This window comes from Panthera leo, chromosome D3, assembly GCF_018350215.1.
Source record: "Panthera leo isolate Ple1 chromosome D3, P.leo_Ple1_pat1.1, whole genome shotgun sequence".
NCBI lineage: Eukaryota > Metazoa > Chordata > Mammalia > Carnivora > Felidae > Panthera > Panthera leo.
In genome coordinates this window covers 77,232,379-77,373,834 of record NC_056690.1, presented here as the reverse complement: position 1 = coordinate 77,373,834, position 141,456 = coordinate 77,232,379, and the positions used below count along the sequence as shown (strand labels likewise).

The window sequence follows — 141,456 nt, the reverse complement described above, 5'->3', positions numbered from 1 at the left end:
TCTGGATCTCGGGGTTGTGAGTTTGAGCCCCACATTGGGTGAAGAGATCACTCAAATATAAAATCTTTATTAAATTTCTTTTAAGTAATCTCTATACCCAATGTGGGGCACAGATTCACAACCCCGAGATCCAGAGTCCCATGCTCTACTGACAGAGCCAGCCAGGCGCCCCTAAAAGCTTTAAAAAAAAAAAAAAAAAAAAAAGAAAGAAAGAAAAGGGGCACGTGGCTCTTGGCTGGCTCAGTCAGTGGAGAGTGCAATGCGGACTTTCGGGGCTGTGAGTTCAAGCCCCACTTTGGATATAGAGACTACTTAAAACTAAAATCTTTGTTTTAATTTTGTTTAATGTTTATTTATTTTTGAGAGGGATAGAGAGAGAGAGACAGACAGACAGAGTGCGAGCAGGGGCAGGGCAGAGAGAAAGAGACAATCCAAAGCAGGCTCCAGGTTCTGAGCCATCAGCGCAGAGCCTGACGTGGGGCTCGAACCCACAAACCGTGAGATCATGACTTGAGCCAAAGTTGGATGCGTAAATGACTGAGCCACCCAGGTGCCCCTAAAATCTTTAAAAAAGACAAAAAAGTTTTAAAAAAGGGAAAACAAGCATTATCAGTAGTAACTTTGTGAAGCATCTTTTCTCCCTAGGATGGCACTGAAAACAACCCAAGTTGAAAGAAACTGAATTTAGATCAAGGTCTTTAGATCGCTTTATCATAAAGCATGTTTGATATTCAAAACTTTAATGAGAGCAAAATATTTCATACTGTTACTAAAGAAAAGGAAATTTTAATCGCGTTGTTCAATCCATCAGAGTTTCAACCTTCTATGACTCCTATTTTTACGTATGATTTGCAATATAATGACAGATCAGCATAGTACTCCCCGTGTTGAATTTGTAAGTGGATAGGTAGGTGTGGCTGAGCAAGCGCTGAAAAGCCAGTGGGTCCAAAAAATTTCCTGGAGCGGACAAGGGCACTTTTGCCGGCCCTCGTGAAAAGCACGGCACCGAGAGCCTGGATTTGCGGAAATAAACGGCACGTGGTGCTCCGTAAACCCGCTCCAAGCATCAGATAAATAACACCGTCACACTCTCTTTGCGTTTCCTCCTCAGCCGCTCACCAAATGTAAAAGCTGCCTGGACTGCGACACCGGCGGCCAGCTCCCGGATCCCCCCTTTCTGGCCGTGCCTCTTCCCTGATCTTGTCCCTCCCAGTGCATCACACGGGGTCTCGACAAGGCGACCGCAACCATGGAAAATTGAGAGCGTAAACCGCGACCGGCGAAGCTCCCCCGGGCCGCGGACACCACGCACACACCGCTCAGCAGCTTTGCAGAGGGCATCCTACTCTTTACCTTCTAACACGAATTAACTCAAGGGGAATAATGACCCATTCTCTTGGGGCATAAAATAAACCCTCGGGGGCGCCTGGGTGGCCCCTTCGGTTAAGCATCTTACTCTTGATTTCAGCTCAGGACGAGATCTCAACGGTTTGTGTTTGTGCGTTAACCCTTGTGTCAGGCTCTGCCCTGAACACGAGGAGCCTGCGTGGGATTCTTTCTTTCTCTCCTTCGCTGTCTTCCCCTCCCCCACCTGCATGCGCTCACAGGTGCTCTCTATCTCCCTCTCTCAAAAATAAATAAGCATCAACAAACAAACAAATTAGTTAATTAAGTCCGCTTGCCCCTTTTTGGCTGCCTCCCTTAATGAAATGACGGTCTGAAAGATCTTCCCTACTTTGGGAATTCTCCATCGGACACCTCCCGTCAGCCTCCTCCTGAACTTCTCTCTTCCCTTAACTTCCATGATGCCTTTCCCCTTGCCATAAAGATCATTTTGAGGCTTTCTTAGCTGATTCTTCCGCATTAGTAGGTTAAATATGGATTTTTCTCAGGGTTTTATTTTTGTTTTTTTTCTTTACTTTTTGTTTGTTTGTTTTTTAAGTAAGCTCTCCGCCCAATGTGGGGCTTGAACCCATGACCAGGAGATCTAGAGTCGCATGCTCTACCGACTGAGCCAGCCCAGTGCCCCAAACCTGCTCTTTTCCAAATCTGCACCTGTTGGGTAAAAACACTGGCCCTCGAGGTTTCCAATATCTATTCTGATGTTCCCCAAACGATGTTTCTAGTGTTATTCTAACTCCAGATCACAACGAATTGCCAAGTAGATTAGACACATCACCGACAATCACTTTAAACTCAGGAGGTCCAGAAATGTATCTCTCCCTCTTCCACCGTCCACCTCCAGCATGGACACCACGCTCCCTTCTCCATCCTTCCCCCGCATCCCCCAGGAGAGGGCTGACAGTTCTAACTACAGCCATCACAGCCTTTGCCCTCTTTCTGTGTGCGTTGATGCCTCGTTTTAAGCAGTTGGCTGTCACCGGGTCTCTTACAGAGACTTAAGGAACCACTAATGTCTTTTCAACCAATTTCTTCTCACCAACAGCCCTTAAGCAACCGGTTTATCCTAGGAAATGCACAGCCACCATGCTCTCTCTTTCATCTAAAAGGAAAAGGTGCCTCTCGTCGGAAGCTGGCTCCCCAAATAGGACCCACACAACCTGTTGACAAGGCAAAACCAACCTGAAGGCTTACCATGGTAAGTCGGGGAGAAGAACACCTCAAAAGCTCAGGCAGTGTTTCAGAGACGGGTAGGTAAGGTCACAGTTTATTGAGAATTGGAAGCGTGGCTTAAGGTGGGTCTCTCAACGCGGGAACTTGGCTAAGGGAAGGAAGAATTGAGGATTGGTGGAAACAGCAAGGGTGAGGACTTCGAGGTGAAGGATTCAAAGAATTTTAGAATCTAAACTCTTGGGTCCTTTCCATTGGGTCTTTGAAGAATTTCCTGTACGGAAGGAGCAAAGGTTTCCTTGGGCAAAAGAGTTTTGGAAGAAGAAAGAAATGCTAATTAAAACTATGAAAGAGCAAAGTAATGTTAATGTAGATACTAAGGTGTGGTTTCAGTTCTCAAGGAACAGGCTGGGGTCGGGGGTCAGGGAATAGCCAGGGTAGTTCTCCCGGATAAGGCCAGGGGACTGGAGAAGAAAGAGAAAACATCCCGCAGAAGTATCTCAAAGTCTTCTCGAACCTACTAAATAATAAAGCATTTGGATAAATAAAAATCTCAGTAAAAAGATCTGATCTTTTTATCCTTATCAAATCCAGAGTCTTGCCATTAACGACGGCGAAATCTTGCCATCTATAAATCCAAGACAATCACGGGACTGCTACATGATCAGGTGGGTCGGATCTGGGAAAAGAACTGTTTCAACATTTAGTCTCAACCTATTTATTTACTTGTTTATTTTGAGAAAAAGCGTAAGCAGGGGAGGGGAAGAGAGAGAGAATCTCCCAAGTAGGCTCCGAGCCCTGCTCGGGGGTTGACCCCACGAACCGCAAGATCGTGACCTAAGCCGAAACCAAGAGTCAGATGCTTAACCGACTGAGCCACCCAGGCGCCCCCCCACCGCCCCATTTATTTTTTCTTTCAAGATTTTTTATTTTTAAGTAATCTCTCCACCCAACATGTGCCGCGAACTTACCAACCAGGGATCAAGAGTCACGTGCCCCACCCACTGGGCCAGCCAGGCACATCTCTTAACCTCTCTATTTTGTGTTAAAATGTTTCTGTTGTTTCTGCTAGGAAACAGAAGGGAAAAAAAACCTTCCTCTTTTATGACTTCTTAGGAAAGATGTGAATTCGCACTTGGAACCAAATAGAAAAAGCCGATGAACAAATATAAAGCCAGGGAAGGCCTCCCTTCATTCTAGAGCTGGGGCTCTCTAGGTAGCATTTGGAAAAGCATTTGTAATCTGTCATCCAGGACACTGTCTGACAATGGACCCTCCAGTTGGGAGGTGTCCCTGCCAGTGTGGAAACAACAGGGGCTCTCGTGCTTATGCCAAACTCTGATGCTTATGGGACGGGATTTAAACCAGCCCTTCCGGGGGCGCCCGGGTGGCTCAGCCGGTTAAGCGTCCGACCTCGGCTCAGGTCATGATTTCACGGTTCGTGGGTTTAGAGCCCCGAGTGGGGCCCTGTGCTGACGGCTCAGTGCCTGGAACCTGCTTCAGATTCTGTGTCTCCTTCTGTCTCCGCCCCTCCGCCACTAGCATTCCATCTCTCTCTTTCAAAAATCAATAGACATTAAAAAAAAATTTTTTTTAATAAAAACATAATAGTAAAGCAATCCTTCCGTCTGATAACCAGCCTGCCTTGAGAGACGCCAGCAGGACCCTCCAGCACGGAGCCGTGAGCATAAGGTTGTAGAGATGCCCTCCAGCCATGCCCAACGTGGAGCTTTGAGGCTGACTTCCATTCTCAGGCCATGGTCAACGGTCCCCCATCACTACTTCGTGCCCACTCTGCGTCCTTTTCCACCACTTGGACTTTGGTAAGCCCATCATAGAATTGGCTCCTGAGTAGCTAATGGAACTCTGAGGAAGAGTGACACCACCCCGCTGTGGCTATTAAGTGGCTGCTGGTGCAGAGCCCGAGTCTTTTTTTATTTTTATTTATTTATTTATTTATTTTTTTTAACTTCATTTATTTTGAGAGAGAGTGCGCACGCTTGAGTGAGGGAAGGGGCGGAGAGAGACAGGGAGAGGGGGAGAATCCCAGGCAGGCTCCACGGTGTCAGCACAGAGCCTGACCTGGAGCCCGATCTCACATCCGTGAGATGAAGACCTGGGCCTATACAAGAGTCCGACGCTTAACCAACTGAGCCAGCCAGGAGCCCCCGCTTAACCAACTGAGCCAGCCAGGAGCCCCCGGGGCCCACGTCCTGAAGCTAGATCTCGGAGTCTGCTCGCTTGGATGCTCCTTCCACGGATATCTACCTGCCTGGCTCCCTCCCTGACCTCTCTGCCCAGCTGTCACTTTTCCAGAGGGCGCTTCTCTGACCACCTTAACTAGAATGGCACGCTTATATCTCCCGCTGACACCTTCCTCTGCTTTATTTGGCCCGTAGCACTTACCTCCACCTGGCTTTATTTTTAAGGTCGCCAGATAAAACACATGCTGCCTTCAGGACCTACTTCTACTACAAAGTCATCCGTTGTTCATCTGGGATTCAAATTTAACTGGGCGTCTTGTATTTTTATTTGCTAAATCTGATAGCCCTCGTTATGTTGCGTCTTTCCCTCCCACTCCAGTAGAAACTCCGGGAGACACAGATGTGGTCTGTTGGATTCGCTGCTCTAAATCCCCAGCATCGAGTGTTCTGGGGCCTTGTCGGGGCAACACGGCACCAACCGAGGCCTTAGGGCTAACAGGGCAACGCATGCCACATTCCCATCTGGCTTCCGCTGTCTCCTTGGAAAATTTCCAATTGTAACGGGGATTCCAAGGATGTAAACGTTTGCTTTCTGGTCCAGATATTGGATTAAGACCACCAGTATATACCAACCTGCCAAACCCCGGGCAAAGGACAGCTTACAAATCCTACTGACACAAATCTGAATTGAGTCATAAATGTGGCAATAAAAACAGAATCCTTTTTTTTCTTTAAACAGATCCCTCCCTATCCGTTCCTTGTCCCGCCAAGCAGCCCCATCTACAATCACCAGATTTCCTTCCCCAACTGCATTCACTCTGTTACTCATCTATTGAGCTCTCGTTCCCATAAGCTAGAAAACAAAACTACATCCATCAAATACTGTCCTCAACAGCTAGCCTTTAAAATGCACGGACGTGTCTGGGGTGGTAGTTTGGGCAGCTTCATTTGATGTTCTGACAACTGAGTATTGTTAGTTTTGACTCGGTTACTTAGAGGAGACTTTGTAATTCTCCCCCAATCACTCATGTGTATTTACTCAGCTAAGTAACTCTTGTGACCCGTGGCATTCCTCTCATGGGTCTTTTCCAGAGGCAGGAAGCCAGAAAGGCAGTGGAAGCTTAAAAAGCACACCTTTTCTACCCAGCAACAGAATATGAGAACTTCTTGCATGGTTTAAACTTGATGAGTTTCCACCCAGAAGGAAGTAAACTAAGATTTTTTTTTTTTCTTCTGTCTCTTTCCCATCCCAGCCACTTGGAGAAAAGAAGGAAGGGAAGAGAGGGAGGGAGGGAGACGGAGGAAGGAAGGAGGAAAGAAAGAAAGAAAATGGGAAGACATCTACCTTATACAAATACATTGCCATGTGTTTTTTTTTTTTTTTTTCTTGCTAATTCCTTTGAGCTGTGCCTTACTTAACCCTACAGCATAGTTCTGGGTAATGCCTATCTCTGTCCACCTTGAAGTAAATGACCAAATCCCAACAACATAGTGGTGGGATACAGGAAGAAAGTGAGGCTAACCATCCAGACAGATGCTGTTGAAAACCTGCCCAGAAAATTTTAACGATCCAAGAACCAACCCCATAAAGAAAAAGTCAAAACAGGTGACAGACCTAGACAGCCAGGCATGATGGGGCTGCGGTTTAGAATACAAATACCAGGGATGCCTGGGTGGTTCAGTCGGTTGAGCGTCTGACTCTTGGTTTCCGCTCAGGTCATGATCTCACCATTTCGTGGGTTCAAGCCCTGAGTTGGGCTCTGTGCTGCCAGTGCAGAACCTGCTTGGGATTTTTCTCTGCCCTGCCCCAATTCATGCTGTCTCTGTCTCTCTCAGAATAAATAAACTTGGGGCGCCTGGGTGGCTCATTCGGTAAGCGTCTGGCTTTGGCTTAGGTGGTGATCTCACGGTTTGTGGGTTCGAGCCCCGTGTCAGGCTTGGTGCTGACAGCTCAGAGCCTGGAGCCTGCTTCAGATTCTGTGTGTCTCTCTCTCTGCCCCTCCCCTGCTCACATTCTGTCAATTTCTCTCTCAAAAAATAAACATTAAGAAAAAATTAAAAATAAATAAATAAGCCTAAAAAAAGAATTCTAGAATAGAAATACCAGAGAAAGCATATGCTGTGCTGCTTTGCATTACCTCTCTTGGGAACCGATTATGCTCTGTCCCACATAACATGATTTCTGAAGTTCATAAAGCATTCCCCTGCCTTAACGGGCTCATGTTCCGTATTCTGAAGTGCCTTTACACTCTCAGTCATACTGGAACACAGTGAAGGCATCCGTGTGCTTTGGGTGGGTCGGACTCCCCCTGTGCTCTCAATGCTCTAAACCACAGCTTGCCAGTTTGCTACGTTTCTATGGTTCTTGTACCTCTTGGATTTTCCTTGAGCTGTCAGGAGTCCCTTCTGCCTTTCCTGGGGGACTCCTTTTCTAATCAGCTATGGAAACCAAGTAACCAAGTTTGTAAGGAAGCATGACTAACCTGAGAGGTGGAGCCCACGCTCCTGGAGTTTCCACCTTCTGGCAATTTGTAAGCATCGCCTCCGCTCCGCATTCCTCAGGTGTGTTTTAGAAAGCCGCCTTTGCAGCTGACTTAGCTGACCTCTTGGTGGGTGAGTGGGAGCAAAGAACACCCAACACTTATGGGGCACTTACTCTATGCCAGGTCCTGTCGAAGCACTTTGCTCAGTACGCATCATCTCATTTAACGCACATTCTCTCACACAAACCTCCGAGTTGAGTCCTGGGATCATCTCAGTTTACAAATGAGGCTTTCTTGAGCACACAGCCTTCAACAACGGAGTCAGCACTCAATCTCAGGCGGGCTGGCGCCATGTTCCGTTGACCACTGCTCAACACGGAGTCCAAGCTTGAAAGTCCTGAGTCATCCAAAGCCCTCCGTTAGCCTTCCCACCATGCTCTAATTTTTGTTGAGCCTGTGGAACCCTGTCTCCTAACACCCCATGTCTCTTAGGACAAAATCCAACTCCTTTATGTGGTCCAACCCTTGCTTACCTCCCCAGCTTCTCAGGCCCACATCCTCTGGCAAGGAGCACTCCCATGGTTCCTCGTGGTCTCCCTGTTAGAAGAAAGTCTTTCTTGCCTTGAGAGCCCTGCACCAGGGCTCTCTGCTTCTCCACCTCTGCTGGGCTCTTACTCAGTGTTCGTTACCTCTGGGTAAACTCAGAGACCTGGTCACTGACTTGGTCTAGGAGATCCATTAACACCTGTTTCCCCAATCGTTCGGTTTCTTCCACAGGAGCAGGGTTGCTAATTTGCCTACCCCCTGTGGACTGTAGAGTTAAGATGGGACCCTCTGTCTGATTCGCCATTAAATCCCCAAAGAGTAGCCATAACCGTTATTCATTCAACAAATGGACCAAGCTCTATGTGTACCCGGGATTTTCTCATTTAACCCTTCTTCAAGGACTACTTCATTTAAACTTCCTAACAACTCACTGGACAATCCAGTTTATAGATTAGGAAAGTGAGAGGTAGTTTTCTTGTTTAAAAAGAAATTGCTCTAGGTATCCCTGGACACTCCAATACGCCTTCATTTAATGGATACCTGGAGGCCCTAGTGGACCTTGGAGGTATCCAGACTGGGCTGCCCCCCACGGAACTTAGAAATAAGGTGCAAAGTTTGCCTCCTTAGAGGTGAACTGTTAAAACAAAAAGCTCCTATGAAAGTCCTGAAATAGACAAAGTCCTATTAAGAGACAAAGCCTGCCAAGGCAAGACTAGACTGTAATCTAATTGAAGCCATTAGCATATCTAAAGAAAGAATGTGTCAATCACACGAAGGGGGGCGGTGAGCTTAGAACTTTGGGAGAATCGACTCTAGTCTGTATCCTCCTTTGACTGCGTCCACCCAGAACCTTCCCGGGCTGAAGGCGCCAGCTAATGTGGCTGGTGGAGCCGGGCTCCGAAAGGATGCACCAGCCGCTGAATCACCAGCTTACCTCCCCCGCTCGAGTTCCAGCAACCCGTTTGCAATTCCGCTTCCGCCTGCAGGCAGAAGCTAATAATAGCTGCCATGTGTTTGGTCTCCATCCTGTGCTGGGCACCTTGAGTACACTGCTTGTTGCATTTTGGCCCCACACAGCCCAGCTTCCGGCCAAGAACCCAGGCCTGGGAGAGCTAGAGGACTCGCCCAAGGTCGAACTGCAGACCCCGGGAAAGAGCTGGAGTTCGGATGCGGGCTCGCCCAGCTCCAGGATGCAAGATTACTTGGCCCCTCCTTGGCACACACCGCCCACGAGAGCATGCCTGGGCCGAGGAGAGCTGGGTTTCTCTTCGTAGAAAATAGCTAAGTTGGCATTCTGGTTTATGCTTCTGCCTTATGCCCCTGCCTTCCTCCACCTGCCCTCCTGTGATCTCTGCTTTCAAAGCAACCACCATCATTTCTGGGCCCCTGACATACCGCTAGAGACCGTAGGTAGAATAAATAAATGGGTGCTTTCCTCAAACCGTTTAACAAAAGAAACCATTTAACATCCCAACTGTTACACTTTCCCCAGTGAAAGGGATAATCCGCCGTGATGGTGGGAGGACAGCAGGTGAACCTGGGACCTGGATGTCTATTGATTGACCCTGTGCACTTGCAGGTGACTCTGGGAAGAGGTATCTGAAGTCTTGGTTCCGGCATTATATAGCTGTGCGACCTTGGAAAAGTCACTTAACCTTTATAGCCCAGGCGCTGATGGGCACCCAACTCACGGTTTTAGCTGTTTTCCCCTCAGCTCTCTACAGACAGAACTGCAATGATAAGAGAGCAATACAGTGAGAAAAATCTGTGCTGAAACCTGGTGACCTGTATTGTTCATTCCCTTTTCTCTGCTCTCACTCCCCTCTCCCAGGCTCTTCAAACACGCGCCACTGCCTCATTAAAGACTGAAAACCATCCCATTAGGTCCAAATGCATGGAAACATATTCATGATTATTCAAATGATCCCCCGTAATACAGTATAATCAACACTGGCTTCATAAATATTCATTTTCACCGTGCTAATCACTATGTAATCTCACAAGAGGGTGTGTCTATAATCCTCTCCCCTTTTGCCCTCCCCCCCGCCTTTGTCTGATAGTCTTTTCTCCACTGGTTAAACCTCATAAATTCTTCCTAGGTCTTCTCAATCTCATTCACGGTAAAGGTATTTCTGGTTCTGCCCTTAAACTTTATTTACCTGTCTTTTTAGACCCTTGTACAGAAGGTTATCTGTTCTGTAAAGTATGTCTGACCGAGGCCCCACAGCTCTAGGTTTTCAGGCATTAATACTTCCTTGATATGCCCTATAATGGATAAGAGAGGTTCTCTTCACATTTATAAGTGGGCGTCCCCTGGCAGAGCAGCGTGCCTGCACTGGAGGACCACCCGGAAGAGTGACCCCTTATAGTCCAGTGGAGGAAACAATGTTCTGTAACCACACAGAATGAGGGGCGCCTGGGTGGCTCAGTCAGTTAAGCATCTGACTCGACTTTGGCTCAGGTCACGATCTCACGGTTCGTGAGTTCAAGCCCCGTGTGGGGCTCTGCACTGACAGCGTGGAGCCTGCCTGGGATCCTGTCTCTCCCTCCTCTGCCCCTCCCTGGCTGGCTCTTTATCGCTCTCTCAAAATAAGTAAAAATAAACTTCAAAAAAAAAACAAAACCATAACACGCAGAATGAAGTAAACACGGTGGGCTTAAGGCAAAAGCTAGCATGGAGGCAGCAGGATCCGGGGGGAGAAGCTGGAGATAATGAGAGAGAGGGCAAATCAGGCCTGAGTGGCATTCAGAGTTTCTATTCCAGTTATGTACCTGGATAGTCACACTCATGATCTTTTATCCTCATTTGGCGGGGGTCTGTCTCTCCCAACTTGACGTCAGTCGTTGATTGCAGCAACCGTGTACTAGGTTAGGGAATGAGCAGGAATTCGAGCCAGGTGGAGAATGAGGAAGATCCCTGTAAGACCAAATGAGTTGGTGGAAATTAATCCTTTAAATGAAGTCCCCAAGGAGCTTGTTTCCAGTCACTAGGACTTGGCACAGTGACACGGAAGAGCCCTAATTCACGCAAGGAAAGGCATTTGCAAACATAAACCCACGGGGAGCAGCACACAGGGTCAGTGGTATTCTCGTTTTTTATTGGTAGTGCCCAGAATAGACGCCCAAATAGCGTCTCTTTGTGCATTTGATGGTAAGAAAGTGTCTACGCCAAAAGACACAGGGAACGAGGAATATTTTTATAGCGAAAGACTGGAAATTCTAGAATGGGACTAGAAAGAACAAAATCAAGGGGGAAAAGGATGATGGCGGCTAACTAGTTCAGCCGCTAGGCACAGATAGGAAACGTAAGTTTTCCATATCATGTGCAACTCTCTATAATATAGGGAAATTTCGCTGCTGTCTTTAATTGTATAGGACAACCATTTTACTTTTCAAGCTTGTCAGTGTGTAAGGAAAACCCACTGTTGCTTACAGCTTGAATAATAAGCATTCTTTTCGAGTGAGAGGCAAGTTTCCCCTAAGCACCTACAGGACGAAAATGATTGGGACATAGTTTCTAAAGCAATATTTTCAGCAATTTGGGTTGTCTTCCTACAGGCATAAACATAAGCTAGCTTGCCAAAGAAAGCCGCTTTCTACAGGAAAGAGAAACGTGGTGGAAAAAGCATGTGGGGTGACAAAAACCTTTGTCAATTTTTCACGCTTGATTTGTTAGCGGTTTCAGAGAGATAAGTAATACTATTTTCTATTCCAAAGAGGTCTCATACCTGAGATTTGCAACATTATTTCTAAAATCAACATAGCTTTTTTCTTCCCAGGAATTGCCCAAAAAAACAGGAGTCCCTGGTTTGATTTAATGAGATTTACACAAAGGGAGTTGTCAGTAACCACAGAAACAGGGCAGCGTTTTCATAATGATTGTGCTTGAATTGTATTCCAGTCTGAAAAGAGTCTTTTTAATTATAGGGTTTTAGGGTGGGGGGAGCAGGAGGGGGGGAGCGGGGAGTGCCCTTAGTTTTTCATGGCAAGAGATTGAAATGTCTTTTATCTATTTAAAAGGATAGCAGGTGGGCTCCACTAACAAGTCTTAACCCCAGGACTTGGTTTAACCCTGGAGAAAATGTTTTTCATTTTCAACCCTATATATTTGCTGGTTCTTCTCTTCTTTAAATTGCAAAGCTCTTCAAACGGAGCTTAGCAGTCCTGGCAGAGCAGAGCAAGGTTTAGCCAAGGACGGTTCACAGGGTTCAGAAATACCTGTGCATAACAGAGTTCCTGGAGGGCTCAATTTAGTTTTGCAGGTGGCCAGGCCCCGAATCCACGGTTCCCAGGCCATGGGAGGTGAGCTGCTTTGAAGCTGACGTTGAAGCCTGAGACCCAGCCTCCTGGTTTAACAGCGCGTGAGCTGGGGTTTTTGACAATATTGGGTAATGCCAAAGCGTCTGCATTGCTCTAGTTTAATTTTTCACTTCAAGCTTGACGACATCTAGGGAGAAGCAGAGTTTAGTTAGTATTACAAATATTCGGTAGAGGACTCAATCCCACCACGAAAGGTCAAGGCTTAGAGCCCTCTTCCTGTGTGCGTCATGCTTGGAGATCCAATAACCTGATCTTCTCAGGATCAACTCCTCGTCCACCATTCATTTTCCGTTTCTTTTTTATTAAGTGTATCGAGGTATAATTTAATGTACGGTTCAACTGTTAAAGCAAATGGGATGGCATCTCAGTGGATTCACAAAACAGAGGGTTATTTTTCATTCACATCACGGCTTCTGCTGCTCAGATGGTTCTCCTCCAAGCAGTGACTGAGGGATTCTGGCTGTCCCCATCTTGTGGTTCTGCCATCTCGACGAAAAAAGATACCCAAATGGCCAATAAGCACAAGAAAAATTGCTCAGCGCCATGAATCATCAGGGAAATGCACGTTCGAATCATCACAATATCATTACATGCCTTCCAGAGAGCTGAAAGTTACTTTCTTTTTAAACTTTTAAACGGATTTTTTTCCAAGTTTATTTATTTACTTTGAGAGAGACAGAGAACACGAGTCGGGGAGGGGGGCAGAGAGAGAGAGGGAGAGAGAGAATCCCAAGCAGGCTCCATGCTGTCAGCTCAGAGCCTGACATGGGGTTCGATCCCACGAACTGTGAGATCATGACCTGAACCGAAATCAAGAGTTGGACACTTAACCGACTGAGCCATCCAGGTGCCTTATTTTTTTTTTAATTATTAAATTAAGAAAAAAGAATTTTAATATTTATTTATTTTTGAGAGAGAGAGAGAGAATGTGAGCAGGAGAGGAGCAGAGAGAGAGGGAGAGAGAGAATCCCAGGCAGGCTCCGTGCTGTCAGTGCAGAGCACGACCCCTGGCTCGATCTCAAGAACCATGAGATCATGACCTGAGCCAAAATCAATAGTTAGACACTTAACTGTTGGACTGAGCCACCCAGGTGCCCCTATTTTTATTTTTTTAAGGAGGCTCCACACCCAGTGTGGGGCTTGAACTCACCACCCTGAGACTAAGAGTCACATGCTCTACTGACTGAACCGGCTAGGCACCCCTCTCTGCGTTATTTTTTACAATTACATATGAATCTGTAATTACCTCAATAAAATGTCCCATTGAAAAAGGATTCTTTTTAAAAAAAAATTTTTTTTTTTAGTGTTTATTTTTGAGAGACAGAAACACAGTGTGAGCGGGGGAGGGGCAGAGAGAGAGGGAGACGTAGAATCCGAAGCAGGCTCCGGGCTCCAAGCTGTCAGCACAGAGCCCAACGCAGGGCTCGAACCCACAAACTGTGGGATCATGACCTGAGCCGAAGTCGGACGCCCAACCGACCGCACCACCCAGGCACCCCACCCCCCCCCGCCATTAAAAAAGGATTCTAAACAAATAGTCTACTTAATAACATGCACACTAGAACGCGGAGGGGAGAAGTGGATTGAGGGGTGGCTAGAAGGACATGCATCGGACACATGTGCAGTGAAGCGAATGTACTAAAATGAGGACAGGTGGAGGGTGTTCACTTGTATAATTCCTTCGACTTCTCTGTATGTTTAAACTTTTTCATGATAAAATGTCAGGGAGGACAGCAGACAGTAGCTGGCTTTGGGACAGCTGCTCATCAAAGCCAGCAGGGACCCACGTGCTTTCTATTTTTTGCCCCATCAATCCTAGCAAGGTGGCTTTCACGCTCAAGGTTGTCCATCTCATGCTTTTGTGAGAGCTGCTGGGCTGCAGACATGTCACCATTTGAGGGAGGGGAAGGCGGAGGCTGGATTTGCTGCTTCTCTCTGCCCCCATTCTGTCCTCCCAGCGGATTTCTGCTCGCCCGTCTCGGTCCTGAACCGTGCACCATGGCCAACCACGCCTGCAAGGGAGGCGGGAAGGTGACTCATTTAGCTGGGCGCATTATCGACCCCGCCCTCCCACCTTTGTTTGGTTCATTCACAAAGAGGATGGGACGGAGACTGAGGAGACTTTGAGGGTGTCTGTCACACCTGTTATGAAACGAGATGCCTTGAATTTCTTCTATTTTGAGATGACATTTGTATCGCATACGAAAAAAACAAAACAATCAGATCTGCGTTTGCATCCTTTGTGCATGCAACGCATCAATCTGAAAACTCCGAAGTTACCTTCAGTAACGCCCAACACGCCTGTGTGTAGCACTTAGTACCGACGGATGGGAATGACCTTGGGCCCGAGATAGAGCAGCCACTTACAGGTCTGTGAGTTCAGGACCAGCGGGTGTTGTATTAACTTACCTGTCTTGAGGTTCCACAATCCCCTTCCTCCATCACAGCTGATTTATGATTAGATGAAGTCCTTGTGTTTTTAGATCCAAAGTAAAACACATGCCTTAGAACAGGATAAACTCTACTCAACTTTTAACCATCATCAGTGGACACTAACAAATACATTTTTTTTTAAGTTTATTTATTTTGAGAGAAACAGAGAGAGCGCACAAGTCGGGGAGGGGCAGAGACCGAGGGGGACAGAGGAGCTGAGTCTCGCTCTGTGCTGACAGCACCGAGCCCGACACGGGTCTCGAACTCACAAATGGTAGAATCGTGACCTGAGCTGAAGTTGGAAGCTTAACTGACTGAGCCACCCGGGTGCCCTCAAACATTTTTTTAAAGTTATCTCTACACCCAACGTGGGGCTCAAACTCACCACTGTGAGATCAGGGGTCACGTGCTCTACAGACTGAGCCAACCAGGTGCCCCCCAATTTTTTTTCTCAATATCCTAAGAAAAGGAAATTACCGCTTAGCCAGTCCACTTGAACAGTCTCTCTTCTTGGCCTCTGTGACATCAGAGTCCTAATCTCTGTTTTAGGAGTTTCTGTTTGTCCTCCTCCCCTAATCCTGCCTTCTCCAAGTTCAAACTCAAATTCAGTTTCCATCTACACCACTTAGTGACTTTGGGCAAGTATTTAACTTCTCTTGGGTCCTTATTTGAGGGCCCAAAACAGTCGAGCTTAGTAGATGTTCGCCTCTTTCCTTTATTACAATTGTTCTTGCCGTTTTAAAAAAAAAAAAAAAAAAAGCAGTGTTGTCCATTGTTTTGAAAGGTAGTGTAACAATAGAGAATTTGAAGTTTAGTTTGGTCAACTGGTAAGGAAATGATTGCCATTGAAAAGATAGTTTGTGGGGCGCCTGCGTGGCTCAGTCCGTTGGGCGTCCAACTTCGGCTCAGGTCATGATCTGTCTGATGGTGGGTTCGAGCCCCGCACTGGGCTCTGTGCTCACAGCTCAGAGCCTGAAGCCTGCTTGGGATTTTGTGTCTCCCTCTGTCTCTGCCCCTCCCCTGCTCTCACTCTGTCTCTCTCTCTCAAAAATAAACATTTAAAAAAAAAAAAAAGATAGTTTGTTACAGTTCCCAAGAGGAGGGGGAACACCACACCATGGTGGTGGGGGGGGGGGGAAGTGTGCAGAGGGTAGGGTAGGTCTGGAGGCAGAGGAAGGGGGTAAAACTGTGGGCAAGAGCCTTTCTGGTGGTTTCTGTAGGAAGACATGGGCAAGGCGGGGTTATCAGGTTTAGGACTAGTGAGTCTGAATCGTGTCAGCAGGGTCAGGGGCACAGGTGGTGTCCCTGATTGTCTGGGACCTGCCTTGGGGTCAGTAGGGCAGGTAGTGACCCAGAGCACGAGAGCCCAATAAAGGAGGTGGTTGAGGTGTGGACTTTGGATTGGCTGGTTTGTATTTGCCCAGTGTGCTCCTGGGTGTGTCGTTTGTGCTTTCTAGGAAACGGCTGGCCCTGGGAGGGACAGTCCTCACACAGTCAGCATGACCCCAGCATCAGGAGGCAAAAAATAAAACTCCTCACTTTTTTCCTTTTTATTTATTTTTAATTTTTAAAAAATGTTTTATTATTTATTTTGGGGGGGGCGGAGAAGCACGAGTGGGGGAGGGGCAGAGAGTGAGAGAAAGAGACACACAGAATGGGAAGCAGGCTCCAGGCTCCGGGCTGTCAGCACAGAGCCCGACGCGGGGCTCGAACCCAAGGACGGTGAGATCATGACCTGAGCCGAAGTCGGGCGCTCAACTAATGAAGCCACCAAGGCACCCTGCAAATTTCGTAGACTTGAGACTACACCCCATCCCCTTCCCCTCAACTTGGTTCCGGGACTCGCCTGACAGCAGAGTTGGCCTTACGTGTAAATCCTCCCCGCTACACAGGAAAAATCAGTTCATGTTTTCTGCCCTTCCCTTCCTCGGCATCTCGTCTGTAGAAACGTAATAGTGCTGGGAGCAGGGCCAGGCATGGGCAGGGTTCGCCTTCCGCATTTCGTGTTCCACAATTTGCCGTTTTAATGATTTAAGTAAATCATTCAATGGCATTACTTACCTTCACGATGTTATGCAACCTTCACCATTATCTATTTCCAGAACTTTTTCATCAGCCCTAACCCCCCCCCCCAAAAAAAACTCTGTACCCCTTTCTCCATCACCTTCCATTCCGGTTCCCCCAGCCCCTCGTAACCTCTATACTACTTTCTGTCTCTATGAATTTGCTATTCGAGGTACCTCCAATGAATGGAATTACGTACTTGCCTTTCTCTATCCGTTTTTATTTCACGAAGCGTAATGCTTTCTGGATTCATCCAGGTGGTCGCATGCATCAGAATATCATTCCTTTTGAAGCTGAATAATATTTCATCGTATGTATGTACCACATTTGTGTTTATCTATTTATCTGTCAGTGGATATTTACGTTGTTTCCCCCTCTTGGCCATTGTGACTGACGCAGCTATGAACTTGGGTGTATCGTTTGAGTCCCGTATTTCAGTTCTCTGGGGCATATGTGGAATTGCTGGGTCACGTGGTGGTGATACGTTTAACTTTGGGGGGAAATGCCATACTCTTTTCCATCGCCTCCATTTTCGATTCCCAGCAGCAGGGCACAAGTGTTCCAAATTCTCTCTCCTTAAAACAATTCCATGAGATAGACGGTATTTCCACTTAACAGATAAGGCCGTTTAGATTTGTAAGAATCACACTGCTTTTAAGTGGGGGTGCCTGATGTAATTCAAGGTGTGTTGATTTAATTCGAACATTACCATACTGATTCCCTGCGTGCTTTATAACGCAATGGGTGCTTTTTTGCTAAGCATGAATTAAATTAAATATTGAATCTGGCAATGTGACGGGTGTTCAGAAAAGGAATGCTGTAACTTAATCTCCGAGAAACATTCTATAACCCGAATCGGGTTCACTGTGTCACCCTTGCCTCCTGCTAACTGCAGAGTATTCCAGCCAAATGCGGCACTTACTCTGAGAATGAGCAAATCTAGAAAAACCTCCTGACAGTCTTTTTTTTTTAATGAAAGGAAATGGAATATCGGAATGTCCCAGAAGTCTTGAGCAAGACAAAGGATTTTGAAACATTGGAGCCATCTTGGTGGCTCCCCAGCTAATAGCCTCATCACTGGATCCTGTGGGAGTTTTTGACAAGTGAAGATATTTCCTGGGGGTAAACACAATAGGCCTCTTTCCTAGGCAGAGAAATAGTCTCCTCTCAAAAAGAAAATCTCCCCTGCGCATGCCTAAAATTCCACCTCACTAGCATTAAGTAATTATAAAAGTGAAATGTGCAAGTATTATAGAAATAGCAAGGTACATTTACCCTTCCTATCACCCCCATCCCATTCCCCAGGGGCGGCCACTTTTCTCTTGAGTCACCTTTCATATAGTTTCTGTGCAAATCAAGTGCGTGCACCCAAGCATATACACAGACATACCTAATGGGGCCACACTGTGCATCCTGTTCTACGGTTTGCTTTTATATTTTATTTCTATCAAGTGACATATTTCCATGTCATTAAATCGAAAATGTGGGGTATCCATAGCATGTATATAGCATAGTTTATTTAGCTATTCCCATGTTTATTGAATTTTAGGCTTTTGGATTTTTCAGTTACAAATAATACATACCCTTGGGGCGCCTGGGTGGCTCAGTCAGTGAAGCGTCCGACTTCAATTCAGGTCATGATCTCACAGGTCATGGGTTCGAGCCCCGCGTCGGGCTCTGTGCTGACTGCTCGGAGCCTGAAGCCTGCTTCGGATTCTGTGTCTCCCTCTCTCTCTGCCCCTCCCCCACTCATGCTCTGACTCTCTCTCTCTCAAAAATAAACATTAAAAAAAATTTTATTTTTTAATTTTTTTTAATAACTGGTTTTCTTTTTTTTCTTTTTAACGTTTATTTATTTTTGAGACAGAGAGAGACAGAGCATGAACGGGGGAGGGTCAGAGAGAGGGAGACACAGAATCTGAAAGGCTCCAGGCTCCAGGCTCTGAGCGGTCAGCACAGAGCCCGACGCGGGGCTCGAACTCATGGACTGCGAGATCATGACCCGAGCTGAAGTCGGCCGCTCAACCGACTGAGCCACCCAGGCGCCCCTAAAAAAATTTTTAAAAAGCAGTACATACCCTTAAAGATATGTCTGCTTATGTGTGCTAGTATATTTCTATGCTTATCATATTTTGTTAAGTTTTTCCTCCCAGTACATCCTTCTAAACATATGTCTTCAAATTCATGCCACAACTATTGCTGAGAACCTGCTGTACGCCAGGTAGGCCCTGAGCTCAGTGTCAGGGGATAATGGTGAGAATACAAAAGTAAAAAGGGCACTATGTCATCATGGGTAAACAAACAGTTGATTGCAAAATAACTGTGATGTTATGACTGTGATAAGTACTAACAAGCAGAACCATCTGGTGCCATGACAACATAGAATATTGGAGCTGACCTAGCCAGACAGTTGAGGGAAAACTTCTCTGGAGACACTTCTGACTGAGCTGAGACAGTGTCAATTTAAAAGACGAGAAAGCTAGGGGTTTAGGGAAAGCTTTGCAAGAAGAGGGAATGGTTTGTGCAAAGGCCCTGTAGACAGAGGAAACCCAGCATATGAAAGAAACATGGTTGAATACAGGAAGCTGTTTCTCTTGTGCTCAATAAAGCTGGAGGGCAGGTCAGGGCCACTCGTAGGGTCTCCCAGATTTTGATCTTTGTCCTAGGAGCCCTGAGCGGGTGGTATTTTAAGCAGGAGGGCGGTATGATTAGGTCTGAATTTGGAAATGATCTCTTTGGTTGTGGGATGAAGAACAGATTGGCAAGAGGAAGATGTAGATGATGGGGGACTGACAAGCGGAGACGAGAGATGGTGGCTTGGTCCGGTGTGGTGGCAGGGGAAAGAAATGGACTGATCCCATCCGGAATGAATAAGTCACAGGATGAAAGGCACAGCATAGGGAATACGGTCAATGGTCTCGTAATGTCCTTGTACGGTAATAAACGGAGGTGCTATGTTTGCGTGGCATAACCTATAGAGTTGTGGAATCATGATGTTGTACCTGAAACTAATATAACACTGTATGTCAGCTATACTGAAAAGAAAAGAAGAGAAGAGAAGAGAAGGAAGGAAGGAAGGAAGGAAGGAAGGAAGGAAGGAAAGAAGGAAATGGACAGATTCCAGTGATGACTTTAAAGGGCTCGTGGGAAGGGAAGAAATTTGGCTGACCCATAATCTCCATCCATCCTCCTCTAGAAGACACTGTTGAGGTCCACCTGTAACCCTTCAGCCCACCTTGGAGGTTACCTGCACCTTTGAGAGACAGCTTCCCTACACATTGATGGTTTCTTGCTTCAAGCACTTGTGTCTCTGCCTAGTGGTCTTCCTCGGCCAGCACGCACACGTTTGGAAATGCTGCAGGGGCAAGCTTGAGTCAACAGCTCCAGGAGTTGATGGATAAATACCCCCCACCCCCCGGCTTCTTCCCCTTTCTGTGCCACAATTCTAAGAAGTGTCCTATACCATCTCTCAGTGGGGCTCCGATGGGATCAAACCCCAATTGCCTAATGGGACAACCCACTCATGAACACACACTGTGTGCTTCGTCATCTCGCCTGTCTCACTTCCCCGTTGGCTCACAGAACTTCTGGAATCACCTCCCAAATAGACCACTAGCACGGGGTCTATTTTGGGCGGAGCCCAAAACTAAGACTCTTCCCTATAAGCCCCCCAAATAAATATAAGCCTAAACAAATAAAATACTTGCTGTGCAAAGACAGCTCAAACCTAGCTTTCCTTTCCCTTTCCACTCTACACAGAATTTCTGGAGTTGCCAATATTAGGATCTGGTGGTAGCTTGTCTGATAGGGGGATGGAAGGTTGAGAGAGAGAAAGAGAAAATGATACTTAAGCTTTATTTATTTTTTTAATTAAAAATTTTTTATTTATTTTTTAAGTAATCTCTACACCCAACATGGGGCTGGACTCAGAAGATCAAAAGTTCAACTGAACCAGCCAGGTACGCCGATGTTACCTAGGCTTTATTTTTTATTTATTTTTAATTTTTTAAAGTTTATTTATTCATTTTGAGAGAGAGAGAGAGTATGGGAGGGGCAGAGAGAGAGGGTCGAGAGAGACCTCCAAGCAGGTTCTGCATTCACAGTGCAGAGCCTGACACGGGGCTCAAACTCACAAACCGTGAGATCATGACCTAAGCTGAACTCAAGAGTCAGACGCTTAACTGACTGGGACACCCAGGTACCCCAAGTTCATTGTTTATTTTAAATGTGTATATATTTATTTAGAGAGAGACAGAGAGCACACACACGCGAACACAGGGGAGGGGCAGAGAGAGAGGGAAAGAGGAAATCCCAAGCAGGCTCTGTGCTGTCGGCGCAGAGCCCGATGCAGGGCTCGATCTCACAACGGTGAGATCCTGACCTGAGCCCAAATCAAGAGTCGGTGCTTAACCACCCGCGCCACCCAGGTGCCCTGATACCTAGACTTTAGACTTGCAAGCTGGAAGGGTAGTGGTGCCTTCCACTGAGCTGGGGATGCTGAAATAGGGTGTTTAGGGTGAAGACCATAGGTGTGCCATATCCCTTGTAGAACCTAGCTCTGTGCCTCTTTTCCATCACCAGATGTTAATTGCGTGATTAAAGTTACAGCCACGACTGGCTATATAATTTGTGGGACCCGTGCTCCTTATTCAGAGATGGTTACGAATTTCGGTGGCAAGTGGAGAACGTTAAGCCAAGAACGGGGACCCTTCTGAGCCTCGGGGTCCTGTGCAAACGCCTAGGTCACACAGCCGTGCAGGCAGCCCTGGGCTCCGGGAAGACAACCAGGAGGAGGGTGAAGCCTGGTTCCCATAGAGCTTATACACTGTGGGGGTCAGAGAGATGTAAACAGATAGTTATAAAAACGATCCTTATCTTTAAGAGATACATGGTAAACATTTGCTGATGAAGTGATAGGATATCTGGGTTTTGCTCTAAAGTAATCCTGAGGGAAGGGGGAAGCGGGTGGAGGGTGTATTTAAAACGCCGTTGCCATGAGTTAATAATTGTTGAAGTTGATGATGGGTACGTGAAGATCCTATATAATATTCTTCATCTTTTTGTATATGGTTGGTATTTTCTGTAATTCCAAAAAATTTTGAAGGAGAACCAAGTAATAACGACGTCAGAGGGAACATGCTGGTGTAGATGCTGAAATTTGGAGATTATTTACATACTATATCCAGTCCAACCCTCTTCCAGTCTAAAAGCATTTCTGAAATGTATATATTCCAATTTGGAATTTGTGTGTGTGTGTATGTGTGTGTGTGTGTGTGTGTGTGTGTGTGTATGTGTGTGTATATATGTATATATACATATATGTGTATATATGTATATGTATATATGTGTGTATATATATGTATGTGTGTATGTGTGTATATATGTGTATATATGTAGATATACCTATATGTGTATATGTGTATATATGTATATGTATATGTGTGTATATATATGTATGTGTGTGCGTGTATATATATGTGTATACACACAAACACACACATACATATATACACACACACATATATACATATATATACACACACATATATACGTATATATACATATACATGTACGTATATATGTACGTATATATATGTACGTATATGTATATATACGTACATATATACACATACACACAGGTCTCAAAAAAAGAGCAGAATGAGTTTTTTTCCAGCTTTATCAGGATATAATTGTCATACAACGTGGTGTAAATTTAAGGTTGTACAACGCGGTGGGGCGCCTGGCCGGTTCAGTCAGGAGAGCACTGTAGCTCTTGATCTCAGGGTCATGAGTTCGAGCCCCACGTTGAGTATAGAGATTACTAAAAATACAAACAAACAAAACAAATACGTTTAAAAAAATGTACCACGCGGTGATTTGATACACATATCTCTCTGTGGAGAAGTGATTACCACAAGTTAGTTAACACATCCGTCACTCACGTAATTACCATTCCGGGGTGGTGGTGGTGAGAACAGTTAAGACGTGGTCTCTTAGCAACTCTCAAATCTACAAAGCAAATTGTGAACTGTGGTCACCATGCGGTACACTGATTGCATCCCCAGGACTTCTTCACCTTACCCCTGGAAGCCTGTCCTCTTTGACCAACGTCTCGCCACCCCCCACCCCTACTCCCCCGTTCCTGGCCACCACCAATCTACTGTCTGTTTCTTTCGGTTCAGCTTTTTTAGACTCCACCTGTCAGTGAGATCTAGGATGAGTTATTTATTCATTTATTTTTAATTTTTTTTTAAGTTTATTTATTTTGAGAGAGAGAGAGCAGAGGAGGGGCAGAGAGTGGGGGAGAGAGAGAATCCCAAGCAGGCTCCGTGCTGTCCGCACAGGGCCTGACGCGGGGCTCGAACTCACGAACGGTGAGATCATCGCCCGAGCCGAAATCGAGAGTCAGATGCCTGTCCAGGTGCCCCCAGAATGAGTTTTTAAAAGAAACGTTTTATTTTAGTTGCCTTTTGCTGTGAAACCTGGTGTCTTAAAACAGCAGTGATTTCTTACGTCTCCCGATTCTGTGGGCCGAGCGGGCGGTTCTGCGATTCGTGCCCGGCCCACTTGCACAGGCAGTGGATCAGCAAGGGCTGGACTGTCTTCACGATGACCCTGGGCTGGGCCGGCTGCAACGGCCAAGAGGAGACGGGGCCTCTCTCTCCATGTGGTCTTTCACGTTGGGCTTCTCCACAGCATGGAGGTCCCAGGGTTCTAAGAGGGCAAGACCCAGAGCTGCCAGGCTCGGAAGCCACCCAGCATCACTTCTGGTGCCTCCTATTGGTTAAAGATTCTAAGTTCTAAGCCTCCTCCTCCTCTTGACAGGAGGGGCTGCAGAGGACTTATAGCTATATTCACTCTGCGTATTTGGATAATGACATTGAGATTCTAAGACACTCATCGTCTGCCCAAGCCTCAAATTACCGAGAGGACTCACGTACTTCATCCCGGACCAGTGAGGCTGTGGGGAAGCCACTGTGCCTCAAGATGGAGCTGCCCTGATAGCACTGACTCGCCATGTGCCGCCCAGAAGGCCATTCCAGAAAGACCCACGAAGAACACACGGTAGCAAATCTTCAAAATGGCATGCTCGGGTTTTTTCCCCCCAGCGATGGTTGCTATAGGCTGAATGTTCGTGTCTCTGCCATGTTCATGTGTTGAAGCCTAGCCCCCAGTGTGATGGTGTTTGGAGGTGGGGCCACTGGGAGGCGGTTAGGTCATGAGAGTGGGGCCCCCACAATTGGGATCAGTGCCCTTATAAGAAGAGACCCCAGAGAGATGACTGACACTGTGTGTCGGTCACGTGAGGACACAGAGAGAAGGCAGCCACCTGAGAGCCAGGTAGAGGGCTCTTGCCGGACACCGAAGCTGCTGGCACCTTGTTCTTGGACTTCCAGCCTTCAGAAAGGCTAAGACAATGATCATCTTTAAATGACTTTTAAGAATGGGTCTATTGTTGGGGTTGAGTCTTCTGCGTTTAGACCCTTGGTTCACTGCGGTTAGTGTGGCCGCAGTGTAGGGTGTCCATGAGGAAGCAGGTGGGTGGGGAATGGGCCTAGCGGAAGACAGTATGGTTGTCTAAACAGCACCTCATTTGGGGCGAACTGCCTCCCTTACTCCATGTGGTTCTAACAGGGACGGCTTGTCGAAATGCCCGGCCTGCCCGGCCTGCCTGGCTTTCCCCACTAAGCGCTAAGGGGAAAGAGCCCCACTTTGGCTTGGGGGTGACGGGAGTCGGGGAGGGACAGTGGTTAGCCAGGAAATGGGAGACCCAGCGCTCCAGCGCCCAAGACTGAGGCCTCTGCTTCTCCAAACACGGAGACATTCAGCTCTGAACCAGTTATGCTAATAGCCCAAAACACTCTCATTTAATCGCTCCCAACAAGGGTCCTCAAAACTGGGGAAACTGGAGCCCAGCCCATGGGCTTCATTAGCACACTGTTTAAGTGCAGAGTTAATATCTTTGTTTAGCGTATTGTCCCTGAACTCCTTTCTCTCTCTGTCTCTTGCTGGCAGGGACTGCTGCTGGGGGATGTCTGTGTCCAACGCTGTGGGCTGGTTCATGCCAGGAAGGGCTCTCTTTGCAGGGTCCTCCCCCACACTGGGCAGCAGAGAAGAGTGCCACAGAGGAGACAAAGCCAGCCCCTCAGCGCCGTGCCAGCTGCAGAGATTGCCCAGGAAACAAGCTTTTAGAGGCTGTTAACTCCATCAGGGCCTCTCCAGCTACAGCGAGAGGTGCCCTGAAATGTCAGCTTGCTGCCAGATCTGGGGGTGGGGGGCCTCCTAGGGCTGTGAGTCATACAGAAATCACATGAACTCTCCAGGATCGACGTCCCTGACAGTAGACAGATGTAAACATCCTACGTCAGGGAAGGCACAGTCCTCTTCTGGATAGCATGGAGCGTCAGATCTGGTGTGGGCTATAAAGTCATGAGATCGGGCTTTGAAGCCCGGCCTGTTTCTTCCTTCATCCGTGAAATATGCTTGATAAAAATCTATCTCACCGATTGTCCAGAGCATCAACTACGATTGTGTCTATGAAAGTACTTTGGTGGGGCGCCTGGGTGGCTCGACCGGTTAAGCGTCCCAACTCTTGACTTCAGCTCAGGTCATGATCTCATGGTTCGTGGGTTCAAGCCCTGCATCGGGCTCTTGCTGACTGTGCAGAGCCTGCTTGGGATTCTCTCTCCCTCTCTCTCTGCCCCTCTCCCTCTCTCTCTCTCTCTCTCTCTCTCTCTCTCTCAAAATAAAGAAATCAACTGAAAAAAAAATGAAAGTGCTTTGTAAAGAGCATGAAATTACTTGCCATTGGTCTCCCCCCCAAGAAACTGGGGCGAGCTGGAGGGCAAGGTCTTGGTCTTCTTCTTCTTCTACGTTTTTTTTTATGGTGGTAAAAAACACATAACGTAAAATTTAACGTTTAGTATGTATCGTTTTAGTGTATAGTTCCGTCAGGTTAAGTATATTCGCATTGTTGTGAAATAGATCTCCAGAACTTTTTCATCTTGCAAAACTGGAAACCTATTAAATAACAACTCCCCTTTCTCCCTCTTCCCAGCCTGTGACAACCACCGCTCGATTTCTGTCTCTGTGAATCTGACTACACTAGATATCGCATATAAGTGGAATCATACAGTATTTTCATTCATTTTTAAAGAGCCAGTGCTCAGCAGAGCATCTGGCCCCTTAAAAGACCCTCACTAAATCTCCACTGGAAAGAATGAATGGTGGTTACAATCCTGTCTAACCCAAGGTGTTCAGACTTCCCACCTTCACAAGGATGAACACAGCACCTTGGTTTGCCTGGGACTTTCTGTGTTTTAGCATTGAAAATTCTGCCTCCTGGGCAACCCCTTAGTCTCAAGCAAACTCGGATAACTGGTCACCCTATCCTAGCTAGCTTGCTATGCCAAAGAACGTAGCTCGAGCCAAAGATCCAGGAAGGAGCGGGAATTAGGGGGCGGGGGGGGGGGGGGGGGCTTCCTGCTGGGCTGAGTTGATGCTTCCCAAGGAGGAATGTTTCTGTAGGACTTGGGTTTATTTTCAGAGCCTTATGGCCACAAGGGTCAGTGTTTTTGCTCCGAATTGATTGGGCTCCCGTCCTCCCTGAACCCTTCAAAAAGATCTGAGTGGACAGTAGGTGAAACTGACTTGTCTCTCTCAACCATTTATAGGGCTCAGACGGGTGAGAGCCTTCTCTGGGGCAGAATCAGGTTTTGTGGGGTCTGGAACTTAACAGTTTGGGGTCTTCTTTAAGAAAATAGTAGATATAGGGGGCGCCTGGGTGGCTCAGTCAGTTAAGCGGCCGACTTCAGCTCAGGTCATGATCTCACGGTCTGTGAGTTCAAGCCCCGCGTTGGGCTCTGTGCTGACAGCTCGGAGCCTGGAGCCTGTTTCAGATTCTGTGTCTCCCTCTCTCTGACCCTCCCCCACTCATGCTCTGTCTCTCTCTGTCTCAAAAATAAATAAACATTAAAAAAAATAATAATAAAATAAAATAGTAGATATAGCCAACATATTACTAGGATTCCTCTCAGGGCCCTGGAAAGGTTTAGGCAATCAGGGGCCCTGAAACTTAACGATTCTTCAGCTTCATAGTAAATCTCTCTTCTTCCCCATGCTTTCTTTTTTTGAAAAAAAGAATTTTTTAGAAATTGAGGTAAAATGTACACAAAATGAGATTAACCACTTTATTTATTTTTATTTATTTATTTTTAAATACTTATGTATTTTGCGAGAGAAAGATAGGGAGCAGGGGAGGGGGCGAGAGAGAGGTGGGGCGTGGGGACAGAATCCCAAGCAGGCCCCACACTGACCTCAGAGCCCGACGTGGGGCTCAAACTCACGAACTATGAGATCATGACCTGAGCCGAAACCAAGAGTCAGACACTTAACTGACTGAGCCACCCAGGTGCCCCCAGAGATTAACCATTTCAAAGCACACAAGTCAGTGGCATTCGGGACATTCACAGTGTTGCACAACCACAGCGTTTATCAAGTTCCCAAACATTTTTATCATGCTGAAAGATAACCCTGTACCCAGTAAGCGGTTTACCCCCACTTCCCACTCCCGCTAGACCCTGGCAACCACCAATCTGCTGTCTGTCTCTGTTTAACCTATTCTGGACGTTACATATACACGGAATCTGTCTCTGTGGATTAACCTATTCTGGACGTTACGTATACAGACGGAATCAAACACTACACGGCCTCGCGTGTCTGACTTCTTTCCCTTGGCGTATGTTTTCGAGCTTTGTCTGCATTGCAACGTGCATTCATACTTCATTCTTCTCTCTGACACTTCCTCCATCTTCTCTCTGACACTGGGAAAATCACTTGGTCCTTGAATTAGTTTCCTAAGTTGCCAAAATACCACAGACCAGGTGGCTTAAGCAACAGACGTTTGTCTTTTCACAGTTCCAAGATCAAGATGTTGACAGGTATGGTTTCTCCTGAGGTCTCTCTCCTTAGTTTCTGGATGGTGCCCTTCACATGGCCCTTCCTCTGTGTTTACGCAGCCCTGGTGTCTCTTCCTCTTCTTCTTCCTTTTTTTTCTAATTTTTTAAATTGTTTATTTTAGAGAGAGAGAGAGAAAGCACAAGCAGGGGAGACCGATGAAGCAAAAGAGAGAGAGAATCCCAAGCAGGTTCCACCCTCAGTGCAGAGCCTGATGGGGACGGGATCCCACAACCCTGGGATCATAACCTGAGCCAAATTCAAGGGTCGGCCGTTGTGGTGCCTGGGTAGCTCAGTCGGTTAAGCATCCAACTCTTGGTTTCGGCTCAGGTCATGATCTTATGGTTTGTGGGATCGAGCCCTCCATTGGCCTTTGAGCTGACGGTGAGGAGCCTGTTTGGGATTCTCTCTCTCTCTCTCTCTCTCTCTCTCTCTCTCCCTCCCTCTCTGCCCCTTCCCCACTCCCACATGTTCTCTCTCCCTCCCTCTCTCTCTCAAAATAAACACATAGATTTAAGAGAAAGAAAGAGTTGGATGCTCAACCGACTGAACCACCCAAGCACCCCTCTTCTTATAAGGATAGCAGCCATTTTGGATAAGGACTCGCCTGCACAACCTCCAAATACAGCATTAGGGCTTCAATATAGGAATTTGTAGGGGACACAATTCATACCTTCAAAGCATGGGCTTTACCATTGTGTAAATAATTGAAATCAATTTGAGAAATTTATAAAAAAGAAAACTGAAAGGAAAATCTCAGCCCTCTACCATGCCACTGGTAATTGTGTGAGTCAGCCCAGATGGTGAGACATGGCAGAAAAAGCTGTGCCCCCAGGGCCAGGAGAGCATAGCTTTCAGTTTAGAAGCCAACCCCTAAGTCCTTTTATTTCTCTGGCCCAGGAGTTTCTGATGAAGATCAAAAGGGAAAATACGTTTGAAATGCTTTGAAATGATAAAGCACTATAAAAAGCAAGCTGTCACCATTACTGCCTTTCTTGTCCGTAGGATGCAATGTGAGCTAAGCTGTGTAGTTACCAATTTTGTCACTAAATGTCACCTACTTGAGTGCTGATTTCCACCATTTGCCACTGAATTAATAATGAATCAGCTCGTCTGAGAGTGACAGAAAACCCCAAATAACAGTTGCTTAACCAGATAGACAAATTGAAGAAGTAAGCAATCTGCTTCAAGAAGTCTTCAGGGACCAGTCCTTATGGTCCAACATGGCGGCATCAGGATTCCCAACACCAGGACGCAAGAGGAATGATGAAGAAGAGACAAGAGAAGCGGTGGTGAGCTACAGAGTCTTCACAGCCATCCATCCCATTGGCCAGAAGTTAGCCACGCGGCCACACGTGACTGCCAGGGAGGTCAGCAAATGTAATCATTATGCTGAGTGACTATGTCCTCGGATAAAAGTTTTACCACTAGGAAAGATGAGAAAAACACATATTGCCAGGAACTAAGAGTCTCTGCCTTATAATATGCTTCTCAGATTCTCTGGACTTGGGCAGTTACACAACCCAATCAACAGGAAGCTTTGGAAAAGTCGAGAAATACACAGTGGTGTCCCCTTATCCACAGGGGATATGTTCCAAGACCCCCAGTGGATTCCTGAACTGCTGGTAGCATCCAACCCTATGCATACTATGTTTTTTTTCTTGGACATACATACCTATGATAAGGTTTAATTTATAAATTAGGCACAGTTGGGGCGCCTGGGTGGCTCAGTCGGTTGAGCGGCCGACTTCGGCTCAGGTCATGATCTCGCGGTCCGTGAGTTCGAGCCCCGCGTCGGGCTCTGTGCTGACCGCTCAGAGCCCGGAGCCTGCTTCAGATTCCGTGTCTCCCTCTCTCTCTGCCCCTCCCCTGTTCATGCTCTGTCTCTCTCTGTCTCAAAAATAAATAAACGTTAAAAAAAATAAATAAATAAATAAATTAGGCACAGTAAGAGATTAATAACACAAACATTGATCAAGGGGCACGTGGGTGGCTCAGTTGCTTAAGCATCTGACTCTACTGTCTCACGGGGGTTTGAGCCCTGTGTCCCACTCTGCGCTGACCGCACGGAGCCTGCTTGGGATTCTCCGTCTCTCCTTCTCTCTCTGCCCCTTCCCTGTTCTCGCTCTGTCTCTCTCAGAGTAGATAGGCTTTTTAAAAAAGTGACCCAAAATGATTGATTGGCTGCCGCTCGAGGCCTAGATGGCTGTTGGTGGTGGGTTGTCCTTAGGTTTCAATTTCGTCAACTTGAGCCATTTACAGGCTTGGATTTTGGTTTGCTTACGTGGGTCACCCTGGCATTAAGAGCCACCTGGGTCTGATGGCCTCCTTGTTTAATTCATTTCACAGCTATTATTATTCGTATTACTATCAGCAACAGTTTGTTTATACAGTGATACAGAAGTCAAGAAAAATGGGTCATTTATTTATTCAGCACCTACCCCGTGGTAGCCACCGTCCCGGGCCCCAGAAATATCTAAGGAACTGAACAGGTTCCTGCCGGCCTGGGGTTCACATTCCAGCGGGGGACACGGGCGAGAAACACACGGATGGACGAAATGCAAGGAGGATACGGGAAAATGGTCAGGAAAACAGTTCCTACTGTCTCATTGTGTGACAGACACTGTGCTAAGGGTTTTCCATGCATTTTCCTATTTAATCCTAAGGACAACTCTAGGAGGTAGATTATTATTAGCCCCGTTTTACAGCAAAGACACTGAGACTCAGAGAAATGATGGTGCCAGTAAATGGCAGAAACAAGCCTGATTTCCTAGCGGCTAGGTTTTGCTGCCTGCCTTTATTGCGGTGGTGGTGGTTGTTGTTTGCTATCATTTTAAAAATACAGCCTCCAGCGGAGGGGAGTAGAATCGTATAAATCAAGGAATCTTTAAAATCCGCTCTTTGTAGTAATTTATTGCGCTCATGCTCTTAAAGAATATTCCTGAAAGCACGCGTTATCTAAAGTACGTCTCTTCCTGGGAAAACGACTTCATCGGCTTCTGTGTCCCCGAAGTCAAAGGCTCTGAGTCAGGCTGTGCTAATGGCTGCTTGAGCCAGAGGTCTGTTTAATTTATTTTTCTCCTGACCTGAGGTTGTTGGGCAGAGAACTTGAGAAATCTCAGATCTCACACGTTGGGAACTTCTCTTCTGGGAGCTGGGAAACACAAGGAAGCACAGCTGACCACTGAGATTTTGGGCGAATGCATCCAAAGACCTTCATAAGGCTACAAACGTGCACATCTTCACTCCAGCAAAACAGTCCTCATTGAATGTCCTAAGGCACAGTATGGACCACTGGCTAAAATAGCGTCATCTTTTTTTTTTTTTTTTTAATTTATTTAAGCAATCCGTATACCAAACATGGGGCTCGAACTCACGACCCCGAGATCAAAAGTCACATGCTCTTCTGAGCCAGCCTGACGCCCCTGAAATATCATCATGGTGGACAAGGCCATGTCATGTCTACATGAAACACAGCGCACCTGCTCTCAGTGAGCAAAGTACAAATTTGTAGCTCAACGAAGTCATGAAGCACGACAGGACATTTACATTTAAGCCCCTGATGAAAAGTTGAAACTGTTAATGCTACAGTGTCAAGAATACGATATATTAATTACCTGCGACTGCGTAAGAAACGACTCCAAGGCATAGTAGCTTCAAACAAACCAAAGCAAACCAAAAGTTATCTATCATTACTCTTGGTTTCCGTGGGTTGGGAATTCAGACAGGGCACGCAGCAGGGATAATCGGCCTCTGCTCCTGTGTCTCCGCTGGAAGACTGGAAAGCCTGTGGGTCGAAATCATCTGACTGTCTGTTCGTTCTCATGTCTGAGGCCTCACGCCCATGAGGATGGCTGTTGGTGGGTGGCGGTGAGGGGGAAAGGATGTTGGTCAGAACATCCACACTTGGTCTCTGTATGTAGCTTGGGCTTCCTCGCAAAATGGTGGTTGGGTTCCAAGGACAAGCATCTCGGGCCGCCCAGATACAAGGTGTTGGGGGAAACTTTGCTTCCTCTGGTAGAAGGAGAGACAGTCCCATTGTAGGAAGAGCATATGAGATGGGATAAATATGCAGGTGTGGCTATCTCTGGAAAATATAATCTGCCATAGACGCAAATGCTTACTGAGTAAATCTCTGAGTGCTAAATACGTGGTCTCAAAGTGATAATCCAACTGACGAAATAAGACACAGAATCATAGAACTCTTTGGCTTAATGACACCTAAGATCTACTAGCTCTATGCTTCTTAGCTGTTTGTATATCACCAGTGGGATCAGAGGTGCTCTGTGTAGCTCACCGACTTTCTTGACGATTAGTAAGCATTTGTATCCCTTGGATCCCCGTGTGCCACACACCGGCGAGGTGTGTCCTCTGCTGACACCGCCCGCTATGGGTCACCCACCCGTGGCTCTTTAGTCTGCTTTTGGAGAAGTCCTGTGCTGTGGCTGTCCAGACTTAGTTTTAAGCTCCAGCTCAGCTCCTCACCAGTTGTGCGATCTTGGGCAAGTTAGCTAATCTCTCCAAACTTCCGTCTCTTCTTATAAAACGGAGTGATTGACCTGGCCAAGAAAATGGATTCAAAATCTTTGATATAAGGTAAAAGGATGACTGCACATCCTTTCAATAGCATAGGGGAGCAGTGTCCAGCCCAAGGTCCTCCCAAATTTTATCTAATTCTTTAGGAGATGTACTGTTGTTTGTGGTGCTATTTGCTAATAACGAATGCCCAAGTTCTCCGAAGCTGCACGTTAACTTGCAGATTTCCAAGACGAGGGAGGATAACTCCAGAGGTTATAGCTTTCTTGGCCCATAGGCCACTAACCAGTTTAGTCTGTAGCTTTGAACATTTATTTTAGGGTGTCTTTCCTGACAGACTACACAGACATCTGTTCATCGAATTCTCCTTTGAACGAGCTTTTTACCAGCCTCCTAGCACCCTCGTGAATTAGCTACATAAATAATTGACACGTGTTCGTTCTATATTTGTCTGAGAGTCGGGTTTTTAGCTTTTTGAAAATTATACTCTGATAGCCCCGAGTCCTCTGTGCCATGGAAAAGAAAGTAATTAGCGTCCTAGCTGTTCACTGGAGGAAGAGATCTGAGGAGAGCCAAAAGGACTTTATAGCAAAGACTTTTTATAGAAAGACTTTTGAGAAGATCTTGCTGGATGTGAATTGTTTCAGGACGGGGAGGGCACTTGAGGGCTGGGAGGTCCTCTGTGCGGCAGGGCCAATAAGTGGCGAAGGAACAAACCAGAAAGAGGGGTAATAAATATCATTTTGAAGTAACCTCATGAAAGACTATCGATAACCTCACCATTTCACCCACTGTAAATTATTAAGACGAAAACCAGCAGTCGTTATGTATTTCAATTGTGTTTGGTCTGGTTTCGCATTTTTCTTCTCTTGTTTTTTCACCATAGAGGAAGCAGCAGTACGGTTGTTTCAGTTCATAGTTAAGTCCTGCTCTGTCTGCACAAGCCTGCGTGGGTGGCCTTTCCTGGGGTTAGTTTAGAAAGGAAACGAAATAGTGCTCTCGGTCATAAAGTTTTAATCCCCCCCACCCCCCACTCCGGGCTCTGCAGAGCAATCCAGTATGAAAAGCCTGTGTGGGTGCAGGGGGGTTCGGATTATTAGCTGGACTTGTAACGCATACAAAAAAGAAGTCACTTTCTGCCTTTGACGTCTTTCTTTAAAACTCATGAATTTTTTATTCTGTAAATTAAAGAGTGATCAAGTACAACGCTTGGAAGCAGCCAAGGCAACCCCTTGCAGAAAGAACGCCACGGAAAAGGGAGCCCTGTTTGGAAATACAGACTTTAATTTCACGTCCTTTATACACTCCTTATTCATGCTGCTGGCATCTCGGCTTTCAGACACTGCTTCTTTCTTCGTACTGTAGTGAACGATACAGGACGTTACCTTTTTCTGTTTCACCCCTTTTTAAGTGCACGCTTAGTGGCGTTAAGCACACACGTGGCATTCGCATCCTTGTGCAAACTGTCACCGCCGTCCATCTGCAGAACTTTTTTTTCTTTAAGAAAAAAAAAATGTTTTATTTATTTTTGAGCGTGAGAGTGTGTGCTGGGGAGAGACAGAGAGGAGAACAGAAGATCTGAAGCGGGTTCAGCGCGGACAGCAGCAAACCCGATGTGGGGCTTGAACTCATAAACTGTGCGATCATGACCCTAGCCCACGTCGGGCGCTCAACCGACTGAGCCACCCAGGTGCCCCCAGAGCCCTCTTTATCTTGTACAGCTGACACTCTCCACCTGTTAAACCATGCCCCCCACCGTTCTCTCCTCCCACCCCCAACCCGTGGCAACCACCCTTCTACCCGCTGTCTCTATAAATCTGACCATTTTAGGGGCGCCTGGGTGGCTCAGTCGGTTGAGCGAATGACTTCGGCTCAGGCCACGATCTCACGGTGAGTTCAAGCCCTGCATCGGGCTCTGTGCTGACAGCTCAGAGCCTGGAGCCTGCTTTGGGTTCTGTGTCTCCCTCTCCCTCTCTGCCCCTCTCCAGCTCATGCTCTGACTCTCTCTCTGTCAAAAATAAATACACATTAAAAAAAATTTATAAAATTTTTTAAAAAAATCTGACTGTTTTAGGGACTTCATGTAAGTGGAATTATACAATGTCCTTTAGTAAGTGGCTTATCTCACAAAGCTGCAGCGTCTGTCAGAATTTCCCTCCTGTTTAAGGCTGAATAATATTCCACTGTGTGCGTGTGCCATATTTTGTTTATCCTTCCATCTGTCCGTGGGCACTCGGGTTGTTTCCACCTTGCAGCTGCTGCGAATAATGCTGCTGTGAGCACGGGCGTGCAACTATCTGCACCCTGCTTTTTACGTGCCCACTTTTAAAAAACGATCGGCGTGGCCCAGGAGATTGAGGCGCGTTCAGTACGCCCTCCGTCTCGCAAGGGACTTCTGGCACTGCTTCGTCCAGGCCGAATCCTAATCAGACTCCCAAGCATTTTCAGGAGGAGCAAAGTCCTAAGCTGTGATAGCATTTCAGTATTGAATCGCTATTTCCCCCAGATCCAATATCCGTGGGCATTAGTGGCTGGGGGCTTGGGGGTTGTTTCCCAACTTCCCACACCCTCCCTGGTGCGAGCCCCAGCTGCCCCTGACCGCAGGAGGTGGGCCAAGGATGAAGCCAAGCCAACCAGATTATGTTTCTAGAAGGCTGAAAAAAATCACGTGATGGCAAGATCTCCAATAGAAACTCCTTATGAGCCTTTGGCACGGTGTTCCCCAGATCGGTCGTGGCTCCTGCTTTCAACTCTGCGAGCAGTTCGGTGTCACTGAAACAACCCCCCCCCCCTTTGGCCTTTAGTTCATGAGTCAATTTCTAGTGCTTTCTTTCAAACAACCTCAACTGATGAACTATTCAAAGACTACTGATGCTTGAATTTCTTCAGGAAATAGAGGAATACCATAAAACTCAATCTGACATGGACATGACCTGTTTTATTACGGTCCATTTCTTTCAGCATTGTCTTGACAGCTATTTTAAAAACATGTCATAACCAAAGGAAAATCTTTCTCTGTTTCCCCCTGTATCTATCTGCACATCTCTTTCTTGGTGTTTGTCTCTGGCTCTCTCTGTGTCCATCTGTCTGTCTGTCTCTCAAAGGAGGAGGAGAAAGGAGGAGAGACGAATGTTACAGGCGAGAATCTTCAACCATCTAAAAATGTGGAAACTTTCGGGACGCCTGGGTGGCTCAGTCGTCTAAGCGTCCAAGTTCAGCTCAGGTCGTGATCACTCCGTTTGTGAGTTCAAGCCCCGCGACGGGCTCTGTGTTGACGGCTCGGAGCCTGGGGCCTGCTTTGGATTCTGTGTCTCCCTCTCTCTCTGTTCCTCCCCTGCTCAGGCTCTGTCTCTCTCTCTCAAAAATAAATCAAGATTAAAAAAAATAATAAAAAGAAAAACGTGGAAGCTTCCCAAAGGGCTCCCGTTCTTTGCTCCTAGGAACACAAGCCTTTGCACAAGGGTGTTTCTGTTTCAGGGCTTCACTTACTGTCTTCTGTCATCTCCTCAAAGAGAAGATCCACTGGGGCTGGAGAGTGATTCCCATCAGAGAGAGAATAATTGTGTCTGCATTTTCCATGATTTGCTTTTGTGTGTGTTTTTTTTTTTTTAAATACGAGAATTCCTCTAGAGTCAGAACTTCTTCAAGTGCTCTAAAAACCTTCTCTTGTTTGAGCCGTAGCTCTCTGTGAGCCCTTTCTTCTAAAGAGCCGTTTCACAAAGCATTTTAAAATGTGGTGTTGGCCTCTTTTTTCCCGAGCCACATCAAAGAGCACATATTGTTTCCTTTCTGAGAACAAAACTCTTTAATGGCAAGAAAGAACAAGAAACCGAGCCGCCAACCATCCCTATCAGGAAAGGCACTGGTAACCCTAACTACGGAAGAGATCTGCACCCCCAATCTGTACTCACTTTTTGAAATTTAAGCCTGAGTATAGTAGTTACGCCCTGGTGTATATGGCTCTAAAATGCAATCACACTTTTCCACTTTAAAAACTCTTTGTGAACCTGGTTTAATAATTAATCCTCACAGGGCAGCTAGCTAGAGATACCTACCAAATATTTAGGATGAAGTATTCAGTAAAATCGTGCACAGCAAAATCACCAATATGTAGCAAAATTGTGAATATCCTTGTGTTTTGACTCAGCAGTGTCACTTGTAGGGCTTTATCCTGCATATATAAGGTATATGTCATTTGCAATATATGTGATATATATGCATCTGCACAAAATGATAGGTGTAAAATGTTGTTCGTTACAGCACTGTTGTAAGAGCAAAATATTGGAAACAACCTGATACTCATAAATGCCCTCGTATTCCAGCTATCCAGCGGAATGCCCTTTAAAGAAAGAGCATTCAAGGGGCACCTGGGTGGCTCAGTCGGTTAAGCGTCCGACTCTTGGCTTCGGCTCAGGTCACGATCTCAGGGTTCATGAGTTCTCACAGTTTGTGAATTCGAGCCCCTCATCGGGCTCTGTGCTGACAGTGTTGAGCCTGCTTGGAATTCTCTCTCTCCTTCTCTCTCTCTGCCCCTACCTCCACTCGCTCTCTGTCTCTCTCCCAAAGTAAATAAACAAACTTAAAAAATAAAATAGGGGCGCCTGGGTGGTTCAGTCAGTTAAGTGTCCGACTTTGGCTCAGGTCATGATCTCATGGTTTGTGGGTTCCAGGCCCATGTCAGGCTCTGTGCTGACAGCTCACAGCCTGGAGCCTGCTTTGGATTCTGTGCCTCCCTCTCTCTCTGCCCCTCCCCTGTTCATGCTGTCTCTCTCAAAAATAAATAAATAAATATTTAGAAAATTGTAAATATAAAAAAATGAAAAAGGGAATTCCTACAGACTAGTGTGGAAAGATCTAGAAGACATATTGTTAGACAAAAAAGTCTGCTGCAGAATAAAGTGTATGCAGTGTTTCTTGACTCGGGATGCACACCTGGGGAGTTTTTAAAAATACTGATGGCTCGGTCCCTCCCCTAGAGATTCTGATTTAAAGCTTTCTGAAAAGATTCCCCAGATGATTTTTCCCCCTAAATGATTTGAATGTACAGCCAAGGTTGAGAAAAGCTGGGATGTGGTGTGCTTCCGTTTGCTTAAAAAAGAAGAAAGTATGGATTTCCCTTTATAAGCTAAGATGATCTGTAGCAGGAAACCCAAGAGAATAGTCAATGTTTATACTGAGGATGGGAACCGGATAGAGCTTTTCATTTGTATCCCTTTCAACCATTTGAATTTTACATCTTGTGAGCACATTACCTATTTAAAAACATATAAATGAAATCAAACTTTAGAAATACTCTTCATAGGGGCACCGGGGTGGCTCAGTCGGTTAAGCGTCCAACTTCGGCTCAGGTCATGATCCCGCAGTTCGTGAGTTCGAGCCCCACGTCGGGCTCTGTGCTGACAGCTCAGAGCCTGGAGCCTGCTTTGGATTCTGCGTCTCTCTCTCTCTCTCTCCCTCTCTCTGCCCCTCCCCTGCTCACGCTCTCTCTCTCTCTCTCAAAAATGAATACACTTAAAAAAAAACCCAAATACTCCTCATAAAAACTACTTTGGAAAGAACAGGTGGGAACACTGAGCAAAATGATCTCCTCTTCTCCTTTTTCTTACACCCAAGGGCCAATGTTGTTTAAGAGGAAGATGTACTAAGGAGGCAACTGTGAAAAGGATCAAAACATTAGTTTTCAGGCTGGCCCATCCTTTCTGCTTAGCCCAGAAATGGAGCTGTCATTCTGCCTGTGGGGGAGGTAAGAAAGGCAAGAGTTCATATCAATTGTTGAAAGTAAAATATGTGTCCGTCTGTCATGCATCCATCCATCTATCCATCCATCCATCCATCCATCCATCCACCTATCCATCCATCCATCCATCCATCCATCCATCCATCCATCCACCTATCCATCCATCCATCCATCCACCTATCCATTCATCCATCCACCTATCCATCCATCCATCCATCCATCCATCCATCCACCTATCCATTCATCCATCCACCTATCCATTCATCCATCCACCTATCCATCCATCCATCCATCCATCCATCCATCCATCCATCCATCTATCCATCCATCCATCCATCCATCCATCCACCTATCCATCCATCCATCCATCCATCCATCCATCCATCCACCTATCCATTCATCCATCCACCTATCCATCCATCCATCCATCCATCCATCCATCCATCCACCTATCCATTCATCCATCCACCTATCCATCCATCCATCCATCCATCCATCTATCCATCCATCCATCTATCCATCCATCCATCCATCCATCCATCCATCCATCCACCTATCCATTCATCCATCCACCTATCCATCCATCCATCCATCCATCCATCCATCCATCCATCCACTTCTTCAGTAATATGTTGAGCACTTATCATGTGGCAGGCACAGTGCCCCTGCTCTTAAGGAGTTTAGTCGGGCTGGGGAAAAAGAAATTTTAACCAAGAAGAATAGTAATAATCCAAAGTGATGCTGTCTACGGTAGAGATACAGGCAGAATATTTTGCTTTTGAAACACTTGGGATCCCCTGCACCTTGTGAAGACGGAGAAGTGGAAAAACTCATGGGAAGGGAGTTTCAAGTTTACTGACACCACGTCTTTTCCTACCTGGGACAGGTACAAAGGGGCTTGGTACATGTGGGAAGGGGCATGGGTGTTCCTTCTGCCTCAAAATGTCTTTCCAACTCATTAATTAGACTTTCACACGCTGACAGCATCTCTAGGTTCGTAAACATGAATTTGATTAAGTTTGGTTAATCAGTGGTTCCAATACAATTTCCTCTTACCTATTTTTTCAGGTAATCTAAATTTAGATGCTTAATCTGTATTGTATTCTCAATAATTCATTTCAATTTAATAAACAGTTCCTGAATGCTTCCCCATTCAAGACGTTGGGATACAAAGACACTGTCTTATAGCGGGAAAGTCAGGCCGTTCACCGGGATCTGGTGTGTCGCATATGACCCTGTACATGTCTCCGTGCCTGCTCTGCCCACAGCCTCCTTCTGAGCAAGCAGCCAGTTCTTAATGCGAAGACTGCCCAAGACAGGAATAAATACATTGGGGGTCCTGAGGAGGGAGTGATCAATTCAGGGCTGGGAGAGAGCCTGGGGACAGGCTGGAATGGAGCCAACCAAGGTGGTATTTGAATTTGGACTTGGGTGAGAATGAGAGAGAATGAGAAGCTTTTGGGAGAATTTGGGGCTATGCCAGTCCCTGGAGTATCGGGTTATGAAAAGAACCATGAATATCACATGAAGGGGGTGTGGGGGATGTACATGCAATGAGCTGGGAGAATAGGTTGGGGTCAGATGGCGAGGTAAATTTGGACTTGTTCCACTGCAGTGAGGGCTCACCAATGCTTGGGAGTCATGGGACTTGGGTTTGAGGCCACGGTGCCTGCACAACAATGGTTGGTACAGGGCTGGTGCGGAGGCCCCACCTGCTTTGTAAGGAGCCTGTTAATTCTTTTATGTTTTGTTTTTGTTTTTAATATTTATTTTTGAGAGAGAGAAAGACAGAGCACAAGACGGGGAGGGACAGAGAGACAGGGAGACACAGAATCCGAAGCAGACCTCAGGCTCTGAGCTGTCGGCACAGAGCCCGACGCGGGGTTCGAACCCATGAACCGTGAGATCATGACCCGAGCCAAAGTTGGACGCTTAACTGACTGAGCCACCCAGACGCCCCTAGGGGCCTGTAAATTCTTAACACCACACCCCACTGGAGCACGCTTGCCTCGCTGCTTTCTCCACTCGCTGTAGATTTAGAACATAAAACAACAGATGTGAAAGGAAATGCTGACTTTGCTAGATGCAGGAAACTAGGGAGGAGACAGAGGAAGACCGGCCACCGGACAAAGAAGTGGACAGGCAGGCGGTGTGGGTGCCTTTGGTAACACATCGAACCGACTTTCAGAACCGCGTGTATTTCAGCCCAGCCGACCATGCTGACCCCCAGGAGATGTTTAGGTCATGATCGCTATGCTCTGTTTAAGAGAGCAGGAGCACGCATCATGTTTCAGAAAATCTCCCTTGTGAACAAATATTTCCAAGCTTTGACACGTAAAGGGATAGAGAAAAAAAAAAATTAAAAACTTTTTTCTTGTGGTAGAATAAACGTAACATTTACCATTTTCACCCTTCCAAGTGTATATAGTCCAGCGGCCTCAGGTACGTTCGCAACGGTGCGTGACCATCGCCGTTATATTTCCAGAACCCTTTGGTCGTCCCGAACAGGAAGTCTGCACCTTTCCGTTTTCGTCTCTCATCAGCATCTGGCATCCAGCATTCCACGTTCTGTCTCTATGAATCTATTTTATGTAAATGGAATCTAATTGTCCTTTTGTGACTGGCCGGTTTCACTTAGCACAATGTCGTGGAGGTTTGCTCAGGTGTCCGAGTTGCCTTCCTTGTGGAGGTCGAATGATAATAGACACCCCATTTGTCCATTTGTCCATCCGTGGACACCTGGGTTGCTTTTACCTGTTGGGTCTTGTGAATAATGCTGCTATAAACAAATATCTCTCTGCGTCTCTACTTTCAATTTTTGCGGGTGCATACCCAGAAGCGGGATTGCTGGCTACGTGATTATGCTGTTTTTAGGGGTTTTTTGGAATTTTTTTAACGTTTATTTATCGAGAGACAGAGACAGAGTATGAGCAGGGGAGGGGCAGAAAGAGGGGGAGACACAGAATCCAAAGCAGCCTCCAGGCTCTGAGCTGTCAGCACAGAGCCCCATGCGGGGCTCGAAGTCACTGTGAGATCGTGACCTGAGCCTAACCGACTGAGCCACCCAGGTGCGCGCCCCGATATTTTTAGTTTTTAGAAACCGCCACACCCTCTAAAAATAATTCTTTTTTTCTTTACTCAACTTCTCCCCATCCTTTAAGGTCCTAGTCGAACTTTACCTATTCCAGGAAGTCCTCAATTTCTCCTGCCCTCTTTCTCCTTGCATATTGTGGGCCACACGATTTGGCAGCTCATTAATTTGTCCCCTGTGGTCCCCTGGTCTCGCTCTCCCTGTGGTCGTTGTTTAGCCCAGATTGGATTGTGAGTTCCCCACGTGCAGATCATGTCTTGCCCAGGATTGTTCTCATTCCTCATTGCAGATAACCCAGAGAAGAGGGTATGGCAGATACTCTGGAAAAATCAGTGACTGATTGTTTGAAGTACCTTTAGACGGAAGCACAGTGCCATAAATCTCCATCCTCGGGTTTTGGGGGATTTGGTAAACAGCAAAGCTAGTTTGGAATAGAACCCAGAAGGAATCCCCACAGAAGGTGGGGGTATAAATGGCAGGGGGTGAGACCAAAAGCTCGGGGTTGGGTTGGCATTGGCATTGAGGATTAATGAAACAAAAATGAGTTAAACTTGGCCTTCTTGCCTACTAGAGTAGCTTCGTGGCCTTGGACAAATTATTTAACTTCTCTGAGTCTTAGTTGCCCCTCATGAAAATGAGATTAATATAGTGTCACTTTACAAGCTCTTGATGAAGCTGACCTAGACAATGTCCGGAGTCAGAAAATACTGGTCACCTACCCCCCCTTCTTCATAGATTCTTCTGGATTGAAGTAGTGATTACAGGTCTTGGCCTTCTCTTTCTTTCTCACTTTGTGGGGGTGTGGCGGAGAGCAATGCTCGTGTTTTAAAAACGTAGATGGTGCTACTATTCAGGGGCGACGGGGCCAAAAGATGAGGAGACAACTGGCATTAAAGAGACAGCCACTTGCAAATTCCCCAGAAACAGGAGGGACGCTGCACCACCAGGACCGGGCAGGAGGCGTGAAGGGCAAGGTGAAAGCATGGAGGAGAGCCTTTACTGGGGTTTTTCTGGAAGGAGTGAGCCAGGCGGTGTACGCAGCGTGGACAGGTTTAGGATTGGCGAGTTTGGGCACTTCCACGGGCTCTGGAGCACAGAGGTTGTCGCCAGCGGTTTGGTGCCCGGGCCCTGGGACACTTGGGCGTCGTCTTCTGGAGCGCAAGCACCATACAGAGGGGTGCTTTGGAATCCAGACTCTGGTTTGGTTAGTTTGCATGTGAAAGGAGTGCTCCCTGGAGGGTAGTTTGCTCTCCTTCAGGATTGGCTAGACCTGGGAGGACAGTCTCTCCCCAGTGAGCAAGTCCCCCGATGCTAGAACATGGAAAATGAGAACGTATACTGTAATGCAGTTGGTGAGTGGGGGGGGGGACACACACTGGCTCTCAAATACAAAAGGCGTGATTCCTATGCTCCCGGGACCTTTGGCCCAAACCTGCCTTTATGGCCAAGGAACCACTTAATCTATGGGGCTGAGAATAATAGTCATTAGGAAAATAGCCTCTCTTTGCCCCAATTCCCCAAGGATTCTGACTTTCCTAGGCCCTATCAACTGTCTCCTCTCTGCTTTCCTTGCCCAGAAAGGTTTTAACTAAAGATAAATATCTCTGAGAGGTTAAGAAAATGACCTCGACGGAAAGAAAGTGAAAGCCTCCCTGGAAAATTTCAAGGCAGGATGCTTGTCTTTCAAAAAGGAAACTTCAAAAAAAAAAAAAACACAAAAACAAACAAACAAAAAAAGCAAAAAAAAAAAACAAAACCAAGAACGCTAATAAATATCATAATAAAACCTATTTCCAAATGAGAATTGCCACTCAGCTGTAAAATGTCGCTGACGCTTAATCTTGAAACAAGACTTTGGAAAAATAAACCTCACTCCAAATTAGAACGCCTGCAAATGTAGTCATTTCTACCTAAGAGGCTTTGTGTCCAAACATGTCATTCGAGAGCCTAGGCAGACAAAGGAGAATGCCCTTGGAAACAAGACTGCCATTCAGCCGGGCAGCCCCCGGGCATTGGATTTCCTCCCTGGGCTCAATAACATTTTCAGCCACATTAGGCACCAGCTTCAAACCTGGTGGGAAGCAAATTTAAAGTGTCTCTTTTAGTGAAAAACAATGAGAATGCTGTATTTCACAAAAGAAAGGAATCCTATCGCTCTTGGAATGGCAGACCTGGTGGCTTAACGATTACATTTGACAGTAGCCTGTACTCCTAGATGTTGAATTTATAGACGCCTTTGGGCTGCCAGAGCTGTCCCTAAGGGGAATGTTCCAGAGACTCCCCTGAGCACGAGTTCGTCAGTAGCCCAGGAGCAGATGCTTATCTATTCATCTTTGTATTCCCAGGGACGAGCGATGAAAAAAATGAATGATCCGATAACTGAACAGCAGCCCCACACTACGGATAGTAGAAGATTAGAAAAGCATCTGCCAATTCATTCATTCACTCACTCATTTCTTCCATGAACACACAGCTCCCGCCAGGTGCCTGGGATAGAGCGAGCGAGGCCTGTGGTGAGAAAAAGAAATAGAGGCGTCTGGAGGGGGGGCTAGTGGGAGATGCCATCACCTTCAAATGGAGGGGGAGAAAAGACTTTGCAGAGGTGCAGAAGAGAGGAGAAGGGATGGAACCCTGGTGCAGGATAGAAAACATGACACGGGAAAAAGGGTATCAGGTCGGGATGCATGGAGACCTCTGCTCAGAAACACACAAGCCAAAAAACCTAGGAAAAGTTTTACTATTAAGCAGGGGCCCCATTCCAGGTCAGGTCCAAGCGCACACCCAAGGGTATGTGGCTGGGGAGGAGAAATGGACATTTAAAAATTAAAAAAAAAATTTTTTTTCAAGTGACCTTCATGCCCAATGTGGTGCTCGAACTCACAACCCTGAGATGAAGAGTCATGGGCTCTACTGACTGAGCCAGCCAGGCGGCCCTGAGATGGGCATCCCTGAAAGCTGAAAGACCATTGACCAGCCTGTCTCAATTTAAGAGAGAGAAATGTCCGAGTGTGTCTGATGGGTGTGTGGGTAAGGTAAACTCTGGACTTGTAGAAGTGATCATCTGTGGTCTGGGACATATTCAGCTCCTGTCACTGTGTATGTGAGATGCCCAAACTAGGATCATGGTGCCCAGCTAGGTCCACAGCCATCAGCAGGTCAGGAGGCCAGGTCAGGGTTTGTCCGGCCAAGGTGGGGAGGGGGGATGGTGGCCAGAGTTGCACAGGTGAGATCCTTCTACCTCCTCTTTGTATGTATTCTGAGACCCTTGTGGTAAGAAGAATTGTAAAAGTCCCCCCCCCCCCCCACCACTTCCTGTCCTTATTCCAGGGTCTGGGAATAAGACAAGATTCCATGCCCTGATTATGGGGGGGTGGGTGGGGGTGGGAGGGGATGGGAAGGGATTTTGCAGGTGTCATTAAGGTTACTAATCAGTTGATTTAGAGTTAATCAAAAGGGAGACAATCTGGATGGGCCAAGCCCCTTAAAAGCAGAGAGTTTTATCTGGCTGATAGCAAAAGGGGAAGTCAGAGAAACAGAAACCATAAGAAGGGTTTGATGAACCTTTGCAAGCTGGAAGATGGAGGGGATCATGTGCAAGGACCAGAGTAGAGTCTAGGCGCTCAGAGTGACCCCTAACGGACAGCCAGCAAGGTAATGGGAACTTTAGCTTTCAGGCTGCACAGAGCTGAATGTTGCCAACAACCTCAACGAACTTGGAAATCTTTCCTTCCTCAGAGCCCAGCCCAGCCCAACCCACATCTTGTTTTCAGTCTTGTGAGACCTAGAGCAGAGAACTCAGCTAAGCCTAAGCTACCGAATTGAGTTAATAAATAAGGCGTGGTTTTAATTGGCTACATCTGTAACATTTGTTACCCAAGATTCACTACGGAGATGGTCCGAGAAGAGGGCGGTGTGTGAGGGCAGTGATGCTACATCGAGTCAGGAATGAGCTGGGCGGCTCCAGCTGTAACAAACCCCACCATCTAGATGATCCTGGGGCCCCCAGGCGCTCTCTGGAGGGACAGGTATGCACAGCCGCCTCGCTTTTTGACATCTGAATCAACAGAAAAGGAATCAAGAAGTGAAAATTTCCTTAAGGAGAAGAGATACGGCTATCATGCCCCCTTGCTGCTGAAAATTAATGGGCTGTCCCCTCCGGTGTTTATCATAGGTGCTACTCGTAGACTCTATCTGTTTTGCTGTAAAAAATGCGGCTACTGCCCAGTTATCCGAAATTCTGTTTCTTTCCCACAGTAATTAACAAAAAGGCAGCGCGTTAAAAATCAAAGGCATGTTTGGGAACCCAGGGGAGATGAAACTTCCAGCCAGCTGAGGCAGGCTCTCTCTTGGGAACAGAAGAATTCCTCTTGTTTTTTCTTTTTGTCTCTGCACACTCTTCCCCAGCACCCTTCGTGGATGGGGATGTCAGCGAGGGGAAATACACCGACTGCAGACTTCTGCCTTCTCTGAAGGGCGAGAGGTGGGGAGGGCAGAGATGGGTGGGGGGTTGGGCAGTGGCACGTGGGGAGAGGGAAGGGGACTTCGCGATTAAGTGTGGCCCTGAGAGGTCCCCAGAAGCATCACTTTCCAAGGGAGTCATTTGCGTCCTTCCAGTCAGCTTCTCCAAAGACCTCGATAAAAGGCGGGCAAAGGCACCTACTGGCTTCTGCCGGGTAATTTGCCGCGTTAACACTTTGCTTTTACCATGACGGTGTACATCTCCTTCAGAGTCGCGGGACATTCGCCCTCTTCCTTCCCAATCTAAGAGATCATGGTAAAGGACCGGAGACCTCGGACCACGAAGAAATAATCCAGTGACGGAAAATATTTGCAACCGCACAAACCAACGTCTTGGCATTCGCTTGAGTGTCCACCTTGAGTACCGCTCTGGTCTGAATGGTTGTGTCCCCCACCCCAGATTTACATGTTGAAATCCTAACCCCCAAGGTGACGGTATTAGGAGGTAGGGCCTTTGGGAGCGATTAGGTCACGAGGGCGGAACCCTCAGGAATGGGATTGGCGGTCTTCCAAAGAAGGGCCTGAAAGAGTTTCCTTGCCTCTCCTACTACACGAGGACACACAGAGAGATGACTGGCTGTGACCAAAGGGGCTCTCACCAGACATCGAGTTGGCCAGTGCCTTGACCTTAGGGTTCCCGGCCTCCAAAACTGTGAGAAATGAATTTCTGCCGATCATAAGTCACCCTTGGGCTATTTTGCTATGGTAGCCCCAAAGCCCAATAGACTAGCCGACTCTAATAGCCCAAATAATAGACCCAAAAGACAGGTGCCACAGAAGCTATTTGGGGATTTGGACACAGGCGGGAAATTCAGACAGACCTGGTGTTGATTCAGTCATGGGGCGGGGGGGGACGACTATCTTCTTACAGGAGCCCTTGCCTTCCCTTGAAAGTATCCCGTGGGTACTTTGTGCAGGATGTATATTATACTCAGCCCTTGTTTGCTGCCCTGACTCTCTGTTGTTGCCTGCAGGCAAGTTTCCTCGTCGCGGTCTGCCATGACTTGTCCCTGACCATCTGTTTGGTTTCATATTTGGAATTCTTCCCTATGTACTGCCTCCTGTAAGCCACTCCGGACTGTTTTCTGCCTCCTAGACACCCTGTACCTGCACTTCTGTCTAGAAGCTTCTGGGCACCTCCTCCTCCCTCTTCCAGGCAAATTCCTGCTAATTCTCCAAGAGTCAGTGCGAACCCTAGCACCATTAAACTTTCCATGATCCTCTCAAACACACTGGGGCTGGTTTCTCCACGCTCTCACCAACTCTTGATGGCCGTGTTGGGTCGTAATTGCCGGTTTGCCTGAAAGTCTCTCCCTCAGACTCAACTACCCCAGGGGGAGATCCCGTTTTGTTTGTTTTCATATTTGTATCGCTAACGTACGTTATTATCCTTCTCTGGGAAACAAGCGTGGACTGACTACAGGGCTTAGGGACTGTGACGCAGGTGACATTTGTAACTAGCCCATCCACCCTAGGTGTTCACGGAATGTTGGAAAGCAAGGGGTCCTGCTGAGAAAAACGCAGAAGGCTTCGGAGCGAAGTCACCCCCGAAATGCTAACATACCTGCGGGGGAGCATTTATTTGCGGCCGAAATAAAACAGTAGGACTTTGGAAAGTCCTTGTGAGACACTCAGCTATTGAGAATTTTGACTCGATGATCTGTTAGGGACGAAAAGAGTCAGTAGAGACCAGTTGCCTCTCGGCGCTGGTAATCACTCACCTGCAGTCCCATTGAGTTCAAGTGCTGCCCCCTTCAGGCAGGGCAAGCAGTTACACGGTTGGGGCTTCTTTCCCCGCATCGGCAAGCGAACCATCACGACCCAGAATGCAAGGACCGTTTGCTTGCTAAGTCACAGCTCCTGTGCTCATCGATGACGAGCAAATGAATAATGTGATGGGGTGCCACTTTTTTTTTGGTTTAACTCAACAGTGGAAAGAATAGGAGATCAGAAGACTCCAAATCAGAATCAGAAGACCCCGAAATTCCTGCCTTGCTCTGCCACTCTCTGCTAGCGTGACCTTGAGCTCTTAGTTTCTCAGTGGTGTCATCCTTAAAATGGGGGTATGACAATGACAGCGGTAATGGCCTCACAGGGCCATAGAGACTGTCAAGTGAGATACGTTAGATATTTGCTAAAAGAGAATCGTCTTAAATGGTAAAATAATGACTTTCATAGGTATGAAATAGATGTGCATCAAAGATTCCATTTAACTCATCCACTGTCAGTGTGGACGTCAGTAAGATGTTGAAACCGATTCAGATGGGGATTTGACTCACAGAGATGTTTGTTCTTCACAGAGATGTTTGTTCTCCACAGCACACGATTCCTCCGCGCTGCCATGAATGGGATTCCGCGCATCCCTACGGACGGGAAAATTGTCGTGTCAGTTTTCCACAACTTAACTTCTTTCCCTATGGATTTGTTACATAGCTTAGGCAGTCAGAAAGAATCCAAGGTGCACATCCCCACAGTCTGATAATTCCTGGAAGGTCCACCGGAAAGCCCTTGGCACTCTATTACAAGGACACCAGGATTCTCTTCAGCAGATTTGCTCTGACACCCAGTAGCTGGGTATTCCTACCCTTGGATAAGCCTGTCTTGTCCTCTTCCTCCTTGACCGTCACTTCATGCCTCGATCCTACCCCTCCCACCCGACCCTCTCCACTTGACCAGATCCCAACCCATTTTCACCATTGTCCTTCCTCCTTAAGGAACCTTCTCTTCCAAGACCCATTCTCCTTTCTTTAATTTTCCTTTCTTCTGTGTTTTCTTTTTCGGTTTTCTTTTTTTCTTAATTAAAAAAAGTGTTTTTTCAACGTTTATTCATTTTTGACACAGATAGAGCACGAACGGGGTGGGGGGGTGGGCAGAGAGAGAGGGAGACAGAATCCGAGGCAGGCTCCAGGCTCTGAGCTGTCAGCACAGGGCTCGAACCCACGAATTAGGAGGTCCTGACCTGAGCCGAAGTTGGATGCTTAACTGACTGAGCCATCCAGGCGCCCCTCTTTCTTGGTTTTAAATCTTTATTTATTTTTGAGAGGGGGAGAGAGAGAGAGAGAATCCCAGGACTCCATCCCACAACTGTGAGATCCTGACCTGAGGTGAAATCAAGAGTTGGATGCTCAACTGAGGAACCCAGGCACTCCTCTTCTGTATTTTCAATGATTCCCCTCCTTCTTCTCCATCCCTCCTGCCCCCTGGCTTAGAAACATTTTAAATACCTCTTAATTTATAGTTGTAGTGTTTTTTTGTTTTTGTATGTTTTTATGTAATCTCTACATCCAACATGGGGCTCGAACTCACAACCCTGAGGTCAAGAGTCAGACGAAATCCCTCTTAATTTAAAAACAAACAAAAATATGACATTGTTCACCTATATTTATGCAGTAACGCTGTGTAACAAAAGAACACTTGACATTTTGATGGCTTACGGTACAAATCAACCAACTTTTTCCTTAAAGGGCCAGATAGTAAACAGACTGTGTGGACCACATACGGTTTCTGTTCCTAAGCATTTTGTTGTTCTTTACAACTCCTAAAAAACGTAAAAGTCAGTCTTAGCTTGCAGAGCAAACGAAAACAGACTGGGGGCCGATTTGTGGATTCCTGGCTTATAGAAGCAAGGCTTTATTTTTCATTCACATCTCTGAGGCAGAAAATAATAACCTGCCCCTCTCCCCACTGACTTTGGGAGCCATGTGCTTGTTTTGCTGGTGGAATGTTAGAAGTGTGGCATCGGGAGAACATGCCTGGGGCACCTGCTGGTCCAAGAAAAATGAAAGATGTGTGGATCAGACCTGGACCCAGACCCCAGCCTGGAACCATGGCTGGCTGGGCCCAGCTTCGATCCGCCAAAGCTCAGCCAACCCGTGTCCTGTGCAGTGTGGATGGCTGACTACTTAAGCGTGAACTGCCTAAGCAAGGGAGCTGGTAATGGGCGTTGTCTGTGTTTTGCTGATGAAAACCCTAGACTCGTGTTCCTCCACATGTGATCGGAGACCACCTGCATGCAAGGTGCGATCAGAATCACCAGGTGTAATTGCTAAGTGTCAGTTTGGGGCCTCACTTGGAGGGATGAATTTGAAATATCTGGGAGGGAAGACTATAATACTGTGCTTTAATTTCTCAATTCCCCGGGGAGTTTGGGAAGCCTGTCTCAGACTTTCTACGAGAGTTCTTTAGGGTAGGTTGGCAATGGCAACTTTTTTAAAAAATTTTTTTACATGTTTATTTATTTTTGAGAGAGAGAGAGAGCGCATGAGTTGGGGAGGGGCAGAGAGAGAGGGGGGGAAGACACAGAATCCTAAGTAGGCTCCAGGCTCTGAGCTATGAGCACGGAGCCCGACCCAGGGCCCGAACCTGCCAACTGTGAGACCATGACCTGAGCCGAAGTCGGACGCTTAACCGACTGAGCCACCCAGGTGCCCCGTAATAGCAACTTCTGTTGGGTACCTGTTGCCATGCACCGGGCCCTCTGCATATACACATGACCTTATTCCTTAAACCCTGGAACGACCCCTCTGTGAGGTAGGTTTGACTCTCCCCATGTTACAGTGGAGGAAACTAAGACTAGAGAGGGTCAGTAACGAAGCTACGATCACATGTCTATCAGGGAGGAGGGTCAGGCTCACCGAGATGCTTCCGTGCTCCACGCGGCCCGCCGGCATAATTACTTCGGTTGGTTTACAGCTTCAGTTTTACTTGACTTTGGCACTTATGCAAATCAGCTTGTGCCGTCAGTCCTTGAGGTCAAAAAAAAAGGGAAGTGAGGCCAAGAGAAGACCACATCAAGGGAAGGAGGGGAGGATGATACCGAGAGGCTCGGTCTGTGGGCTCTTGTTGGTCAAGGGCAAGGGGAGGAGCCAGGGTTTGGTCTAGCTCCGTTTGGGCTGATAGGCTCTTTCTGGCTCCTGAGGACGGAGAGAAAGGAGGCGGAGAGGGGGAAAGGGGGCAAGGAAAGCAGGCCGGTCCGTGGGGTTGAGTGGTCACTATGCTTCACTAGCCGGAGCCAGAACCCTTTGGGCAAAGCAAACATCCGCCTGGGTGGACCACGTTCCCTGACAATGGCCTGGAGGAGGGTGCTTCCAATGCTGTCGGTCAGGCCGCCTCTCCAGATTCGGACTCAGTAGGTCTGACTGACACGTAGAGACCTTCCTGTTCAGCGAGCTTCCCGAGTCTGACGCTGGTTCCTTCCAACCACAATTTGAAAAAACACTGAACTAAAGAAATGATTCACGAACATTCGGTTTCCTCGTCTATACACGGGTGGTGTAATTCTAAAATGCAGAAAAATGGAAAAAAAAAATCACTCGAAGTCCCACCCGTCAGGGGTACGACTACCAACATTTTGACGTGTCATTTTTCACTTTCCTCCCATGTGTATCTCCTACATAGTTGGGGCCGTACAGTAGATGTATTACGCTGTGGCTTGTATTTGGCACTTAACAATATCTCTTATACACTCTTCCATATCAACAGATATAAATTTACGTCCTGGTTATGGTAGATTTTCAGGTATCAGTGGAGACACTTGTCTTGGGGGGGGAATGGTCTGGGATCTTTTACCTCCTTTTCAGCTTGTGTGATCTAGCAAACACCCACTACCCTTGGGTAAAGCCAGCATTGGGGTTCATCTTCTGAACCTCAGTGCCCTGCGTTTAGCTACGCTTTACAAAGAACCCTGCCTGGGCCGGGAAGTGGGGACCGAGGGGTTGGTTCTGGGCAGAGGAGCAACCTTTACCGGCTTTGGGGCAAGTGTTCTGGGACTTTAGGAAGCAGTCAGGGGAATTTTCAGCCTCTGACGCTAATCCTGAGTGTTTCCGGCTCTGAAGGCACCATCAATCTGTGAGATGTGCGGCTTTGGGTTACGCGGAATGTCCGTCCCGAGTCCCACCCCACCCCCACCCACGGCAGCCCCACCGGGATTGGGTTCGGGAGGATTCAGGGATGGAAACAGTGGGCCAAGTGAAACCGGAGCTGGCCGCCTTTGAACTGCAGAGATGGCCTCCCCCAGGGCCTCTCTCCTCCCCCAGGGCCTCTCTCTCCCCAGGGCCCCCACAACAATGCAAAGTTCAAATCTATGGTTACTCGGAAGCACATTTGGGAACAATCAGGGGGCCCCTGACCTCTGACATGTGACCCCAGGCCTGCCCTCCCTGTCACCGAGACCTGGCTTGAGGCCTTGGAACCAAAGGAAAAAAAATGTGTTGCAGAGGCCCTTTTTTTGAGAAGAAATGAACTTAAAAATACTTAAAATGAACTTAAGTTTCTGTAGTGAAGTTAAAAAAAAAAAAGTAACAGGAATAATTGGCTTCAGTCTGAGAGATAAACAAACAACAAAGCAAATCCTTTAACCTCCTGTTTGAGGCTGTAAAGAGGCTGCATTTGTATTTTCCTGGTGCTTTTATGACCTAGGGGCCCCGGCCTCTGGACTGGGCCAGCACAAAGCCGGGCTAATCACAGAGCAGTTTCGGAAATGAGGGTCTAGAATGGAATTTCCTCCACACGCCCTCCAGTCTGCAGCCTCCTCCCCGAACTTCCCCCTGTGGAAGGTTCTGGGCCGGGCTCTGCCCTGGGCTGGAGAACAAAGGGACTGTTTCTCTGAATTTTCCCTGGAGCCTAGGGAGTCTGGTGTTGTACAAAAATTCAGTAAAAGCGGCTCTTAGGTTCCCTTCTCCGCGCTGCGGCTGTCAGAAGAAAATAAATCAAGTGTTGCACGTTTATGGCACTTAACTCCGCGGACATCTCTGGTGGGCGGAATGCAAAAATGTATCTTGTAGCCGGGAGCCTGGCCCTCAAAGGGCTTCCTGTGTAGCTGCGATGTCATCACTGACCGGAACACAGGGGAAAAGGCAACTCACAATTCCAGACAGCAATCCAAGCGATTGTTTGACAGACAGACGCAAGGTACAGGCCTTCAGGGTTCGGCAATCGTGAAGACAAGCCCCGTGATCTCACTCCCACGTGGAATTTAAGACACAAAACAAATGAGCGCGGGAAGAGAAAAAAGAGAGACGACCCCCAAAACAGACTCTTAACTCTAGAGAACAAACAGCTGGTCACCAGGGGGCGGACGGGGGCGGGGAATGGGTGCAACCGGTGAACGTGATCGAGAGTGCACCTGTCGTGATGAGCACGGAGACACGGAATGGTTGAACGGCTGTATTATACACCTGAAACTAATATAACCTATGGTAAGAACACTGGAATTAAGATAAGAGTTGAGGAATTGTTTAATATTTGTTGAGTGTCGCTACTAGACGAGACGGGATCGCAAAGACCGGATGGCGGTATCTTCTCTCAAGAGACGGCTTCCACGGCTTCTTGCCTTCCCCGTAGGCACGCACCTCACCCTCCTGGAGAGGTGGCGTCTATGCCTTCACCACCGTGGGTCTGGGCTGGCCCGTGACTGCTTTAACATATGATGGAGGCTACGCTGTGCTAGTTAGTTCCATGCCTACCTTTTAAGAAGACTGCCAATTTCCGCCTCTCTCTTAGAACCCAGTTGACAAGAAACCACATGGAAAGTCCACGTGGAGGATCATTTGGGCTCCAGGACTATAGCCCCGGTCGGGTTTCTGCCAGTAACACCACCTGGCCAGCCCCGTGAGGGAGCCATCTTGGAAACAGATCGTCCAGCCATATGGACCCACCTCAGCTGATGCTCCCCGATGCAGCTGGGGGCTGTCCTGCCGGCCTCTGTCCCCGGTTGGCGAAACTGAACACATCAATGACCGTTGTCGCATTCATTCATCTGCTTTGTTCTCACCACAGTCCTTTAAAGAAGACATTGTTAGTATTATCCCCACTTTGTAGATGAGGGGCCGAGATTAAAGAGGTTGTGCAAATTACCCCAAATGGCCCAGCTGGCAAGAGGAGAAGTTGTGAGAATATAGGATGCATCCGGGGATTGGTGCACAGGATGCATCCGGGGATTGGTGCCTCCTTTGACAGGAGGCAGGGATATCGAGTAAGAAGTTGTTTCATATTTAAAAAACAAGGTGGATGGGTTGGGATTGAATTAAACAGGGACCTATGTGCCAGGATAAATTAGCCCTTACTTTAATAATGGCCATTTAAAAGTGGCCACTGAAAGCTTCTGGGTGGAGGTGACAGGATAAAAATAACTTAGATGAGTGGTTGGGCACAGGGTAGTTTGAAGGGACGAGAGGCTGTACGTGGATGGCCCAGCGAAGAGAGTTAGCTGTTCTGGAGGGAAGTGATAGGTTCACTGTCTGGCATGCCAACCTTGGGAATGGAAAGCCACATGCAAAGACTTAAAAAAACAAAAAACCCAACGGTGTCAGGATGAGATGGCCAGTGGCTCCGGAAATTTGAATCTGACTGCCCAAAGGAGATACCACCATAGCAATTGGGAACGCAGGAAGGGGAGCCTATGTGGGGAGGGAAGTACAAGGAAAATCTTGGTTTGCGAGCATAATCCGTTCCAGAAACACGCTGGTAATCCTAAGCACTTGTATATCGAAGTGAATTTCAAGAATCATCGGCTCAGTTGTGATCATGTGACCCTCGGCCTCACATACTACTCGTGTTGCAAGACATCGCTCGTTTATCAAGTCATTAGAAATGTTTGCTCGTCTTGCAGAACACTCCCAGAACGAGTTCCTCGCCATCCAACGCTTTACTGTATATCCTCAAACACCGATTTGTGGAATTGGAACAGAATCGAGGAAGAGGAGTTTAGAGGGATTTAGACAAGCCGAAACTGAAGAACTGACAGAGATGTGGAGCTCGTGGCCCATGCCCTCAGTGGGTTTACTGTCCTGAGTTCTCTGTCCGTCTTACACATGCATGTACGTGCACATCCATGCACACATGGACCCGTGACATGCGTTCCTAACACACACCCACGCCAGACAGCAAGTGGAAGTAATACGTGATAAATAGTCATAAAAAGAGCAAACTGTCGGGGCGCCTGGGTGGCTCAGTCGGTTAGGCATCCGACTTCGGCTCTGGTCACGATCTCGCGGTCTGTGGGTTCGAGCCCCACGTCAGGCTCTGTGCTGACAGCTCAGAGCCTGGAGCCTGCTTCCGGTTCTGTCTCCCTCTCTCTGCCCCTCCCCCGCTCATGCTCTGTCTCTCTCTCTCTCTCTCTCTCAAAAATAAATAAACATTAAAAAAAAAAGAGCAAACTGTCAAAATATTTGGTACAGAGAATGAATGCTGCGGGGGATGTAGAGAGGAAAGACCACTGGTCCCACAGAATCCCAAAGGCTTACAGTAGAATCAGAAGAAGGATGTTGCTATAAGACAAGCGTCCCGGGGCGCGGAGGGACTGTCAAAAGGAACATTTTCACCGCCAGCACACATTCTTCGAAAACGTGATTTTTGACGATCACGGGGTATTCCGTCTCACAAATAACCACGGTTTATTAAACAACACTCCCCATACATTTTGTACACTTACGAGGTTGATAATTTTGGCTCTGGTAAACGACACCAAAACGAAAGTCTCTGTAAATAAATTTTTGCATGCATCTGATTTTTCTTTGAAGACAGATTCCTAGAAACGGAGTTAGTGGGCTGAAGGGTGATGATTTGAAAATATTCTTGATACTCATGCCAAATAGCCTGCTGAAAGCATTGCCATTCAACACGTTGTCCAGCGGCATGTAAAAGGCCCTTCCCGCCAGTCAGCTTGCCATGGAATGAAAGGAGGGCATACAGCGGCATCCGCTGTACATTGTTTTAAAATGACACTTGTTTAAAGATAACCCCAGGGGGGCCCGGGTGCTCAGTCGGTTAAGCGTCTGACTTCAGCTCAGGTCGTGATCTCACGGTTTGTGGGTCCGAGCCCCGCATCGGGCTCTGTGCTGACTTGCTCGGAGCCTGGAGCCCGCTTCCGATTCTGTGTCTCCCTCTCTCTCTGTCCCTCCCCTACTCACGCTCTGTCTCTCAAAAATGAATAAACATTACAAAAATTAAAAAAAAAAAAAAGATAACCCAAAATGTTAACCATGTCTGACTCTGGATGTTGGGGGTTTAGAGGAGATGAATTTTCTTCTTTAAACTTTTCTGTATTATATAAATGTCCTAAGTAGCTTGTGTATTCCTTAAAACATTTTTTTGTAAAGCAGTTTAAGTGATATGTCAGGAAAACCGTGCTGTCCCAGGACTCCTGCTGACAACAGCATGTGTGAAACAGCAGGTAGGGGGCCTCGGAGGGTGTCCTTCAATCACCTGGGCACTTAAAAGCCCTTCCTCTGGGTGGCTCAGTTGGTTGAGTGACCGACTCTTGGTTTCAGCTCCGGTCATGATCTCGCGTTTCTTGGGTTCGAGCCCCGCATCGGGCTCCGCGCTGACCGCCCCCCTCTCTCTCTGTCTCTCTCTGTCTCTCTCGAAATGAATAAATAAACTTAAAAAAAATTTAGGAAAAAAAAACCCAAACCCTTCTCCTGAGTTCCACCTCAGACTCAGCAAGTCTGCATTTTCAGGTGGGAGGGGGCCGAGGTGTGGGTATTTTTTTAAAGTGACCCATGTACCCTACATTGACTTCGGGGCGAACGCCCCTGAACCGAAGGATCGAAGGGAGGCCTCGAAGGCCACGCCGAAGGCGTCCTCCCGGCCGGGTGTGATGGAACACACCTTTACCTGTGTCTGCAACGTCTCGGCTGCCCGTAGAGGGTGGTCTGATTCTTATTCACCGACGTCTGCAGACAATGAGTCAGAACCAAACAAAATTGCATCTCTCATTAGGGCCGCTGGCGCCTCCCTCATTCCTAGCGCCGGGGAGATCAGACGGGGTGGGGGGGGGAAGCCGGGCAGTGGTTGGCTTTGGCCCTCCCTTCCTGTGTCGGGGAAGCAAAACTGGTAGCCTCTCCCTTGGGGGGGGGCTGGGGTTGTGTTGGGGAGAGAGAAGTGAAGGTGGGGTAGGAGGGAGAGGTAAGGGCCAGGCCCCTGCACCCCGGCTTCCTCAAGGCCAGTGGGGAGCTGCCGCCCCAGGCTGGCCAGGCTCCCAGCCTCCTCTGAAGCCTGGAGATTAGGGCAATTCAATCCCGCGCTCCTCTCGTCTGGTTATTTCTGTGGGGAAGGGGGCTGGGCCTGCCGCCTGTTCCCTCAGCAACAGGGCCTGGCCGGGCTCCATTGTGAGGAGGGCCTCGGCTGGGAAAAGCAAGCCGTGGGGGAAGGAAGGGAGGCGCCGGGTCTTTCTAGGGCCTTCCCTTCTCAGAGCTCGTGGAAGCTGTAGACACCCTAGAGCCCGCGGTTCCAGAAGGGGAGGGCAACTCTTCAGGGTCCCCAGCCCCTCCCAGGGCGGAGAAGGCCAGAGGGGAGCCTGTGGGCATAACAGAGCTCATTGTTTGGGTGCTGAAAACCAGGGCAGAGTCAGGCTGGGCTGCAAGCTAGGAGAAGAGGCCTTAGAAAGAGTTCTAGGGTGCACATCTTTCCCTTCGATGACGATGACGAGGAGGGGCAGGCCAGTCCCTGACAACCCTGCCTGGTGGCGGGGCCTGGCCTTCAGCCCCCAGTCCCCACACCCGGCATTTCCTGACCAAGCGAAGCATTCTTCTTAGCATTTCTTTTTAAGTCTATTTATTTTGAGAGAGAGCAGGGGAGGGGCAGAGAGACAGGGGGACACGGAGAATCCCAAGCAGGCTCCATCCGCCCTGTCAGCTCAGAGCGAGATGCGGGGCTCGAACCCACGAACCGTGAGATGGTGACCTGAGCGGAAACCAATAGTCGGAGGCTCAACCGACTGAGCCACCCAAGCGGCCCTTCGCCTCTGTTGTGTTGTGATCGTGTCCCCCTCTCCTCAAGCCTTTCCCAACTCTGCCACGGTGTGTCCACCTCTCCCACATTCCTTCTTCCCATTTGTCTTTTATTTCCTTCTTCCCATTTGTCTTTTATTTCCTTCACACGCACACCACACACGCTGCAAAAACAAATGAAAATCTCCCCTTCTCTTTCCAGGTGCAATCTTCCGTCAGGACAATAAAGGCTCTGCTGGCCTCGAGGGGGTCAGGAAAGCCATCCAGGCCTAAAGACATTAGCACACTTCGGGAACTAGGCACGAGACAGACGTTGGACGGGTTCTGTCACTAGTGAGTTTTAGATGTCTCGGTACTTAAACACGTGAGCTTCCAGATCTAAAAACACAGCCACTCCAGGGGCGCCTGGGTGGCTCAGTTGGTTAAGCGTCTGACTTCGGCTCAGATCATGATCTCAGGGTTTATGAGTTCGAGCCTGGCGTCTGGGTCACTGCTCTCAGTGCAGAGACTGCTTCGGGTCCTCTGTCCCCTTCTCTCTCTCTACCGTCCCCCCCCAATCTCTCGTGCTCTCTCTCTCTCTCTCCCTCTCAAAAATCAACATTAAAAAAAAAAAAAACACAACACAACCCTTCTAAAAGCTTCCAGACCATACCCAAGGAATAATAATGTGACAATGTGATTTAATTAAGTCCCCGTAGAAATAAGTATCTTTTAGGGCGCCCGGGTGGCTCAGTTGGTTGGGCGTCCGACTTTGACTCAGGTCGTGATCTCACAGCCTGTGAGTTCGAGCCCCGCGTCGGGCTCTGTGCGGACAGCTCGGAGCCTGGAGCCCGCTTCGGATTCTGTGTCTCCCTCTCTCTCTGCCTCTGCCCTGATCTCACTCTCTCTCTTTCTCTCTCAAAAATAAATTTAAAAAACATTGAAGAAAAAAAAAAAGAAATGTGTTTTTCAGAGGGATACCTTGCTGTTTTCAGTAATTCCCCTGATGCTGTTTCCTCAGGGACCATTGTTTCAACCTGGAGCCAATGAACCGAACCCAGTTCATTTCTCCCAGGGGGACCCGGAGCCCTGGGCCAGCGTCTTGCCTGTGACTGGCTGTGCTCAGACAGTTCACCAGCCTGCACAGCACCGACGCGCTTGGGCTCCGCTTTCGATTTCTGCACGGGCGGCTGTTTGCACGATGAAGAAAACTCACCTGTGTGGAACAGGGAGCACCGTGCCTGGGACACAGCAAGCACAGAAATACGGTCGTTGATGTTTTGGCCTTGGGAATGTGCCTGGGTTATCACTGCAGCTCACAATACAACAGTGCACAGATCGTTATTATTACAGTTCACAGACGTAAGGCTAGAAGCTCAGGCAGGTTCTGTAACTTGGTCACCCAGGGTCACCCAGCCAGTTAGACGGTGCAGTGTGGATTTGAACTCAAACACTCAGCAACCCGGGGCACCAGGGTGGCTCAGTGGGTTAAGCGTCTGGCTCTTAATTTTGGCTCCGGTCATGATCTCACAGTTCGTGAGATCGAGCCCTGCATCGGGCTCTGCACTGACAATATGAAGTCTGCTTGGGATTCTCTGTCTCCCCCTCTCTCTGCACCTCCCCCCTTTCTTGCTCTCCCTCAATGAGAGAGAGAGAGAGCAAGAAAGGGGCAGGTGCAGAGAGAGGGGGAGGAACAGAGGATCCAAAGCGGTCTCCACACTGTCAGCACAGAGTCCGATGCGGGGCTCGAACCCATGAACCGTGAGATCATGACCTGAGCCGAAGTCAGATGCCGAACCACTGAGCCACCCAGGCGTCCCAATAAATAAATAAACTTAAAAAAAAAAAACAAAAAAAAAACCGCTCAGCAACCCGTGAGCCCTTTCCAAAGCAGCCACCGCCTCCCCTGCATCGTGACAGTTTTATAAATGGTTTGCCTTACCTGAGTCCTCAGCGGTTTGTTCCACGGAGATGAGTCCATTATGTCGATGCACTGGCGGTCCGCTAGGTAGTCCTTCGGTGGCGGCTTTTAGTGCCTATTAAGCAGATGGAGAAAGAACAAGATCAATGCGGTGAATGCGATGTTCCCGAGGCTCCCGCGCGGGGCCCCGTGGCCCTGCCTGCTCCCCCAGGTTCTCGGGCAAGGCCGCAGTTCTAAGGCCTCTCGGGAGAACTGCTTCACACAAAGACAGAGGAGGTGGGTTTTCCCAGGCTGGTGGGATTTTAGGGGAAGGGGACCGTTCCCTACAGATGTGTCGTTTAGATCCAGATTGTCTGATAGGAAATGTGCCTGGAGAGCCGACATGGAATTATTCTTCTGAGGCCCTCATTCCGTTTAGAGTGCTCTTTGCAAACAAATACGACCGCTAGAAGGACCCCGCGGGAGTGCAGGCCCATCATCCTGTCTGGGCCCCCGGGGAGGGCCAGGGGCACAAAGGAGGGGCACAAGGGCCTCAGTGTTCTTCCCAAGGCATCCGGGGAAGTGTCTTTGATGTGATATCTGTTTTGTGGTCTGTGCTGGGTTTTCTGGCTCCTCTCGGCTACTTTTTGACCAAGAATGGAAAAGACGGATGACAGAGGAGGGGGTGGGGGTGAAGGGTGGCAGGGAGGGAGGTTGTCTCTCACCCAACACACGTGCGTGTACACACACACACACACACACACACACACCCTCTGAAGCATTTTTAGAGAATAACAGTGCCACCTGGTGGCTGTTTACATGCAAAGCCTCCTCGAAACCTTAGCGGGAGAACACATAACACAAGTTGTACCATTCTGTGCGTATTCACTCTGGTTTTCCACAGTTGAAAGTCCCTCTTCACCCTCCTATCTGTTTCTCAGAAAGTGAGCCAAACCACGAATGTGCTTCTGAGAAGTGCTTTAGAGCGTTCCGGGAGGGGCTGTAGGCCAGGGAGACCACAGTCAGGAAAACAGCCTCCCAACAGAACTCCGAGTTCCCGGCGTCTTAAGACCCTGGCATGGTGCTTATTGGGGGAAGGAGGCAACAGCCTCAAGGAGCAGAGATATGCGAAGCAAAGGCTCGACTGCGGGAATTGATTCCAGCCACTGTCCGCTACTGCGCGTTGAAAAAAAAAAATCTGTAAATTACCAGAAGAGCCACGAGCCCTTTATTGTCAATATCCTCCCTTTCTGCTTCTCTGACTCGAGCGTGGTCTGTCCACTAATGGCTCCTCTCACTTTGCTACACTTGTACGAAACGCCATCCGCGTGCAACGCCCCGTGTTCCCACCCTGTGCCCGGCACTGCACAGCCAGGGGGGCTCTTACCGCTGCTGGCGACTTCGGGGTAGATGTAAGCAGGTGGGGGGGGTGGCTTTGTTTTCCTCCCAGGAATGCGACACACAGGTCACAGCTGATCGTTATCTCCCTACGTCCACGAGACAGTGAACACCATGAGCAGAACTCACTGCCTGGTACATCGTGAGTGTCCTGTAACTGCAGCTATGAACGTACCAGGTAGAAACAGAGCCACATGCACGCGTGTGCCAGGTATCGATGACTCGGGAGCAATGCAGGTTTTTCAGTGCTTTGGGATTTTAAGAGGACTCCCTACAAGGCATCACGATCACTACCTGTGAGCCTTTTTATTTATGTAGGAGTCCAAGGAGCTCTTTCCAAATCCTAGCTCGTGGATCCTTGCAAAATCCCCTGGAAGTGACTGGCCAGGGAACGGAACACAGGCTTATCATTAATCTGAGCACCGTGGCAGTGGAGTCAAATGCCCACCCCCCCACTTTCAAAGGCTGGAAAGTTCTTCAAGTGCCCTCCCTCCAAAGTCTGGAGCAGTAAAACTCCCTGGGAGACAACCTGGCTTTGCACTGTGAGTGCTAGGTAGGGGAGACTCCTCATTCGCCCCGAACGCAGGGAAGGAATCAAGCTCTGAAAAATAATTCTGGGTTAGTCTGTAAGCAGGACCACAGAGAGGAGACCTGGAGGGCTCACCTCATCCCTTCTCCGTCCCAACGAGTGAAGACAGGTGGAATCAGGCTACAATGAGTGTCAAGAGAACGTCAAGGGGGGGACACAGATAGGAGTGATGATAGGGACGCCACCACCTGCAGGGGGCGGTGGGAGGAGAACCCGCTTCCTTGCCTTTTGAGCTCCTACTGGCTGCCCGTGTTCCTTCCGCCATCTTTAAAAAGCATCCTTCCCAGTCTCTGCTCCGTCACACATTGCCTTCTCCTTTCATGTCTAGTGCTCCCCTTGTAAGAGTCCTTGTGATGACACCGGCCCGCCCAGATAACGCAGAACAATCTCTCCATCGTTAGTCACATCTGCCAAATCCCTTTTGCCATGTACGAGCACATTCCCAGGTTCCGGGGATGAGGCTGTGGACAATTCTTGGGCTGCTATTCTGCCTCCCACACTGGGAAGTCAGGGAGGAGAGACCGAATGACATTGCAAGGAAGGATTCCTGTAATATGGAAATCTTTCCATAACATCAACTCCTTAAGTCCCAGGGCTCCAGGATTTTTCACCCATGAGTCGCCCTTTGGAGCTCTGAAGTGTGCCAGTGTGACCTGTCTGCCACCTTGGCTGCGAGAGGTCACTCCTGGGACCCTCCTGAGCCAAGGGAGGTGAGACCTTGGCACAGCAGAAGCTTCTTCCTCCAGAAAGGAGAGAAAGCCGTCGGAAGCTCAGCTACCCACTGGCCCGGCCACTCGGGTTGACGAGGTGTTGCCCTTGGCCGGCGCAGTCGTGGGGAATGGAAAACAGGTTTTGTAACAACCAGAGCACATCAAGTTCTTTTGGCCCGTCTCTGATGAGACCGTTTCTGGCTTCGAGTTAGTAAGAGGAACCCTGATGGGAACCCCATACGCCAAGTGTGAGCATTTCCTTCTGCTCTGCCAGAGAACCACGTTCAAAGTAAGAGTTCGCAGCAGAGAAAGCTGGTTCACGTATCCTAGAACCTCCAAGATGGTCCTGGCCACAAACCTGTCCCGTTGGCAGATCTTGTAGCGGATTCTAAGATCTGATCTGAGCACACGGACGCCTCGGACTCCCCTGCGTTGTAGCAGGCCACACTGGCCATGAGCGCTTACGACTTCCTGCTGTCCTTGTCTCCTGGTCCTGTGGCTTGGAAGTCCCCACCACGACACTCTTTTGTCTTCTTAACGTTTATTTATTTATTCTGAGAGAGAGAGCGTGCACGCACGCACCTGCGCACGAGCGGGGAAGGGGCAGAGAGAGAGAGAATCCCAAGCCGACTCCGCGCTGTCCGTCCCGTCTCAAGACCCGAGCCGAAACCAAGAGTTGGACGCTTAACCGATGGAGCCACCCGGGCGGCACCCTAGCGGGACACTCTTTACAAACCATGGTCCGTGGATCAGCATTGAGGTTACAACGGCCAACACTTCCTTGGACCCGTTGGTCAGGTCGCCCACAGGCTTGATTCCCTGCCACCCTTCCCCCCCTGAAGAGATAAACACACGTTCCCTCTTCAAAGCTCTTACCTTCCATACAGCTCTTTCAATCCCTTGATCGGGAAGAAAAATCTTACTGAGGGGTGTGTCAAATAGGGATCCGTTAAGACGCAAAACATAGAAACTTGAGTTTCTATGCCGGGTGAGACCGGGCAGGGCTCTCAGCACTAGCGACATTAGTGACATTTGGGGACAGATAACTTTGTTGTAGAGGCTGGTCTGTACACGGTAGAGTATTTTGCGACATGCTCGGCTTCCGACCACTAGATCAGCTATTCCTGACAGGGGGCAATTTCGCCCCCCAGACGACATCTGTTCAGTTTAGCTGATAATTATTGGGACAAGGATCCTCGCTGGAGACACTTCCTGGAGGGAGGCTCAGGGGGGCATGTGCAGGAGAGAGGGCACACCCTTTTTTAAAAGAAATTTTTAAAATTCTTCATGTAATCTCTACACCCAACGTGCGGCTCAAACTCACAACCCGAGATCAAGAGTCACGTGCTCTGAGCCAGCCGGGTGCCCCAACACATACTTCGCTTTAGGGGTGGCTGGGGAGGCACCGGAGAGAGTTAGCACCTGCTGCCTGTGGCAATCTGAGCCCAGGCGACACCCTGAAAAACCAGTACTGGAAAGATCGGTGCACAGCCCGGCCATCGGAACAGCAGGCATGGCTGTCTTCACACTCTCGGTACGTTTCGTTGATTTGGGTTTGTTTTTTGTCTTTTTCGCACCCCATATCTGTTGAAATACTTCTATCTCAAAGTACATTCAAATATTATCCACTCGTACACACAAATGACATCAGGCCCCATCTATAAAAAACAGCGAACAGATCGGTAACAAAGGGTTTGAAAAGGGAAGTGCGTGTATCAGCTACGAATCGGTCCACCCCGGGGCCACTGAAGGCTGTAGTTTTTGTTCTGTTAAGTACAGCCGGGTGATGAGAAACCAACAGACGTGGGTTGTCACAGCTCGAGTAGCTGCTGGGTCCCTCCCCAAGACCCCACCCCAGTGACAATGCTGTGGGTGCAGGTTGCGGGGGGAGAAGGTCAGCTACTCGCGGAGCCAAAGAAAGGGGAGGTTAATTAAAATCACAGTGGGCTCAGCTGCCTGGTGCCCCTGAAATAACACCGTTTTCCAACCGCTTTCTTTTCCACCCATCATTAGCTTGAAAGAGAGGAGCCAAGATGCATTTTAAAAAGCCAAGCACAGGAAAATAGACCGTCATCGCGTCCCTATTTCCTGTTCTGCTCTCTCTGCCCTTTTGGATCGAGGGATAACACAACCTCCCTGGACTGGCCCCCTGCCAGGTGCTCTCAGCTTCAAGTTCTTAACGAGCGGGCAGAAAAGTTCAAGAAGGAAGCAGAAGGGGGGCGCCTGGGTGGCTCGGTCGGTCAGGCATCCGGCTTTTGACCTGGGCTCAGGTCACGATCTCACGGTTCGTAGGACGGAGCCCCACGTCGGGCTCTGAGCCGACAGCGTGGAACCTGTTTGGGATGCTCTGTGTCCTTTTCTCTCTGCCTCTCTCTCTCTCTCTCTCAAAATAAATAAACTTAAAAAGAAAAAGTAAAAAAGAATGAAGAAGAAGGGACGGGCTGAGGAAGGTCTTCCCCAGGCAGCACTTTTCAAGACATGGTGGAGTGTTGAAACATTCTGGGTTTTGTCTGGTCCTTTGGCGACATTTTTTTTTTTTCCTTCTTTTCCTCTCACTAAGGCATGTAATGGAAAGAGGTGACTGGTGAGCCCTGTGGTGGCACTGATTCCTCTTGTTAAAGTTTTTATGTGGATCCCTACCAATCCATGGAAATCCTGTCCATGGAAAAATGGACAGATTTAGGACAATGCTGGCTCATGAGGACTGGCGACTCTGATGTCGTTCCAAGACGGGGGACTCACCCTTCCTCCCATTACTGAGCTCCCCTAGGACAGGAACGCCCCCAGCCCCCCTCCTGGCTGTCTTCCAGCCCCCAGCGTCGGCGTTGGTCAAAGGCGGGGTCCTTAGGCTGTGTCGTTGGAGCCAGGGTGTGGGGTCCAAATCCAGGATCCATTTACTTCCTCTGTGACTTTGAGCAAGGCGGCCCTCGGGCTTCAGTTTTCTTGTCCATGAAATGGGAATGCTAATGGCAAAGGCCTGACTGAGAAACAGCCTGGTGCCAGGCTCACCGTAGGCGCGGCCTAAATATTAGCCGTTAGCATTAGGGGTTTAGGTTCTGTCGTGTTCAGCTTTGTAGCTCACGGAAGGCCAAATATCTAAGGCATTTGACTGCTTAGAATTGTTTTTGTCATAATGGCTTCTCACGTACAGCACAGATTATTTTCAAAGTGATTTTTGAGAGGGTTTTGAATGGCCTTTGGTCCCGTTTCTGGACGTGGGCAGGGATCCCTCCGGGAAGGCGTGGGGTGGGGAGAACTTACACCGAGATGTATCAGATGTGGCACCCCCAGCCCCAGGGCCGATGTGTCCCAGAAAGTTCGTACAGGCAGGCGTAAGAGCCTGAGAGGCCTCTCCTACCCACCTTGGATTCCTTCCATATTTGTCTCAGCAAAATCTTTCTCCAGATCTCTGCCTTTTTTCTTTGAGGATCGCTCTCTGTGCCTCAGGCTCTGTATATGAAAAGTCCCAATAAAAACGGAGAGTGGGGACAACGTGAGTGCATTAACACTCCCGAACTGTTCACATTTAAAATGGTTACGATGGTAAATTTTATGTTAGGTATATTTTACTACAATTAAAAAAATATACGCGATCACACACACACACACACACACACCCCTAAAAAGTGGAGTGGGAGGGACGTAAGGGCCTTCATTGGTGATTTGACATCCAATTTTAGGAGGTTCATGCAAGTCCAGAGTCACGCGTTCCAGGGCACCTTCCGGGAGCATTTCTGTGTTTTCCTCGCTGCGTGGGCGGGGGCGGGGCGGGGGTTCGGAGCCCGGCTGGGACTGCGGCTTCTGGGTCCTGACCCCTCTGGACAGGGGTTGCCCGTGGGCATATGTTGACTGTTCCTCAAGGCAGGAGGGGGGTCCAGAGGCAGGTGGCCCGCGCCCAGAAGGGAAACCTTTGAGCATCTTTGCCCCTTTTGGCTCAAGGGTCGTGGGAGCAACGGGACGGGACGGGAGAAGGACCCACCACTTGCTGAGCCTGGCGGTTGAGGCCTGGACTGGCAGCCTCTCCTCCTGCATTCCTCGGGCTCTCTGGCCTCTAGCCGCCCCCCTGCTTCCCGTCATTCAAGTAAAAATGCAAAACTGCTTCCTCCTGCGTCTTCCCACATCCCCACTGGGAAGGTCCAAATCGCCTTCCAGGTGGGAGAGCCCAGGACAAACTCAGGCCTGTGCTGCCCTCTGCTGGGCGTCCCGGCCCACGGCCTTCCGAGGACTCAGCCGGAAGGACACAGGACCAGGGCCAGGAGGCCTGTGGGGAGCTGCAGACCCAAAAGGGACCCCGTGGGTCCCTCATGCAGGTTCTTCGCTGGTCCTTCCCTCCTCGGCTTGGGGCCCAGCATCCCTCACTGGTCCGACTCACCCGGTGGGGATGCAGACTGGCATTATTCATCGCAAGCCATTTCCAGCCGTGAGGTCTCTCCCCTTCGAGCCCTGGGAGCTTCAGCTGTCCCCCTGGGGTGGGCTGTGGCTCCCAGCTTCCCCGGGGGGGGGGGGGGGCGGTGCGGCCTCACTCTGCTTGTTCCTTCAGGATGTGCCCTGTCACCTGCTTGTCTTTCCACCATTGCCACAGGCTGCTATTCTCCTTCCCAAACAGAGTTCTAAGTGCTGTCGGACCCCATCTGGCAAGATGGCCTTCAGGCCATTCCCGCCCGACCCTGCAGCCAGTCTGAATTAATATGTGATCCTGCCGGGCCGCCCGTCTGACCTCCCACAAAGTCCGCCAGCTGTCTAGAGGGCGAGTACAGAAGGGCACGAAATACAAAGCCCTTCACCATCTGGTTCTGCCTTCCTTTCCTTTCCGTGCTCGCCATCGACATCACCTCCTCTTGTGTCTGGCATCTTCTTGTCCTTCAAACAAGCCAGGCAGCTGGGGTTCCCGGGTCAGCTCTATTGGCTAGCGGTTTGATCTGGTTGTTACCTTTCTTGTCTCAATGATACACTGGGGATAATAAATACAAAACAGGGGTAATAGGAAGAGCGTGCTGTGTAGGGTTGTTGTTAACATGAAAACGACAGGACATATGGAAAGCACTTGGAAGAGCACACGGCACATAGTAGGCACCTTATAAGTGCCGGCCGTTATTTGTCGAAAATCTTGGCAAAGTCGTTCCTTTGACCCCAACCTCTGTTAGCAATCTGGTTGCTTGAATATTCATGCAAGCCACTTACCCAGCAGCCTCCGATGTCCTGACTCTGGTGACTTTCACTGCCAGCTTAGCTAAACCACCCATGCTCCTGCCGCCCCCCCCCCCCCGTCCCCCCCCCCCCCCAACTAGTCTGGACTCAGAACTGCCTCTGAAATCTTACCTGCCAGCATTCACCTTCTGGGAGCATCCACCCTCCTTCCAGCTCTCTCAGTGAGCACTGCTTTTAAGCCGGCTGGCTTCCTTCCCAGGTGACCCAGGTATGTGGCCTCTCTTCTTCTGTCAGCCCATCAGATCTTCCCAGCTTTTTAAAGTTTATTTAGGGGTGCCTGGGTGGCTCAGTCGGTTAAGCGTCTGACTTCGGCCCAGGTCACGATCTCGCGGTCCGTGAGTTCGAGCCCCGCGTCGGGCTCTGGGCTGATGGCTCGGAGCCTGGAGCCTGCTTCTGATTCTGTGTCTCCCTCTCTCTCTGACCCTTCCCCATTCATGCTCTGTCTCTCTCTGTCTCAAAAATAAATAAAAACTTTAAAAAAAAATAAAGTTTATTTATTTATTTTGAGAGAGACAGAGAGAGTGCAAGAGGGGGATCACCAGAGAGAGAGGGGGGACAGAGGATCCAAAGCAGGCTCCATGCCTATGCGGGGCTCAAACTCACACCGTGAGATCATGACCTGAACCGAAGTCAGACGCTTAATCGTCTGAGCCACTCAGGCGCCCCAGATCTTCTCAGCTTTTAAATGTTTCCCTGCTGAGTTTATGTATTACTGCTCACTTGAATTTTCTTATCAAGATCTTTAATTCTCTTGCTATTCATTCATTCACTCATTCGTTGAGTTGGTGAACATCTGTGAAAGCCCTCTGTGTGTTAGGCATTACATCAGGCCTCAGGCTCACACCATCCTTGCCCTCAAAGCTTAGGGTCTAGTGGAAAGAGACGAAAGAAATACATGAGTTCCGTCCTTACAAATGCTGCACTTACGAATGGAGGAAAGTGCCAGGAAAAGAATCAATAGAGTAGTAGAATGGAGAATAAAGAGAAAGACCTATTGGAAATGGTCTTCAGGGATGACAACAGAAAAGCTGTCAGTGAACTTGACCAAATGGTGACTCCAACAAGGGCAGTTCCAGGAGAAAAGTGGTGGGATTTGGACACTTGAGGAGTTCAGGAGAGCGAAGGAGACACAGTTCCCCAGGCTATTCTTTCTATGTAGGGAGGGGGCGGGGAGGGAAATTGGAGATAGAACCACAGACAGCCTTGACATCTCCTTCAAAAGTTTTTAAGGATCTCAAGATGGAGGCAGCAGACAGTAAACCACTGAATCAAGCGTGGGGCCCCGAGTGGCCGGGAAGTCTCTGCCCACGAAGCTGGCTCTGATGGCGAGTTTGTATGCCAACGAGAATAATCTGTTTATTTATTTATTTCCTTTTGTTTTTGAGAATAATTTGCGTAAAAGAAAGATGCTGATAATGTAGGAAAGAAGAAATACCTCAAGGCATGACATCTGGGGGAGAAAACAAGATGGCAGGACATCTGAGTCTGTGTGGAGGGATTAGACAGGAGGGGGCCATGGCCTCTGTCATAACAGCGAGAAAGACAAATGCGGGGGTATATGGAAGTATGCTAGTGATGGCTGGGGTGGCTTCCATTGTCTCAGTGATGGCTGAGGCCAAGCTACCAGCCAAGAGGGAGAGGGTGGCAGGAGGAACAAGGGTCTTCATGGAAAGCAAGTGCGTGTGGAAGATGGTTGGGGTTGAGTTTTGCCAGTTAAAAAAATGGAGGGCGAGCAAATAGAGGGGGTTGTCAAGAGTCAGAGTAAGACAGGAAAGGGAAGGAAGGAAGGAAGGAAGGAAGGAAGGAAGGAAGGAAGAAGGTTAAGTCAAGAGAGGCTGGGAATGAAGTTAGAGACACCCCCAGCATGAGCAATCTGGATTAGGTTGAAAAATTACTGTTGAAGGGACACCCCAGGAGGTGAGTTGAGCACAGAAGTTTGGATCAGACAGCAGAAGGTTTAAACGAATTTCTGGGGTGACAAGGCCCAGGATAGCTCCAGGGAGGTGTGGGTTCGGTTGCAGGAAATGGTCTCTGTTGATGAGGAAGGCTGGGAAGGCCAGCAACACCCAGCTGAATTTACCAAGAAAGATGACAGGGCACAGGGCAGAGCAGGAGGCTTTGGGACAAGTGCTGAAGGTTTCACACTGTTTTTCAAGATGGAGGCCAAGAATGCACTATTTGAAAATGTTCTCTTACAGGGGCGCCTGGGTGGCTCAGTTGGCTGAGTGTGGGACTTCGGCTGGGGTCATGCTCTCACGGCTCGTGGGTTTGAGCCCTGTATCCTGCTCTGTGCTGATAGAACCTGGAGCCTGCTTCAAATTCTGTGTCTCCCTCTCTCCCTGCCCCTACCCCACTCGCGCGCGCTCTCTCTCTCTCTCTCTCTCTCTCAAAAATAAACATTAAAAATTTTGTTTCTTACAAACATCTTTCTGTCTTCAGTTTTGAGGTTCCCTGCTTCTCTCATTTCATCCGATTATCTCCAATAGCTCGGGGTGGGGGCGGGGAGGGGGGCGGGTGCCGGAGGAGCCGCACTTCTCTCCGTGGGCCAGGAGGGGGCGCAAGAGATTGCAGCCAAAGAGTGACTGGAGGGAAGGCTCTGGACCACAAAGTGGATGGAGCTCAGGAACCGCTGGGCCTCCTCTCCATCTGTGTCCCTCCGAAGGCAGGTAGGGGCTGGGGCCACCTGAGGGTTGGTTCACCTGAGAGCTGCAGGGATCGCTGGCTCGTGGTTGCCGCACCCCACCCCCGCCTCGAGCCACACCCCGTCTTCCCTCTGCCATCTCTCCTAGAGATCTCATCCTACCCACCCTGATCCAGGATGATCTGTCCAGATCCTTAAGTACATCTGCTAAGACCCTGTTTGCAAACAGGGTCATGGGTCACAGGGTCTGGGGGTTAGAAGGTCAAGCTATCTTTTGGGGGGCCACCATTCAACCCACCATACCTTTCTTTTCTCTCTAGTTAAATAACCCAATGGGTGACCCACTTTATTTGGGTGAAAATGTTGGTAACAGTTACCGAGTTTTTACTATATCCTGCCCGAGCTAAGGTCTTTACCGGGGCCCCTTGTTTACTGCTCACAGGTACCCCCGGGGCCGCACAGCGCTGTCCGCCCTCGAGAAAGTGGAGGCTTCAGTGGGTGAGCTGCAGACCAGGCATCCAACCCGGGGACGCTGCCCTCTCAGTCCCACGCTGCCTCCTCTCTCTGGGTGGGATCTCCTTTCTACCAAGAAGATTCTCGCAGTTAGAAGGATTCGAGTAGCTCGAGACGTCCAAAGTCTCGTGCAGAGGGGGAAAGAGGGGGCTGGAAATGCGGAGCGTAAACACTGTGACCCTGGGAGCACGAAGCGTCACCAGCAGGTTACGGAGAACGGAGGGGAAGGCCAGCGTCGGAACCAGCTTATCTTAGTGGCGAACCCAACTGCCTGCTACGGGGCGCCGGGGGGGTCCCGGACCTCAGGTTGGGGGGGTGCCCGCAGGGGGACGATGCTTGCGAGAAGGCCGCCCAGCAGACCTGCAGGTGCCGGCGAGCGCATGTGCACCGTGGGCGCGACTGCGGCCCCCAGGTGTACCACGCAGGGGTGGGGTGGGGGAGGGCAGGGGTGGGGGGTGGTCTGCAAGCCGACCAACTGTATTTCTGCTGCTAAAGAGAAACCTGTCAGAAGAGGCACGGGCAGCAGCCGGCCGCGGTGCCCTGCGGTGCTGTCGGGGGCAGAGGCGGCCTCGGCCTGGAGGCCCCCGGGGTCCCTGGCAGGGGTGGCCGATGACATGGATGTTTGGGGCATCTTGGCCTGGTGTCCTTACCGGATTCGTGGGACTGCCTCCCCATGTTCCTATCGTACTGACCTGAATGCCTTCCATGGTGAATTGGCCTTTTTCTCCCTTTATGTTTATTTTTATTTATTTTTTAAATTCGCATCCAGGTTAGCATATAGCGCAACAAGGATTTCAGGACTAGATTCCTTCTGCCTGCGGGTGCCGCGAGGGAGGGCGGGTATCAGCGGGCCGACCCCCGAGGGCCACCACGTGGTCTCCCGCAACAAGCGCGCTTTGCCGAGCCGATGGGAATGTCACTGTGCCCTTCAAAGTCATATGTGTCCCTGGGCCGCAAGGAGGTCAGGTGACGCCAACGTGTTGCATCAGGTTTTAAGAAACTCAATCCGTATTTAGCAGTAACTGATGCAAACAGGGACGGGTCGGATGGCATCTTGCCTTGCTCATAACAACTACCAGGAAGCCACGTCTTGAATGACGAAGTCGGTCTGAGGGCCAGGTTTTGTGCTATTTGCCAAAACTCCTAGTCAGTATCGGCACACCTCAGCCATAGTGTGGTCTGGCTCCAGATGACTGCCATCAGGCGAACGTTGCAATAACGTGAGTCAAATGAACATTCTGGTTTCCCAGTGCAGATGAAAGTTACGTTTAACTGTGGTCTATTAAGCATGCGATAGCATGATGTCTAAATTAACGTGCATGCCTTTACTAAAAAAATACTTTGTTAAAAAATGTTAAACGGGGGCGCCTGGGTGGCGCAGTCGGTTAAGCGTCCGACTTCAGCCAGGTCACGATCTCGCGGTCTGTGAGTTCGAGCCCCGCGTCAGGCTCTGGGCTGATGGCTCGGAGCCTGGAGCCTGTTTCCGATTCTGTGTCTCCCTCTCTCTCTGCCCCTCCCCCGTTCATGCTCTGTCTCTCTCTGTCCCAAAAATAAATAAAAAACGTTGAAAAAAAAAATGTTAAACGTCACTCGAGCTTCCAGCAGATCATAATCAGTAATCTGTGGTCAGCCACGGATCACCGTGACAAATATAAGAAGGAAGAAGTTTGAAAGAGCACAAGTTACCAAAATATGACACAGAGACACAAAATGAGCAAATGCTGTTAGAAAAATGATCCCTACAGACTCGCTCCACAAACCTTTAATTTGTAAAAAAAAAACAACCAACCAACAAAACCCAGTATGTGTGGAGCACAGTGAAACAAGTCTGCCTGTATCTGCTCGGTGGCCTCCTGAACGCCTCCCTTGAACGGGGAGGTGAGACACCCTCACAGCTCAGTGGGAATTTTTTTCTTTCCCTACTTTCTCAGCCTTGTCACCCAGCTGGTATGCGAACCAGCTGTGTGTGAGAAGGTCCCCAAGCAATGGTGGGGTCTAGTGAGAGGAGATGAGATCCACTGATTTCTACCAAGAAAAACAGGCATTTTATGTCTATTTATTTTGAGAGAGAGAGAGAGAGAGAGAGAGAATGTGCCATCAGAGGAGGGACAGAGAGAGAATCCCAAGCAGGCTCTGTGCTCAATGCAGAGCCCGACGTGGGGCTCGATCCCAACTACTGTTGAGATCATGACCTGAGCCGAAACCAGGAGTCGGACACTTAACCGCTGAGCCACCCAGGCGCCCCTACTGAGAAACTTTTTACACAAGCCAAAGGTAACTTGGAAAGGCGGGGTGTAAACGGATAAAAGTACAGATGCTCTGGATGAAACAGAAAGGGGGGGACCCCGTTCCCACCTACCATGGACAAGATATTCTGAACAGTTTGGAAACCACCAGACTCAGGTGTGAGGAAGGGAAATTGGGAGGGGGACAGGGCCACTTACCCAAGCTGGGGCACAGGACAGAGGATGGCGAGGTCAGATAAAAGTGTCAAAACCCAAGTCTGGCAGCAAGGGGGACACATGTATATACATACATGTGTACAGAGTATAAATCAGGTACATAGTGTATCATCAGTCTTCAGGGAAGACAAGAAATCTTTGTAACAGAGTCATGAATGTTCTACACAAAGATGAAGTGGTAGGACTAAAGATTATGAAAAGGCTTAAAAATATATATTTTAACACCTCTCCCTGTCAGAACTCTGTTGAGCATAATACAGCAACATTACTGACTTTTAGGTCAACACCTTTAGAAATGCTTGGAATGTGACCTGTGACTTTCATCTTTAGAGACTGTGGGTTCAAGCCCCGTGCTGGGCTCTGCGCTCCACAGTGTGGAGACTGCTTGGGATTCTCTCTCAAATAAAGATAGACAGATAGTCAAGGCCTGGTGCTAGCAACTTATTAATGTAGGAATAATCAGCCAACCATTTACTTAAAATGCTGTTCAACAGTGGACTTCAAGCTGTATTACAAAGCTGTAATCATCAAGACAGTATGGTACTGGCACAAGAACAGACACTCAGATCAATGGAACAGAATAGAGAACCCAGAATTGGACCCACAAACGTATGGCCAACTAATCTTCGACAAAGCAGGAAAGAATAGCCAATGGAATAAAGACAGTCTCTTCAGCAAGTGGTGCTGGGAACACTGGACAGCGACATGCAGAAGAATGAACCTGGACCACTTCCTTACACCATACACAAAAATAAACTCAAAATGGATGAAAGACCTAAATGTAACACAGGAAGCCATCAAAATCCTCGAGGAGAAAGCAGGCAAAAACCTCTTTGACCTTGCCCACAGCAACTTCTTACTCAACATGTCTTCAGAGGCAAGGGAAACAAAAGCAAAAATGAACTATTGGGACCTCATCAAAATAAAAAGCTTCTGCACGGTGAAGGAAACAATCAGCAATCAGCAACTAAAAAGCAACCAACGGAATAGGAGAAGATATTTGCAAATGACATATCAGATAAAGGGTTAGTGTCCAAAATCTATAAAGAACCGATGAAACTCAACACCCAAAAAAACAATCCAGTGAAGAAATGGGCAAAAGACATGAATAGACACTTCTCCAAAGAGACATCCAGGTGGCCAACCGACACATGAAAAAATGCTCAACGTCACTCATCCTCAGGGAAATAGAAATCAACACCACAATGAGATACCACCTCACACCTGTCAGAATGGCTAACATTAACAACTCAGGCAACAACAGATGTTGGCGAGGATGCGGAGAAAGAGGATCTCTTTTGCATTTTTGGTGGGAATGCAAGCTGGTGCAGCCACTCTGGAAAAGAGTATGGAGGTTCCTCAAAAAATTAAAAATAGAACTACCCTACGACCCAGCAACAGCACTAGGTATTTATCCAAGGGGTACAGGTGTGCTGTTTCGAAGGGGCACATGCACCCTGATGTTTATAGCAGGACTATCAACAATAGCCAAAGTATGGAAAGACCCCAAATGTCCACTGATGGATGAATGGATAAAGATGTAGTGTATACACACACACACACACACACACACACACACACACACACACACACAATGGAGTATTACTCGGCAATCAAAAAGAATGAAATCTTGCCATTCACAACTACGTGGATGGAACTAGAGGGTATTATGCTAAGCGAAATTAGTCAGAAAAAGACAAATATCATGTGACTTCACTCATATGAGGACTTTAAGGTACAAAACAGATGAACATAAGGGAAGGGAAGCAAAAATAACATAGAAACAGGGAGGGGGACAAAAACTCTTAAATATGGAGAACAAACAGAGGGGTTACTGGAGGGGTTGTGGGAGGGGGGATGGGCTAAATGGGTAAGGGGCATTAAGGAATCTACTCCTGACCATTGTTGCACTATATGCTAACTAACTTGGATGTAAATTAAAAAAATAAAATAAACATTAAAAAATAAACATTACAAAATTAAAAATGCTGTTCGACAAATCTCCAACATGATGCAAGAATTGGGAATTACTTTAGATTTGTGGTAATTACTTTAGGCTTAGCTATTTTATAACCGGTAGAATAAAAAGTACCTATGTATGCATCACTCATGACATTAAAGAATGCATGGGGCACCTGGGTGGCTCAACTGGTTAAGCATCTGACTCTTGGTTTCAGCTAAGGTCATGATCTCACGGTTTGTGAGTCTGAGCCCCGCATCAGGCTCCACACTGACAGTGCAGAGCCTGCTTGGGATTCTCTCTCTCTCTACACACCCCCACCCCTGCCCCAGCTTGCTCTCTCAAAATAAACTTAAAAAAAAAAATCTCTTTTAAAAAATGCATGAAGTTTTGTGCATTTTTAAACTTGATAGCATTTATGAAAATTAAAAATGTGTTCTAAATACAAATTTATTGAGTCAGCATATTTATATTAGTCAATGTGTATGTCTATATTTGAAAATTATATAGTATCTGTTCCTTTATAAAAACTGAAAAATCCAGGTAAGCAAAGACAAATAATGCCAGCAGAGAAACACTGCTAATCAATTGTTTTCAGGTGCAGACACACTGTATTTTATTTATTTATTTATTTTTAATTTTTTTTTTTTTAACATTTATTTATTTTTGAGACAGAGAGAGACAGAGCATGAACGGGGGAGGGGCAGAGAGAGAGGGAGACACAGAATCCGAAACAGGCTCCAGGCTCTGAGCCATCAGCACAGAGCCTGACTCGGGGCCTGAACTCACGAACTGTGAGGGCCTGAACTCACGAACTGTGAGATCATGACCTGAGCCGAAGTCAGACGCTTAACCGACTGAGCCACCCAGGCGCCCCTAATTTTTTTTTTTTTAAACATTTATTTATTTTTGAGACAGAGAGAGACAGAGCATGAACGGGGGAGGGGCAGAGAGAGAGGGAGACACAGAATCCGAAGCAGGCTCCAGGCTCCGGGCCATCAGCCCAGAGCCTGACGCGGGGCTCGAACTCACGGACTGCAAGATGGTGACCTGAGCTGAAGTCGGACGCTCAACCGACTGAGCCACCCAGGCGCCCCGACACACTGTACTTTATACTAAATAACTGGTGATGTTCAATTTCCATGCTTTTTTGAAAGGTGATTTTGGAGCGAACAAAATTCAGTTTTGTTTTTATTTTTTGTTTTGTTTTTGTTTTTTTGAGAGACAGAGAAAGTGAGCAGGGGAGGGGCAGAGAGAGTGGGAAAGATAGAATTCCAAGCAGGCTCCACACTATCAGCACGGAGTCCGATGCAGGGCTTGAAACGTGAACCATGAGATCATGACCTGGGTAGGAACCAAGAGTTGTACGCTTAACCAAATGAGCCACCCAGGAGCCCCAGTTGCAACTTATTTTTTAAAATGTTTTAACTTTTAGTTTTTTAAAAGGTAAGCTCTACACCCAAAGTGAGGCTCGAACTCACGACCCCAAGTATCAAGAATTGCACGGTCTACCAACTGAACCAGTCAGCCGCCCCCATTGCAACTTATTTTAGAAGGCAATACTACATTGCCAATGTTAGAGTGCTGTGTAGGAAGCATCCTGAAAACAAATAATACACGCCGAAACATGAGCATACTGACCGGTATGGCTTTGGGAAAGCCAGATTTGAAGAATGATGACCCTTGTCTCACTACTGCCAGCCCTGGAGAGTATTAGAAGCCCTCGCATGTTATATCCTTGTCCCCATACACAAAAGCACAGACAAGCTGCAAGGAAACAAAAGCACAGACAAGCTGCAAGGGCGCACTTCAAACCAAACTACTATTGGGTGGTGAAATGAGCAGACTCCTTCTTTGTAAAGTGACTTGGTGTCAGTGATGCGAAAATATTTTTTAACGCTGTCAAATTGCAAAAAAATTAAATGCATTTATACAAACAGTCTCCTATTCTGGGTATATTTTTCTTTGCTAATTAATATTTTATCAGTATAAGACATAGGTCATAGGAGCTAAGGGAAAATCCTAAAAATATACAGATTTTGGTCAGGCCTGGATCAAACTCACAATGTCAAAACAGAAAAAGAGGTTCAAATTGCACAAGAGTAATTTGTAAGTTTTGTGTGTTTGGCATTAGTTAACAGTTAAAAGCAGTGATGATATATACTCTATTAGTAGGCGAGCATTCAAGTAACAGGAAACAATTTAAAATTTATTAGGCATTTTGTTTAAAAAAAAAAATCAGATCTTGGAGCGCCTGGGTGGCTCAGTCAGTTGAATGTCTGACCCTTGATTTTGACTCAGGTCATGAGCCTTGCGTGGGGCTCCGTGCTTGGTGTGGGGCCTAAGAGTCTCTCTCCTTCTGCCCCTCTCCCCTGCTTGTGCTCTCTCTCTCGCTCTAAAAAATACATAAATAAAAGTATAAAAAATCAGATCTCCTTCTGATAATAAACTTGTGCCGATCTATGTGTCAATCTATCAATTATCTCAGCTGTGGCTACATGATCGAATCTCGAATCTCCGGAGTCTGACAAGTCCTCAACAATTGTGACAACTGAAGAGACCACCTCATCGTTGCTTTGTGTGCAAGTAAGAGGTCTGCAAAGTAGCAACAGTGGGGGAAAAGGAAAGGTCTACTCCCTTTTCTCTGTCAGTATGCTTTAAAGATTTTCTTTCTCGAGGCTCTGCCTATTTGGTCTGTTCACCTTTAGATGAATAATACTTTAATGTTTTATATTCAACGATCCAGGTGTTTTTTGTTTTTTTTTTTTTTTTTTAACTAGAAAACATATGTAACTTAGGGGCGCCTGGGTGGATCAGTCGGTTAAGTGGCCGACTTCGACTCAGGTCATGATCTCGCGGTTTGTGGGTTTGAGTCCCACATCTGGCTCTGTGCTGACAGCTCAGAGCCTGGAGCCTGCTTGGGATACTGTGTCTCCCTCTCTCTCTGCCCCTTCCCCGTTCGTGCTCCCTCTCTCTCTCTCAAAAAATAAACATTAAAAAAATTTTTTAAAAACATGTAACTTATAATTGCTACTTTGTAATTTTTAAGTTACTTTCCAGAAAATCTCCCCTTCCCCAGAATCAAATATTAGCTTTGGATTTAGGTGAGCCTTGCCTTCCTAATCTCTCGCTCACGTTGCAATGGCATCAATGGGTTACCCCTCCTAAATGCTACGGACGTATAAAATCCTACGCTAAGGTTACAGAGCGACTGGCGTATAAGGGGTCAAGGAAAATAAAAGTATGGCCGATAGAAAAGACAAAAACTACACAGCTCTGTTACTTTAAAAAATGTTTTAAAAGTATAAATACATGCTTTCAAAAATTCAAATATACAGAACACCTGCACAGCTGAATACAGGAGCCCCCAGCTGTATTTCATTTGCTCAATTACCACACGGGCCTAGAAGCTATGACGTCAGGAGCTTACACATAGACGGCTTCCATCATCACAGAAAGCCCATTGGGCAATTCATCGGTTTCTGCTCTACAGTAACCATAATTAAGCACTAGTACATTATTACAAAAGTTCTTTATATATTCTGGATGTAAGTACCTTATCAGACATAATTTCAAAAATTTGCTGCCATTCTGTGGGTTAGACTTTCACTTGATGGTGTCCCTTAAACCTTTAAAACATTGACGTTCATTTTGAGGAAGTCCCGATTTTTTTCCCTTGTTGCTTGTGCATTTGGTGCTGTGTATAAGAAATGGAAGATTTACTGGTATGTTTTCTTGTCAATTTTATAGTTTAGGTATATGATCCACTTAGATTTAGGTATACGATCCATCTGGGGCTGACCCAGGACTTTTTGTTGAAAAGATTACTCTTCCTTATTGAATGCTACTGGCACACTTGTGAAAAATCAATTGTTCATAAACGTTATTGATTTCTGGATCCTCAGTTATATTTTATGTTCCCGAAACCCATGTTTATCCTTATGCCAGTACCACATTGCCTTGGTTACTGTAGCTTTGTAGTAAGTTTTGAAATTGGTTAAGTGTGAGTCTTCCAACCTTGCTCTTCTTCAAGATTGTTTTGGCTTTTGTAATTTTCCATATGAATTTTATCAGTTTGTCAGTTTCTGCAAATAAGCCAGCAGGGGTTTTAATGGGAATTGCACGGACTCTGGAGCATTCTGGGAGCATTTTTATCTTAACAATGTGAAGTCTTCCAATCCATGAACAAAAATGAATTTCCATTTATTTAGGTCTTCTTTAATTTCAACAATGTTGTGTAGTTTTTGTAAACCTTGATGCTATTGTAAATAGAATTAAAAAAAATCTCAATTTCAGAACATTCACTGCTGATATGGAAACAAAACTGATCTTTGTATATTGATCTTGTATCTATCCTGTGGTCTGGTGAGCTCATGTAGTTTTTATTTTATTTTCTTACAATGATGTTTTTTTACTGAGCATAAGTTGTGTATTTTTTTTTTAACTTTTAAAATTTTTTGAGCTCATTTAGTTTTTAAATGAATTTCTTAGAATTTTCTACAAAACAAGTTTATATAATCTGTGAATACATAGTTTTACTTCTTTTCCAATATGGTTGACTTTTATTTCTTTTTCTTGACTAATTTCCCTGGCTAGAAACTCAAGTACAATGTTGAATAGAAGGGGTGAGAAAAAACATCCTTGTCTTAGTCCTGATTTTGGGGAGAGAACATTCAGCATTTAGTCTGTTGCCATTAATGATGTTAGGTGTGGGGTTTGTAGATGTTCTTTATATCATGTTGAGAAGTTTCCCTTTTATTCCTGGTTTGTTGACTATTTTTATCATGAAAGGGTGCTGAGTTTTTCAAAGCTCTTCCTGCAACTATGAAGACAATTAAGTCAATGTGGTAAGTTAGTCCTTTATGAACATGGTAGCATTGATCCTCATTATTTTCGATTCTATATTTATGAATTTACCAATTTGTATCTCAGCTTGTTTGTAATCCCCACCTCAAAACTGTTAGCACTTCTATGATCATTCACAGGCATCTGCAGACACACGAAATTTAGAGCTTCCTGATGTGCGTGTTCTCCGTGGAGCTGAACAAGGCAATGCTCTGCCTTCCTGTTCCAGGTCCCCCCAGACGTGACCAGAAGACGAGGGGGCAGGGGGAGCGCAGTGCAGTGCAAAAAAGTTCTGGTTCTGGGGCTAGTATGAATCCCAACTCTGGCAATTATTAGTGGGGTGGCTTCAGGCAAGTCACTTAATATTTCTAAACTTCGTTTTCTCTTTTGAAAATAAAACCATTTATACCAGGATAAATTGTCTTCAGGATTTAAGATTGTAATCTATTTGAGGTATGTATACACACACACACTTCCCCTAGGAGCAATGGCTCTGTATTCACTAATTCAGTATCCACAGTGACTTCATGGAATGTAAATAAGGTGAATAAGGTGAATGCTGTGACTAACGAGAAGCATCTGCATATGACATTGAATTTTGGATGTTAAACCAACCTTGTATTCCTGGGATAGATCTTACTTAGTCATGGTGTAAAATCCTTTTTATATGTTGCTAGATTCACTTTGCTAGTATTTTGTTGATGACTTTTGAGTCTATATTCAGAACAGATACTGATCTGTAGTTTTCTTGTGATGACTTCACTGGTTTTATATCAGGGGAATACTGGCCTCATAAGATGACTTGGGAAGTGTTCTCACTTCCATTTTTTGGGGAGAATTTGCAAAGGATTGGTGCTAATTCTTTAAATGTTTGGTAGAATACAGCAGTGAAGCCATCTGGGCGTGGTATTTTCTTTGTGGCACGTTTTAAAGTTACTAATTCAGTATCTTTGTTATTGGCGGTTGTCTTTTTCACTTGCTTTCGGTAGAACCAACAGTGGTAAGATGATCTCTCAAGGCCAGTACAATTCACTAAGAAAATTGACGTTATCGAGGAAGACATATCCAGTGTCTGTAGGATTCAGATAAGCAGCTGGCCAGGATTATCCAGTGGTAGAACTGTCCTGCTATCTTGCTCTAACAGAGACAAACATTTCATCATCTCTCGTGCTTTCACGACCTTAGGAACAAGAACTTTCAGCCTGTTTACAGAAGATTTAGATACAAACCTGTTAACAGACATCTGTAGTAAAGTCATATAATCACAAATTAAAGTTTGCACATTACTAGATTATATACAGACATGCGTATTTACATATTATCTTTAAATCTATCTACAAAAATAATACCTGTCTCAGAACCTGTCAGGAAGGCAGTATGTAGTGGAATAAACACTGGAATAGAAATCTGGAGATCTCAGTTCTGGTGTCAGCCCTCACTTCAACAAGATGCCACAATCTGTTTCTCCCACCGATAAAACGAGGTTAAGCCTGGTGATCACCAAGGTTTTTTTTCCTCATTCTAAAAATACAAGGACTTCTTCAACAATAATGTCATTCCCACTGTTGTCACTTCTGAGTGCTCGAAATGAAAATACTTTTGTGCTAAGCACATCCACACTGCATTCTTACGGAACAAGCCAACCAATTCACCAAATCTTACAAGAAGAGGAAGAGGAAGTCTGTGGCTAAATAATATAATTCCAACATCTCAAGGTCCTGGGTTTGCCATGAAATAGCCACTATTAATCCTCTCTCTCTACAAAAATGTATTTGTTTTTTCGTCACACCTCACTTCCTGTCGGTCCCGTAGCACAGGAGGCGTGTAGTCATTATGGTTGCTTTCAAACACAAGGAGGTCACTTGTCTGAAATTCGGAGCCCGTCAGAGAGACTGAACGGCATCTCATCCGTTGTCTCTACTGGCACATTACTTCTCCCAAAGCGACACGAGTCGCGGTGGGAATGGGGACTCGAGATAAATGCATCCGCGGTCCGGCTGCAATGACAACTATCTGATGGCAAAACGCTGCTTGAGTTACCAAGATGCGAATGGTAAAGAGCGTGGAAGGAGTCTTGAGACGAGTGATACTGTCCAGCCCCCGTCGAGGTGGACGCAGGGCTCTGGTAAGGGCCGTTACACATGACACACGTCTGGAAGCAAGTCTTCCTTCCCAAACCCCGGTGAATGTCCAGTTTGGCAATGAGGGGTTTCCCAACGTTCACTTCCTGCTTCTCCTCTACAGTATCTTCCAGTCCTGAGTACTGATACGACACACACACTGTGAAGATTAGATGTTCCTGAAAAGGAACAGGGATAAAGTTATTTTTATCAACTGTGAGAGCACATCGTCTCAGAGTATCACTGACATCTACAAATACACACAGGACCACACAACAAAATCCACGGTCACTCCCCTTTCCCAGCTTCCAATCCTCAAGGCCCGTTTACACCTTCCCTATACTAAGCGACGCCGGCTATAATCATGTTCCCTTTCCTTCATTCGATACTTTGAATTGGTAGAATTCTAGTACTTACTACTGACGGTGGTCAGAATCACAGAGACCTTCTACTGTATTCTGGAGGAATAGTTTAAAGGTGTTTTCCAAGCAGTGGGGCTTGGGAAACTTACCCAACTGGTGGAGATGGGAGAATGGTCCTTTAAGGAGAAAACCTGACTTTACACCCAGGCCAAAAGTTTAGCTGTTTTAAAAAGTATTGTGAGATAATAATCCATGGTCACAGGTGGGAAAGCATTAACTGCATCAGATCACAGGCTTATTTCACAGACAAAGGAGACTGAAGAAGATTAGCTATGAACAGGGTGACGATAGTTTGTATCTGTTGTTCCAACTAGAAAATGATTATTCAAAGATGCAAAGATATTTAAAAGCAGATTATGCTCTGTATCTCTAACTTTTTTGTTTTAAATGTTTATCTGAGAGAGAGACAGAGTGCACACATGTAGAAGAGGGGCAGAGAGAGAGACAGAGAGACAGACAGACAGACAGACAGACAAAGAGAGAGGAAGAATCCCAAGCAGGTTCCATGCTGTCAGCACGGGGACTTGAACAGATCTCACAAACTGTGAGATCATGACCTGAGCCAAAATCAAGAGTTGGATGCTTAACCAACTGAGACCCAGGCACCCCTCTTTTCCATCACATACACTCTCACGTGAACATCTTCAGGCCATTAGCAGGGACAGAACACCACGCGGAAGGGGGGTCACTGATACGACTGTGTATCACGTATCTCTACTTCAATTTAACACTCAATGAAGCAGCAATCTATAAAGCGATACAACTGTCACACGCCAAAATGAGTTTTCACTTTCATAAGATTAGCAGTTACAAACAGGAAAAGTAATAACCTTTAATTTTTGCAGTGAACTGAGCCGAGTATAGAGGCACTGCTTGGGGAGATCCTTTGATACCAAATAGCTGCCAGTTTCCTCAGGCGTCCCTTTGTTTGCAGCTTTTGGATCAATGTCTAAGTCCTGTGAAAAGTAGCAGGAGTTATTAATGAAATCAATGAGACTCACAACACTGTGCATGACAATAAAATATCTGAACAGGTATTTCTCTCTTACGAATTTTGGCTGAGTAGGTAAACTCTCATCTAGGACTAAACAAACAATAAAGACAACACTCTAGAGTACAATAGGAATTCTAAATTCTGCACACACATGCTTAAAAAGTTAGCTGTGCAAGGACAATTACTTCCAAACTATCCCTAGAGACACTTCTTCACCCACTCCAAGCTTCCTTTCACATCCAAGCCCCATTAGTGTGTGACTCCTGGATTCTCGTCCTTCTATTCATCACTTTTGGGCAGGTGCAGCGGGTTATCTAGAAACAATAAACGGACAAGACACAGACAGCCCTTCCCTTTTCTTCTCTAAGAGACAACTCCTGGCCGAGGGCGGGAGATCTGTTCTGGAACTCCAGGGAGAAGGCCTCAGGTTCTGCCCTGACCCATGCCCAGAAAGCTGCCGGGGCTGGTAGAGAGACCTATCTAATTCTGGGCTTCAGTGCTGGAACATCTGCTCTCACACTAAGCAATGTCCTCCATGAAGCTTTTATCAATACCAGAGGTGATGCTCTGGATTTGTCTTGCGCCTTGCTTACTTCTCAATTTACTAAACTCATGTAGGAAAGAGGGATACTATTTATTGGCTTCTTTAGGCTGACACAAAATACATACTGTATCTTAATTTATGGAAAAACAAATTTCTGTGCTTCCAATATACTACCATAAGACTTTAATTAACAACAGTAGTTTTTAAAAGGAAATTATTTTTGACATAAGAATAACAAATTTGATATTCTACTTAGGGTAAGGGAAATTAAAGGCTTCTTTCCTGGGTGAAATTTGACATTTAGGGTATTTTTGGTGATTAGTTTTTAAATATTATGACTACTGTCACTAAAACACAAATAAGTATTTACATAAATGGAATATATAGGTATTTATATTTCCTTTAACTTTACCATGAAGTTTCCAAATGTTTAGTTATTAGTAAGTGAGGCTGTATCGGTATATTTTGAACCAAAGAAGAAACGGGGGACTTACGAGAGGAAAATCTGTGACATAGGCATCGCACATTACTACGTCGGGCGGCTTGTGGACTATGCTTGTGTAGATTATCATGACGTTGGAGAACTCTGCGGCGAACCCTAACTGAATCTGGACACCGCACTGAAATTTAAGGCACATACTTTCTGGGAGTTCTGAAAAAGAACAAAAAGAACAACTTGTAAATAATCATTTGAGGAGTGCTCGGTAAGTTTTCGGATGATGAGCGACAGATAAATATTCTTTAAGGGCGAAACAGGGCTTTTGTTTTCACTCAGAAAGGTTCTGTAACTAACACATTGTTCAAAGACACATAAACACACATGCATACACTTATAGAAAGAGGAAAAAAAGCCCCATATTCTGCTGGTTGGTCACGCAAATAAAAGCCTTTCATTTACTATTTCCTGACAATTCTTGTCCCTCTGCATATATAATTTTTACAGTGGTAACCAAAAGTATCCATACAACTTGTGAATTTTCACTGCTGCCTCGATCTTCATGAAAATAGTTTTCAATAAGCATTATGTTGCCGAATAGTTTGCTACTTTGAACAACTCCACTATTCTTGAATATCTATAGTATTTCTGGATTTTATTACTTTTCTACCATAGTTAATATTTCTTATATACATGTACTTAATACTTTAGACACAGCTGCTGGACAGTTCCTCACACATGTGACATTCTCCACTCACGTAGACTGTAAATAGATTTGACCATACAATTTCCAAAATGAATATTAATTTTCAAAATGTTTACCTAGTTGATGAGATTAAAAAGGAAAAACTACACTATCATAGTTTTAATTTTGTTTTCTCTCATTATGACTTAAGTTTACCATTTTTATATTTGTTTCTTAATTATTAATATATTCACAACTGTGTATATTGTTGAATTTGCATCCTTCGGTGAGTGATTAAGGGAGTCTTAATGTTTTTCCTTTTACCATTTTGTAAGAACTTTTTAAATTATTTTTAAATGTTTTATTTTTGAGAGAGAGAGAGAGAGAGACAGAGAGACAAAGAGACAGAGTGCAAGCAGGGGAGGGGCAGAGAGAGAGAGAGAGGGAGACACAGAATCCGAAGCAGGCTCCAGGCTCTGAGCTGTCAGCATGGAGCCCGATGCGGGACTCGAACTCATGAACTGTGAGATCATGACCTGAGCTGGAGTCGGACACTTAACCGACTGAGCCACCCAGGCGGCCCTTGCATGAACTCTTTAACGTAAAAAATACCAAACCTGTTACCAAAAACAGTGTTCTCTTTTCACACAAGCTACTCTGACCCTCTAGAGCCTGTTTGCCTTTGGTAAGATGACATATATCCGTGTGTAAAAGATAAGAAATAAGTATTATTTTAAGACCACAATCTTTTCATGATGTTTTAAAATATTTGGGCCAAAAACTTCCTGCAAATCAGGTTATAGACTCAGTAACACAGACTCACTCAATAACTATTTTACTGAACATCTACTATGTGCCAGGTGTGGTATAAGTAATGAGCAAACAGGAAAATAATGGACCAGACACTTCTAAACTTTTTTTCATTTTTTTTTAATTTGAAAATCTAGGGGCGCCTGGGTGGCTCAGTCGGTTGGGCGTCCGACTTCATCTCAGGTCACGATCTCACGGTTCGTGAGTTCGAGCCCCGCGTCAGGCTCTGGGCTGATGGCTCAGAGCCTGGAGCCTGCTTCCGATTCTGTGTCTTCTTCTCTCTCTGCCCCTCCCCCATTCATGTTCTGTCTCTCTCTGTCTCAAAAATAAATAAACATTAAAAAAAAAAATTAAAAAAAAAAAAAAAAGAAAATCTAATTGGCCTCATTAGGCGATTTATGAATTGGGCAGCATCTCATCTACCAAGTAAAGAGATGCTTCCTTAGTTTCATTTTATAAAAGGGTTTTTTGTTTTGTTTTGTTTTTTCTCTTTTCACTGTTGATCTTTACCACCGTGATTTTGCTATTGTTGTTGTTTAGAGTTTTTAATCTTTATTATTATTTTTTAATGTTTGTTTATTTATTTTTTTGAGAAAGCGAGCAAGCGTGAGTAGAGAGGGGAGGGGGACAGAGGATCCCAAGCAGGCTCCGTGCTGACAGCAGAAGGCCGGATGCAGGGCTCGAACTCACAAACTGTGAGATCATGACCCGAGCCCAAGTCGGACACTTAACCGACTGAGTCATCCAGATGCTCCTAGGTCTTTTTTAGAGGAAAAGACTCGTAGCAAATCCAAAATCTTCACTTGTCAATGATTTAAACTTACTTTTTCACTAAACACACAGAATTACCGGTAGTAATTCATTATGTTGTAGATAAGATTTCCACTCCCTCTTTCTCCTGCTCACCAACTCGCTGCTTCCAGAGTCAGAGAGAGCAAATGCCCAGTGATATTTATGAGCACATAGTATTTGCTGACTAGCATGCTTGTCTCCTTACACGTGCGACCTCATTCAACATCAACAACCGTAGCAAGTGTTATTTCTTGTCCCCATTGATAGACAACATGCTTACCAAGGGGCAGAGACAGAATCAGAACCCAGGCCTGTCTGATTTTTCAAACAGCACACTTCCAGCAGCTCAGAATATGATCAAGTCTAAGGGACTGTATATTAGGTAGACTGTTTAGTCTTGGGTTTGCCCACTACGCTAAAATGTTTTCACTACAAAGTTGAGAAGAAAACGATTTATCCAGGAGGAAAAAAAGTCCTTCATGATGTAATACAAGCACATTATAGAACAACGTCACAAAAAGCAGCCATCACCGTACCGTGTGCCTTGGCCCACTGCAGATTCCGCACCAGAGATTCCGCAGAATATCCTGTTCCCTGTATTGGGTCAGTAAGTGCTCTCTTTTCAGACAAGCTGCTCCGAATCTCCAGAGCCTGTTTGCCTTTGGTAAGGTGACACTTACCCATGTCTAAAAGATAAGAAATAAGTATTAAGACCACAATCTTTTCATTATGTTTTAAATACTAAGGCCAAGAACTCCCCTGATAATCAGGTTATATTCTTAGTATCTATCACTTATTCACTCAACAAGTATTTACTGAACACCTACTATGTGCCAGGAACGGGTCAAAGTAATGAGCAAACACATGTGAGAGAGAGAGAGCAAGAGGGAGACAGAAAGAGAACATGAGTGGGGGAAGGGCAGAGAGCGAGAGGGAGACACAGAATCCGAAGTGGGGTCCAGGCTCTGAGCTGTCAGCATAGAGCTGGACGTGGGGCTCAAACCCATGAACTGTGAGATCATGACCTGAGCCGAAGTCAGACACTTAACCGAATGAGCCACCCAGGCGCCCCCGTCAAAAATTTTTTTTAAATGTTGGACCAGCCCACTTCTTTTTTTTTTTTTAATTTTTTTTTTTTTTTAACGTTTATTTATTTTTGAGACAGAGAGAGACAGAGCATGAACGGGGGAGGGTCAGAGAGAGGGAGACACAGAATCGGAAACAGGCTCCAGGCTCTGAGCTGTCAGCACAGAGCCCGACGCGGGGCTCGAACTCACGGACCGCGAGATCATGACCTGAGCCGAAGTCGGCGGCTTAACCGACTGAGACACCCAGGCGCCCCATGGACCAGCCCACTTCTAAAGGCCCTTTTAACTTTTTATCTTCTATAATTCTATTACCAAATCCCTAATACTTTAAACCTTAAAATTCACAAAGAACTGAAAGTATATTTGTTTACTGAAAGAGTAGTCATTTTATGTCTGCACTCCGTTGGGAAATACACGCAGTTAGTAAACAAATGACTATTTATCTACGAGAAAGTTAAGATCCCGTGCCATCTACACCTCAGATATCTTTATTTTGAGACAGAGAGAGAGAGAGAGAGAGAGAGAGAATGAATTCCAAGCAGGCTCCACACCCGACATGGGGCTTGATCCCAAGAACCATGAGATCATGATCTGAGCCAAAATCAAGTCAGACACTTCACTGACTGAGCCACCCAGGAGCCCCTACCTTGCATATTTTAATTTTCACTCAAACACAGGCATTGGTAAGTAGTATATGCCAATGTTTTAGGTTTTGAACTTAACAAAAAAGTTATGCCATAATGTGTTTTCATCCAACCTATTTTAGACAGACTTATGATTACTGATAAATCTCAATTTAAACTTACAAAGCTATATATTATTTAATATGAACAAATTATTTCTCCTACTTCTATATATATTATTATTAATAAAGTTATAAACTAATAGCATCTGGTCTTGGGAAAGTAGTTATTTATCTGGAAAAAAAGAGGTAAAACTAAGATTCTTAAAGTAAATTTTTAAAAATATTTATTTGGTTTTTTTGGGGGGGGAGGGGCAGAGAGAGAGGGAGACACAGAATCTGAAGCAGGCTCCAGGCTCTGAGCTGTCTGCACAGAGCCCAATGCAGGGCTCGAACGTAGAGTGAGATCACGACCTGAGCTGAAGTGCGACGCTTAACCACCCAGGTGCCCCAAAACTAAGATTCTTAAATAGAAGAATCTATTCTGAAATAGAAGCCTCATATATAAAGCAGATAAAGGCAGACTTTTCTGGCTGAAGCAGGATGGCAGGAGGAGGTCCAAAGCTCTGGCTGTCTATGTTACATGGGAAAATGGCGAAGTCAGGTGACCCAGCTACAAGATCTGCACCGATAAAAACATGAAAATAAAGGTGACTCATGGCTCTTAGGGTAACTCTCACATACCTGATACTCAAGCTGCCATCTTTGGAACACCCAAGAAACTCCAAATCTCATGGGCTGGTTTGCAAAAGAACTGTTTTTTGGTATGACTTTTATTATTTTATTAAAAAATTTTTTTCTTTATTTCTGAGAGAGAGAGAGAGAGAGAGGGAAGGAGGGAAGGAGGGAGGGAGGGAGGGAGAGAGGGAGACACAGAATCCGAAGCAGGCTCCAGGCTCTGAGTTGTCAGCACAGAGCCCGATGTGGGGCTCCAACTCACGGAACTGCAAGATCGTGACCTGAGCCAAGGTCAGATGCTTAACTGACTGAGCCACCCAGTGCCCCGAAAGCAGAATTTAAAAACATTGAGTACATCAAGAAAAAAATGAACCCAGACTCTTCCACCGGGCCTCAAAATTTCTGTAAGGCTGTATCTCTAATCCTCAGAGAGGATGCTCTCTGGACCAGGTTTCTGCAAACAAGCAGACGGGGCAGCACCAGGCACGAGGCACAGAAACGAGGCACACAACTCGGAGAATGAAACTTCACCGATTCCACAGTCTTGCCTGCGATCAGCGCCGCGGCTCAAGTCATGCTGAGCAGAGGGCATAAAGCCAAGTCAACAGGGAATGAGGAAGGGGGCGGGGGGGGCGGAATTAAATGGAGTGTTGCTGAACACTGCCTAAATTTTTGTTTTTTATAAAATAAATACTAATTCCAAACCTGCACAGTAATAGTAGGAAGAAAATAATTACCAGAAGACCCTGAGTAGCTTTCTCTTTATTTATTTTACCTTCTGCAACTTCATCCAGTAACACAGTAATTTTCTTGTCTTCTAATAATCTATCTTTTAAAAATTTCATGAAAATTCCATTTGCCAACCCAGAATGCTGGATTTCAAAAGCTTCTGCCCCTTGACACCTTAAAAAACAGCAAAAAGACAAATTAAAACAAAAAGAAAGGAAACACTTGCCACACGGGCTTGCATAAATACGGATGAGCTTCATTTGCTTCTCAGCCTCCTGCATGACATCTTAATTAAACAGTTAATCTTTAAGCAGGAACTACATGCTCTGGTGCTTAGTGAAAAGAAGATGTCAGGATAGGAGGTGCTAAAGTCAATTCTTTAAAACTTCTTATCGAGGATATCAAAGAGGAAAATTTATGCCTACAATTCTATGGATCTGTCTAGGCTTCTAATCTATAATCAAAAAGAAGTCACGAAAAACGAAGGCATCTTGAACATAAATATAAAATTTCCTTACGTGGCGTATCCAAACACAATGTTGGCGGTGACTTTTAGTGCATCCAAGATCGGGATGGTGTCATCATAGTCATTTCTACATAAAAGGGAGGAGGGAGGAGGACAGATACAAATGTGAAAAAAGTTAAACAGCATTTTGGAGAGCTTTAATAATATAATGGAAAATATAACACTATTGTATTACATATGATTTAAAATTATAGATTCAAAATTCCTTTATCAAATCAGCCACATATTTACCCAAAATAATCCAGGCCTCCTATGCTGCCGAGAGGGCAGATGGCCACATCCTTTCTCTGCTTAGCTTTAAACAGGACCAACATCTGAACTCTGGCATTGGTTTTTGATTGGTAAACGCTGAGCAAGCACAAACTCTATTTCTGAGAGGAATTAATCACTGGTTCTATTCCTTAGTGACACAGTGGCCAACAACTGGGATCTGAAGCTTCAAACATGAGGTCCGGCTACGCTTTCTGTATCTGCGAGACCAGGGCTGACAGAAGCCCCACCTGACCACGGGTGTTCTTTCCGTCAGTTCCTGGAGGAATAACTGAGAGACGACTGGAGACACCTACAGGCATTCTGAAGAGCTGAACCTTTTGGAGTGTGAATAAATACCCATGCCCTTGGGGCGCCTGGGTGGCTCAGAGTTAAATGTCTGACTTCGGCTCAGGTCATGATTTCACGGTTTATGAGTTTGAGCCCCGAGTCGGGCGGGCTCTGGGCTGACGGCTCAGAGCCTGGAGCCCGCTTCAGATTCTGTGTCTCCCTCTCTCTCTGCCCCTCCCCCATTCACACTGTCTGTCTGTCTGTCTTTCTCTCAAAAAATAAACAAACATTAAAAAAAGAGTTTTTAAAAAGATAACCATTAAGAAAAAGAAAAAATACCCACGCCCTTTAGTACCTCACTTTTGTTCTATAGCAAATAAGAAAAAAGTTAAAATCATTAAATACACATGGAGAAAATATATTTTCCTCTAGTGTCCTTCTTGGTCAGTTTCAATCTGTAATTACAAATTCTCAAGTTTGGGGCGCCTGGGTGGCTCAGCCGGTTAAGCTTCCAACGTCGGCTCAGGTCATGATCTTGTGGTTCCTGAGTTCGAGCCCCGCGTCGGGCTCTGTGCTGACAGCTCGGAGCCCGGAGCCTGCTTTGATTCTGTGTCTCCCTCTCTCTCTGCCCCTCCCCAGCTCATGCTCTGTCTCTCTCTCTCTAAAAAATTAACGTTAAAAAAAAAAAAAAAACAATTTGCAAGCTTAGGTGGTTCTTAGAATTCCCAGGTTTGCCTTAGATTTACTTGTCAAGGCTGATATTTACCTCAATCCAATGAGCTTCATTTAACACAGACAGCTTACCTTTTCCTACACATGTCCAACAAGAACACGTTGAGTCCGGTTTCCTTTTCTTGCATCAATTTCAGTATATTTTGTACACAGAGACAGTTTTCAGACCTATATGGATTTGGAGCATCAACAGGGACCATAAAGCTGTTCCCAAAGTTTTCGTAACCGTGTCCTGCATAATATAATAATCCTGGAAAAGAGAAAAAAGGGGTAAAAATTAACTCTAAATTGCACTCTGAATACGCATGCAGCACTCTTGTGCAGTCTTTTATTTTCTTCAAGTTAATGCAAGCTTATTTAAGAGATACCCAACTATAAACACAGTCAATGTTAACTAAGTTTGCACTGAAAATTATTTCGACAACAGTCTTTAAATACTGTATTTTAAATTTTTTTTTTTTTAACGTTTATTTATTTTTGAGACAGAGAGAGACAGAGCATGAACGGGGGAGGGTCAGAGAGAGAGGGAGACACAGAATCGGAAGCAGGCTTCAGGCTCTGGGCCATCATCAGCCCAGAGCCCAACGCGGGGCTCGAACCCACGGACCGTGAGATCGTGACCTGAACTGAAGTCGGACGTTTAACCGACTGAGCCACCCAGGCGCCCCAAATACTGTATTTTAAACTGACATCAAGATGCTGTCCTGAAGTATGTTTTAGTTCATAAAAATGGTATATTTGTAACCAGTGGTATAATATGGAATGCAGATTTATCTTATGTTATATAAAAAAGAAAAAGGCTAAGGACTTCTTTGTTGAGTCGTTTGTCTTCTCCATGAGACCAGGAGTTCCCCCAGGGCAGGGACGGTATTATCTCTATCTGTGGATTCCTGGCACACAGCAGGAGCTTAGTAAGTTTTTAATGGATGAACAAATAAACTTATTTAGATGACTAGTAACTACTAAATCCAGTATAGGAAATTCTATAGGCAAAAAAAGGAAAAACAAATCCCACAGGCATTTATATACATAATTAGTAAGAGCTATAAAAATAAAAACGTAGTCTTTAAAAAAAATGATTATTTATTTATTTTTGGGGGGGGGGGTAGGGCAGAGAGAGAGGGAGGGAGAATCCCAAGCAGGCTCCACATGCTGTCAGCACAAAGTTCCACGTGACGCTTGATCTCATAAACCTCGAGATCGTGACCTGAGCTGAAATCAAGAGTTGGACACTCGACTGACTGAGCCACCCAGGTGTCCTTAAATGTAGCTTTTTCTAAGAAGGGAAGGAAAATCTGATTTCATGGATTACTACTTTTTTTTTTTTTTAAAGATTTAAGTTTATTTTAAGAGAGAGTAAGAGAGAGCAGAGGAGAGGCAGAGAGAGAAGGAGGGAGGGAATCCCAAGCAGGCTCTGAGCTGTCAGCACAGAGTCCAACGTGGGGCTCAAGCCCATGAACCGTGAGATCATGACCTGCGCTGAAATCAAGGGTCAGATGCTTAACTGACTGAGCCACCCAGGAGCCCCATTACTACTTTTTCTTTTCGTTACGAGATATAAATATCATTAATTTTCCATCTAGAGTCTCTTGAATTAATAATCTCAAATTTACATTCATTTTAGTAGTCCATAGATGAGTCATTTCTTTACTGAGAAACGATACTATAAAAACTGCACCAAACGACTCTGAACATTTTCTTGAAAAGATGTTTGTTTTGGCTGTAAAAAACAAAAAACAAAAAACAAAAAAAACCCCAAATATCAGTATGGGCTTCCTTATAAAAATATTTGATAGAAATATTTGTGAAGATACATTCCCCCTAGGCACGCAATCTCTAAGGCCCACTGATTTTGCTCTGTCAGCGTCCTGGATATGACGACTTCTTTCTACGGCTTTCTGACATTAATAGTAAAAAGGCGCCAAGCTGGGGAACAACAGAGAAGCTGCTCCCTGCACCCACAGCTCCAATTCCGAGCAAAGAATGTAGCTTCGAACAACCTGCTCCATTTGGTCCTCCAGGGCAGAACCCAGGTCTGTTTTTCTTGAACTCTGACTAAAATGAGAAAAACGGTTCTTTCATATGTAACATTTCAGGTAAAAAAAAATGACAAAATGGGGGGCACCTGGGTGGCTCAGAGAGTTAAGCGTCCAACTTCGCCTCGGGTCATGATCTTGTGATTCACTGAGTTCGGGCCCCGCATCCACAGAGCCTGCTTTGAATTCTCAATCTCTCTCTCTCTCTCTCTCTCTCTCGAAAATAAACATTTAAACTAATGACAAAATGGGTACATTCATGTATTCAGTGTGGGTTTATTCTATCTCATCTGTGTCCTGCATGAAAGAAATGAAAGAGAAAAGGAAGACGAGGTTCCTGCCCCAAGGATCTTGCAACTCATTCAGACCTGCTCATGTTGTTAAAGAACACAGAAAGTCAGCACACAATGAAATATCATAAATTATGTGATTAAGGAAACCTTGTATGATCTGAGTAAGGTGCACGGAGGAATCGGTGTGAACGGAAGCAACCACAGGTGGTCTTGGGAGACTGGGTACAATTCGGAAAACCAGAGGAAGAGCAAGGGACGTTATGGAACGGAAACAAACCAGGCGTGGGCCTGGAATGGCAGCCAAGAGAAAGGAGACCAGCCTGGCAAGGAATTAAATTATCCCCGGAAAGAAGAGGGGCACTGACACGAGCATCTTGAAAATCGTGACACAGGGAGTGGATGTAATTCACTAAGGAATGAAGACTGAGTGAGTGAAAAGCCAGCCCGAAGAATGAGAGCAAATACTTGCAAACAGTAGATCTATAAGGACAACTTGTATCTAGAATACATAAAGAACTCTTCAATTCGACCATAAAAAGACAAATAGCCAAGTAAAAAATGGGCAAAGGATCTGAACAAACATTTCTCCAAAGAGGATAGCAAACAAATAAACACACGAAACGCAAAACAGAACGAGATCCCACATCACGCTTACCAGGACAGCTACAATAAACACACAGGCGTGAACATGTGTTGGCAAGGATGGAGAGAAACTGGAAGCCTCATTTACTTCCGGTGGGAACATGCATTGGTGCAAGCAAGCAGTCAGGAAAGAGTTTAAGCAGTTCCTCAAAAAGTTAAACGCAGAATTCCCATATGATTAAGCAATCGCAGTCCAAGGTGTATACAGCCAAGAGAACTGAAAACCTATGTCCACACAAGAATGTGCACACGAGTGTTCACAGCGGTGTGATTCAGAATATCACCCAGAGGCAACAACCTACGTGCCCACCGGCTGATGGATGGAAATGTGGTACATCCTATACCATGATTATCCAGCCATAAAAGTAACGCAATGACACGGACGAACCTTGAAAACATTATGCTGAGAGAAAAAAGCCAGGCACGGAAAGATTCCATTCTACAAAATGACTCCAAAAGGTGAATCCATAAAGATAGAAAGAAAAGCTGCTGTTACCAGGGGTTTGGGACAAAGAGGAATGAAGAGTGACGGCTAACGGACGTGGAGATTCTTTCTGGGGTGATGAAAATGTTCTGGAATTAGGTGACTGATGCAAAACTGTGAATACGCTAAAGCCACCGAACTGTACGTTTCAAAACAGTAGAATTTATATACTTCTTTATCAAGTACAGGCACCCCCTTTTTTTTTTTTAACATTTATTTATTTTTGAGATAGAGAGAGAGCATGAACAGGGGAGGGGTAAGAGAAAGAGGGAGACACAGAATCCGAAACAGGCTCCAGGCTCTGAGCTGTCAGCACAGAGCCCGACGCGGGGCTCGAACTCACGAACTGCGAGATCATGACCTGAGCCGAAGTCGGACGCTCAACTGACTGAGCCACCCAGGCGCCCCACCCCTCCCTTTTTTAAAGTTTGTGCAACGCCACTCTGCCTTTAAGAGAGACCCACATTATAGTGTCTGGTTTTGCTAACCAAAGGAATCTAAAGAGGACTTTTTTTTAATGATTATTTATTTTTGAGAGAGACAGAGGAAGGGAGAGAGGGAAGGAGAGAATGAGTGGGGGAGGGGCAGAGAAAGGGAGACAGAATCCGAAGCAGGCTCCCGGCCCTGAGCTGTCAGCACAGAGCCAGATGCAGGTCTCAAACCCACGGACCATGAGATCATGACCTGAGCCAAAGTCGGACGCTTAACTGAGCCACCCAGGAGCCCTGAGACGTTTTGCTTTTATGAAAAAAAGGCAAAAAGCAGAAATGGCATTTAGCGTTTGCTTGCAGCGAGTCATTTGGAGGCAGAACACAGCCAAGCAGAGAGAGAGAGGCACCGCCGGCTCCTTCCCCGGGATCCACACTCAGCATCCCGGCAGCAAACTGCCAGACCTCTGAGCTGTGTCTGTGAGCATCTGGGTTGTATCTCAGTGTATCTTGTGCATCCGTCAGCAAGATGTGTCCGGAGGTACCAGAAAAGGCTGTCTGGGCCTGGGAACGCTCACATAGCGGGAAACCTGCGTCCAAAACGGGACTCTCTTCCCCATCAGTCTGTTCACCGCTTCTAAAAGCAAGGTATGCTCATTTCTAACCTTCACGACTCTGCCTCAGTTACTCTCCCTCCTTCCCATCTACCCACATCATGGCAATTCCTCAAGGGTTATCTCATGCTCAGGACCCTCAGCAGGTTATCACCTGGTTTCCAGCTTTCTGACACTTCGGTCTCTCCCTGCTGGGAAGCCGTGTGGCAGCACTCTCTGACACATAATCACACGCTGGCTTTTAGGGACACCTTACAGTTCTATGCGTATTTAATTTCTTTGGTAAAAATGCTCATAAGAGACATTAATCTTATACGTTTGTATAGCTTTCTCACGGTTCTGGAAATACGTTCATATACATGAACTGATTTTAATCCACGTAACAATCTTTAAATGATTTATATTCATATTTTATAGGTGAGAAAATGAAAAAGATAAGTGATTTGCTTACAATCATACAGCTGATAGGTGTTCCAACTCCAAAAAACGCATTTTTAATTTTGTCCTCATTATATTAAGGGACTTAGAGTTTTGAGAGTATAAATCATGCTCTTTATTTTCCATATCTCCTTCGACACCTAGCATACTCCTTTATCTGTGCTACGGATATATTAAGGAATTCGGTAAATACTTTCGAATGCATTAATTAACAATGCAAACCAATCAGGAGAGAGCTGGATCCAGAGAACTTTCTAGAAAGGGCCTGATTTTCAGTAGAAACGGTACCATTTCTACAACTGATGTTACTTAAGACAGCCAACCAGGCAGCTTGAGTATTGTCCCCACTGTTATCATTTGACACATCTGCCTCTAGCGAGACGTAACTCAGGAGAAGCAGCAAGTTCAAGGGAAGGTTTAAGCTCCGTCAACCAGGGTGACCTAAGCATGGCCCGTTATTTCAATGCCATACGTCCCACTAGGGAATCATTGAAATTAAGGCACTTACAGGAACAAAAAACCTTTCTCCGCCCCAAAATGCCTTCTGGAAAGTGGAAGCATTTTGTATCAAAGTCTACAACCAAATAGTATCGCAGGAGAGTAAACATTTTTATGTACAACAAACTAGGCCAAATCATTGTATTTTCAGAATTCCATCTCTATTACTGCCAATTAATTTAATCAATTATCGCATTACTCAAGGGTAGGCATCTTTATAAAATGACATCTTTATAAATAGGCATCTTTATAAAATGACAAAAGTATTTTTTTTTTAAGTTTATTTACTTATTCAAGTAATCTCTACACTCAACATGCGGCTTGAACTCACGACCCTGGGACCAAGAGTCGCCAGCCGAGGCGCCCCAAATGACAGGAAATTTAATGTGGTTACAAATATAATCCTGTCCATTAGACCTTTAGGGAATCCTGTTTCTTGGGAACATGATTTCCAAGGACATAGTTTATTACAGATGTTTATTCTTGCCTACAGAGAAGAGAATTGCCGAAACGGAGGACGGTCCCACCGGAGTTGAGCTGCAGTGCACCTAGCACGGTGCTCTGACGAGGACAGTCACTGCCACCAGCACTGTCACCGTCAGCCTACATAGCTCTTCCTGTGTGCCAGACGCTGTCTGAATAAAGTGCTTTAGTTGTATAGTTATCACCTCCTATAATCCTCGTATTTCTCGTAACCAGGCAGTTATATTATCACCCACCTTTTACAGATGGAAATACTGACACACTGAGAGGTTTAATGGTTCATGTAAATCCACATGACTAATAAGTGACGGAACCGGAGTCTGGATGCTGGCCAGGCCAACCACTGTGCTATACTCCACGGTCTCTTTATAAGCTGCTGCTGGCTTTCTAGTTAACTTTACCCTCAGAAAATATAAAATGTCAGTGAGCTGGTTTTCCATGGCTTCGCTACACTATCATTTAAAAAACTCCTTTTTTTTTTCTTCCAAATGAAACCTTAGGCTGAACCTTAATACATAAAAACATATGAAAGCTGGGGTTCTCTAACTGAGGCCTCGAGTGGAATGCTATCTGGTTCGAACCTCGCATCTAAAGATGCAGACAAACTGGAATTCAGGAAATGATACCGATAATACTTTTACTGTGCCAGGCACGGGGATAATTATTTTACCTTTATTTATTCTGCAATCACTTCGTTAAGTTAGTCTATCCATTTCATAAATCCTTTTCTGCTTATAAAAGTTAAATAGCTTAGTTACGGTTCCACACTAGTCAGCAGAAAAGCCGGAGCGCTGAGCACGAGCGAGCCGACTTAAGGCCCCCGCCTCACCACGCTCTGAACTGAACGACTCCTCCAGGGTAAACGAGACTTGGCCATATTCTGACCAGACTCCAATATCCTTCTCCACCAAAGCACAGCTGAACCGCAGCAGGTGGAGAATGCAGGAAGGCACAGTGGGGGGGGGGGGGGGGGCGGATTTCAGTTACTCTCTCTCATAGCCATCTACGTGTGACAACTAGAAATCTTTACCTTCACCTGTCTTCAAGGACGTGTAGTAGAGATCAGTTATTTCTGTTCTCAGAGGGTGTTTTTTAGGTTTATGTATGTTTTCAAAGTGAGTTACCTACTTTCTGTTTTGGGGCAACTTTTGCTTCTTCCACAAACCCATGGGCGACGTGATATAAAAGGGCATGAGCCTGGATGCGTGTGCTTTCCGTAACTGAAGTCGTTCATGCTGAAATTCTCCCACGGCTCTGCCTTGGCCTCCCCCACCCCACAGGCCGTCAACTGGAGGTGAAGGCGCAGTGCAGGAGGAAGGCCCTGTGACGCGAAGCCTCTGCCACACTTACGTCTGCATCAGATGTGCCTGATGCCTGGGGTACGCACAACGCTTCAAAACAGAAAACTTTAACATTTATTTATTTATTTAGAGAGCCGAGAGCAAGCGAGCAGGGGAGGGGCAGAGAGGAGAGAGGGAATTCCAAGCAGGCTCTGTGCTGTCAGTGCAGAGACTGATGGGGGGCACGAACTCACGAACCGTGAGACCATGACCTGAGCTGAAATCGAGAGTGGGCCACTCAACCGATGGGGCCGCCCACACGCCCCGACGGTGTTTTTGTATCGGGGCAAAGCCTCAGCACAAGCTGAGCTCTTCTGGCCACAACTTTTTAATATTTCTGGGTTTCTACTTTACAGGCGCAATTAAAAGTTTTGGTTTAAGCTAGACAAAGGACTTAAAGCTAAGGTGACAATTTCAGTAAGAAATGAGAATGAGGGGCGCCTGGGTGGCTCAGTCGGTTGAGCATCCGACTTCAGCTCAGGTCACGATCTCACGGTTCGGGAGTTCGAGCCCCGCGTTGGGCTCTGTACTGACAGCTCGGAGCCGGGAGCCTGTTTCAGATTCTGTGTCTCCCTCTCTCTCTGCCCCTCCCCCAGTTGCACTCTGTCTCTCTCTCAAAAATAAATGAACACTAAAAACAAAATTAAAAAATCTTTTGAGCCTCATTAGCAATTCCACCGAGCTTACCTCATCATATCAGTCTCATTACAAATAAAAGGCTGAATTTAGAAATTAATCTATTTAGAAATTACTGAAGTAAAATAATTTGAAAGATATAAAAGCTTTCAAACGGGTACTTTTTTTTTTTTAATTTTTTTTTTTTTTTAACGTTTATTTATTTTTGAGACAGAGAGAGACAGAGCATGAACGGGGGAGGGGCAGAGAGAGAGGGAAACACAGAATCAGAAGCAGGCTCCAGGCTCTGAGCCATCAGCCCAGAGCCCGACGCGGGGCTCGAACTCACGGACCGCGAGATCGTGACCTGAGCTGAAGTCGGACGCTTAACCGACTGAGCCACCCAGGCGCCCCTAAACGGATACTTTTTATTTATCACCAGCATGCCTAATAACAGGCCTGGAAATGCCACTTCCCTGGCAATCAAATGTGATCGCACTGCATCACAGTCCCACCCCCTGTGAAATACAGCCCAAATGAGCCCGCCGGCTGGCCTGCCTTTTGTGGCTATACTCATTAAAAAAAGTAAGTTACCAAAGAGATTACTTACTCCTGACAACATACTCTGTCTCTTTAAAAAATCTTTACCATATATGTGGTGTTCTTAACATATTTAAATGATGGAATGAATAAAATGATTACAAATTTACTGTTAGAATTTTTGTGGAGGTCCACCTTTAACTATGTTTGTACAGAGCTTTAGTTTACAAACTGTTTTCATATGTTTCACTAACTAACAAATCCTTGCTAAATTCCAGTTCCCATTAAAGGATTAGAAAATGCCATGAAATAGTTAGAAAAAGGAAACAAACATAACGTACATTTGGTTACCTTTCATACTACACACACACACACACACACACACACACACACACACACACACAGCAATACTGTACATATATGAGTATACAATTTGCCATTTGGTCATTAAGCTTTACTGTACTTCAGCTCTCATCAATAAAAACCAAAATCACCGAAGACAGGAAAGAATTATTCTAATAAGAACAAAAATGTTTTCACAAGAGACATTAAAGTAAAGACACTGAGTTAATTAGTTATTCACATGGAGCTACAGAACGAAGATCAAATCCATCGTCTTTACAAGAACAAAACTCTTCCTTCACTTCAACAACATGTTCACTTCAACAATGATCAAATCGGACCATTTTCTGATTTTTACCGCTTAACCTAACTTGTGCAACGAAGAGTGGCTAATTATAAAAACAAGACTGTAAGTATCTTACCATAAACTCCTTTGTCTAAAAGGAGTAAAAATTCATCCACGGCATTTCGCATCTCATACTCAGTGAGATCCAACAGTGAAACAACTTTGAAATCTAGTTGTCTTAATAAGTTGGTCAACTCGTACACATCCACCAAAGGAGCTTTGAGCTTGGGGTGTTCCCAGTAATTCATATTTCCTATCAAAAGAGCAACCTTGTCCTTTGCTGTTAAAAAAAAGGAGAGAGAGAGGGGATTTAAAGGGAGGGCATAAAGATTAAGATTAAAGTAAGACCTATGGAAATGGTAGAATTATAACAAATTGTATGCTTTACGAATTAAGATCTCGTTCTAATTTAATTTCATTTTAGAGGTACTACTTTATGTGGAAAACTCCAGTGAGGAGCACAGGCTGATAGACAACAGAGAGTAGACTTATTCGTGCTCACTCGGGCCAAGGCTATTGATGAACTGCATAGGAAGCCACATACTTGTACTGAGTTACAACAAAAGTAAAGAGTATAATATTCAACTAGCTTTTAGAGCAAATTTAAACAAGCAATGTTAGTAACTGGGTTCCCATCAAATTAGGTTCTGTTTTGCTGACAGCGGAAAAGGCTTAAAAAAAAAAAAGCAAAAATAAATACCAAAAAGAGGAACAGGACAAATTCTCATCAGAGCAAGCAAGGGGAAAACCAAAGAGGAGAGAAAGGCAGGGACTTAACAAGAACTGTATCTGAATTTTCTCAGCTGATGTATTGTTTCCTTTTGGTTTCTTAAAAAGGTCATTTGGGTGACCTTAGGGATATGTGAAAACTTTTAGTATGAATATCTTAACAGTTTCTTTTCTGACCTCAGTGCAGAGACTCTGCTCAAAGGTGTACTCTTAGACAAAGAATTTTCCTATTTTCGAGGGGCAAAATGATCCACACTGATGCCTTAAAAAGTACCACCTAGCTTTATCACGTGTGTCGCTTGTCCAAAAACGGCTGTAGAAGGCTGGTCTTCAAAACTATACGTTTGCTAGTCGGGGGCGGGGTTAGCGGTTAAAGAGTTGAGGCTGCGCCATGACAGCAGTAACCTATTACAATGTTTTTCTGGAGGGCTCGTATGTGCAGCACAGGTCATGGCAGAAATGTGACGGAGACACCAGGGGGCAGTGAGGAAGGTGTAACAAGAGCACTTGGCTGAAGAGCCACACTGGGTAGGACCTTGAGCCACCTCCCGACACAGGCCAGGACTTAGGTGACCAACCTCTGTCACTAAGTGCTACTAAGTAGTTTATTTATAAATTATGAATACGACTTCGATGAAACTGAAACAGGCACAAATAATCACATTGCTGACGTGATGTCTGCCATACGGAATAGAATTTCAGATGTTTCAAATCATTAAATTGATCAAAACTCTTTGGTGAAATTTCTTTTCTTTACATAGAACATTTAAATCTAATGTTAAGTGAGGTCTGGAGAAAAACTAGCACAAACTCCAAGAATGGGACTCTCTTACAGTGAAAGAAAACCCTACTTTGTGAAAAGCCCCAATACTTTTAGGTCATGGTATCTGTATTCTGTATTTACATTCTTAGAGATTTCTTGCAAATTGCTTATTCTCATGAATACACATATTTTAGAAAAAAAAATGATAAACATTAAAAAAATTTGTAACGCTTATTTATTTTGAGACAGAGAGAAAGTGGGGAAAGGGCAGAGAGAGAATCCCAAGCAGGCTCGGCATGGTCAGCACGGAGCCCGACACGGTGCTCCGTCTCACGGACCATGAGACTGTGACCTGAGCCAAAATCAGATTGTGACCTGCGCCAAAATCAAGAGTCGGACGCTTAACCGACTGAGCCATCCAGACACCCCTTAAACATTTCTAATTCAGTAAAAAGGCGCTTCAAGTCCTATACAAATGATAATCTCTTCTTTTATTCAAAAGAAAAAGGCCAATTATCAAGACTACTTCATATACAAAGACTTCAGACAAAGTTTCTATTGAACTGCCTTTAGTTCTAAAAATCATTGAAAAAGCAGAGGACACTCAGGATAGATTCCAACAGGAGGCAGTATAAAACTTAACCTTTCTTGGGTCTTTTTTTTTTTTTTTTTAAGATTTCTTCTTAAATAAACTAGGTATGTACCCTTACACCAAAGTACCCACTCTAGAGCAAGACTGTTACCTGACTAATCCACAGAAAGAAAATTTTCAGTGCTTTTTCCGGGAGCCCAGCAACCCTATCAGAATTTGGACCCATCGATACAGTGACAGTCTCAGTGCAATCTACCTCTAAGTGAGGGGAAATAAGAGAATGTCTGACTTACATGGTCCAGCCCAAATCATGGGTTCCCAAAGTTATTCAGGTAGTAAAGTGTTTGTAAATCACAGAGGTGATTCTGGTGGAATATTATAATAATTTAATTCTAATACACGTTTTAGGCTACGTTTTATTGGCAAAACACAAGTATAAGGGATGTAACAGAAAAAATCACTAGAGTCTGGGGGAAAAAAGACCAGTTGTCAAACTGAGCATGTGTTTGCCAATGTCAATTCCTTATTCATTGGTTTTGTTACTTAGAAAGAACACCTGGTACAGTTTTCAGAGGGCCAGGGTTCAACAACTTGAGAACTCTGTGGCTTAAAATCTATGTATCAATAGTTGACCACAGCTGTTTCAACAATTTTCCCCAATGATAAGTTTTTAATAGCCAATTCCTAAAATGTCGCAGGGCATTTTCTCGAGTTTAGTGGTAATAAAGAGGATGGGTAAGTAAATCTTACCTTGCCCAATCTACTTGTGAATGACAGGTGAACTGGGGGGTATTTGGGATGAGAAGCAGACCGCAGTGGTCAACACAGAGATGACAAAGACCCATTCCGGGAATTGGTCGTAGGAAGGAAAAGGAAAAGCCAGACTTCAGAGATATGACAGAGCAAAGAAGCGGTAAAATGCAAAGCTGGGGAGAGAAGAGTGAGGAATCAAAGACAATTTCAAAATAGCAACTACATAAGCAATTCATGATGGTTTTCAAGTGATAAAAATAAATGGAAGAAATCTTCTGAAGAAAAACATTTACTGTAAGAGCCACCCACAATTTCTTGAACACAAACCATTTATTGGAAAAAGGAAACATAAATGCCAGTTGATTAAACAATAGAATAATAAAACCACTTCAGAAAGGTATTTTAACTACAAGATCCCAGGCATCTTCCAAAGCTTAACGCAATATATTCTTTAAAAAGCGACACAATGTTATAGCATTCGTTCCACATCTAATTATTCTAATAGTGTGTTACTCATCTCATCCAAAATAAATAATATTCAGGAGCCCCTGGAAAGAAACTTGACATAGATTAAGTGCTATTAAAAAAAAAAACCAAAAAAAAAAAACCACAAAACACAAACCTTTGGCTACCAAAAATGGAGTACTAGCCCCAAATCTGACAGAATCTTTTCATCTCCATGTCCCTCAAAATAAAGTCCAAGTTCCTTAGTCCATGCCTACCTTTACAGATGTGGTAGAAGAGAACCTCCGAGCAGCCACCCCATCCTTGCCCTCAGCAAGGCTCCGACCCCCGGATCTGGGCTGCCCTGTGATTCTCTTTGAACAACATAATTTGGCGAGACGATCGCCAGTTCTGGGTCTAAGCCTTCGGGAGTCCGGACGACTCCCGCTTTTGAGACCCAGCCACAATGTAAAGAAATTTAGCAACATGGCAAGACCAAATGGGGAAGGAGGGGAGGAGGACAGAGAAAGGGGGAGACAGTGAAGCAGGCCCGAGGCTGTACAACAGGAAAACGGGGGGCACAAGCACTCTGCCGAGGGGCAGCCACTATTCAGTCATTAGCTACCAGTCAAAAGCTACCACTTTTCAAAAGAACCTAGAAATCTAGATTTTTATATAGTATCTGATTAGCGACAAATGATTCTAATGGTTAAAAAAATACTCTATGGGCCCCCTGCTCCCTCCAAAGGTTACCCAGTTTGTGCCGTTTTCTCTGTGGCCTTTGGCAATCTGTTGCGGGCTACCCCTCGGTTTGAATTTCCACCTCTACGCTGATGATGCTCCTGTGTCTCTAATCCTGGCCTTCCCTTACAGCTCCAGATCCGTACGTACAACGGGCTGCCGCCGGCTGCCGTGTGTCTTCACCTAATGTGAGGCAAATGCCTCAGACGGGTTAGGTCTCAAACGGATAGTCACCTATCCCCTGAATCTTGCTTTTCATTCTGTGTCCTCTAACTCAGTGGGTTGTATCGCTGCCCACCTAGTGGTCCAAGCAGGAATCCGAGCAAGCATGGTGACGCCTGTCGACTTTTTATGCCCTACAGCAAGGTGATAAGAACAGCTTACTGATTCTATCGCCTCAAGATCTTTTGAGTCTGCTTTGTCTCCTGCGTTCTCACTGGTACTATCTTAGTTCAGATTCTCGCGATTTCTTATCTAGACTACTGACTACTGCAACGGTCTCTTAACTTTCCTCCTAACCAAAAAAAGAAAAAAAAAAAAAAAAGAAAGAAAAGAAAAAAAACCCCCAAGAACATCACTGCCCTCCAGTTTACTTTCTATGCCCGTACAAGACTGGCCTTTAAGAGAGACAACTCTCAGCCCTCTACCAACAAGTCTCCTTCCAATGGCTCGCGAGACAAACGGGGCTCCTCAAGGTCTGGTGTCTTCCGACCTCTCCCCCGCTTTCTCTTTGTGCTCTAGGGGACTGTGTGTTGTTGGCTGTCCCCAGAATACAACACACTGGTTCACTGTCTACAACTGTGTGCTTACGAAACTCTGTTCCGTCTGGCGGGTCCTTCTCTCCTTTAAAACGTAAAGCTGCTATCGCAACCTCTCCGCTGCTTCTCCAACCTCCAACCCCACCAAGCGATCGTATTAGTATTCATCACTTCTCTGTAACGCGTACAAGTTTCTTGTTTACCTACTTGTTTGTCTGCGTGTTGCCAAAACAAAGAAATCCCCCCACAGAAGCTGGCTAGGCCCCAGAAACTGGATTCGTAATCTCTTTAAGCCCCATGTGCTGTAATTTCTTTTAGCAATATCCAAAATAAAACGTCTGGTCTCGACGTCATTTAAGTATTTGGAACAGCTGCCAAATTAAAATGTCTCGGATCCCTTCGTGATCGCCATAAAAGCGCCGCAAAGTCGTACTTTGGCCAAGCATTTTAAAGCTCTACTCACCCAAAGGCTGATCACCCGTTTGCTCTTCATGGTCTACAAAAAGATAAAAATGCAAGAAAGATAGGATGTTATTGTCGGTGATACAAATATCTGCAGGGTTAAAGATACACGGAACCAATGAGCAGCAGGATCGGCAGCAGCAAAGGACAGAATGTGGTTCCTAACGGCTAACCAGTAATTTTAAGATTTTCAGACTCTTGATAAACATACCTGGATGGGCAGAGTTAGACTCGGGACAGGGGACTATTTTCGGAAATTCAGCACCACGGCTGGGGGTCGTGATCTTTAACCGGCCGCGTAGAAACCAGTCTGAAGACTGCGGGTGGCGGCACCAGGCACCGGCAGAAGCGCCGAACGGTTTCTGAACGTCTGCCGGGTCCTGTTCTGCGTGCTTTAAATGTAACGGATTCAAATAAACCTCAACTCGTCTCGGAGGTGTATCTTTCCACCATCACATAAATAAGGAATCCGAGCACAGGGAGATGAAGCAGCTGGCTCAAAGGAACTGAGCCAGTCAGCCTCGTTCCATAGTCCGCGCTTTCCGCCATCTGTATACCTAGAGCCAAATACCTCCCACGCCCAGGACCACACGGGAGAAGCCACAGGGAAAGATGGGGTGGAGTCAGCGATGTGTCTACCGCAACACAGGGTAACTCTGTTTGCGTTTATTTATTTATTTATTTAAAAAAAAATTTTTTTTTTTAACGTTTTTATTTATTTTTGAGACAGAGAGAGACAGAGCATGAATGGGGGAGGGTCAGAGAGAGGGAGACACAGAATCTGAAACAGGCTCCAGGCTCTGAGCTGTCAGCACAGAGCCCGACGCGGGGCTCGAACTCACGGACCGCGAGATCATGACCCGAGCCGAAGTTGGACGCTTAACCGACTGAGCCACCCAGGCGCCCCTCTGTTTGAGTTTTTAACAGCATATATAAAACACCGGAGCCTGTTACAAGTTTTTAAACGTTCTCTTTTTCAAAACCTCACTTTGGGGGGCATCTTTTGATTCTTGAGGAATCAGGATACAATGAAAGAGGGGCCAGGAAAATCTCCGAGGCTTAGCGGCGGTTTCTCATAAAAGTTTTCCCGAAGTAACTTTTCACGATGTTCACTGAACAGCAAGAAATAAGAGGCCAATTTAGGAAAAGGCCTCATTCGGTGTGGGTCTGGAGTCTGAAGCACAGTCCCACGAGACTCCTCAGCAGGACAGCACCCCCGTAAGGGAGGCGACCCGGTCTGTCTAATTTGCATCTGCCTAGGGGGCACAGCCCCGTCACTGCTCACAATGGCAGACGCTGACTAGTCAAATATGGGCACGAAACTAAGCAGGCTAGTTATGGTGCTAAAATAATGAGAAATGACCTGCCGAGAAGTAAGAGGGATCGCTGTAAATATTCAATGATGTAGTTGCCTCCTTCAGCTGTTTGTGTAAGGTTTCATTTCCAGATACTTTCACAGGCTCCATCACTGCCTTTCAGGATTTCAGGCACATGCTGACGTCCCGTCTTGACGTGGTCCTCAGCATTACTATGTGTGTCACCACAGCTAAGGCTTTCCCGTCAGCTTCGCTTGTTCAGACATCTGATCTGGTCAGAAGTGGCCAGGGTGACGGAAACTTCTGCTGTCAATCTCTTCATGGTCAACGACCGCCTGTATCTCTGTACAGCACCAGTGATCCTCACGCACACGGCTTTTGCTTCCGAGAAAGACAAGCCACCCGACGAGCTCAGGTGTGTTCTATGAATTGAGCAACTCTGAACTAGGTCCCAGGAGTCTGGCAAGTTCGGAAACGTTACCCCCGTCATTCTTTCACAGACCGTTTCTTGCCTTTCAAATTAAAGATCACACGCTTCCCCCTATAACTGCCTTTTTAGGCCACAGAGTCATGTACACAATGATAAAAATATACATTGATATTTTCTGAGGCTGCAGCACGCTTCTGTCTCTACGGTCTTGTAATCTAGAATATTTTCAATACTTTCGCTTGCATGAAATTATACTTCATAGAAGTACCAATTTCAATCCTCCACTGTATTACTTTAGTAAAGAAAAAAGTTTAGTAGTACCACTGTGGCCAAAGAATATCTACAGTACCTTTAAGTTGTTACGTTCAAGTTAACATTTTACATTTATATTACTCACCAGGGCATCCGAGATTATTTAATTCATCTAAAATGAAGTAAGAGAAAATAGATTAGTTTTAAATAACCAAACTGCCCACGTGGCACAAACAGTCAGACCAATCAAAGAGGTAGGCTTCAAGCTATTCAGGCATGTTCAGTTTAGAACTTTCCAAACACCTTCCAAGAGGAGGCGCGCAAGCAGTGAACACAGAGAAAGGCTGCTGGGGTCAGCGAGGACTTCAAAGTCATGACTGTGCTCCCTGAATGGCAAAAAGCTGAACAGACTCCTTCATGATGTGTTCAGAGTTTTAGCTTAGCTATTCTGGCCTTTGGGACAAAAAAGAGTCAAGGGATAGGTCTGTGGCCTCAACTGTAAACTTCCTGAAACTAAGAAACAATTTCAAATAATTTTTTTCTTTTTTAAAAAACTCTTACTTGTCCAACAGTTTGAGGTTTACAGAACGAATGTGAAGAGAGTAAAGAGAGTTCCTGTAAACATGAGTTTCCCTATTTTAACGTCTTGTGTTTAGTAAGGTGTATCTGTCACAACTAACGAACCACTAATATTCTCTCTCTCTCTCTCTCTCTCTCTCTCTTTTTTTTTTCCAGGACCCCATTCAGGACACCACATTACATTTTCTGATGCCCCTCTGGGTTCTTTGTTGTGGCAGTTCCTGAGCCTTTCCTTGATTCGACGGCCTTGACAGTTGTGAAGATTACTGGTGAGGTGCTTTGTAGCACCTGTCTCAGTTTGAATTAGTTGATGCTTTTCTCATGGTTAGACCAATGTAATGTGTTTTGGAGGTACAGTAGTTTCAGAATTATTAACCTGCACTCTCTGCCTAAAGGACAGATAAAATCATCTAAGCAAATACCCATGACATTACAGCCATCCGTTTCTCCTTTGTAAATCTTATGAAGATGCCAATTAACACGAACAATAAACTATAAATGTTACATTGTTCATGTCATGAAGGAACTTATTCTTCTCTGTGGTGTAAAATCAACTAAAGAGTATCATCAATAATCACTGCATCAATTGTACAGAGCTCTCTACAATTTCTCTTGCTTCTTCTCTTACAGACGTCATTCATTTCTAGTTACTTGGGTCAGCATCTTGTTCTTCCATCCCCTCTTCGCTTTACGTTTGTAATACATTTAGATTCTTTGGTTACATTCTGCATTCCATCCAGGGATTCCCCCTCCTCTGGCCTCCTACTAAACGGTTTTAAAAACTTGCATGCAAGTATTCACCGTTACGATGGGCATACACAATAGTTTCACGGCCCTAGAGAAAATCCTGAGCTTTGGGGCGCCTGGGTGGCTCAGTCGATTAAGTGTCCGACTTTGGCTCAGATCATGATCTCATGTTTTGTGAGTCCAAGCCCCGGGTCGGGCTCTGTGCTGACAGCTCGGAGCCTGGAGCCTGCTTTGGATTCTGCGTCTCCCTCTCTCTCTGCCCCGGACTCATGCTCTGTCTCTCTCTGTCTCTCAAAAATAAATGTTGACAAAAAAAAAAAAAAATCCCAAGCTTCACCTATTCAATCCCCACTTTTGTCCTGATGAAGTATCTTTAACAAAATACATAAAATGAAATAGGTAACATCATATTCTGCAGGCTAAAAAAAACAAAAAAGATACGAAGTGGGACACTGTTAATGGTATGTGTCAATCTGCCAATTAGAAAACATCTCAACTTTTACGCTCTTTGAGAAAGAAAAGTTGGGTCTAATTTTTCCATTGGAAATTCCTGAAGTAGTTGCATAGTTGGATCTTCATCTCCAAGCGTGCTGAGAGGATTTGTGTGAAAATCATAATTTAATAATGTTTGCCATTGTGAAAACCACAGAGAATCATACAGGCACCCCATAGCAGCACCCCAGCAGGACGGTGATTTCCATGCATTGCCCTAAAGCCAAACAGCAGTGCTAGTGTGTATGTTAGTTCTTAGAGATATCCAACGTTAGGAAGGTGGAGAAAATCATGCAACCAGGCAAAAAAGGAGTAAGAGGAGGAGGACGAGTTTGTTAGGATTTCTTCACAGAACTTCTCTCATGTAAGGCCCCTGTGGACAACAGGACTGGGATCCCTTTGTGCTAGAGAGTTCTTGGTCAAAAGGATGCTTTAGGACAAGACCAGTAATTACAGCACTTCAATGGACACCACAGAGAAATGAAAGACAGGAAAATCCAGGAACCAGAAGATTTAACATCATTTGTTTTTTTTTTTTTTTTACTTTACCCGCGTGGAGCCCAAGGTTAAGTAAAAGTGTAAAGCAGGAATTGAAAAAATACTTTGCTATCTACAAATCGAATTTCGTGAAACAATGTGATATACTAAGGGAAGGAGGAAACTTAAGTATTCCAATTTACTCATTAGAACTTATACGCAATGGTTCACAGAATTAAAACAACTTAAAAGCTTATGTTGAATTCTTGCCGGGTTCTCTTTATAAACTATGACAAAGAGGACACAGTGGATTCATCTATAGACTTGTAGCTTTAAAAATGGATCTTCATTCGTAAAATTGTTTACATTGAAACAAATATCAGATCCCGGACAAAACATGTGCTCCACAAGAAACTGCCTGTCCTGAAACTCTCGCGGGAAACTCTCGCGGAAAGCACGTCCGCATCAGAGCAGCACGCAGCCGTGGCTAAAAGGATGGCTGCGATCATCCAAATGGTTATCCATGATAGTACAGCCATCCGTCTCTTTAACAGACTCTATAGGTAAAACTTAACATTAAACATTGACTGCAAGTATTTCCTATTCAGAAGATGTGCAGTAACGCTACGGTAGAAGGTCAACTGGAAATTAGTTACGTGTGTCCACTTGACAGTGTCGCTGGCAATTTACGAACCTTAACACTGAGATACAGTATCGTTCAGCAAAATCTCTTTCTTATAGCTAGTATTTTTTCCATCGCTGCACTCAGCAGGCTAGACAGAGCACTCCACCGCTCCCCAGAGGAACCAGCATGCAGGGTATTCGGGTTCAAACCAAAGGATTACGCTACCTTCAGTGCACTCCACTGCATCTGTTCTTCCTTGTTCCAGAGAAAACAAATGTGAATACAGTGTAATTCATGCTCTCAGGAAGGGCAGCCATCAGGTAAACAGAGAAATAAATATCATACAAATATGTTGGGAAACCAACATGTGCATCGACATCGCCTACTGTGGACGACCTCACTATAAATGCAGTAAGCCTGAACAGAACAACTCCCAAATTACGAACTTCATAATGTGGATTGTTGGTTGGTAATCATTCTTTCCTTTCTAGGTCTGTAGCGCTCCATTTTAAAAAGGCGTGCTATTGAGACTCTCTGCCCACTTAAATCAAGATTTTGATAACTGAAGTTGTTAAAGAATACTTTTTCCCCTGCAAACGTTTATGATTGTGAAGTAAGTATTCTCTCGCATTTCTGTATAAACAACGTAACTCCTGAGACTTAACACACCATTAAATAGAATGAGGTAGAAAGTAGAATTTCCGGGGCTTACATGTTTCATTTTAAATAATTTGTTTTGTACTCCATTTGTGAGAACACTGAGTAAGACTGCTTACCTATGATGACTTCTACCTTCTTGCTATCTTGACTGTCTCGATCGTTATATACGTGACACCAGTAGGTCCCTTGGTGTTCCAGATCCACATAAGGCACCTATTTTCAATATCAGAACACACACACATTTCCTTTTCAATTTTAATCTAAATCGGCTTGGAGAAAAAGTTATTTTGAAGTCAGGAAAAAAAACCTATAACATCTCAGAGGACTTTAGATAGTCTTACATCATTTCCATTTATGAGGTTAAAGATTAGCAGGCAAATATTAGTGACTCTAATAATGGTGAGTTAGGCACAATACTATCTGACATTTTAGTATAAGCCCTTAGATGTGGGCTAGTGTTATGTTCCCGTACTTTTAAAAATAGAAGAATCAGTTAATATTGAACAACAAGGGACTTGAAAAGAAAACAAGGAAAACGTGAAAACTCCGCAAAGGATATGAATTTTAATGTCTGTCTTAATTTTTAATTATACTATTTATTTTCTATATCAACACACAAAATACACAAATAACCAACTTCCTACCATGTATAGTTTTTTTGTCTCATGTATTAATGGTGACTCATTTTTGAACCACTGGTAGTGAGGAATAGGGCTTCCAACAGCCACACACTGTAAAAGCAACGTGCTGCCAGGCATCAGCTTTTGGGACCTTGGTTCAACGCAGATTTGCAACTTGGATTCAGAGATGCCATCCAAACTCCCTGAAATTAAAAGAAAAATATCACTGAACATAAATAAAATCTCCAGGTTAACAATACTTTTTTCCCTTTAACTGGAAAAAAAAAAAGTGTTTTCAAGTTAATTTTTTTGTAACCCTTACTAGCCTCTCCCCAAACTCTGTTTCATAAAACTGTGGCACTTCTAGAAATACTAAGAGATGTTCTGTGGATAAAAGGATGCTGTAGAGGGGTGCTGGGGTGGCTCAGCGGGTTAAGCACCCAACTCTTGGTTTCGGCTCAGGTCATGACCTCACAGTCTGTGAGTTTGAGTCCCGCATCGGGCTCTGTACCGACACTGCGAAGCCTGCTTGGGATTCTCTCTCTGTTCCTCTCTCTCTCTGCCCCTCCCCTGCTCTCTCTCGGTCTCCCTCTCAAAAATAAATAAAAACTTTTTAAAAAACTAGAAAAAACAGGATGCTGTAGACAAGTAAGTTTGGAAAATTCTGGGTTAAATACAGTTACACAGATTTTTTATTGCAGGACTTCTCAGAGCTTTAGTCATTAGTATGCTTTGTGTATTCAAGAAGGGAAAATCGTTCAAGTGGTTTTCACATGTGTTTGGCCACAGAATCTTTTTGGTGGGGGCAAATGACTTATTAACACCTTGAGTGATATTCATATTTCAAACAGAAAGTGCTACATTCTACTGTTTAGCTTATTAAAAGGAGGGGTTTTGTTATCAGCATGGAATAAATATGAATGGACTATCACTAGCATTTCTTCCTGAGGTAGGCACTAGAGAGCGTTATTTATTGAACGCTCGTGTTGCTCTAAGGTCCTCGAGGAAGGAGGTCTTACCAGTGTTAACACAGCCCCAAGTCTCTGTCCTGAAAGTTGGTGTCTCACACACGGCAGGTGATATCTTTGCTGAACGAATAGGATTTCATGTACTTAACTTTATTTTTTTTTCATTTTTCTAAAACAGTTTAATTCAAAAAAGGTGAAGACTCTGACAAAATCAGGGGGAGGGGCGGAACCCAAAAAAGCACACCATGGGAGTCTACTGGCTCGGTCACAAACACCGCCATGGAGAAAGATATTTAGGTTTAATACAAATTTGATACAAAGAAAATGGGAAAAAATACCTCTATATGCTAAAAGCAATTAGGCTTCACAAATAAGGCCAGCAAGGCTATTTTATTTTTTTGACACCTTAATTCACCAGTGTTCTTTCTTATTTTCTTTTATACTCTCTTTTTAGTTCTTTTCTAATATGGGGAACTGGCTGGAAACTCTACAGTTCACATCCTCTTATCAACAAAGAGAAAGTAAACAGGACTAAAATGTACAAAAGTATGTACTGGGATGATATCATATAATTAATTTTCTCATATACACACATCACCTTTTGCTCTGTTCAATGCTTTTTGTTCTACACAACACACACAGTGTAACAGACAGCATGGCCAGCGTCTGGCTTTCCATCACACTGCCTTTGTCTCATGCTTACGTAAGAATGTAAAATCCCACCATGTAAATCATACATACATGCTTCATGCTAGACTCAAATGTCCTCTGCATGCAGAGGATTTCACTTATAAACATATTAAAGTTCATTACATGCACAGAAATATTCAAGAAAGACAAAAATAGTTCTCTTCATCATGACTATTTTTAGACATTGTTTATTCAGGTATAGGAAAAGCTACATTGAGACAGAAGAATGGAAGACAGACTGGTAACAAAGTCTGTTTCCCACCTATTCTTTTGGTCTGGCAAAATGACAAAGAATATGGCTCTTGACTGTGAGTGTGATTAAGAAAAATAACATCTGACGGGCGACTCTTTAGAACAGACTGAGTTTTTAAATCAATACCAGTTACTGGACTAAGTAGACAGATGACAAGGACTAGAAAAACAGTCTGATTGAAACACTTCACTGCAGTGAACGATATGCGCCCTTTCATGTCAACATTGACTCTAGAGCTTTTATTCCACAACACAGTATGTTCAGAGTAATACGAGTGTTTGGGAGAAAAATATACAGTGGAGAAAGAAAGAGAAGGAAGTTCCCAGAGGTCAGCACCAGGGCCAGTCTGAGGTTCCAGGTCACCTTAAGGCATCTACATATAACGTATATATGCGTATACATGTCAACCTTCACCGAGAAGGAATCGAAGCACAGGAGATAAAATCTTAGCAACTGGTGATCTTCTATTGGTGATAAGTACACATGCGAGCTTCCGGTACTGTTTTTGATGCTATGAAATTAAACATCTGAAATAAAGTAAGGCGATTCCCATTCCAGTATTCAATTTAATTTGTCACTTACCCTGGAGGTTTCCTGTTACTTCTGTGACATCACAAACATCCAGCTGTGACCACTGGCTGAATTCAAAGGTGAAATTGTTATTAACTCGACAGACGTAAAAGCCTGCATCTTTTACGTGCACGGTGTTAAAAATTAGTTCGGATGCATTTCCGTTCGGAATCTGTGAAAGAATCAGTAAGAGAATGTAAATGAATGACTCATGAAAACACGCCTTATAAAGTGTGCTGGGCAAAAAATGTGTTTATTTCCTTGGAGCTTTGAAAAGCGTATCTTTTCTCAAGTCCTGAAATATTTTTTACTTAAAAAAAAACAACAACCAAGCAACATGTTGAGTAATTTAAGATTAAAGTCTTAGAAATCCACACTCCTTTACAAGTGCATTAACCAGAGAGTTACGCTCTCTCCCATAGTTCTTCCCCAAACAGAAAATCGTCTATTTTTTCATTTAAAACTGTTCAAATCATCAGTATTCAAAGAATCTACAATGGGAAATGTATAAGTAACACAGAAAGTTAGGCCTGGCTATTAATTTCAGTTATGGCCAAATTAGCTGCGAATACACATAAGCAAGTTCTTGTTTTGTTTTTTTTTTTACCTTGAGACCCTATTTTTTCATCTGCAAAATTCCGTAAGAGGACAGACTCCTTAACTACTACACTTCTTTCAGGGTCTGGGCAGAGAAGGGCTACGGAAAGCATGTCGGTGATGAGAAGGATGGCCGTCCAAGGGTCTCCCAAGCTCTCCCCTCATGCCTTTGGTCACCACATTAGGGTTTCTTTCCCCTCTACTCATTAATCTGTAAGGGCCACCCACCTCCGGCACGTTGCCAAGGAGCTGAGTCGTGTACCTCATTCCATTACGTTAGATTGCTTGCAAGCGTAGTTTAGTAAGTTCATCTCTCTCTCTCTCCAAACCCCAACCAACTGAATTCAACTCCCACCCCCTCAGAACCTGCACCAGGCCCAGGGCATTTTGCTGAAGATTTGACAGCTGGGATGGCGGGCTGCACTTGGCACCGTGGCGAGGCTTGGTAGGCAGACTGGCTCAAGCTGAAGACGTCCGGGATGAACAGACTGCAGAAAGCGGCTTTCCCAGCGACTCCCCTATCTGACTAAAAGCAAAAACTTCCGGGAAATGAGGCTACCGGAAATTCCTCCTTCAGGGTGACTTTATCCGGGAGGGAGACTAAGAGTAAACCTACCATAAATCCCCTCTCCAGGAAGAGTTTTATGGCCGTGATGATGAAAGACCATTTGCACCCGCATGAAGAAATATTATCACAAACTTTCTTATCTGTTTCTTCTTCTAGAAACCTCTTCGCATTTCCTAGAGAAACCCACTCATTCTTCCCATACGCGTCTTTCTCCCTCCTCCCTTTTCCCTGTTAAGTAAGCATGTAAGCTGCTGGCTTATTCACAGAGCTACTTCCTTTGTAAGTTCCCATAGGAAAAAAAACCTCTTTCTCTTGTTAATCTGTACTTCATCAGTTAGTTCACAGGCACCCAGAGGCTGAACCTAAGAGGGTAGAGGAAAACCTCTTCCTCTTCTGCCAATCCCAGCCTCTTCCCTTGCTCCTGGCGATTTTCTCCCTGCTTTAGCATCTGTTTCTTTTATCGCATCACTCTCAAAAACCTACTCTAGTACTTTGTATCTTAAATAAATAAAAACACCCCCAACAAACCTCCCTTAACCCACATCCCCTCCTCTCAGCAGCACCGAGAATGCGAACTGCCCCTTTCTTCCTACAATACTTTCCCCTTGAGGCTTCGTATTCCTCTCTGCTGGATGTCCTCCCTTCCCTCTTGCAGATTTCTTCTTAGTCCCTTTACTGGGTCCTCTTCCGTGACATCAACTTCCAATGTGTCTCCAGATGTCCAAACTGCCCAGCTGATTCATGCAGATGTCTAACAGGCATTTCGAACTTAACACATCTAAAACCACACCCTTGCTTTTTCTCCCTAAGTCTAGTTCTCTCCCAACCTTCAATACCTCAGTATAGAACACGTCCCCAGATGCTTCAGTCACCAATCCAGGGGTGACCCTTGATCTCCCTTCCTTTTTCTTCCATCGGGGCTGGTTAAACTCTGCCTCTAAAGTAACCTGGCCTGGGCGCTTTGCTCCCGCTGCACGGCCTCACTCTAGCCACGCTGCCACCATGCCCAGGCCAGCTCGGGCGCCGGCTAACTGGGCCTCTTGCTCCTCTCCAAGCAGGGGCCTTGTGTTTTAAAAACGCAAATCCCATCATGTTATTTCTCCTGCTTAAGACTTCAGTGCATCTCACTTTATATCACCCTGTTTATTTTCCTCACGGTTCTGAGCTCAAAGAACTCTCGTTTGTTCACTGTCTCTCCCCACTGGGGGGGCGGGGGGGGGGGCAGGACCCTGCGTGTCAGTGCTTCATCATCATGGCCTGAGATCCTGGCCTGGCACGAAACAGGTGCTCATCAGGTATCTGTTAAATGAACAGCTCGTAAGGGGCTCCTGGGTGGCTGGGTCAGTTAAGTGTCTCTTAATTTCGGCTCAGGTCATGATCTCGCTGTTTGTGGGTTCAAGCCCTGCATCGGTCTCTGCACTGACAGTGTGGATGGAGCCTGCTTGGGATTCTCTCTCTCCCGCTCTCCCTGCTTGTGTGAGCACGCTCTCTTTCTCTCTCAGAATAAAAAAGCTCAAAAGAATAAAAATAAAAAGGAATAGCTCTTAAAATAGCCTCATGAACATAAGAATGGTTCAACAAGGGGTGCCCGGGAGGCTCGGTTGGTTAAGCGGCTGACTTCGGCTCAGGTCATGATCTCACGGTTCCTGGGTTCAAGCCCTGCATCGGTCTCTGCACTGACAGTGTGGATGGAGCCTGCTTGGGATTCTCTCTCTCCCGCTCTCCCTGCTTGTGTGAGCACGCTCTCTTTCTCTCTCAGAATAAAAAAGCTCAAAAGAATAAAAATAAAAAGGAATAGCTCTTAAAATAGCCTCATGAACATAAGAATGGTTCAACAAGGGGTGCCCGGGAGGCTCGGTTGGTTAAGCGGCTGACTTCGGCTCAGGTCATGATCTCACGGTTCCTGGGTTCGGCCCCGCGTCTGTCCGGCTCTGGGCTGACAGCTCGGAGCCTGGAGCCTGCTTCAGAGTCTGTGTCTCCCTCTTTCTCTGTCTCTCAAAAATGAATAAACGTTTTTTAAAAAAAGATATTTAAAAAAGAATGGTTCAATACAACTCGACTTGTGAGGGCTTTAGAATCTATTATAACTCTTCAAATCTAAGAAGTACTCCCCACCCCCTACATTTTTTTTTTTAATTTTTTTTAACGTTTATTTATTTTTGAGACAGAGAGAGACAGAGCATGAACAGGGGAGGAGCAGAGAGAGAGGGAGACACAGAATCCGAAACAGGCTCCAGGTTCTGAGCTGTCAGCACAGAGCCCGACGCGGGGCTCGAACTCACAAACCGTGAGATCATGACCTGAGCCGAAGTCGGACGCTTAACCGACCGAGCCACCCAGGCGCCCCCACCCCCTACATTTTTACCTTTCTCAAACCAGGGCATATTTTACAAATGATATATATATATTTTTTAATGTTTATTTATTTTACAGAGAACAGGGAAGGGACAGAGAGAGAGAGAGAGGGAGAGGATCCCAAGCAGGCTTTGCGCCGACAGCAGAGAGCCCAATGAGGGGTTCGAACTCACGAATCATGAGATCATGACCCGAGCCGAAGTCAGACGCTTAACCGACTGAGCTACCCAGGCGCCCCTACAAATGATATTCTTAATGTTGTAAGTTTTATGTCGTTTCTCTTTCAGAAGGCATTTATTAAAATAAAAGCAACTTTGCAATTGAGAAAATGTTAAAAATCGCTTTATTTTTATTAAAAATTTTTAAAAAATATTTATTTCTCAGGGAGAGAGAAACAGAGCGTGAGCAGGGGAGGGGCAGAGAGAGAGGGAGACATAGAATCTGAAGCAGGCTCCAGGCTCTGAGCTGTCAGCACGGAGCCTGACTTGGGGCTCAAACCCAGAAACAGCGAGATCGTGACCAGGGTTGAAGCTGGATGCTCAACTGACTGAGCCAACCAGGTGCCCTGTTAAAAATAACTTTAGTTACCATTTCTGGAAAGCCTAGTGTATGAAACATCCTGTCCATTAAATCCTCGTAACCGCGGATGACAGCAATTCACATGACTAATAACTAGTCAGGGTTCCAACAGAGGCCTAACAGCAGAGGCTACACGCGATCTCTCACTACAGTCTGGCTGCTCTAACCTTACTTGTGCGTAAGGGATGGAAATTAAAAATGGCACAAAACCACAGATTTCTTCTAAGGCACAGAATGATCCCATTAAAGGAAAGATGATAATCTCAGAATGGCTCTTTAACTTAGTTTCGGGTTTGCAAATGTAGACTTCGCACTGAATTCGGAAGAAAGCTTAGTTATTTGACTAGCAGGGTGAAAAGAATATGGAGTTTCAAGGTACAATCTAGGAGGAAAGGGAGTGAGGGGAGGTGGAAAGAGAGGAGAGAGGCCCACTAAAGTGAGACACAGCACGGGCCGGACAGACTGGTGGGAAAAGCCCAGTGGCAGAGAGCTCAAAGAACTTTTAAGAAAAAAAGGATTCCAATACGTGATTTTAAATTCCTTATTGGGTGGTGCAGGGAGACAATATTTCCACAAGAGGAATAAACGCTCCCCTCCACCAGCCTGAATTTTACTTCAGAATCTACCACAATAGCCTAAATCTTTTGATGTAATGGTTACATGGAATGTTTAAAATAATATTCCATTAACCTTCCATGTCACCTTTGAAAGATCTTAATTAAAGATTTCGGCTGCCTTTCTTCGGGCAGCTGGGAAGATGGCGGACCCTCAGGCTGAGTGTGCCCACCCGAAGCAGCCAACCATCTTTCAAAAGAAGCAGCGGGTCTTGATGGGAGACACTGGCAAGGAGAAGCTCCCACGAAACTATAAAAACATCGGCCTGGGTTTCAAGATGCCCAAGGAGGTCACTGAGGGCCCCTGTATTGACAAGAAATGCCCCTTGAGTGCCGATGTCTCCATCCGAGGGTGGATTCTGCCTGGTGTGGTGACCGGGATGAAGACGCCGAAGACCGCTGTCATCCACTGAGACCTCCTCCGCTGCAGGGGAAAGGACGAGCGCTTCGAGAAACGCCACAAGAACACGCCCGTGCACCTGTCCCCCTGCTTCGGGGATCCGGATGGGCAGCACGGTCACAGTGGGCCAGCGCCGGCCCTCGAGCAAGACCGTGCTTCAATGAGCTCAAAGTCGCGAAGGCTGCTGGCAGCAAGAAGCGATTCCAGAAGTCCTGAGACTAGACATCTGTCCACACCCTCAAAGAAAATAAAGTTATTTTCCAAAAAAAAAAAAAAAAAAAAGAAAGAAAAAGAAAAAAAGCGAGACTTTGGCTGGAATATAATTTGTTGTAAGGAGTTCTGTATGGATATGTTAGAATGTACTGGCAATATTTACCGTCTGTTAACGTTGTTGCTCTGGGTGATTCCTAATTTCCACAATTTTTAGTGACTAAAGAATTGATTTTATTATTGCTCACCTTTTTTTAACATGACAATTTTTGGGACTGTCTTAGCAAAATGATGATTTTTCACTACTTCAGTAATAACACAGCCTTGTCTATCAGATCAAAATTCTAAAACATACGCTGAGGATAATGATGCTAATTAATTTACTATCATTCTCTCTTATGACTGAGAAAGTAAAGTACATTTAAAAAGTTACCTCTTTATTCATTTTGAACCACTGATATTGTACAAAGGGATGTCCAGTTGCCCGGCAACACAGTTTCACAAACTGTCCAGCCAAGACTGCCTTTGATTCTGGGTTTACGGTGATCTTTATTCCTTAAAAAAAAAAAAAAAAAAGAAAGGAAGGAAGGAAGAAAGAAAGGAAGAAAGAAAAGAAAGAAAGGAAGACGGAAAGAAAAAAAAAGTTAACTAAGTTACGGTAGAGAGGTTTTCCTTGTTTATGTTTCTGAAACCAAATTAAAAGAAAAAAGTATCGTGGAAATAACTTGCACATTCATTCCAGTTGCAAACTGCCCGTTCGTGTGTCCTTCCCCATCAGACTAGGCATCTGTGAGCTCCAGGCTTTGTAAAACCAAGAGGAAAGAAACTCATCCCCAGAAGACTTTGATCTACTGTACTTCCCATGACTGGAGGAGAAAACTGTTTGCCCTGTTTCTTCAATTCTTAGAAAACTTTTTTCTGCATTCTAACACCTCTGGAATCAGGATGCACCTTCTAAACAGATGTCTGCTAGACAGCACTCATGATGCAGTTCTCAGTGCTGGCTTGTCAAACACCTGGTCAGAAACGCTCATACGGCTGGCACTTCAACTGAGTTAGGGGCACTGTTACGATAAGATGAGTGTTGGCCATTGAGAACGTCTCCAAAAGACATCTGAATTTAATGTTATGACTTGGCATTAAAGTGAAACTATTCTGCACACACAAAGGCACGGAAACAGAACAGCAGGATATAAATCTGAAATATGGGATACGGGCATTTCTTATCTGAGAAAGGACTTTCAGCATCGACACTTGGAAAGCTTTAAAGATGATCCTAAGTCAATAATGTTATGCCCTCCATCCCGCCTCCCTCTCAGTTACTCTTTCTGGGAAAGCCAGCTGCCCTGACATGGGGATGCTCAGGCAGCCCGGTGGGAGGCCCGAGTGATAAGGAAAGACAGCTGGGACTCCTGCCGAAGGCCCTGTAAGTGAACGACCTGAGAACTATCCAACCCCAGTCAAACCAGACGGCTGCAGCCCTGCCTAACAGCTGGACTCCCACCTCGGCAGAGGCCGAAGCTGGAGCCAAGGCCACCCAGCCAAGCCATTTCCAGGTTCCTATTCTCAGAAACTGTGTGAAGTAATAAATGCTGCTTGTATTAAGCTTGGGACTTGGGGGTAATTTGTTATGCAGCATCACATGACCGATACAAAAGAAACCAAAGTTAGGAAATTTTACATTTGCCAAGGTTATAATATGGAAAAGTGGGTTGGCTGGCTTTTAGGAAGGAAGAAGGAAAGGTCATTAAAACTTGTAAATACGTTAACTAATTTGGGTTTAAATAAAAAAAAAAAAAACTTGTAAAATGTAATTCTCTGTACCTAGTTTTATTTTCTTTCCTCATCTATCCTGCATATGATCTGATAACAGTAGGTTTTTCCTCTGTAACCCACCAATCCAAAGGAACAAAACAAGATTACAACTGAAGAGGAGTGAGTCCAAATAAAAGCAGTCTTAACACATCAAAGATACTAAACTTTCCAGAACAAAAATAGTAAATAAGGTGAAATGGGTAAGTGAAAAGCATTCCAGAAAGATACCAAATAAAACCAAAATCCAAAATAAATATTGATCGCACAATTATTACATTTGAGGGTCTGGAGAAACCCTGGAAAATCTCTAGTAAAGAGAGCACATCCTCTCAAAAAAGAATTTGAAACCTTTGCCAAGGAAGAACTTTCCCATTCGTTAATTCTTTATGTTAGCGCCGTACGGAAGAAGGAACAGAGTTCTTCTGAAATCTGTCTCATGTGTTGGTTGGAAAATACATGTTGAAGACAGAAAATGGGATGAATGCGCTCACTTCGGCGGCCAACTCACAGCACTGCATTTAACACTCCCAATGCGAGTCTTTGGCCAGGAAAGGCTTATGTCACAACTTCAAGATACAAAGATTCTGATTTTCAAGGTTTATGTGTGATAAGAAAGAAAAAAAAGTTGTAACAACAAAAGACGGGAACAAATATAAATCGGAAAAACACAGGGCTTGTGGCCAAACGGGCTTTAAAATGTGGGTCTTCTAGCCACCTCCAACTTGACGAGTCCCAAATCCTTTTTGAACAAGGTCTACTCCTGCATGAGGCCCTGCCGTCTTCCATCCCAGCCGACCCTTCCATCCAGCTCCTCAGGGCGAAAACTTAGAGCAGTCCTCCCGAACCCCTCATTCTTCACAAGTAATTTCTCTGCAAGTCCTGTCGGTCGCGCTTTTCCACGTCTCCTCATCTTCAACGCCATGATCGTAACCCAAGCCACCATCAGATGCTGATGGAATCCTATTAGAGCCTGTAGACTGGTTTCCTTGCTTCCAACCAGCAGCCCAAATGTCTTTTTTTTTAATTTTTTTTTTAACGTTTATTTATTTTTGAGACAGAGAGAGACAGAGCATGAACGGGGGAGGGGCAGAGAGAGAGGGAGACACAGAATCGGAAGCAGGCTCCAGGCTCCGAGCCATCAGCCCAGAGCCCGACGCGGGGCTCGAACTCACGGACCGCGAGATCATGACCTGGGCTGAAGTCGGACGTCTAACTGAGCCACCCAGGCGCCCCCAATTTTATTTTTTATTTATTTTTTTAAATTTTTTATTTTTATTTATTTTGAGAGAGAGAGAGAGAGAGAGAGAGCGAGCACGAGCAGGGGAGGAGCAGAGAGAGGGAGACACAGAATCCCAAGCAGGTTCTGTGCCATCAGCGCAGAGCCCGGTGCAGGGTTTGAACCCACAAACAACGAGGCCATGACCCGAGCCAAAATCAAGAGTCGGACGCTTAGGCAGCTAAGCCACCCGGGCGCCCCCAAAATGCCTTTTTAAAACATAAATCAATCCATATCATTCCTCTGATTAAAACCCTCAACTGACCTCATACTGTACTTAGAATAAAATTCAAACCCCTCATCATGGTCTCAAGGTCCTACATAAACCGATGCCTCTAACCTCGTCCCCTCCTACTCTCCTGGTTCCAGCCACACCGGCCCCTCTTTTCAGAAGCCAGCTATTTTCTACCTTTCCACTTACTAGTCCTCTGCTGGATTTCCCCTCCAGCCCCCTGTTGCTTCACGGCAGGCGCTTTCTTTCTCATCACCTGCTGGGTCTCTGGCTTCGCTGGGAAATGTCTCTAAACTAGCTATCCCCCACCCCCACCTTCTCTATTATACTCACCCCACTTTGTGGGCTTCACTGCACGAACCAACTGAAATCCCTGTTTCGTTGTCTCACCTACTGAAACAGAAGCTTCAGGACAATAAGGATCTCGTTTGTCTTCGTCACCAGTTTACCCAACATCTGGAATAGTGCCTGGCTTATGGTGAGAACAGTTGAGTGTTCAACACGTATTTGTTGAATGAACACGTATCACCGTCACAATAAAAACTACTGACTGCTTTATACGTGCCAGGCGTTTTGATCTCTAACCCTCACAAGAACCATATGAGTTAGATATTGATTACACCTACGTTACAATGAAGAAAATGGAGTTATTTGCAAAGTCATCCAAATTACCTTGAGTATAGTATTTAACCTCTGAGACTAATTGTTTTTCCATTGTAAAATGGCAGAACCAGAATGCAACCTAGGTTTTCTTGGGCTTTAAAATCCCCATGCTTTTGTTAACCCGGTGATTCTTTTTTTTTTTTTTTTCTTCGCCTTTATGAAGGTACACCTGACGAATGAAATGTGTATAAACTTAGGGTGTACGATGTGATAATTTAATATACATACACATTGTGAAGTGATTACCACACTGAATTAACACATCCATAGTTATTTTGCAGTGGTTCTTTTTCACTTTTAACATTTTGTTTATTTTGAGAAAGAGAGAGAGAGAGAGAGAGAGAGAGAGCAAGCATGTGCCAAAGCAGGGGAGGAGCAGAGAGCGAGGGGGAGAGAGAATCCCAAGCAGGCCCTGTGCTGTCACACAGAGCCCAACACAGGTCCAATCCCATGAACCGTGAGATCATGCCTGAGCTGAAATCAAGAGCCGGACGCTTAACTGACTGAGCCACCCAGGTATCCCCCCAACTTTGGTTTTTTTTTAAGATTTTATTTTTAGGTCATCTCCACACCCAAAGTGGGGCTTGAACTCACGACCCTGGGATCGAGTCGCATGCTGCACCAGCTGAGCCAGCCAGGCGCCCCTCCTTAGCGCACCTCCCGTGTTAATTGTCTGCCTCGTGAGAGCGCCAGGCAGTGCTCATAAATATACCACGGCAAATATTCTCTCCTATTATACAAAGAGAGAAGAGTGATGTAAATTAAAGGGCTTTCTCCCTATAGTGTCTTACAAAGAAATGAATGACTCTAAACAGACAAAGGGCCCACAGGGTCAGGATGTCCTAAAAGGGTATCCTTCCTTCGTGTGGGAGATAAGACTAAATGATTTTTAATGTACACTCAAACTCAGCTTATACATCTGTCCTGTCCCACCAGTTTCAGTAGTCTAGTCTTCAACAAGCAAAGCAAATAAAGACATGTATTTATTACTTCATGCTTCAAAGACTGAGAACTGAAAGGCACCACGTGATCTGGAAACTGCCCTTGGTGAGTAGTAAAGACAAGAAGTCACAATACCTCCCATGCCTTAACCACACAAATTTCCTTCCTCCCACGTAGTGTTGTGCGGCAGGGAACCATGGTCAACCTGTAACCACCCTCGCGCAGCGCCCACTAGTCAGAAGGTGCTGAACAAAGGTAAGGAGGGAAGATGGCATAGGGCTACGCAGGGTGTACCACGGCAAACAAATGAAAGTTCTATTTGAAAGCGCGAATACACAGCTTCCTGGCAAACAAGTCTATTTTCAGATAACATCTGCAAAGAAGTCAAAGAGGTTACTTGATTTCCTGTAAGCCGGGAAGAGTCTGAACCAGGTACGATGGAACACGGGGATCGTGCATTCAACACAAACCTGTGTAGATCACACATTCGTGATACTGACCAAGAAAACTCAAAACCCTGCTGGAATTGCAAAACATCAATTAGGGTGATTCCCTATGGTGACAGGAAGATTCACAATAGCTTTCCTTTAGGCTAGTGTCTCTTGAGATGCATTTAAATACTGATGCAATTTACAAACAGCTGTTCCGGAAACTTCTACAAGTACTGTACACACTACAATCCGTCTGTTTTCAGAGACCATGAACCAAAAATTTCTTTCCATCAGCTTCTATCCAAAACTCTTCCTCCAAGTTATTCTAAGGATTTCTAAGCTATCATTGAAAAGTGCCTCCTCGTATTATCCCAGAATAAATCCCATTTCTCTTCCTCCACTGACCTCCCCCCAACACAACCACAGCAAGTCCATATATGTCCCCCTTACAAGTCAGGGTACATTTGCACCTACGCTGGCTAAACCTCGTCCCCTCATCATACCCCTTCTTCTCCCACATCGGCCACTGACCCTGGAAACCTCGGCACAGACACACATTCTTTCAGACCTCACCACTGCCTTTCTACCTTTCTACCCTTCTCCCTTATCTTTATTCCCATCCATACCGCTGTCGCCTCTTTTTGCTTCTTGGTATTTTCCTTTCAGAAATTTCGGTCACTCCCGAAACACGGAAAGTCCCTTATGAGATGTAGTAGCAGTGTTTTTTACTTAGGCAAGGACAGAAAATTGCCGTCCATGGGTCAAAGTGGCAACTGGGGTAGTAATTCATCACCAAGCTTCTCAAAGAGCACAGAAATTTCCTAGCCATGAGAGAAATGACACTGAGTCCAGGTTGAGGTCAGCAGACCTGGGCTTTAATCTACTTTTGTCAATAACTGTGACTCGGGCTAAGTGATAAGCACTGGAAATCTTACTTTCTACATAAATACGTGCTCACATTTAAAATTTAAATGTTCGTAACAGCACAGTTCTGTTCCTTCACAGAACTATAAAGAGAAGATGATTCTGAACTAAAGGTATTTTGCAAATGAGTGAATAACAGTCAACCACCTTGGCTCCTGTCTTAAAGACAGTAAGAATAATAAAACATAAAATTTTGGTATCAGAAACTAACAGTTAAGTGTGCTAAAAGGCATTTAAAAAAAAAAAAAGTGAAGTGATGTGAACTAAAAAAGGTGTGGGCCAAATGGAAAAGACGCCACTGAAGAGATCTCAGCCAGAGCTGTCCGATACGTACAGAGAGTGAAATCTGGGATTCATCTGATGAAACCCATGTAGACAACGTTCGTTCTCTCTAACCATCCCCCATCGTCGAGGCTCTGCTTAACAAATTCTGGGTCAGGGCATCACTTCCTTGGCAGCCATTTTGTGATCTACAGAACTGCATAACTGAGGGGGCCTATAAATCTACTCAACATGTTTTCGCTTACAACAGAAGACACACACATCTTCAACTGCACATCTAGGTTCAGTATTTGCAAAGGATACAGATGCCAATACTGGTCCCTTGGAGTCAGGGTTTTGGGTCCTTTAATGAGAAAATAAAGGTCTAAAAAAATGGTCTAAAAAACCATTATGGGAGCTATGGTTCAAACAATGTCAGCACCCACTCAACGCTCCCACTCCCCTCCAGTTCCCAGTGAGATGAGCAAGGGAATAAAATAGGGAAGCAATGAGTGCTGGGAAATGGGGACGGGCACCATCCGCACATAAAAACCGTATGCAATTTTTCTAACATAAGGGACAGGCCAGGTAAACTGGGAGTGGGGAGCAGCTAGCCAATCCACGTGCTGTGAAAAAGCCCAGTTAGAGAGAGAAAAAAAAAAAAAAAGCCCAATTAGAAACAAAGCAGAAGAGGGTAAACCTCAATCCTATGGGGCTCCTTCAGAAAATGTACTAGGTGTCAGAGCCCATGGAGAGCACGAAGTTAGGGGTGAGTTACCCTTGGCTTCTACCCCATGCTCAGTGAGGGGCCATTGAGCTTGGCTCCTAGTCAAGGGATCGTTCCAGTTAGAGGCAGGGGGACGTCTGCCCCAGCTACTTCTTGGCTACCAAAACAAATATGTAAAAGAAACCCAGCTTCTCAGAAAAAGAGAGAAACTCCTTATTACAGCCCTCTCTTATGGCTATCTCTGGCTGTCGGTTCACAAACTGGAACGGAATGTGGCAAAATAAGACTCAAAGGAACCTAAAGTTTCCTCTTATTTCTGCATTTAGGTCTGAAAGGTCTGTTCAGAGGTTCAAAGCATCTTGGACAGAAGTCACCCTACTCACCAAAAGCAGACTTCTCTATGGAGACAAGTCATTGGACTTTCTGTGGTAGTAAGAAACTACCTTACCACAGAAAAGAGAGAAAATACGAGGATCTATTTATTTTGTTTTTTCACCAAGATACAGGAATACACTGAAAAGGAAAAACTGAAGATCAGATAAGACTTGCTCTATACGCACTTGTTTTTACAACTGTGGAGGACGTGATCATTGACAGCTTTGTTTTTCCTGTTAGACTATGAACCTTTCCTAGGCAAGAACTTTGGTTTTAATTATCTGTGAATCACAGCACCAAGTACAACGCCTGGAATGGTAAAGGTACTGGTGCACAGTATCATACGATACACTGTTTACTGAACGAATGAGTAAAATCCCCAATTAAGTGGATTGTATCAAAGCTTTCCTTCTTAATTACAATATTTTTTATTCTCAATATCCTTATTAAAATACTAAAACTGTCTCTATAATTATTTTTTTAAAAATTTATTTATTTGGGGGTGGGGAGAAGAGGGAGAGAGAGAGGGAGAGAGAGAATCCCAAGCAGGCTCCGTGCTGTCAGCGTGGAGCCTGATGCGGAGCTCGATCTCACAAGCTGTGAGATCATGACCTGAGCTAAAACCAAGAGCTGGACGCTCAACTAACTGAACCGCCCAGGCGCCCCTCTCTGTAATTCTTACATTTCTTTATTCTGGTATCTGCAAATATAGTTTTATTTTCTACTTATTTATTTAAAAAAATTTTTTTTAATGTTTATTTATTTTTGAGAGAGACAGAGACAGAATGCGAGTGGGTTGGGGCAGAGAGACAGGGAGGCACAGAATCTGAAGCAGGCTGCAGGCTCCGAGCTGTCAGCACAGCCCGACACGGGGCTCGAACTCACGAGCTGTGAGATCATGACCTGAGCCGAAGTCGGACGCTTAACCGACTGAGCTACCCAGGCACCCCTGCAAATATAGTTTTAGATTATTCACGTAAAATGTACATAGAAAGCTAACAATAAATTATTTCTTCCTGAAGTTACTGAGCATTATTCAGATCCTAAAATATGTCCTCTTAAATCAATACTTAATATTCAAGTAACAGCTGATTCCCAAAGGATACTATACGGCTAATATGACATAAAACTTCACAGAAACAGTGCGTAAGTGTTAACATAAAAATGTTAACATAGAAACTGCTTTCCTTTGCCTGTTCTCCCCTCAAATGCAAGAAAGTCCCAGGGGATAACTCTCAAAAAGCTTGTAGGCCAAATATCAGAATGATCTGCACAGAGGAACACCCCCAGTAATGTGCTAATCCTACCATTTGGAGAAAAACACAGAGAGCAGAAACGGACCTGTCAAAAGCAGGGGAGACAACTGATGCTTGTTAGGTCGGCTCTGCATTCCCTGCTGGGTTGTCAAAAGTCAAAATCTAAAATAGTCAAAAATTTCGGGCAGATCGTTACACATAAATAAATATGTGACTCAAGTTCAGTAAAGCCCAGCTTCACGCATGGAAACTTCAAAAACTCAGAAACCCGAGATCTCAGGCCAGTGATCCAGCAGAAGTCACGAGATGGGAGGCCTCTGCGGTGGTGGGGAGGCAGCTCGAGGCGACATTATTCCACACCACTCTTGCAGGTCCGCCAGGGAGAGAACACTTACTCTCATTTTACAGACTTGGCAACCAAGAGTCAGAGAAATTAAGTGTGATTATTGAAAAAGATAACGAGATCTAAAAGTTGTATTTACTTCCTGGAGAGGTTTCTTGCGTTTTCGGAGGCCCCGCTATGGTATTGTATCAAGTACGAGAACTTAGAAGCTAACTGAGTGCCCCAGACTGGCAGATTTCAATCGTCACAACGTCTGAGTCCTAGTCAAGGCACAGGGGATATAAAAGTTAACAAATGTCGCCTCACGAAGAAGTTCACCCACTGGTGACAGACAATGTCACTGAGATGCGGGCTGCATTAGCAGGGGTTATTTCCGCCCCGTCCCTCCTGGGAGGAACAGGCATGTCATCAAAAGGAGTTAACTAGAATCAATCTTGTGATTGCTGCCGGGACACAGATGAGTGCAAGGAACAATCAGTAGGCACCCTGCAACTATGCAGAAAGTCACTCTTGGAAGGAAGCCAATAACAAGAAAGGAAGGGCAAAGATGAAAACAAACCGATTCCTTGAAAACACTGTCTCTGGCCTCTCTTGAAGCCCAACCTGCTTCAAGACTTTTCAGTGAGAATTTATTCCCTTCATTACGCCGAGCTGAGTTGGGGTTTCTGGTAAACAGAACTACCACTGCCGTGTGTCCCCAATTCCCGAACCTCAGAACTAAGTAAACAGTAAGATCTGAATTGTGTTAAGTTAAAAATATTTTCACAAGTAACCTGGCTACGTAGTAAAAACTGCGTATGTCAAGACCACGTAAACAGCGAGCACAAGTCCTTAACCCATGGCCCTACTAATCTTCTACCGGCTTCTCTGCTTCTAGTGGGACCCGTAATGGCAAACTGGACCCCTGGGAAGGAAGGTCTGCGGTGCCGCTACCATCAGGTGACTTAGATCACGTGGTCTCTCCTGCCTGACTTGCCTGCCCAGGACCGACTCCATGTATAGTTGTAGGGGAGGGAGGCTTTTCCTATTCCTCACACCTGACCCTGGAAGGAAGCAGTCTCACTCAATATTGGTATATTCAGGAAAAAAAAAAACCATGGATGAGTCGATCAACAATTCAAACGCATCATGTTAGCAAAATACTTAAACACTAAACATCTGTCATATTTGCTTTATCTCCCTCATATACATACACGCATATCAATAAATACGTATTTATTTATTTTTTGGGCTGCACTATCTCTTTCTTGTTTTGTTTTTTTTTTTTTTTTTTTTTTAAATAATCTCTACCTCCAATGTGGGGCTTGAACTTGTGATTCCAAAATCAAGAGTCACAGCCTCTACTGACTTACCCCTGGCTGCACTATTTCAACATAAATTACAGAAATCTTACTCCTAAATACGTCACAATTTTTTTTAAGTAGGCTCCACACCCAACGTGGGGCTTGAACCCTGAGATCAAGAGTCTCATCTCTACCAACTAAGCCAGCCAGGCGCCCCATCCTCTAAATACGTTAGCATGCATCTCCTTGGAATAAAGACATTCTTCTACAGAACTACACCACCATTATCACATGATGATTCCCTAATATCTAACATGCATGTTAAATCCAAATTGTTTTACTTGTCCCCAAAATGTCTTCTATCTAGTTGATGTTTTTGAACCACAATCAAACCGGTGTTTCTGTGTTATATTTGCTTTTTGTGTGTTCTTTAGTCTCAACCTGGGGGAGAAAATGAGGCTCCAAACGTTTACATTTTCCAAAACCATTTAACACAATTCATTGTCAAATGAGATATTTTCCTCTCAGTCTGCCTCCACAAACTCCTGGAGAATACGCTAGGAGAAGAACCTACCTGGGGGGCTGAGAAGCAGAAGAACTTCGGTGTGCTCCATAGCCTGCAGGAAGTCACTCAGTTCTGTGACCGTACAACCTTTCTCACCCATTAGCTTCAGTAAACATAGGCTTGGGCTTCCTTCAGGCTCCAAGACCTTAAGAGAACACTGCTCCAAGTCCAGACAGCTGCAAACGACAGATTTAATTCAAGTCAACAACTTTCTCCAACGTGATATGCCTGCTATATGTTTGGCATGACTGCAGGTGTTATAGGGAATAAGCTGCGAGTCGCTGAGTAGTGAAAAGTTATTTACATTATGAATGCTACTGTCCTTTCCTCCTCCTTCTGCCTTCATAGGGGATTCCTCTTTATGCTCTTTTCCAGATCAGCTCCCATGACTACTAAATCAGAAGATCAGGGGCACCTGGGTAGCTCAGTCAGTTAAGCGTCCGACTTCGGCTCAGGTCATGATCTCACGATCTGTGGGTTTGAGCCCCGCGTCGGGCTCTGTGCTGACAGCTCGGAGCCTGGAGCCTACTTCAGATTCTGTGTCTCCCTCTCTCTCTGCCCCTCCCCTGCTCATGCTCTGTCTCTCTCTCTCTCAAAAATAAATAAACATTCAAAAAAAATTAAAAAAAAAAAAGATTAAAAAAAAAAAAAAGAAGATGAGAGAACTCTTTAAACAGGAAGTGAGAGAAATTAGCTTTGATACTGACCAAAACTTTTACTTTAATTTGGGAACAGGGAATAAAAAGATCAGATACACTTCTCTACTCTTTCTTGCACTTTTTATAAAGTGTAATATGACCCAAGAAAGAGGCACAGATCTTTGAGACATCTTGAAAAATGGAAAAAACTTAACATATGGTATTTTATATTAGCAAAGTAGTGTCCTTGTGTGTGTGATCATGCGAATAAAGATACAGAACAATGTATTTTCTGCATGATACCATTTTTTATTAATACGTGTTTTTCTTATATGTAGAGCTAACTTTGAAAAGATGGGCAAGAAACTCGTAGTTGGGATTGTCCTACAGAGGGGAGCCAGTGCAGCAGAGCTCAAAGCTGGACGATTCGCTTTTCACTATGAACCTTTTGTATCGTCGAATTTTCACTATGTGTGCTTATTTTATCAACAATTTTTAAAAGACTATCAGTGCTACTGACGTTCAAAGTACAGTACTTCTAAGCACCTAGAAATACCCTATCGCAGGAGGAAGACAAACTCTGGTCTAAGGGCCAAACCCACCCAGCCACTTGATTTTGTAAACAGTTTTGTTGGAATACAGTTATGCTCCCTCACACATACCTTTACAAACATGGATGGCTGCTTTCCTGTTACAACAGCAGATGTGAGTAGCTGGTCTGCAAAGCTGAACACATGTGCTATTTATATTTAGCTCCTTATACAAAAAGTTTGCTGACCTCTACTCTAAAGAATCTTTAGGTCTCATCCTTTTGTTAAAACGATTTCTTTTTAGTATCACCATTTAACGTACACATGCCATTTCTTTTTCAATGTCATTGTATTCAGTAGGTGTATACAAGGTTAGAAAGCTTAAGACCAGACTGTACAAGGCCAGAAATAATGGGACAAGGAGTACGGACTTCAACCATTTCATAGGAAGGGAAAGCACAAGTATGAAACATGCAAGAGAAGAAAAACAATAAAGTAAAACCAAACAAAACAACAAAAACCCCCCAATAATCTTCCCAAAGAGACGTGACCGACAACAAAGGCCAACCAAAGCCTTTGGGTAATCTCCATGATAGTCTGTAGAATTCGCACTTCACACACCTTCAGAGAGACCTTTCTCTTCCCTACCAGTTTAAATGAAAGTCCAATACCTCTCGCTTCTCTGTGAGGTTGCCCAGACCACGCAAGTCCTCCAAATACACTTTAGACACGGTCTCCTGAGGGTGCTCTTCTCGTATACCAAAGGTTCGCAAACTTGTGTCACGTGGCAGAGAGTAAATATTTTAGGCTTTATGAGCCATACGGTCCACTGCGTGTTCTTCTTCCTTGTCTTTTGCTTTGCAATTTTTCAAATATAAAAACCATTCTTAGCTCATAAACCGGTAGTGGTGCAAATCTGGCTCTCGGGTCATTGTTTGCAGACCCCGATTCTCTACATCTCAGTTGGCACCATTTTGCCTTAAAACCACGAGCTTTTCTTTCATATCCATGTCTTCTGTATCTAACTGGGTCACCGAACTCCTTGACAACAGAAACCCTATATTTTTAACCCCTCGATACCTAAAACCTGTCGTGCCCGTATTAGTCGCTCATAACTGAATGATTACTGAGTGAATTTGAATCGTAACTAAAAAGGCTGGAAGCTAGAGAGATGGAAGGGGTAACAGTATTAAAGCTGTGGCAGGTGCCAGGTCCGCAAGTTTTCATATGACTTGGAATAACCTTATTCCATATTCATTTTGATCGCTTTTATTAAAAGGTCACCAGAGCATTTGTGTAATGGTCACTCAAGATTTATAATTCTGCAGTGAAATTGGTAATCTCACAAATTTAGAAAAAAAAATGTATCCAACCAAAATAATTTCACTGGCAGTATCATCCACCTCATAGGATTGTTAGATAATCCATGCCCCAAGCGCTTAGTGTGTGGCAAATAACACAATAAAAGTGAGCTTTTCTTATGCAATAAAAATACGGGGATATTAAAAGAATATCAATTTCCTAATCATGCTAATTTCTGAAACTGTTTTAGCTTTTCCTTAAAAATGTTTTCGAGGGGTGCCTGGGTGGCTCAGTCAGTTAAGTGTTCGACTTCGGCTCAGGTCATGATCTCACGGTTTGTGAGTTCGAGGCCACGTCAGGCTCTGTGCTGACAGCTCAGAGCCTGGAGCCTGCTTCGGATTCTGTGTCTCCCCCTCTCTCTGACCCTCCCCCGTTCATGCTCTGTCTCTCTCTGTCTCAAAAATAAATAAACATGAAGAGAAATTTTAAAAAAATGATTTTGAGTAGTTCCTAGTTTGGTAACCTGATCATGTCCTTCAAGGCCTCCTGTCTCTATACTCACCATTCTTTTCCAAGTGTCTCAGTTAAATGAATACATTCAATACTCGATTTTTGTTAAATGTGACTCATCATAATATAGGTTAACTGTTCCCAAATTCTGGACCATAGACCAGTGGCAGCCCAATCTGAAGCCCATGGTAAAATGATAAAAATAAGGACGCTATGGGCCGCCTGGGTGGCTCAGTCAGTTAAGCGGCCGACTTCGGCTCAGGTCATGATCTCGCGGTCCGTGAGTTCGAGCCCCGCGTCGGGCTCTGTGCTGACAGCTCGGAGCCTGGAACCTGCTTCCGATTCTGTGTCTCCCTCTCTCTGACACTCCCCCGTTCATGCTCTGTCTCTCTCTGTCTCAAAAATAAATAAACGTTAAAAAAAATTTTTTTTAAATAAAAAAAAAGGACGCTAAGACTGTCTTTTTGTCTTTAAGATGGTCTTTCCTATTTTTCAGTGTTCAAGTGTCTTTTCTTTTATGGAAGAATGGTGACTATAACAATAGAAACAACAAAAGCTGCAGATACCCACTGGTCCTCCATTTTAGGAAATTTTCTTTTGTTAGTCCCTGTAATGTCCAAGTCGAGGAACCAGTATTAGAGATAGCTTAAGGATCACCAATTTTTTTTGAGATAATTAGAATATGAGATTTATAAAAACAAGGATGCTGCAAGCTAAATATAATTTTTTTTTTTTTATGATTCAGAGAGGTTATCAGAATCTGGTATATCTCACCAAATGTAACCAGGTGATGCTTTAATATTTATGCTGATATAGAAAAAAATGAGAAACAGTTTGACGTCTTTCTTCCAAATGAAGAAAGGTAAAACTGAAGTAGACAAAAATTTCCAATACAAGAGGCACAGGAGAAAAACAAGATTCTGTATCTCCTTTCCTTTTTTACTGATTTTCCGCATGGGCACTGGCTTTCAGCAGAGAGGATGCTTATACACATCCAGCCTTTACATCTTTCCTTTTTTAGTTACATTCCCGTAAAGACTGTGCTTTGTAGTGGTTTCTGCCAACCCTAATTTGGAATTTCTCATTTAAGTTAAAAGACTATTACTGAAACAAATGGGCTGTTTTTAGGGGTGCCTGGGTGGTTCAGTCAGTTAAGCGTGGTGACTCTTGATTTTGGCTCAGTTCATTTCACAGTTCGCGAGTTCGAGCCCCATGTTAGGCTCTGCATCGACAGCGGGCTCTCACTCTCCCTTGCAAAATAAATAAATATTTAAAAAAAAAAAGACTATTACTGAAACAAATGGGTTTTGCTTTTTTGTTTGTTTTTTTTTTTTTTATTTTTGAGACAGAGAGAGACAGAGCATGAGCAGGGGAGGGGCAGAGAGAGAGGGAGACACAGAATCTGAAGCAGGCTCCAGGCTCTGAGCTGTTGGCACAGAGCCCGACGCGGGGCTCGAACCCACGAGCTGTGAGATCATGACCTGAGCTGAAGTCGGACGCCCAACCGACTGAGCCACCCAGGTGCCCCAAGGGTTTTGCTTTTAAAAATATTTATATTTACCTTCACTTCAAAAAATATATAGTCAAACAAAACACATTTTACATCCCTTAGGGTACGAACCGTGCATTGCTTTTATGTTCTTTTGCTTCTCTTCTTGGAACATTTACTGTTTGGAATCTTTATTCATTAATTCAACAACTACTTATTAATCACCTAAAATAGGCCAGCCATTTTTCCTAGGTATTGAGGATATGGTAGCAAACAAGACAAAATTCCCTTAACGTCTTGGGTTTTTCTACAGGAGGAGATATACATGTATACCCGCAAAGGCAGACAAACGGAGGGGTGTGTGTGTGTGTGTGTGTGTCCATCCAAAGGTCATAGGTGCTCTGGAGAAAAACAAAGCAAAGCAGATGCACAGGGTAATTTTAAATAACGTGATCAGAGAAGATCTCACTGAAGGAGGTAACTCGTAAGCAAACACGTGAAGACGTAAAGAGCAAGTCATACATTTCACCCGTGGAGACCATCTCATGCTGAGTAAAGAGCAAGTGCAAAGATCCTACTGCGTTCAAGCAAAAAGCAAGAAAGCAGGTGCACCGACAGTGGAGAAAGGGAGGAAGACAACAAGGTCTAAGAGCTAACTGGTAAACAAATGGTGTTTTTACACCGAACTAGAAAAGCAATGGAAGGGTTTTGAGCAGAGGAAGGGTAAGACCCGACCGAATGTCTTAAAAGAATAATTCTTACTGCTATGCTGAGAATCACCCGGGGGTGGGGGCAGAGTGGAAGGTAGGCAGCTATCGGAATGAACCGGCGGAGAGATGACGGTGGCTTGGCCCAGTGCCGGAGCCGCGGAGGCTGGATTCTAGATGCACACTGAAGGTGCACTGGCTGAGGGCTGCTGCCAAAATGGATGTGGTGTGAAAGTGGAGTCAAGAATAACCGTGACGTGGGGCACCTGGGTGGCTCCGTCGGTTGAGCTGACTTCGGCTCAGGTCATGATCTCACGGTCTGTGGGTTCAAGCCCCGCATTGGACTCTGTGCTGACAGCTCAGAGCCTGGAGCCTGCTTCCGATTCTGTGTCTCCCTCTCCCTCTGCCCCTCCCCTACATATGCTCTCTCTCGCTCTTAAAAATAGACATCTAAAAAAAAAAAAAAAAAAAGAATAACTGTGAAGTATGGGGCCTGAGTAATGGGAGGGCTGTGGCTGCCATTTACTGAGATGAAGAAACCTGCACGAGAGAGAGTTTTGCTGGGGAAGACACGCTGAGTTTTGGACATGTTACGTTTCAGATAAGATATCTGTTAGTCATTCAAGAGGAGGCGGAAAATAGGCACGTACACGTAGGAATCCGGGGGGTTCAAAGTAAAGACATGGACTGAAGATGCGAACGAAGAGTCATCCACCTAAATCTGTATCGTCATGAGACTTAAGGACAAACCAAGAAGGGGATTGGGTGAAGACGCATAGGTAAAGAGACACGAAGCCTGACTCCTAAAGCACTCCGAATTTCAGACACCGAAGAGACAGGCCGAAGAGACAGAAACGGGAGGAGATCTCTGCTTTCGGCTTCTCACACGTGTTCTCAGGCCTCTCGTGAACTGAGTGAGGACAGAGGTCTGGGGCTAAGGAGCGCCTTCTGTGTTGGTTTTCCTTGGTCCCCGTCCCCCCGCCCCCGTCCTAAGCTCCCTCCTGCACAGCACGCGCGCAGCGTTGGAGCCTCCTGGGAGCTGTGTCACCTCTGGCGCCTCGATGTTCCGGGCCACCACACAATTTATGTAGCCTGGGCTGGACACTCAGAACCCGCACCTGTCTCCGCCGACAGCAAAGGCTGTCCAGCACCAGGCGGGTTGGGAAGGGCATTAGGGCCGGGTTTGTGTTCAGGGGATTCCCATACGCACACGGTTGTGGGGACCTGAATTATAGGCCAAGATTGATTCTGGGTCACCCACAATCAAATGAAAACACTTACAATGACTCCTGATCCCCGATGGACAGTTCAGAACGGACTCTTGTGGTTTACTTATTAAATGCTCAGCTGGTTTCAGGAGACACGTATAGAGTGAGAAAAGAGTGAAAACAAACAACAGGCGGCCTTTGAAGATTCCAGGGAAAGGCCCACACCCTCACGGGAACTGTTATTCACTTGCACCCACCCTCACGCTTCAATTCCTCCCTCTGACACTGGAGGAAAATACCTCGGGGACTGTGTGCAATCTAGGTGCTCTTCGATCAACAGCATGAAATTACTCTGAAATAACTTGTCTTCCACAGAGTGAACATTACCAGCTTACCTGGCCCCCTCCTCTGCTCCTCTCCAGCCCCCGAAGCTCCCCGTGCTAACTTTCTGTTATGTCAATGTGGTTCAAATTTTAGTAGGTATACGACGGCAATGTTCCCCAGTTTTCTTTCTTTTTTTTTTAATATTCATCTATTTTTGATAGAGAGAGCATGAGCAGGGAAGGGGCGGAGAGAGAGGGGGGCAGAGAATCTGAAGCGGGCCCTGCGCTGACATCAGCCAGCCTGGGGCAGGGCTCGAGCTCACGAGCTGTGAGATCATGACCTGAGCGGCAGTCGGATGCTTACCCAACTGAGCCACCCGGGGGCCCCCAGTGTTCCCCAGTTTTCTAACCTGCAGGGCCGCCCCCACCTCCGACCACCAGTCACCTACTCTGAGCTAATCTTCACCCTCCAGGAAGGCTGGTGAAACCCCACCAATTTCGTTTCAGACTTCGCACCCCAGAACCGTCAGATTCCACGAACGCACGCCCTTTGTTGCTTGTCACATCTTGTGAGGCTACGGCCCTTCTGTCTACACCACCCTCACCAGAGATGTGGCCTCAAACTTTCCTGTTACTTTGTCAAGCAAACCACTCTGGAGTCATCAGCAAAACCTGACTGAAGGCTTGGGGCTCAGGGTGGGGGGGGGGGTACACTGGGCACCTGAAGTCGGGCATCCACACTTCCTCGGTGGTGGCAGGGCCTTCTTCCTTCCTTTTCTTTCCTCCACTGCCAAATTAGGAGTCCTCACTCCCAGGTCCTCAGGAAAACCCAGAGCCTTCCCTAACGAGAGTACTAATCACAAACTAACCAATCACAGATCTGATGATCTGACCCCCAAGGAAGACAACTTTTTGCATTGTTAAGTCTAGAAATTCAGCAATCTATGGACCTAGCATAACAGTATTTTGGATTTTCTTTGCATAGTTCCCTCTCCCTAAAAGAAGCATGTTTGCTTTTTCCCTAGAACAGAAAAAAATTGTGCCATCTGTCTCAATTTTGCAAGTTTACCACTTTTTTTTTTTTTTTAATTTTCAATGTTTATTTTTGAGAGAGACAGAGAGGGAGAGAGAGGGAGAATGAGCAGGGGAGGGGCAGAGAGAGAGAGAGGGAGACACAGAACCCGAAGCAGGCTCCAGGCTCTGAACTTTCAACACAGAGCCTGATGCGGGGCTCGAACTCATGAACTGCGAGATCGTGACCTGACCTGAAGCCGGACGCTTAACTGACTGAGCCACCAGGCGCCCCAGAAGTTTACCACTTCTTAATTCCAACCTCACATCACTACTCCACTCTGTGGCCAAAGAATCCTAAACCCTCATGACTCTGGTTTAACCCCAAACTCTGAAACTCGAGGTCGTTGTGAGAGTTAAAGTAGATAATGTATGTAAATACTTCGTGCACTGGTATACACTAAGTGATCAATAAATGATAAAAGCCCACTGTTGTTATTATCCACACCCAACACAGCAGTTAACATGTTATTTGTGAATGTCCCAGAGTAACAGTCCACTGCTATAGAAGTCTTTGTGAATAGGAACTAAATATTTGCCATCTTTTTATCTTCTGGAACTTCCAGCAAATAATAGGCACTCGATAAGCATAATTCTGAATGAATGATTCCCCTCTCAATTCAAAAGCATTTGTCGTGTCTAAGACAGGTTGTATGCGTAACACACAGAATCTTAAGTGATGCCTCCTGTTCTCAAGGAGTTCATAAGAAATGGTGCAAATAACCGTACCAGACAAAGTTTAGTTACACGAGAAGGTAAAAACAAAACAAAACAAAACTTCTAAGGGGTTCAAAGGCAGACCAAAATCCTAACGATGGTAGAGAGGGGCGGTTCTAAGTATGGTCTGGGCATCCCTAGTGTAGTTCCTAGTGCAGTCACAGGGTCCACACGATCAAAACGGTTTTTCACAGCGACACTAAGATGAGACTTAGCGAAAATTTTCGCTCACTCTCTGAGAAAGCGTACATTGGAGTACCCGGTGTAACGTGACCTGCGACAGTGCAACAGACCCAATGCAGAAGCAGAGAAAAGCCAGTTCTCTGCAGTTAAGGCACAGATCTTCAAAATGTAAAACAATGCCACTTTTCTAATTTATTTTTTTGGTTTTGAAAACTCTGTTTTTTCACAAAAACATGTAATTTAAAAAAATGCTTATTTATTAATTTTGGAGAGAGACAGAGAGAGAGGGAGAGAGAGAGAGAAGTCCAAGCAGGCTCTGCACTATCAGCACAGTGCCCAACGGGGGGGGGGGGGTGGGGGGGCTCGATCCCAGGTGAGATCACGACCTGAGCCGATATTAAGAGCCACCCAGGCGCCCCCAGAAACATGTAATTTCTGCTACCATGTAGAATGGGCTATCCTTTTCAAATAAGCTCAAATATTTTTAACGTTTCTTACTTTTACTTTTTGATACGGTAAATATCACTGCACAGCACATGTATATAACGGATAGAACCCACATTAAAAACTCCCTGGGGTCCTCAATCATTCTTGAGAGTGTAAAGAAGTCCTGAGACCAAGAGTTCGCAGTTTCAAGCCTGGGTGAGAGGAAAATAGTTTTTACTTCTAGCTCAGTGTTCATGGCGAAGTGAAGAAGAGAACCTGGTTAAGTTGGTTTGGAGGAAGGTGGGGAGTTTAGTTTCAGTCTTTCCCACCATCACTCTCTCCCTATTATAAAAACTTCCAAATCCTGCACCCGAGCCCCTCGCTCTCATTATCTCTTGACCTGCACTTCTCCTTCCTAACCTTCCTTAGGTCTTCCAGGTCTGTGCCCGTATCCCGTTCTTTTGTCTGTTAAGTCCTCTGGAATGACTGCCCTATCCTAGTGGTTTCCAGACAGATTTCCTCCTCTCCAACCCCCCACCCGCCGGGTCGATCTCCACTTCTCCCTTTCAGCTCAAGGGGAGGAGGGTCCAACCTCCAGTCTCTGGCATTCCCACGACTTTCCCGACCGAGAGATCTCCCCTCTGCGCCCCTTCCACGCGGGCGACCCCTGCCGCACCCCAGCGCCCGGAGCGGCGGCCCCCACCCCCCCAACTCGCGTGCCCGCTCGCTCCCCCGCGCGCCCCCGGCCCCAGCCCGCCCCGCGTGACCCCGCCCCTGTCCCCACGCCCCCCGCGCCCTCGTCCCTCACCTGAGCCGGAGGCGCCCCCGACTCCCCGCCACCTCGGCCAGCCTCCTCCAGCCCCGGCCCTCGGGCGCTCGGTCCAGGCTCCCGCTGAGCCTCCGCAGCAGCGGCTCCGGAAGACGGTTGAGGGTCGCGCTCGCAGCGGGGAGCGGCGGGCCCGAGGGCGCGGCCGGAGGCGGCTGCGAGGCCGGGGGCGGCGGGGCCTGCAGCAGCTCCCCGCACAGCGACGCGTCCCGCGCCGACGACCCCGCGACGGCCGCGGCTCCCGCCGGCCGCATCGCGGGCCTCGGCTCCAGCGCACCTTCCGCTCGCCCCCTCGCGGGCCCCGGCGCCGCGGAGGCAGGGGCGGAAGGACAAATCGGGCGACGACGCACCGCGCTCAGAGGAGGAAGCTCTGCTCCCCGCCCGGCCGAGACAGGTTTGCCTCGGGGAGCCGGGCAGGCGGGGCGCGCCGGCCGTGCCGAGGGGGCGGGGCTTCGGGCGGGCCCGCCCCCCTGCGCGCGTACGCGCGCCCGCGCGTCTCCTTTGCCCTCGCCGCCGCCGCCCGCTCGCGGCGGCGCGCGCACCGAGGCCGGAGAGGTGGAGTCGGGCCTGAGCCGGGAGGGTCGGGTGGTTGCAGCCGGGGGAGGAAGCGGTGGAGGAGCTACGCCCGGGCGGCTGCGCTCCGGCGAGGAAGCCTGCTACGTCGGGGCTTCCCGAGACCGTGGGAGGAGGATTGCCTCACGCCGAAGAGGGAAGCACGCGGCTCTCCATCGCCGGCCCCCCATCCCCCCACCCCCGGTCGCGCTCAGCTGACTCGGTGACTTGCGTGTGTCCGGCGGCGCTACCGGCACCCGCGCTTGGCGACCCCGTTTTAGGCTTTGATGTGTACGGCATGGCTAAGGGCAGTGGTTCCTAGACGTCCAGATACCTAAAGGAAATTTGCTCGAAATCTGTGCCCAGA

General features: G+C 45.8%; 1 protein-coding gene and 1 pseudogene across 3 annotated transcripts; one reads left to right on the top strand and one right to left on the bottom strand.

Moving 5' to 3' along the window:
* Positions 1 to 78,902: 78,902 nt before the first annotated feature.
* MALT1 (MALT1 paracaspase) lies at positions 78,903 to 140,924 on the bottom strand. Of its 3 annotated transcripts, XR_006195537.1 has the most exons (18): positions 140,520 to 140,924; positions 130,617 to 130,783; positions 119,948 to 120,069; positions 114,204 to 114,363; positions 111,735 to 111,913; positions 111,207 to 111,303; positions 110,656 to 110,685; positions 107,656 to 107,682; positions 105,514 to 105,546; positions 100,347 to 100,550; positions 91,244 to 91,421; positions 89,892 to 89,966; positions 89,420 to 89,547; positions 86,733 to 86,882; positions 83,968 to 84,125; positions 82,766 to 82,891; positions 80,743 to 81,692; positions 78,903 to 80,595 (listed from the first exon to the last, which is right to left on the bottom strand). XR_006195537.1 is itself a non-coding variant. In XM_042911469.1 (17 exons), the coding sequence occupies exons 1-17, from the start codon at positions 140,789 to 140,791 to the stop codon at positions 81,252 to 81,254; spliced, it is 2,547 nt and encodes an 848-aa protein (XP_042767403.1). In that variant the 5' UTR covers positions 140,792 to 140,924; the 3' UTR covers positions 78,903 to 81,251. The 3 variants fall into 3 exon arrangements, 2 of the variants coding, with proteins under 2 accessions (XP_042767403.1, XP_042767404.1); XM_042911469.1 differs by having other exon boundaries at positions 78,903 to 81,692; XM_042911470.1 differs by lacking the exon at positions 110,656 to 110,685 and having other exon boundaries at positions 78,903 to 81,692.
* On the top strand, positions 118,920 to 119,540 carry LOC122204183 (annotated as a pseudogene).
* Positions 140,925 to 141,456: the final 532 nt, after the last annotated feature.

Bases quoted from the DNA above. Each gene is read 5' to 3' on its own strand.
- MALT1 (XM_042911469.1), bottom strand. From the start codon at position 140,791: ATGCGGCCGGCGGGAGCCGCGGCCGTCGCGGGGTCGTCGGCGCGGGAC. The intron at 120,070-130,616 runs GTAGGTTCTTCT...TTTTTTTTTAAG, and splicing joins TCTGCTTCTCAGCCCCCCAG to GAATAAAGATCACCGTAAAC. The intron at 100,551-105,513 runs GTGAGTAGAGCT...TTTTTTTAACAG, and splicing joins AACGGGTGATCAGCCTTTGG to CAAAGGACAAGGTTGCTCTT.